Source organism: Antechinus flavipes, chromosome 3 (assembly GCF_016432865.1).
Source record: "Antechinus flavipes isolate AdamAnt ecotype Samford, QLD, Australia chromosome 3, AdamAnt_v2, whole genome shotgun sequence".
Taxonomy (NCBI): domain Eukaryota; kingdom Metazoa; phylum Chordata; class Mammalia; order Dasyuromorphia; family Dasyuridae; genus Antechinus; species Antechinus flavipes.
In genome coordinates, this window is record NC_067400.1 from 256403828 (window position 1) to 256545711 (window position 141884).

General features: G+C 34.1%; 2 protein-coding genes across 2 annotated transcripts; both read right to left on the reverse strand.

Moving 5' to 3' along the window:
- Positions 1-43947: 43947 nt before the first annotated feature.
- Positions 43948-69145, reverse strand: LOC127553892 (ICOS ligand-like). The gene is made up of 7 exons (XM_051984980.1): positions 68964-69145; positions 60018-60058; positions 55464-55811; positions 53156-53440; positions 49645-49839; positions 47016-47051; positions 43948-45295 (listed from the first exon to the last, which is right to left on the reverse strand). The coding sequence occupies exons 1-7, from the start codon at positions 68975-68977 to the stop codon at positions 45285-45287; spliced, it is 930 nt and encodes a 309-aa protein (XP_051840940.1). The 5' UTR covers positions 68978-69145; the 3' UTR covers positions 43948-45284.
- Positions 69146-80938: 11793 nt separating this feature from the next.
- Positions 80939-119416, reverse strand: DNMT3L (DNA methyltransferase 3 like). The gene is made up of 12 exons (XM_051990589.1): positions 119311-119416; positions 118502-118591; positions 118101-118145; positions 116346-116425; positions 114624-114736; positions 111379-111553; positions 101287-101374; positions 99667-99755; positions 90025-90100; positions 83510-83649; positions 82484-82569; positions 80939-81098 (listed from the first exon to the last, which is right to left on the reverse strand). Exons 1-12 carry the CDS (start codon positions 119414-119416, stop codon positions 80939-80941), a joined length of 1248 nt encoding a protein of 415 aa, XP_051846549.1.
- Between the last annotated feature and the right edge of the window lie 22468 nt (positions 119417-141884).

Here is a 141884-nt window from a genome sequence, read left to right on the forward strand (position 1 = left end):
GCTATTCTTTTCAAATATGCAATAAAATTAGCATAAATTTCCCCTTTTTTTCTTCCTTTTGCCTATCCCCATCCTAGAGATGGCTACCGTTAGATACAAATAGGTATACATATCTATATAGATATTGATATAAACTGATAGATACAGATAAAAATAAAATTGTTTTATACATATATGTGCTTATCAGTTCTTTCTCTGAAGAAAGCAGGTAGCTTTTTTCTCCATATATCCTTTATAATTAGAGTATTTATAATAATCAAAATAACTTATTTGCTCAAAGTCATTCTTAAAACAATATTGCTCTTACTGTATACAAAATTCTCTTGGTTCTGCTCATTTTGCTCTTCATTATTTCATGTAAGTCTTTCATGTTTTTCTAAAATCACTGAGCTCATCATTTCTCAAAGCACAATAGTATTCCATCATAATCACATATCACAACTTCTTCAGTCATTTTCCAGCTGATAGGCAGCTCTTCAATGTCTACTTCTTTGTTATCATAAAGAGAACTGCTGTAAATATTGTAGAACACATAGATTCTTTTCCTTACTGGGTCAAAGGCAGTTCAGTAACTCTTTGGGAATAATTCCAGATGCTTTCCAAAATGATAATTCTACCAACAATTAATTAGTGTCCCATTTTTTCCACATTGTCTCTAACATTTGTCACTTTTCAACATTTTAATCAATCTGGTAGATATAAAATGATATCTCAAGGTTGGTTTTAAAAGTCCACTTATTTCTTATATTGGACCCTCTCTCCAAGCAACAGCTGGTTCTCACTATTCTTTTTAGAGATCAATCTATAAAATTACAAGGGCTCAAGCACCATGGAGGGCAATTCTTTTTGGCAGAAATTTGATCTCAATTTGCTAATAACAACTATTCAGTAATAACAGGAAAAAACTGGTTGTTATTGTTATTAACAACAGTAATAAAAAAAGAACAAGATAACTGACTGGTGGAAATTCCCTCGCTATAATTAGAGTAATAAGAAGTAAAATACCAGAGATACAATATCTGGTTCTTTTGAAATGGAGAAAAAAATGTAGTCACCTGTATTGTGTGCCACATTTGTGGGACAAGCAATTAAACTGCCCTTACTTACCAATCAGAAAGGGACATTAAGGGATTAATCCTGGTTGTTTTCCTCTTGTTGGATTTTATTAGCGATCTTGGTTAGTTTAAATATTTAGTTCATGCTTTTGGTTCTATCATGTTAAGTGAACTTGAATTACTTATAATTAATTTTTCAATCTTCATGTTGGTCTTCTACATGGGATAAAAGTATATAGGAGTACATTTCTTTATTTTTTAATTGTATTTTTAAAATTTTGAACATAACAAACATCAACAAAGATGAGCATTTTAATATACAAAGAGCATAAGATAAAATGCAATATAAAATTTTGAACTTTCTTATGTACAGTTTTAAAAGCATTTAATAAATTAAATAAGATAATAAATTTGCCATCTTTTTTGTATTTAGAGGTAATAGACAATGTTACTAAGCAACAACTTAATTATATAACACAGGTACATATAAAAGAGGGAAAGAGCTAAGATCAATCCCTCAACATAGCTTTTCTCTTTGTGCTAGTGCTTTGGGGGTTTGAAGATAGCTGCTGAAACATGGACTCTGTGGCTTTTTACCTTTCTGTGATGTTATCACATTATCAGTTTTCCCCTCACCCAACACGTAGGTTAAGCTAGATCTTTCCATTAAGAAAGCTCCTTCCTAAGCAGAACAATTTTATTGAGTAACTTTTTAGTGACTTAAGAACATAAAAAGGTCACTTATGTGGAGTAGAGAGTACCTTCAAATTTGGCAGTTATTCAGAGACACAGTGAGTCATCACCAGTTAAACTCAAGAAATCTTTCAGTATGGAGGTAGGAGAGCAGCTCAGTGGTATGGTGGACAGGAAGAATCCTGTTCCTGAGTTCAAATCTGGCATCAGACACTGTCTAGCTGTGTGACCCTGGGCAAATCACTTTACCCTGTTTGCTTTAGTTACCCATATAAAAAATGAGCTGGAGAAGAAAATGGCAAATCACTCTAGAATCCTTGCCAAGAAAACCTCAAGTGGGGTTACATAGAATCAGACATAACTGAAAAATGACTCAACAAACAATATAGAATTAGGTAAATAGAATCTATTTAGTCAAAGTGAAGCAGCAAATATTTTTATGATGTGAGTAGGTAAACTTTTTGTTAATTGTCTAATAACCTAAGAGTTTCTCATTTTATATTAATAATTGGTCTAAACCAACAGTGTGCCAGATCAAACTCTTTTCCTAAAGAGAATAAGTAAGCATATGGTACTAAATAGAGTGGTGGATCAATGGAATAGGCTAGATACACAAGACACGATGACTACAGTAATCTATTGTTTGATAAACCCTCTAACTCCCGCATCTAGGATAAGAAGTCACTATTTCACAAAAATTGCTGGGGAAACTGAAAAATAATATGTCAGAAACTTGGCATAGACCTACATTTTATATTCCATACCAAAATGAGGTCCAAATAGGAACACGATTTATTAAAGAGTGATACTATAAGCAAATTAGGAGAACAAGGGATGATTTATCTATCAGATCTTTGGATAAAGGAGTAAATTGTGGCCAAAAAAGAACTAGAGAACATTATAAAGTGGAAAATTGACTACTTTGGTTACATTTAATTAAAAAGTTTTTGCATAAGCAAAACCACTCTAGCCAAAATTAGAAGAGAAGTAGAATGCTGGGACATTTTTTTTTTTTTTACAATTAGCATTTCTGATAAAGATCTCATTTCAAAAATATGTAAAGAACTGAGTAAAATTTATATGAACAGATAATTTTCAGATAAAGAAATTAAAACCATCTATAGTCATATAAAAAATGCTCTAAATCACCATTGAGTAGAGAAAAGCAAATTAAAACAACTCTGAGGTACTATCTCACACTTCTCAGATTGGCTAAGATGATAGGAAAAGATAATGATAAATGTTGGAGGAATGTGGGAAAACTGTGACATTGATGCATTGTTAGTGGGGGTGTGAAATAATCAAACCATTCTGAAGAACAATTTGGAACTTTAAAGAACTCTAAAACTGTGCATACCTTTTTATCCAGCAGTGTCACTACTGGGTCTGTAATCCAAAGAAATCAAAAAAGAGGGAAAAGGACCCACATATTCAAAAATGTTTGTAGTAGCTTTTTTGTGGTAAAAAAGAATTGAAAAATGAGTAGATACCCATCAATTGGGGAATGACTGAATAAGTTATGAGATATAAAAATAATAGAATATTATTGTTGTATAAAAATGATGAAAGTACTGATTTTAGGAAGGCCCAGAAAGATTTACACAAACTAATGCTGAGCAAAACAAGCAGAACCAGGAAAATACTGTACACAGCAACAGCAAGATTGTGCGATAATCAAAGATTTTTTCTTCTCAGCAATTCGGTGCTCCAAGGCAACCCTAATAAACTTTGGATGAAAAATGCCATCCAAATATAGAGAACCATGAAGACTGAAAGTAAATCAATATATGCTATGTGCACTTTTTCTTTTCTTTTTCTTGTTTTTTTTTCCTTTTTGTGATTTTTCCCTTTTGTTCTGATTATTCTCTCCCAACACAATTCATAAGAAAATACATAAAAAAGAATGTACATGTATAATAAAAAAATGTTGTTTCTACATATAACTGAGAAAAATTTTTTTAAAGGGAGAGAGTAGATTATGTGTGACCACCATACCTTTATGAAAAGGGGATGTCAAAAAGGAACTTTTGTAGTTCTGTTGTAGTTTGTAGTACTCTTTATCACTATTAATCTGTTTCCACAGTGACAGGCTTTTATACTTTTACCTGGCTTATCCATAGTTTTAATCTCTAGCTTTCCATTCTGAAGGAGATGCTAAGTAGGAAATCTAAATATTTATTAGTCTCTTCTGTGGTACATATATTTCCCAGTTATTGAAAACACTTTGCATTCTCAGACTGCTCTCCCAACACTTTCCTTTACTTTTGAAATATTGTGTGGAAGTGAGAAAATGTGCAGAGGTTTCTAGTACCTTTTATCTTTTTTAATTCCTTCTTCTAGATTGACTACCAATCAACAATAGATTAAGCAGTGATGGTATAATAATTAATGAAATCATTACTTTCTGCTCTTCTGCTTATTGTGAAACACATTGACATAAATGGAAGAAGGATGAGGGAATAGGTTTTGTATTACATATTTATGTAGATCATAAATTCCTGCACAAATCTCTACATAAGAATATGGAAATACTGGGCTACATGGAGCCCATCTGAAGGGATACTAATGAGGAAGGAGAACAAGGGGAATAATAAGGAGCCCAGTTCTGTGAAATGTCATACTATTTACAACTCATTTAAATGTCAAATGTAAGGAGCCATAATTCTGTTCTAAGGGACCTTCTGAGGGGAATATTAAGGATTTTTGTTTCTGGGTTTGGTAGGGATCTATGTTGAAGGATTATTTGTCCTCCCCAAAATGAAATGTATTCATAGAAATGTTGGCTGGGCAGAGAGGAGGCAAGAAAAAACTCTGTATATTTCTCTTTTTTAACTTCTATTTTCTTAATATTTTATTTTTAATTTTCATAATGAATAATAACTTATTTGCTGCTTGGGTAGGAAATAGTTGGGATTGATATGTTCTGGTTAAATTGACCATGATTTGTTTCTTTATGGCTGGAATATTCTCTCTCTTTATCTCTGCTTTGGGAATCTTAGCTTTCTTCAAAACTTAGCTCAAAATGCTAGCTCTTATGAGAAAACTTTTCTGATTCCTTTCCTCTCATTATTAATCCTCTCTGATAACATTCAAATTATTTTGAAGTTATTTTGTGTTCATTACCCCAATAATATGTAAGCTATTTGAAAGTAGGAATTGCTTTGTTTTTGTCTTTCTGTCAAAATATCTGGCACATATCAAATGCCTAATAAACACTTGCTGAATGAACACTACAAATAAACTTTCATCTTCAAAGTATTGTTCCTTGAGTCTTAATAGGTCTGTTGCCCTGGGCTGACTAGAGAATTATAGATGTTGATGATGAATATGAGCATTTATATACCGAAATTATTCTCAACCCAAATAGAGACTCTCCAAGTAGACATGGAAAGAAATAGATTTCTGTTTGGGAAAAATCCCTATTCTTTTCTTTCTCATTGGGTTTCCATTATAACAATCCTCTAATATTTCTTCCTCGAGTGAAAAATGAACACATTTCCTGTTCTTCTTACTAATTGTAAATTTAAGCTCTAATTTGAGTCCTCCCCCCTTCAATAAAATCTTTTGTCATTTGTTATCAGTCAAAGCCCTTGAAACTTAAATGACCATAACTGATTTTATTTATTGGTTTCCAAAGCACTTTCAGACATTATCTCACATGAACTTCACAACCAGCCAAGGAGCATACAGAGAAAGATCATTATTATCCCCTTTTTATGGAAGAGGAAATTGAAGATCTGAGAGTTTGCATTAATTTTATATTCCTAAAAGTAGCAGAACTGAAAACAGAACCTAGGACTGCTTATGCTTAGAGCACTTTATAACAACAGACACCTCTCACATTGATTTGGAACCTTGAGGTTTGTAAAATATTTTCTTCACAATATTCCATAAAGTAAATGTTGGAAATATTATATCTACTTTATAATAATCAGTTAATAAAGCCCAGAAAGATTATAAGTGTCTCTCCAAATTTGTTTTAATTGAAGAGAGAGTCAAATACTTCTCTCAAGTTTAGGGACTAAGTATTCTGACACCACTTGGGAAATCCTTAATTTTAAGGTCCTTTCCAGCTTTGTAACTGGTATAGCTATGAAAATGACACTTCCTCTTATGGACACTAAAGACAGAACATTTTAGTTGTTCATTTTATGTATACTTCTGCTCACTTTTCCTTATAACTTTTTGAGTTAAAAGTTTAAAGTTGATATTAAAGTTATAATTCATTTTGAGGTTCTGCTATTTATCTACATTTTAATAAATACATTTCATACCCATTAATCTTAAAGGATCATAATCTTATAGATTTATAGCTGGAAAGGACTTTAAAGGTCATCTTATTCAACCTCTTTATTTTATGAATGAGAAAACTAAGGCACAGAAAAATTACCTGGGCATGCTGATAAAGTAGATACAACGTAAGTGGTCTTGAAACAAATCAGAGTTAAGAATGCTTTTCATTCACTAAAAAAAATTCTTTGATAAAATTTTTACTGAAAAATGAGGATTTTGCTATTCAGCACATCCGTGAAAATGTGTTCCTCATGTGTAAATGCAAGAGCAAAAGTCACTTTACATACTGTCACTCACATTGAAGATACGTGAAGGGAGTCTTCAGTCTTGGCAATTCAGGAATTTGCAAATGAATCACTGCACATTAAATGGTTTGGAGAGACTGGACCATAAGGATCAATTTGTTGGAAACAAATGTTATAGATTAGGAAACTGAGGCCCTGAAAGTTTAGACACAATTTCCAACGCCACAAAGGTAGGCTACAATAGAGCTGGATCTCAGACCTAGGTCTGTGGATATCACATACAGTATTCTTTTTGATCCTTCTTATGGTAGTGTGTTGTTTCTATTCTTGGTTTCTGCTTTTATACTTAGTCTTCTCATCTTGCCTGTCCTTATGCTTTTATTATTCTCTTTCACCACTACCCCAGAATCTTTTATTAGAGCCCAGAAGGGAAGGGTGAGGCTATTTTTCAAAAATACATTTTAAAAAATTCAATCTAATATGTTAGAATGAATCAATATGGTCTCAGAGTCTAAGAATCAGCCTCCTCCATACAACTTATCCTTCCCTTTAAAGAAGAAAGCTATCCTATAATTATAGGTGCCAAGCTATTCAAAATGCAAAACATATTAAAACTAGATAAAATACTGTATATTACATCAAGCTTTTTGAGAATTATGACATGGGTGAATAGGGAGTTTTGTTGGTTTTTTTCCCTTTGTCTGACTTAAAAGATTTCCCCACCACATCCTCATCCCTTCTTCATTCTACTAATTCCACATAATATCCTTTGATCATTGTACACCATAAAACCTCTCTTTCAAAATTACTTTGAGTTTGAGCTAAATGTGTCCTAAAGTAATACATACTGGTATTGTTTTGATTAATCAATTAATCATTTAATCAACAAGAATTTATTAGAACTTACTGTTGTAGGAATTGTGCTAAGAATGAAGTATTTAAAAAAAATTAAAACATCCCTGATCTCAATTAGTTTATATTCTATTGTGTATGTGTGTGGGAGATAATACATGCCATACATACATACATATATTGTTTTTGTTGTTCAGTTGTTCAGCCCTGAGCAAATTTTTATGACCCCATGGACTATATAGCAAGCCAGTCTTGTCCATGAGATTTTCTTGGGAAAGTTACTAAATGATTTGCCATTTCCTTCTCCAATGGATTGAGACAAACAGGGGTTAAGTGATTTGCCTAGCATCACACAGCTAGTAAATATATGATGCCAAATTTGAACTGACTACAACTTCAGCATTGTATCCAGTGAGCCACTTTGCTGCCATACATATATAAACACACACAATAGACCTCTCTCTATATGTATATGTGTGTATTGATATATTTGTATATGTTTATGTGCATATATATCATCTCAAAAAATTTAGTATGGTTTTAAGTCATTAAAGTTTAAAATTGCATTAAAACTTTTAGGGCAACCTGTACAATTCAAATGACTATGGATACAACAGTTCAGGAGTTTCCTCTAATAATGCAGGTCGTTACCTATCTAAGCCTGGTTATTCAAAATGTAAAAGTAAAAAGAAAAGTAAAAATTTCTCAGTAAAAAGAAAAACCGTATGTAACAATTCATTATTTCCCCCGACAAGCATTTATTAAGTGCCCACTATGTGCCATTCACTATAGTTAGTCCTAGGAGATACAATTACAAAGAATTAAATTATGCTCTATATGTTTCACCTAAAATCTCTTTTTTCTTTCACTATCAAAATATTCTTGTGTATCAATGTTTATTCATAATAGAAAAGAGAAATACTCAAAAGGATGTGATCTAAGCAATTCAGGAGTTCTCTCTCACAATGCAGATTGCAACTACCTATCTTGTTTGTGTTCTCCCATAAATTTGCCACAGAAGGTATACCCAACAATCCAAAGACTTTGCTCAATTTCTTCCAACATTGCCAGGGCACCAGTGGAATACTCCAACTGTTCACTTGTCGTCCTCTGCTTTTGCTCTTTTATTGGATCCATCTTCTGTTCCAGTCATACAATTCCTTGATTTCCTTTACTCCTGCTCTTCTCTGGTTGCATGTTATTTATTGATTATATATTGTGGCCTTCTCATACTCACCATGCACCTTTCTATTTTCTCTGTGTGGTGCTTATCTTTAAATTATCAGAAAGCAATTATGTTTTCTGTCTTACTGCTATAAGTGACATCAGGAAAATGTTGGTATTGAACAGATGGGCCTTTGCTTTTATGGGAAGCATGGAGTCAGTAGAAGGGCTTTGAAATTTTCTTAAAACAATTGAATTCATTTCCCTACTCCTTCTTTTCTTGCTCTATACTGTCACAATGTTGGGCAAGTCCTAAGGTCCAACCAATTTTTGTTGAAATATGGGCAATAGATATTTTTGATCCATTGGTTCTTTACTGTGTGAGTGGATAGGTCAAACCTTTTTGAATGATCATGGGAAGCTCTGCAATGCTTTTTCATTTAAATGAAATCAATATCTTCTATAAACAGGAGCATCTGGAAGACTTTACCATTCAGTAGGATACTTGGATCCCCTTTACTTGGAGAAAGAAATGGCAAACCACTTCATTATCTTTGTCAAGAAAACCTTATGGACAGTATAACATGGGATCAGATGGAGTTAGACACAGCTGAATGAATGAATGATAAATCTCCTTCACTGCAATGCCAAATATTTTTTGTGCAACTTCATCTCCTTATTTTATGTCTCTCCTTTTTGTAACAAAAGGATAATGGGATAGGATTTTTTCTTTTGTTACATATTCCACAGAGTTCTGAATAATTTTAATGGGTGGATGGGGGTTAACTTGCTATAAAAGAGCCTATAAGGCAACATTTCATTCTTCCAAATAAAATGCTTGTTTATAATAAATAAATATATACAATAGGATCTTCTGGTCACTGTGTTGTTCGGATAATTGTGAAATAGTAAATATGTGGTTGGAACATTGTTGAATAGTCCTTGCTAAAGCCTGGATTTTTTACATTATCATTGAGGATTAGTTTGTATATAAATGACCTTCATATATATTTTAAATATATTGCAGAGTAGACATATGAGTTATTAGTTAATGATATGCTCTTGGTCACCTTTTTTAGTTATTAATAAGGTCTAGTATTTTTCCCATGCCTTTGGTATCTTTTCCTCCTTTTCCTACTTTGTATATTGATTTCCCATAATTGTATTTCTGCCAGTACAAAAATACTGTCTATATACTTGGTCTACTCTGGCTTATATTTTCTCATCTTTGTTCTCCTTAGTGACATTTGTGCTTCTTTTATAAAACACCTTTAATACTGTAATATTAGAATCCAAATGTGATGGTTTCATTTTCTTTGAGAAAGCAGTGTGTTGAAATGACTTTTGCAAACTTTGTCCATCTGCCTTCATTCCCCCATTTGTAGTCTTTTTTTTTTTTTTTTTCAATCTTGAAAGCTTTTAGGATGAATTCGCTAAGCTGGATATCTTGCTAAGGTTTCTCTTGCCAAGAAGTTCTTCCTTCTCCTGCTTCTTTGATGTAATAAGACTATAATACTCATAATTAAATATCTTTCTTAATAGACATGTAAGCATATATAAAGTAAATACAGAATAAATGCAAGGCCACTTATGGGGGAAATACCAGGAATTAGAGGATTTGAGCAAAACTTCAGAAAACTTAAGAATTTTTGATGGTCATAGTAAAAAATATATGGAAAATTAAATTAGCATGACATTTTGAAAAGCAAACTACTGAGGGGAGGTAGCAACAATTAATTAATGCTTAAACACAGTACTATTTAGATTGAGGAGAAGGAATCATAAATATTAAAATGATATTTGGAGTTCCAGGAAGTGGTTTTTAGAAAGATTGAATTACCACTCTCATTGCTACTCTTTCAGACATGGCAAATGGCTAGAAGAATTTCAAAATCATCTATCTGGTTGGTCATATTTTCTTTTTAGGGACACAAATTCATTTCTTGTGCCTCTCCTCTCCCCCAAAAGCAACTTACTTAAATTTTACAAATTAAATTTTACAAAATTAAAAATTACAAATTAACTCACTTATTGCCCATTCTATTATCTTAAATTGTCTCTGGAAGCTTCTATTAAAGGCCTGAGAAATTCAATAGATTAAATAAAATAAGAAGTAAGAATTATTTCATAACAATTGGGAGTAGCTAGTGGCACAGTAGATTGAGTGCTAAATTTAGAATCAGGAATACTTGAGTTCAAATTCAAGCTCAGATAATTACTTAGCTATTAACCCTGAGAAAGTAAAATTAACCTCTAAATTTTTGTTTCCTTATCAGTAAAATGGTTATTATAATAGCATTCACTATCCAGGATTTTTTTTTTTTAGGATCTGGTAGTTATTGTCATCATTACTATTACTTTTGTTATTATGCTTATTGGAAAAATGAATGCTGATAATCCCGAAGTTCTCTGAGATTTTGAAGTACTTTCTGAAGCAGGCAAGAACTCTTGTAATGTAATAATAATGATGATGATACCTCCTGAAAGCCCAATCCACCATCTTCTATCAACCAACAAGAATTAGGTTCCAGGTGTTGAGAATACAAATGAAAAGCAAAAAAAAAAAAAAAAAAAAAAAAAAAAAAAAAAAAAATCCTGCCTGCAAGAATCTTGTATTGCAGTGAAGAAGGCAACGCATATAAAGTAGAACTTATAAGATAGATATAAAGTAAATGGATGATAACCTTTGAAGGCATGGCACAATCAGCCAGAGGAACCAGCAAAAAAAAAAAAACCTCCTGAAAAATATAGTTCTTGAGATTGGTCTTAAAAGAAGTAAGTTATTATAGAAAGCACAGCTGCCAAGGGAGAGAATTTTGGGCATTGGGAACAGTAAGTGTAAAGGCAAAGATATGGGTAAAAGAGTGCTATATGAAGAGTAATAGACTAGTATTGCTTGATCATAGAATATGTGGAGGGGAGAATGGAAAAGATTGGAGGGGTATAGGTTGTAAAGAACTCCAAATAATGATCAAAGGATATTGTACCATATTTGATTCTATAGATAAGAAGGAATCATTGGAATTTATTGAGTAAAAAAATATTGGGGCAGCTAGGTGGTACAGGGTTGATAGAGCACCAGCCCTGAAGTCAAGAGGACCTGAGTTCAAATCTGATCTTAGACACTTAAGGCTTCCTAGCTGTGTGACCCTGGACAAGTCACTTAACTCCAATTGCCTCAGCAAAAAAAAAAAAAAAAAAAAAAAAAAAAAATCGAAGTCATACATACACTGTAGGAAAAATCATTTTACAAGTTTTGTGGAGGATGAATTGGAGTGGGACTTGTTTCAGTGAGACCAATTAAAATACTATTATAATAGTCCAGGTGAGAGTTGATAAGAACCTGAAAGAGAATAGTGGCCATGGGAGTGTAAAGAAGGGTACATGTACAAGATCAAATCATATGATCTGGCAATTGATTAGATTTGTAGAGTGAGTGAGAGTAAGAACAGGATAATACTGAAACTGTGTATCTGCATGACTAGAAGGATTGTAGTGTCCTTGACAATAATAGGGAAATTTGGAAGGGAGAGATTTTTGGGAAAGATTATTATTTTCTTTTGGACATGTTGAGTTTGAAATGCCTATTGGACATCCAGTTTGAAATGACTAATAGACAGGTGATTATGTGAGGCCACAGTTTAAGCAACTACAGCATAAGGAGGGCCAAATTGGTATATTGGAGAACCAAGTTGCATAAAGAAGATGACTGAATCAACTGATGAGATCAAGTGAAATGGTATAATGTGAAAAGAAAAGGAGCACAAGACATTCATGCTATTCATGAAGATCTAGTGAAAGAGACTGAGAAATAAGAGTCTGACAGGTAGGAGGAGGATCAAGAGAAATAAGAGTTGTGAAAACCCAAAGAATAAGGAATATCTGGCAGAAGAAGGATGAAGATCAAGAAGAGACAATCTGGTGATTATCATATCACTTGTACTTTTGGAAAGAACAGTTTTATTTGAAAGACAAGTTCAGAAAACATTTCAGAGTGTTTAGATAAAAAAAAAGTGAAAATATTTTGGTAGGTGACCTTTTTCTAAAGAGTTTAGCTGATGAAATATAGAACAATATCTAGTGATAATAGGAAAATCTAATGAGTTTTTGTTTTTTTTAGTGATGGGACACTTGAGTATATTGGCAAATAGGAAAAACAATATATAGGGAAAGATTGAAAATTAGTGAGAGAATGGAGATCATGATGACAGCTATTTTCTTAAAGAAGATAATAGGAGATCAAGGGGAATAGCATGTAGAAGAATTGGCTTTTGCTAGGAAAAGGGCTACTTCAATATCATATATCACCGTAAAGAAAAATATAGAGAGTAGAAAATATAATACGGGAAGGGGAAGAATAGAGTGACCATTTAGGAAATAGCTTCAATTTTTTCCCCATGAATGTGAGATAAGGTTCTCAGTAGAGAGAATAGGGGGAAGAAGTACTTTAAGGAAAGAAGAGAAGGCTGCCATGGTGAGTGGGATATAAAACTGGAGAATGGCAGTGATTTTTTTGCTGTAATGAATGCTAGTATAAATTTGTAGTGGATCCAGTCATTGTAGTTGCATGATTTCTTCCAATTCCTTCAGTTGGTGCTATATGAATAAGAGTGAAATAGGTGGTTGAGAATATATCAAAGTGTAATTGGAGATAAGAGAAGTAAGAAAGGATTAAATAGGAGAGGATACCATTGAATTGAACTAATAGGGAAGAGAATAGATTATAGAGAGAATGGGGTAATAACTTGAGTATAGTATTGAGAAATGGAGGTGTTGAAGATCACAGGAGAGATGAAAAAGGAGTTTAATTGGAATAAGTTATATGAGAGATAGAAGATAATATATTAAAGAAATTTAGAATTCTTCATCATAGAAGCAGAATATTTGTGGATGATGACAAAATCAAAGGTATATCTATCTTTATGTATAATTGAGGTTGAGTAGAGGAAAAGGGCATGATAATTGAATAGATCAAATAACTTGGCAGTAAGGAGATTTGAGAGAACGTCAAATTGTATGTAGAATGAAAGATCGAATTGGAGTTAAGAGGAAGACTGAACTAAGTGTTGAGCTCATTGGGAAAGGACATAGAATGTTGTGAAAGTTGGTAAATAATATCTATCAGAATTTGGATGAATAATATATGTGAATTAAATGAACTTAAAAGGAGAAGAGGTTGGAAGTGGCAAAAGGGAATGAAAATTATTTTGATTCCCACCATGAAATCCCAGAATGTCCAAGTCAAAAAAAATGCAAGTAGCCTAAAAGAGTTCAAGTAACATGGAATCACTGTCATAGTGAAGATTATGTTGCAAATACTATAAAGGTAAGAAAATCTTGGAATATGATATTTCAAAAGGCAAAAAAAGACAACCAAGAATAACTTACTCTAAAAAATAGAATAGTATTACAGGGTAGAAAAAATGGAGCCTTAAAAGAATGCAAAATTTTGAATATTACTGATGAAGAGACTAGAGATTGGAAGAAGCCTTGAAATGTAATTATAGGAGAAAAACATTGAAAGTTAAATATGTTATAAAAATTAGATGGGAATAATTGATGATTAATATTTACTTCTACTAACAGGAAAAAAGGACAAGTGTCTCTTTGCAATTTCTCTGTCTTCTAGCATCACAGAGAAACTAAAGTAAGAAAAGTGCAGTAACTATGGGGATCCACTACAAATGTATGCTAATGCTCAATTTTGTATTATAGGTTTTAATAAAATAAAGAAAGGGGGAAGAAAAAGAAATACATAGGAAAAAAAACCAGGAAGAAGTGAGAGGAGGAAATTACTATTTTAATATATTTAAATTGTACAAGAAAGGTATGCAAACATGAAAGAGGGAGTAGAGAAAGAAGTCATATCAAGAACATTTTTTAAAAATCTGAGTTGGGAAAAATAGGACTGGATTTAGTGTAGAAATACATTAGGCTCAATACAGAACCAGATAGGAAAAATGAAGATTAGTTTTATAGATCACAAGGTAACAGTTTTAGAAGTGGGAGGAACTTAAGAGACATTCTAGTCCAAACTCTCAGTATAGGGGAGGAAATTGAGGCACAGAAAAAATAAGTGATTTGCCTGAGGTCACAAATCTAATAAGTGTCTAAGACAGGATTTGAACCCATGTCTTATTGGGAGCTAGGTAATACAATAGATAGTGCTGGGCCTAGAATTAGAGAGATTCCTCTTCCTGAATTCAAATATGTTCTCAGACACTATTTATGTAACTTTGGACAAGCCACTTAACCTTGTTGGCCTTAGTTCCTCATCTATCAAATGAGCTGGAGAAGGAAATGACAGATACCTAAACAGCAATAATAACAACTTACTCTAAGTCTTAGTCATGAGCAAAATAAAAATTAACTCCCAGAGGTTGTATCATAAAGGAGGCATTAAAAAGAGAGTAAAAATATAACTTAAAATTATCAGAGATCTGGAGTAAGTGAAGAGAGGAGGAGTATAACTAGGATATTATATAAATATAAATAAAGAGAGACATACAAAAGGAATAAAGAGACAATGAAGGGAAATATAAAGAGGATGGAATGGAGGAAAATAATTAATCATCATAATGGCAAATGTAAGTTTAAACTCACCCATAAAACAGAGAAAGGATTATAAAATAGAATGAAATAACACATTATTTGCAATAAAAGCTCTTAAAAATAAATGCCCACAGAATTGGAATGAATGATTGAAACAAAGTTTGTTATTTATCAGGTAAATCCCCAAAAGTTTGTTTATCTTGGCTGTATACTTCCTAGGTGTGTACATATAGTGTTTGGGAGATTCCAAAAGAAAGTCTAGAAAAGAAGAGGTATTATTAAACTGCCTGCCAAACTGAAGTTTACAGAGTTGTTGGAATGACCTCATTGCTGTATGCCTGTGAAACCTGAATAATCTACTAGTACCATGTCAGAAAACTGAACTGCTTCCATTTGAATTATTTTAGGAAGATTTTGAAGATGAGCTACCAAGATAAAATGCTGATAAAATAAAGATGCTGAAGTCTTTCTCAAAATAACCTGCCAATTATTCAAATTCTACTATAGAGAGTACAACTCTGATAGGCTGAGTACACTGTTCAAATGCCAAATACATGTTTACCTAAAAGAATATTTTATAGAGAACTTATGCAGGGCAGACATTCATATGGTGGTCACATACAAGCACACTTTCAAGGTCTCCCTGAAGAACTTTCAAATTGATTGTAAGACATGGGAGACACAGGCAAAGAACTGCCCAGTATGGTGTGCATGTATCAAAGAAGACACTGTGCTTTATGAATGAAGCAGAACTGCAGTAGGAGCTCAAAATGTAATGCTGGGGAAACTAAGGCAAGACAAAAATTAGTTTTTAATATTTTGTAGTGGAGAATTTGGGCTAGCTGATAGGACAGGACAACAACAAAAGATGTTCAACCCGCTAGCTGGCTGCATGGGACTCTTGTCTGAAAGCATTCAACAGCAAGAAATTTATTCCAGAGACTTTTATAGAGCTCCACCTATCAGGGAAACAAAGGCAAGGAGGAATGGGAAGAGAACACTGCATGACTGAACAACCCATAATTCTAGGAAAGGATCATAACTTAGTCCTGACAGGATGGGGGTCAAGATAAGAAGGTTGAGGGCAGGAGACAGCAAACAGAGGGGGTATTATCCCAGGAGACATTTGAGATAAGCCTCCTGGAATTTTGTGACTCACTGAAATGTAAAGTGGCCAGAGTTTTGAGGTTTTAATTCTTTTAGTCCCAATGGCCAGAAAGGGGGAGCATAATTTTATTCAGGGCATAATAATTCAGGGAAACTGAGGCATTACAAGAAGAAACATGAAATGTGCAAATTTAGAGACATCTTCACTCCAAATGTTTATATAGATTATTTGAACCTGACCTTTGGTAGAGCCTTCTTGAGCTTATATTGGTCTATCAACTACAATTGGATATACAATATCCTTGATTGCAACATAGTGATGACATTTTAGACCTCTTCAAGAACAAAAAACATAAACCAAAAAAAAAAATTCCAAAAAGTGAGGTGAACAGAAAAAAATAAACATGGTTAAAAGATACAAGGAAACTTCTCTATACTTGAAGGCACCATTGATAATATAAATACTTAATATGTATTCTCCCAATAGAACATCAAAGTTATTAAAGAAAAAAATTAATTAAATTAGTGGGAAAAACACATTGCTAAAAGTATAACAATTGAGGACTTCAACATTCTTCTTTCAGACCTAGAGAAATCTAACTAAAAATAAGAGAAATATAAAAGAGAAATTAAAGACCTCTATAAAAATTTAGAAGAGTTAGATATGAAGATTTCTGGCGAATATTGAATTGGAATAGAAAAGAATATACTTTATCTCAGCTATATTTAATCCCCCTACAAAGCATGGTCAGATTCTAGGACACGAAAATCTCATAAACAGTGCGAAAAAGCACAAGTATTTTCAGTGCATCTTTTACAAATCACATCATCATAAAATTATTTTAAGTTAAAAGCCTTTGAAAAAAAGATTAAAACAATAGTTAAGATCAAATAATCTTAAAAAGTTGGTGGATTAAAAAATAAAGCATAGACATATTAGATAATTTCATAAAAGAAAATGGCAAAAGTGATACCAAGACTTTTAAGATGTAGATGAGACAGTCTTTTAGGGAACATTTGAAGACAAATAATTGACTGAACATAAAACTAAAAAACTGAAAAAAGTGACAAATGAAAAGACCTAAACTAAATACAAAATAGAAAATTTGAAAATTAAAGAAGATATAAACAACATTGAGAGTAAAGAATTTTATAAATTACTATTTAAAACAAGGAGTTGTATTTTAAAAAAAGATCCTAAAAAACACAGATAAACCAATACTTAATCTGGAAAACAAAAACAAAAGCAGAGAGAGAAAATTTGAAACGCCAACATACATATATATATAATGAAGAAATGTAAAGAAAAATAAGGGATTACTTTTATCTTCAAAATTATTTTACACATCATTTATACACAAAATAATTTTACACACAAATGAAATCTCAAATAAAGAATACCAGGATCTTTTGGATTTAACTAAAAGTATTTTCTGAGAAAAATAAATACAATTTACACAAATTATTAGCTAAAATAAAGAAATATGGTATATTATCACATCCTTTCTATGCAACAAATATCTTTATATCTAAAGCAAAGACAGATAAGTTAGAGGAAAAAATCAAATTTATAAATTAAACATAAGCTACAAATAAAAAATAATATATGATAAATTTAATGACTATAACTCAAAATATTGAAGATAATATCAAAGAAGATATAACAACATATTAAAATATCATTTACTATGGCCTTGTTGAATTTATACAACTAAGAGTATGGTACAATGTAAGTACAATATTAAGAAAGCTATAAACTAGTACGCTAATAATAAACACAATTTTTAAAATGACATGGTTATATCAATAGAGGTAGAAAAATACAGCAGCTCTTTTAATATTGAAAAAAGAACACAACTAACTCATTATCTTGAAATAACTTTTATAGTTAGAATAGATAAGACAAGCACATTTTCATGAAATTACCCAAATTTAGTACATGAAGCAAAATGTTTTAGAAAGTAAGATATAGATAGCATGGTATGAGAATGTAAACACAGAAACCACAAAAATGTAACATCCTTAACATTTTTCCTCTATTTCTCACTATTGCTTAATTTATTTCACCTGTAAGCCTATAAAAACCATAAAGCTATACCAGATAGAATTGGGAACAATGTCTGGAGCAATTTGATTTTGCTTTCTTTTGTTTTAAAACATAGGGGGTTTCTGAGGGGATACACATAAATCCATCAATATGGGCCAGAACTTTGTAACAGATATACATGGTATACATAAATCCATCAATATGGGAGGCATTATACATAATTTACATAAGCACATAGCAATATAACACAGGCTAGTAGTAATGTAACAAATAACATGAATCATCCTGAAAATTTACACATGTCCATAAGTCCTAGAAACAGTCCAATAGGATTCCATTGTCCATTAGTTCATGTGCCAGGAATCTAATAATTCCTGTAAGCTCTGAAGTACTGCAAAAGGTCTCATCAACAATTTTTCATCTCAGGGAATTCAGTGATTCTTGCTGGTTTTTCAGGAATTGAAAGCTGAAGATTTTAAAGTTCTTTTGACAGTCTCATTGTTAGCCTTTCCACCTGTGAAAATATAAGCAGATCCTCTTCCCCAAGCAATTAACCTATTTAATTCTCTTCTATTTACCAAGTTTGGGATTTCTCCTCATCATCTGGTAATTACATTGGAGTTGTTTGCATTGGATATTGTCTTGTTGTCTTAAAAAGCCTGTATTCTTCCCAACTGTAATCCTGATTGCTTTTCTGTTGGTTGATGACATCAGAGTTCTGAATTTCTAAAGTCTCTCTGGGTGTAACCTCAGCTGCTATCATGCCCCACCTGTCCTTTGATTGATACTTTAGAGCTGGGCCCTGCCTCTCATTCCTCTGGGTCAATATACATTTAGAGGCCCAGTGAAAGCCTCGGTTACATTTTGGACATGGGGTTTTAGGTTTTCTCTCACCCTGTCTTCTCACTCTATCTCTATACCAACATTGAGCTTTCAGATGTCCTACTTTTCCACAATGAAAACATCGACGAGTTTCTCTATAATTCCTTTGCCAAGAAGGACCTTGTCTTTCCATGTTCATCATAGTTTGGGCATAATAAGCATTTATGTCCACTGTGGCACAGCGTCTTATGATCTCTTCTAAAGGAGCATTTTTGTCTAGCCCCCATATAATTCTCTTGCAAATCTCATTGGCATTTTCTTTAGCCAGATGTCTAGTCATTATTTCTGTTGCTGCATTGTCTCCAATGGTTCTTATTACAGCTGTTTGTAAACGTCCCACAAAATCTGCAAAAGGTTCATTGGGACCTTGCTCTATTTTTGTGAAAGCATTATTTCCATCTTTCTGTCCAGGGAGAGAATTCCAAGCTTTTATGGCAGCCTTAGAAATTTGCTCATAGACTGTTATGGGATAATAAATCTGTTCTGAACTCTCTGCATACTGCCCTTCACCAGCTAGTTGGTCAAAAGTGATTTGTACAACAGCTCCTTTTTGCCTATTGCGTTGGGCTTGAATCCTACATAATTCATGAAACTCCGAAAGCCACAATAAATTTTGTCCCGGTTCTAGACAAGTTTTCGTTATGGATTTCCAGTCATTCGGGGTTAGGATTTCATTAGACAAATTATCCAGTAACATCTTCACATAAGATGATGTAGCCCCATAAAGAGTGCAACCCTTTTTCAAATCTTTAATTTTTCCCAAATTAAAAGGAGTGTATTTTCTCTCTTTTTGACCTGAGGAGTTGAGCTCTTCAATCACAGGATATGCATTTATAAAATCAGATATATCTTCTCCTTCATTTTTTGCTTTAATTAATGCTTTTTCTAATCTTGTCAAATTCTGCTTTACAGGAGAAGCTGACTGTGTTTCTGTCTCTCTCCCTCCCCCTTGTTCCACCCATGAAGGGTTAATTGCGGGGGGAGGGTCATGAGATGTGGAATCACCTAATTCCTCCTGCTGTGAAGTATCATACTCAGAATTGTAATTAACTCCATTCTCATCTGATTCGTCCTCCTTTTCACCTAGTAAAGTTGGCACTTTTTCCTCCTGTACTTTCCTTTTCATCATTCTATCACTTAAATAACTTCTTATAGCCAATTGTATTACATTATATGTATTAATTATTGAGTTAGGCTCATTTTTATCATAGAATTGACAAAGATCCTCTCCAACCAATTTCCATTCATTTAGATCTAATTCCTTATCAAGAGAGAAACAAGGACATATGTCCTTTACAGTTTGTAAAAGTTCAGTGATTTGCTGTAAACTTATAATTAAACCTTGGCTTTCCATAATTTTGACAATGCTCTCTAAACATTTTCCTTGAACAGAAACAGGCTGTTTTCTAAATATCTGTCCCATCTTAGCTGAAATTCTACTTTAACTCTTCTAACAAAATTTCTTTGTTGCACTCACCCTAATTTCTGGGTTGATGAGTCTTTTCCACTGGATCAGGATCAGAGGTTTTTCCACTTGAATCAGGATCATAGCTTTTCCACTGAAATCCACTGAGGGGTCTGTCAGCCCCACGTTCAGGGCGCCAAAATGTGGTGATCTAGTTCAGATGGATCTGAATCAGTCCCTGTTCGGGCGCCAAGATGTGGTGAGCTTTTTCTTCTCAAAAAGCAGCCAGGTGATAAAAGTTCAGATCTTTTATTATCCCAATATAGCCCGGTTAGCTTAGAGGCCTAACTCTCTGCTTGGTTCCAAGAGCTCTTGCCGCTTTGTCCTTTGCTTCTGCCTCTGCTTTCTTCAGCCTCCAGAGCCAGTACCAAGTTGAATCTGTCTTGCCTTGAAGAGAGGGCTTCTGGCGTAATTCTGCTGAAATCCCGACTTGTAGCGTCTTCACTCTCTCCAGAGCCTCTTCGACTGGCCCATTGGCCTATTTATGCTCCTTCCAGAGAGAGGGATTATGGGTAGTTCTACTTAGTACCTTGTTTCAGGTTCTGCCCAAAACATCTTCTTGTAAGATTAGATCAACTCTAATTACTTAGCAGTTAGTAAGGATTCCAACAAATATTGAATTGGAATAGAAAAGAATATACTTTATCTCAGCTATATTTAATCCCCCTACAAAGCATGGTCAGATTCTAGGACACGAAAATCTCATAAACAGTGCGAAAAAGCACAAGTATTTTCAGTGCATCTTTTACAAATCACATCATCATAAAATTATTTTAAGTTAAAAGCCTTTGAAAAAAAGATTAAAACAATAGTTAAGATCAAATAATCTTAAAAAGTTGGTGGATTAAAAAATAAAGCATAGACATATTAGATAATTTCATAAAAGAAAATGGCAAAAGTGATACCAAGACTTTTAAGATGTAGATGAGACAGTCTTTTAGGGAACATTTGAAGACAAATAATTGACTGAACATAAAACTAAAAAACTGAAAAAAGTGACAAATGAAAAGACCTAAACTAAATACAAAATAGAAAATTTGAAAATTAAAGAAGATATAACAACATTGAGAGTAAAGAATTTTATAAATTACTATTTAAAACAAGGAGTTGTATTTTAAAAAAAGATCCTAAAAAACACAGATAAACCAATACTTAATCTGGAAAACAAAAACAAAAGCAGAGAGAGAAAATTTGAAACGCCAACATACATATATATATAATGAAGAAATGTAAAGAAAAATAAGGGATTATTTTTATCTTCAAAATTATTTTACACATCATTTATACACAAAATAATTTTACACACAAATGAAATCTCAAATAAAGAATACCAGGATCTTTTGGATTTAACCAAAAGTATTTTCTGAGAAAAATAAATACAATTTACACAAATTATTAGCTAAAATAAAGAAATATGGTATATTATCACATCCTTTCTATGCAACAAATATCTTTATATCTAAAGCAAAGACAGATAAGTTAGAGGAAAAAATCAAATTTATAAATTAAACATAAGCTACAAATAAAAAATAATATATGATAAATTTAATGACTATAACTCAAAATATTGAAGATAATATCAAAGAAGATATAACAACATATTAAAATATAATTTACTATGGCCTTGTTGAATTTATACAACTAAGAGTATGGTACAATGTAAGTACAATATTAAGAAAGCTATAAACTAGTACGCTAATAATAAACACAATTTTTAAAATGACATGGTTATATCAATAGAGGTAGAAAAATACAGCAGCTCTTTTAATATTGAAAAAAGAACACAACTAACTCATTATCTTGAAATAACTTTTATAGTTAGAATAGATAAGACAAGCACATTTTCATGAAATTACCCAAATTTAGTACATGAAGCAAAATGTTTTAGAAAGTAAGATATAGATAGCATGGTATGAGAATGTAAACACAGAAACCACAAAAATGTAACATCCTTAACATTTTTCCTCTATTTCTCACTATTGCTTAATTTATTTCACCTGTAAGCCTATAAAAACCATAAAGCTATACCAGATAGAATTGGGAACAATGTCTGGAGCAATTTGATTTTGCTTTCTTTTGTTTTAGACAACTATGTACACAATCTTTTAGTCTTAAGTGACAATCTGTAATTGTGTATGTGTGTATGTGGTGTGTGTGTGTGTGTGTGTGTGTGTGTGTGTGTGTGTGTGATTTTGTAGATTCTACTGAAAAATGCCATATATAACTACTGCTTGAAGGACTGTGACTGAAACTGGTAGGTAGACTACTGTGGCCTTTTGAGCCTACCACATCATTGTCCTCTGGTGGTAAGCATTAGTGGTAGACCAGGTGAACTGTTGTTCTCAATATCCCTTGTTAGATAATTCTCTTGGTTAACCTCTGAGTAAGGCTCTTTATTAGCCCCTGAGTAGGGCTCTAACCTGTATATAGGACTTTGTATTATCATGTTTATTTCTATCTAAATGGAAAATAACAGCAGTAAACCCTGAAAAAGGTGGTTAAGATTCTGTAATGAAATTTTATTAAACCTTTAAAACATAAATATAACCTTTCAATTTCAAGGGAAACTCAAATTGTTGTACAGAATAAGCATAAACAGTGGGTTTTATTTTATTTATTTATTTTTTGTGTTTTGCTGACCTGGTCATCTGCACAGAATTCCCTTTTTCTGTGGTCTGATAACCAAGAGAAAAACAGATAAGCAAAGGAAAAATTTCTATATGGAAAATTTCAAAACATCCAAAGAAGAATATAATCTGATTCCAACATTATTAATTCTGTCTAGATGAGAGTGTTCACCCCACCTCCATGATCTTTTTTTATTTTTTATTTTTTGAGGCAATAGGGTTTAAGTGATTTGTTCAGGGTCACACACCTAGTATGTGTTTGAGGCTTTATTTGAAGTTGAAAATCCTCCTGACTTCAGGGCTGTTGTTTTATGCACTATACAACGTAACTGCCCTCCCCTTTCTTCCCACCATTACCATTTCATATGGAATTAAGAAATATCCCAGTAGAGCTTTTTTCAGGGGAAGAGGAGTAACTTAAAAATGGAAACCTTGTATAATTTTTATGCAAATACATATTTCTGCTATACAAATATGTCTCTTTATCATTCTCTTCCTCCTCCCTCCCTCCTCTCTCTTTTTATGTGTCCCAGTGAGGGATTATAATTATTTGAGTGTTAAAGAAAAATAGGGTAATGCAAAATGTGAAATTTGATCTCAGTTTAAAGTTACCTCTCACATTGAAATTTAAGTCCTAAACATGACAGATGACACTACTAGCATATGTGTTTTGTATATATGAGAACTTTGTGAATTCTAGCCTAGACTAATTATGAAATTGGATGTAGAGGAACCCTAAAATGGGGTGGGAAATATTGATAATTACAATAGCATCCTGTGTAGATTTAAAAAAAATAGCAGTACTTTTTGCATCAGTCTTGCCCACTCTACTTGGAAAACTCAGGTTCAGATTTCTTTCTTAAGTAGGAGAAAGGGGTGGAAGGCTTTAATTTTCATTTTGATAATATCTCCATGAATTCTTTGCAGTCTTGACTTTCCAATGGTCAAAGACAATTGAAACCTGTTAGAGTTTCTTGTTTAAATAGTTGCACAGAAAATTTAAATGATTTCCCCTCTTATTTGGAATCTTTCCCCCCTGTGATATAGAGACCCTTTTCCCCAATCATATGCTCCCAGTTTCTCTTCCTCAAATTCTGAAATTTTTCTCTGACTACCAGAAGAAAAAAGTTTCTTATCTTGCACAAATGGAGAACTAAAAAAGAAAAAGAACAACCTTGTTTAGGATCTGCCTTCATAATTAGAATAGCAATGATGATAATAATAATGATAATATTGATGATGATAGCTAAGACTTATATAATGCTTATCATTATTAAGTATTGTAGTTTACAATTTTTTTCTCATTTGATCCTCACAACAATTCTGGGAGGTAGATGTTATCATTATTTCCATTGTACAGATGAAGAAACGGAGGCAAACAGCAGTCAAATGTCTTGCCCAAGGTCCCACAGCTAGAAATTGCTTGAGTTCTGATGTGAACTCAGATATTCCTGATTCCAGACCTAGAATTCTATCCATGTACCTCCTAACTGCAGGACAAGCATATATTTGTGATATCATACAAATTTTGCTTATTAGGCAAAATGTCTTAAAATTTAAAACATAGATATGGCTGTTTGAAAATGTAAACATAGAAAATCATAAAACATTCTAATATCCTTATTATTCTCCCCTAATTTTCTCTATTGTTATTGCTCCTTTAAAATAAAACTAATAAAACATACAAAAATGTAAAGCTTTGCCCATTAGAATTGAGAAAAGTATGCAGAACAATTTGATTATTTCTCCTTTTAACAGAAGTTGAATAATATATAGGATTACTATCTAGGGGAGGAAGGTAAGGGGTGGGGGGGATTGTAATACAAGGTTTTGCAATGGTCAATGTTGAAAAATTATCCTTGCATATGTTTTGAAAATAAAAAGCTTCAATAAAAAAGAAATTAAATATTTTCAGCTTATGTAACTTACTTAGTTTGTATATTTTTATTTTTATATAATTTAGTTTGCATGATTATTGTTAAAAACAATAAAATAGTAAATAAGATTTATCTAAAAAATCAAGAATTAGAATTACTTATTTTCCAATAAAATCAGTAGAGAAGCAATTATATCTATAATACTTATTATTATTACAGTTTATTTATACTGGCTATGGCAATAAGACAAGAAAATGAAATCGAGGGACTAGGGACAGGCAAAAAAGAAATAAAATTATTGCTTTTTTGTAGATATTGTGATGGTTTACAAAATGAAGCCTAGATATTTAGTTAAAATTAATAAAAATAGCAACTTTTAAAAAGAAGTTGGATATAATATAACTTCCCAAGTCATTAACCTTTCCATATGATTCCAACAAAACCCAAAAGAAGATATAGGAAAAATTATTTAAAATTACTATGTAATATATAAAATATCTGGGAATGTACATATCAAGATATATAAATAGAACTATTAAGCACTGCATAAATTAAGAGAAGTTTAATTAATTGGAAAGGAATTGTTTATGGGTGTATAATACTGCCTAAATTAATTTAGAGATTATCTATTAACAAATTATCAAAGGCTTATTTAATAGATCTAGACAAAATTATTTTAAAAATACATTTAGAGAAACTAGAGTTCAAGAATTGGAAGGGAATATTTTTTAATGTAAAAGAAATGAGTCCCTAAAAATAGATTTTAAGCTATACTGAAAGTAATGTTCAACAAATCAATTTTGTTATTGGTTAAAAAAGAGAAAAATGAATTTGAATCATAATAAATTCATAACACCTAGAAACAATTTAATATAGTGGTATGGTATTCAATGGATGCAAAAAATTTGTAGTAATGCCAGAAGCTTCTGGGAAAAAGTAGCAGTCTGGGAGAAATTTGGACAATGTCTTATATATGATGAGCTTTAACATATTGAACTCTAAACAGCTAAATAATCTTGACATAAAAAGTTATATCATAAACAAATTAGAGGAGAATGGAAGGAGACTTTTCACAATTATAAATGGCAGAGTGGGGTGAGATAGTTCTTTGCCAAGGAAGAAATAGAGAAGATTGACAGATAATAAAACAATTTTGATTATATAAGATTTAAAAGTTTATTTTTTTCTTAATAAAGAAAAATTCTGAAAACAACTGGGGAATTTTCTTTTTTGGCAGCAAGTTTCTCTAATAAATGTCTAATTTTTAAGGTAAATAAGGAATTGATACAAATTTATAAGAGAAAGAGCCATGACTCAGTAGAGAAATAGTCAAATTAAAACAACAACATCAAAAAAACAAACAAAACACTTGACATTTGCAGAAGAAGAAATCCAACCTACCAGCATCTGAAAAATTGCTCAGAAATCAGTAATGTGAACTAAAGCAGTTCTGAGGTTTTTATCTTATGCCTATCAGATTGCAAAGGTGACTACAAAAAAGGAAAAAAAATCATATTATTAAAGGGACTGGGGGACAATAGGAACACTAATGCATGGTTGCTAGATCTGTGCATTGGTCTAGCCATTTTGGAAAACAATTTGCCACAAAAGCTTCACACTCATTAAATTCTGTATACCTTTGATCTGACATTTAATAAGTAATTATTGATAATGTGCCATTAAAATAATTTAAAATAAATACATAAATAAAAAAAGAAATAAATATAATGAAAAATATAACATGTTATAAAATAAATTAAATATAACATATTATAAATATATAATATGATTAATGTAATACAAAGTAAATATAATATAAATTATAATTATAAATTATATAATAAAAAATAAAGATTAAATTAATTTCAAACATTTAAAATGAAATAAAATAAGATGCTTTTAACAATACTATCTCTTCCATCATGGGATTTAGTGATTTAGTTCTAGGAGTAGCATGTTTGTATAAACATATATCTTTAATATAAATTAACATTAAAGCACTCTATTTCAGAAGAGGTACAGATCAACTCAATTATGGGAGAGGTAGGAAGGAAGCATTTAAATTTTTTGTTTTTGTTATTTTTTTATAATGCAATGATAGTTTTCAACATTCCCCCTTGCAAAACTTTATGTTCCAAATTTTTCTCCCTCTTCCCACTACTCCCTTCCTTTAGACAGGGTTATCCAATATGGGTTAAACATGTGCATTTCTTCTAAACATATTTCCACATTTATCATGCACAAGAAAAATCAGATCAAAAAAAGAAAAAAAAAAGCAAGCAAGAAAAAGAAAAAACAAGCAAACAACAATGACAACAACAACAAGGTGAAAATGCTGTGTTGTGATGTACATTTGGTCCCTACAATCCTCTCTCTGGATGCAGACTTCATCACAAGTATGTTGGAACTGGCCTGAATCATGTTATTGCCAAATAGAGACAAGTCCATCACAGTTGATCCATACATGAACTTTTTGCTGTGTACAGTATCCTCTTGGACCTACTCATTTCACTTAGACTCTCCTGTCCTTTCTGAAATCATCCTGCTGATTGTTTCTCATAGGACAATAATATTCCATAACTTTCACATACCATAACTTATTCAGCTTTTCTTCAACTGATGAGTATCCACTCAGTTTCTAGTTCTTTGCTACTACAAAAAGGGATGTTACAAACATTTTTGTACATGTGAGTCCTTTTTCCTTTTTTATGATCTCTTTGGGATACAGACTCAGTAGAGACACTGCTGGATCAAAGGGTGTACATAGAAACAAACATTTTTTTTTATTATAACTTTTTATTGACAGAACCCATGCCTGGGTAAGTTTTTTTACAACATTATCCCTTGCACTCACTTCTGTTCTGACTTTTCCCCTCCCTCCCTTCACCCACTCCTCCAGATGGCAAGCAGTCCTATACCTGTTGAATATGTCATCGTATATCCTAGATACAATATATATGTGCAGAACCGAAGTTCTCTTGTTGCCCAGGAAGAGTTGGATTCAGAAGGTAAAAAATAACCTGAGAAGAAAAACAAAAATGCAAACAGTTTACATTTATTTCCCAGTGTTCTTTCTTTGGCTGTAGCTGCTTCTGTCCATCCTTGATCAATTGAAACTGAATTAGATCTCTTTATTGAAGAAATCTACTTCCATCAGAATACATCCTCATACAGTATCGTTGTTGAGGTATATAATGATCTCCTGGCTCTGCTCGTTTCACTTAGCATCAGTTCATGTAAGTCTCTCCAAGCCTCTCTGTATTCATCCTGCTGGTCATTTCTTACAGAACAATGATATTCCATAACATTCAAATACCACAATTTACCCAACCATTCTCCAGTTGATGGGTATCCATTCATTTTTCAGTTTCTAGCCACTACAAACAGGGCTGCCACAAATATTTTGGCACATACAGGTCCCTTTCCCTTCTTTAGTATCTCTTTGGGGTATAAGCCCAGTAGAAACACTGCTGGATCAAAGGGTATCACAGTTTGATAACTTTTTGAGCATAGTTCCAAATTGTTCTCCAGAATGGCTGCATGTGTTCACAATTCCATCAACAATGCATCAGTGTCCCTATTTTCCCACATCCCCTCCAACATTCTGCATTACCTTTCCCTGTCATTCTAGCCAATCTAACAGCTGTGTAGTGGTATCTCAGAGTTGTCTTAATTTGCATTTCCCTGATTAATAATGACTTGGAGCATATTTTCATATGGCTAGAAATAGTTTCAATTTCTTCATCTGAAAATTGTCTGTTCATATCCTTTGACCATTTATCAATTGGAGAATGGCTTGATTTCTTATAAATTAGAGTCAATTCTCTATATATTTTGGAAATGAGGCCTTTATCAGAACCTTTGACTATAAATTTTTTCCCCAGTTTATTGTTTCCCTTCTAATCTTGTCTGCATTAGTTTTGTTTGTACAAAAACTTTTCAATTTGATATAATCAAAATTTCCTATTTTGTAATCAATAATGATTTCTAGTTCTTCTTTGGTCATAAATTCCTTCCTCTTCAACAGGTCTGAAACTATCCTATGCTCTTCCGATTTATTTATAATCTCATTCTTTATACCTAGATCATGAACCCATTTTAACCTTATCTTGGTGTATGGTGTTAAGTGCGGAAACACATTTTAAAATCACTTACCATGTACTAAGTATTTTCTAAATATTATCTCATTTGAGCTTCACAGAAACCCTGGAAGATAGGAGCAATTATGATTATTCCCATTTTACAATTGGGGCCATTGAAGCAGACAGAGATTAAATGATTTGCTCAGGGATCACAGAGCTAGTAAATGTTTGAGACTGCAATTCAACTTCCAAATTCTAGGCCTAGTATTCTACCCACTGTGACACTAACTGCTTCTAATTCAATTTAATAGTCTTTTATTCATTTCTGATATTCTTTTGTTATGGGGTACGTCCAACTGGACATCTGTAATCATAGGGTGTTTAAGAATAATGCAGTGGAATGAAAAGCAAGGAAATGTACAAATTTTGGGGGAGGGACAGTTGGGGTTAAATGACTTGTCCAGATCATTTAGCTAAATCTCAAGTGTCTGAGGCCAGATTTGAGCTTAGGTCCTGACTGCAGGGCAGGTGCAGTATTTACTGCACCATCTAACTACTTCTAAAGATGTCATTATGAAAGAAGAATAGACAATTCTTGATGATTGGTTAAATAGAAGGGTAGAAAAGGATGGTGTTAGAAATAGCTAATATTTTGCCTAAAGGCCTCCAACACTTTTGAATATGGCCTTAACCAGATTAAAGTATAATTAAGAAATATGTAATAAAATAAATAAAAATGCAATAGAACATAAATGAAGTTAATAAAGTGTTTTCCCCCTAAGTGAAGGCTACAGGGATTTTTATCTATGATATAGTAGTGGCATTTATACTTGAGTTTGACATCACTAGTGGCATGAATAGAACACTGGCCTAGAAGTTTCAAAGACTTGAATTCAAATCCTGCCTCAGAAATTGATTAGGAATATCATTTAAACTCTTAGTGCCTCTGTTTTTTCATATAAAGTGAGGAGATTGAACTTTATATCCTTTAAGTTTCCTCCAGTTCTAAATTTACAAATCTATGGCTTTGTGACACAGATATCTGGAGTTTAAGAGGCTGGGAAAATGATGACACCATTGCTAAAAATGGGAAAGGGAAGCAGGAAAGCTGTTCTTCTGGGGGGAAGATGAGTTCAGTAAAAGAATACTCAATACAATGTCATTCATTATTATTCTACTCACTATTTTTCCATGAGTAACCTTACCTTTTCTGCCTCTTTGGTTATGCAGAATTTGTGGATTTTTAATGTTAATCAAGTTTTTAAGGTAGGGCTACTCCTAAGCAAAATGATTTTAAGTAGGAAATCTTCCTTTTTTTCTTTTTAAAAATATGTTATATATTACATTATATTATATTTTTCCAATAAATGCAAAGACAATTTTAAACATTCATATTAAAATAATTTTGAGTTCCAGATTTTCTTCCTCCCTCTATCCCCCTTCTAAGAAGAAATTCTACTTAAGAATTGTAAGTAGATTATATATGTGTAAACACGTAAAACATATTTTCATATTAGTCATGTCGTGAAGGAAGAAACAGACCAAAAAGAAAAAAAGATGTGAAAAAGAAAAAGAAAGTGAAAATAGTATGCTTCAATTGCATTTTCCTTCATGAATCCTTTGGAATTGTTTTGGATCACTGCATCGCTGAGAAGATCTGAGATTCACAGTTGATCATGGTATAATGTTGTTAATGTAATGTGCTATAATATGTTAGAATATTACAGTGTTTTCCTATTTCTGCTCACTTCACTTTGCCTCAATTCGTGTAAGTCTTTCCAGGTTTACTGAAATCCTTTTGCTTATAGCACAATAGTATTCCATTACAGTCATATATATCATAGTTATTCCCCAGTTGATGGGTATCTCCTCAGTTTCCAATTCTTTGCAACTACAAAGAGAACTGTTATAAATATTTTTGTATATTTTTGTACATGTAGATACTTTTCCCCCTTTTTTATTATTTCTTTGGGATATAGACAAGGTAGTGGTATTGTTGGATCAAAGAATATGCATAGTTTATTTTTTTAAAAAAAACTTGCCTTTTTAAAATTAGAAAGTGATTTCTTATGGAATAAGTAAAGAGGGGTGAAAATTCAAGACACATGCTCACATTGCTTAGCACATATTAAATGCTTTTTTCATTCATTCCTACAAATTCCTATAATTCCATTTCTCCTATCATTTTGTTTATCTCAGGAAGTATCATAAAACAAAGGTCATTGAGCAGCTGAAATGGGTGGAGCACAGAGTTGGGAGAATTGATAGATATAGGCCACTGTGACTTGCTGCTATAAACAATCCAAGTTCTCTGCTAACAAATATTGAAAGATATTTATGTTTAATGTCACCACCCCTTTTAACCTTCTCATCATGCTGAACTATTTATCTGGTCATCATAAGTTTTTTTGGGAAATATTCTCTACTTTGATAAGTATACTAGGAAATGTTAAAATTCACAGAAGTATAATGAATAGGGGCGGAAATAACAGTAGCTCAGGGATTCTTTCAAAAGAAGGTCAACAAAAGTAGCAACAAGTGGAAAGCTCCCTGTTAACATGCCATCCTTCCCCTTTAGTGGTGTTGTAGGTTATTATCCTGTAGCACCAATAGGGAAACATTGTCCTTAACCATATGTAGGGTTGATACCAGAACAAACTTATGAACCCCATCTATGAGAAAACAAGAAGCAAGTCAAATGTATTCCCCTCACCTTTTTTTTTTTTTTCTTTTAAATTTTTCATTACAGGGAATAACTCTGGATAGGTAAAGAGAAAAGATATTTTCAGAAATGAAGATGGTATAGAAACAAGATAACAATAAAAATTAGAAATTAAAAAAATAGTAAAATTGTGATTGTTGTTTCAGGGTATAGTATCCAGTGTGAAATTCTGTGGCCAGCAAAGAAATGATTTAATGTTTAGTCACTATATTCCTTAGCGCTTTTGAGCACTTTATTGACTAATTAGGATATAACAATGGTACTTCGTTTTCTTTTGTTTTTCTAATCCAGACCTCCCCTCTTCACCCTCCTCCCCCAAAAGACTATTCTTTGACCAGAAAGACTATTCAAGTTACTTTTTTCCTTTTTCTTTTTTTAGTATTACATTTTCCCCAGTTACATGTAAAAAACAATTTTTAACATCAATTTTTATAACTTTGAGTTTCAGATTCTCTCTTCCCCTCCTTTAACTCCCTCTCCCTAATTCCCTTATTGTCAATGCAAGTAATTCAATATAGGTTATACATGTATAGTCGTGAAAAACATTTCCATGAGTCATATTGTGAAAAAAAACATAAATCAAACAAAAAAACCCTCAAGAAAAATTAAGTTATAAAAGTATGCTTCAATCTGTGTTCAGACACCATTAATTCTTTCTCTGGATATAAATAGCATTTTTCATCATAACTCATTCAGAGTTGTCTTGGATCATTGTTGTGTTGCTGAGAATAACTATGTCATTTGCAGCTAATCATCTTACAATATTGCTGTTACTTTGTACACAGTATAATTCACTTTTCATGTGCTCATGGAAGTCTTTCCACATTTTGTTCTAAGAGTTTCCTAATCATCATTTCTTATCACAATAGTGTTCCATCATAATCACATACCACAATTTTTTCTGCCATCCCCCATTTGAAGGGTAGACTCCCAATTTCCAATTCTCTGTCCATAAATATAAAATATTTATGTTATAAATATTTTTGTGCATATAATTCCTTTTTGGTTGTTTTTTAATCTCTTTTGAGATAGAGTAAAGTTCACTCATTCTCCCTTCTCTCCCCTTTTCCCCTTCACTATAAAAGCTTTCTCCAATCTCTTATGTATGCTAATTTATCTCATTCTACCTCTCTCTTTCTGTTTCTCTCAATATAATCTTCTTTCATCCCTTAATTTTATTTTATTTTTTAGATAGCATCTCTTTATATTTAAGTCATAGCTGTGCCTTCTAGTTCTATATATTCTTTCTAACTGCCCTAATAATGAGAAACTTATGAGTTACAAGTATCATTCTCCCATGTAGGAATGTAAACAAATAAACCTTCTGTGCTTTTTGATTTCCCTTTCCTGATTACCTTACTTAAGCTTCTCCTGAGTCCTATATTTGAAAATCAAATTTTCTATTCAGCTCTGGTCTTTTTATCATGAATTCTTCAGTTCCTCTGTTTCATTGAATATCCATTTCCTCCACTGAAGGGTTATACTCAGTTTTGCTGGGTAGGTAATTTTTAGTTGTAGTTGTAGCTCCTGTGTCCTCTGTCACATCATATTCTAAGCCTTCTGATCTTTTAATGCATAAGCTACTAAATCTTTTGTTATCCTGACTATGGCTCCAAAATACTTGAATTGTTTCTTTTTAGCTCTTGCAATATTTGCTCCTTGACTGGGAGCTCTGGAATTTAGCTATAATATTCCTTGGAGTTTTCATTTTGGGATCTTTTTCAGAAGGTTATTAGTGAATTCTTTCAATTTCTATTTTACCCTTTGGATCTAGAATATGAGGACATTATTTCTTGACAATTTCTTTAAGGATGATGTGTAGGCTTTTTTTTTTTTTTTTATCATGGCTTTCAGGTAGCCCAATGATTTTAAATGATCTCTCCTGGATCTATTTTCCAGGTCAGTTATATTTCCCAAGCTTCAGAAATACTTCTAGGGACCTGTAAGTTTTTAGTTCTTCTAAGTATGGTATGATGTAAGGAGAGGTGTGCCGTAGAACTGTGAGAAGTGTTTTTGCTACACTATGGCTGCAAGTTTTGGTATGCTAGTGCTCTTTCTCATCTTGAGACTGCAACCCTATACTGCAATCTGAGTATGGGCAAAGAAACAAAGTTCTGATTCAGTGCAATAAAAAGACCTCTATAATGTTCTTCTGACCAGTTGTTTGACCCCCTTACCATCTGTGGGCTGAGAGTTCTGGAAGCTACTGCTGCTCTTACTGATTCATTGGTTCCCAAGAATTGCTCCTGGTTTGGTGGGGCCAGGATTGTGTTGATATGGCTTGTGTTGGACTGCATTCCATTCTCATCCTGGTTTGACAAACCTTTCTTGCTGACCTTCCAAGTTGTCCTGAGTTGAAAAATTGTTTTGCCCCTTATTTTTTTTTTTTTTTGTGGGTTCTGCTCTAGAATTTGTTTAGAGACAGTAGTTGAAAATATTTGGAGGGGTTTGAGGGAGAAGTCAGGTTGATGAGGTTCGGCTCCCCTCAATTCCCAGTCAAGGAACCAAAAATGATGAGGTTCAAGGCAGGACAGAGAATTGTGAGAAACCCCTTCTGGTTGGTGCAGGTCCTTCGTAAATGAATTTATGAACCCAAAAAGTTAAACTGGCAAAAGAAGTTTATTATTAGAACTGAGAAGCCAGCTTTTGCAGGCTAACTTCCTTAGTGGCTGGTTAGCAGAGAAATCTTCTAGCAGAGAAAGTTTCTAGCAGAGAAATCCCAACAGAGAAGTAGATAGGGTCCTGTTAGGGAAATAGGTGAGGGACATAAAGAGGGAATAACGCTGAAAAGAGAATGTCTTTTCAGTGGGCAGAGGGTCACGGCTATGCTAAGGAGAGAGAGAGGTTCCTTGGTATAATTCCTGCTTCTAGGTTCTCTGCAAGGAGTTGGTCTGAAGGAAGCTTGTTATATGGGCAGCTCTTATTGGGGGCTGGGAGCAGTTTGAGTTGGAATTAGAATAGAGAATCTATGAATTGAATGAATGTTCCTGGACTAATTTCCAACTCAATAGCGTTGGATAGAAATCTTGATCTAAGTAAGTGGTCCTGGATTCAACTAGTCCCAGATAATAGAATGAAACCACTTTATCTTGATTCCCTGGGGTGTGTCTCTCAGGGGAGAGCTTCTCTAAGGGAGTTTCCCAAGCTTTCCCCCCAAAGTCCGAGAAAAAGAGAGAAAGTGAAAGAGAGTTTTGGGGTTCCCCTCGTCAAGGTAAGTCCTTTTTATCTACCTTTGTTAAGGTATGAGAAATGAGGAGTGAGAAATGACCCTGACAGCAGTGGAGTCCCCAGGCTTGTGTTGCAGGTTTTTGTGAAAGAATTCCCAGTCCCTATCTGCAAGTGAGGTTTTTGGAAAAAAAAAAAAAAAAGGTTTATTACACTGAGAAACAACTTCTCAGTGGGCTTTCCTGATTAGGAATTAGCAAAGATAGGTTTTTGGCAAAGATAGGTTTATATTGAGAAACAACTTCTCAGTGGGCCAAATCTTGATAGGAATTTTAGTAAAATGGGGGGAAATTTTGCAAATTTAGCAAAAAAAATTGGGGGAGGGTGTGCAGAGTTGTTTTTTTAATTAGCCTTTTTTCATTTGGGGCTAGGGAGCAATTTAAGGCTAATTTTCAATTCAATAAAGGGTGATGATTGTTTCCCAGATCAAAATAATTATCAGATTAGTTGGAGGTGGGTGATTCCTATGTGAAACCAGGTAGTCATTTCCCAACTGATAAATAGTCAAAGGCTATGAACAGGCAGTTTTCCAGGAAAGAAATCAAAAGAATTTATAGTCATATGAAAAAAATGTTCTAAATAATTTTTGATTAGAGAAATGGAAATAAAACAACCTTTAGATATTATTTTATATCTACCAGGTTGACTTAAATGATTGAATGGGAAAATAACAATATTGGAGGGAATGTGGTAAGACTGGGATACTAATTCATTATTGGTGGCATTGTGAACTGATCCAACCATTTTGGAGAGCAATCTGGAATTATGCCCAAAGAGTTACTAAACTGTCTACACCCTTTGAATGAGAAATACCATTACTAGGTCTATTTCCAAAGAACCTCTATCTTTTCCTCAAGTCATAAAGCACTTTTGGTATATCCTTTCCCCACCCTATTCCATACTATCCTTCTACTGAATATCTATTATATTTCCTATTGTTTTCTTGATGATAGAATATTAACTAGAGCATAGTGTCTATGCTGTTTTTCATTTTTGTATACCCAAACTTTAGTATTTTTTGAATTTAATTAAAAGGAATTTCTTCATCTTCTTCACTTCTTCTCCCTCTTCCTCTTCTTCTTCTTCTACTTCTTCTTGTTTGTCTTCTTCATCATCTTCTTCTTGTTTGTCTTCTTCATCTTCTTGTTTGTCTTCTTCTTCATCTTCTTCCTCTTCTTCTTCCTTCTTCTCTTCCTCTCCCTCCATCTTCCTCCTCCTTTTCATCCATCCTCTTCCTTCTCTCGCTCCACCACCTTCTCCTTCTTGTCCTCTTGTTCTCTTTTTTTCTTCTCTTTGTTTTCTTTCTCCTTCTCCTATTGTAGAAAAGACTCCCTGCTGGGAGTCTCAAGAAATCCACTGATAATAAAAAAAACAATTTATATAACCCAAAATGTTTATATTAGTATGTTGTGTGATAGCTAGGAATTGCAAACAAAATACATGTTCATCAATCAGAGAATGACTAAACAAATTTGTGGTAAATGAACATAATGGAATTAGAATGTTTTATTAAAGAGAACCATGGAAAGAGCGACATGACTTGATGCAGATTGAAGTTAAGTAGAGCCAAGAAAACAATAGATAACAACAACTGCAACAATATAAATGAAAATAACAACACACTAAAAAAATTGCAAGTAAATACAGTGCAATTATAAAAATCAAATAGGATTTGAATAAAGAAATATGAGGAGACACCTCTACCAACCTGCTCTTTCATGTATGTGGGAGGTTCACAGGTATTATACACTGCACCTCTTTTTGGACTTTTTCATTATACAGATCATTTGTGCATATTCCCTCCCCACCCTCTTAAAAAACTATTATTTATTCTATGGCCCTAGTTCTCTGAGAGAGGGAAAGTGAGGAAAAAATGGGACAACTATGGTGATATAAAAAGCAGAAAATGTCAGTAAAAGCTTGCTATAAAAGTAATTAGTATGAACAACACTGGGAAGCTGACAAGGATGAATTGAAGATCCCTCAATTTTGAAACTCTCTACCTCCAAAATTTGTATTTACATGAAGTGAAAGCTATCTTAATCTTCATTATAGAGCCAATTGCACCTCAGTTTAATGAGGTAAGCTGAAAAAAGGTAAGTTTTATTGAGATCCAGCTAACTAGTCAAAAATATGCAAGAAACACTTTGAATTCTCTATTTTGAGACTAATAGTTGTGAATATTCAATGGTTACTCTTTTATAAATATAGGATTACAGATTTAGAGATTTTTTTGGTTGTTCATTCATTTTTCCATTGTGTCCAACTCTCCATGATGCCATTTGAGGTTTTCTTGGCAAAGGTACTGGAGTGGCTTGCCATTTCCTCCTCCAGCTCATTTTACAGATGAACAACTGAGATAAATAGGCTTAAATGACTTGCCCAGGGTCATATAGCTAATAAGTATCTAAAGATAAATTTGAACTCGAAAAGATGAGACTGGCTGACTTTAAGCCTAGAACTTTATCTATTGAGCCATCTAGTTGTTCAGATTTAGAGCAAGAAAAGGCCTTAGAGATCATTTTCTAACAACCACAGTTTATAGATGATCAGGGGGGTAATTAAGCATTATAATTTTTATAATAATAAACAAATTGGACTAGGTAAGTTTTGAGGTTTCTTATAGCTAAGGAACTCTGAAATCCTCTGTTTAACATTTTTAAAAACTCCTTTTTGAAAAGGAAGGAATACTTCTATCTGCCTCCTCATCCATCTATTTTTTTTTATGGATGCTACTGTTGAACCCAAGGAATCTCTTCCTCCTTAAAGTGTGTTTAGTAAACATATCTATAAAATGAGGGTGGTGAACAAGATTCTAAGACTAATTCCATTTCTAAATCCATGATCCTATACAAGGCATCTCAAAATTTTTAGTGCAAATTTTAGCTATTAACGTATAAGACTTTTGGAACATCTTGTATAATAAATTTTGAAAGAACATTAGAAAAGGAGATCTTTGAGAAGAAAGCATTTTATGTTAGAAATATTAAAAAGGAAAAACCTATTCATAGGGATTTCGAGGCATAAATTATATAAAAATATTGAATTTTTACATTAAATATTTCTGAAAAGTTTGATATTCCACAGAAATGTTTGACCTAATATTCCCTGGCCAAAGGATAGAAAGACATACCAATTGTCAAGAACCATAGGAAAATGTCCAAATGATAAGAAAAGAATTGTAAATAGAAACAATTCTGTTGTTTCACTTCTCATACAACAAATTAGTTAAGATGATAAAAGACAGAAACTATTTGTATTGGCGGAGCTATAGGAAGACAGGCACATGGATACAAGGGTTTTTTTTTTTTATTATAGCTTTTTATTGACAGAACATATGAATGGGTAGTTTTTCAACATTGCCCTTTGCAATCACTTCTGTTCCAACTTTCCCCTTCCCTCCTTCCACTCCCTCTCCTAGATGGCAGGTAGTCTCATACATGTTAAACGTGTTAAAGTATATCTTAAATACAATATATGTGTATACATCCATACAGTTCTCTTGTTGCACAAGAAAAATCAGATTCAGAAAGGTAAAAATAACCTGGGAAGAAAAACAAAAAATGCAAGAAGTCCACATTCATTTCCCAGTGTTCCTTCTCTGGGTATAACTGGTTCTGTCCATCATTGATCATTTGAAACTGAATTGGATCTTCTCATTGTCAAAGATATCCACTTCCATCAAAATATATCCTTATATATTATTATTGTTGAAGTATATAATGATCTCCTGGGTCTGCTCATTTCACTTAGCATCAGTTCATGTAAGTCTCTCCAAGGCTCTCTGTATTCATCCTGTTGGTAATTTCTTACAGAACAATAATATTCCATAACATTCATATACCACAGTTTACCCAATCATTCTCCAATTGATGGGCAACATGGATACATTGTTAATGGAGGATGAACAGGTCCAACTCATTGAAGAATACAATTTTGCTTTATGTAAAAGAAGATTCTGAACTGTTCTTTTTGGCCCCACTACTCACTACTGCCAAATAAATCAAAGATTAAAAAAAAAAAATTAAAGGAAAAATTGCATAAATACCAAAATATTAGTAGCAGGATTTTAAAAAATAATGGTGAGCAAAAGATAATGAGCAAAATGGTAATAATGAGGGACAATGTTTGAACATGTGGATGTGATCAAGTTCTGTTATAAGAAACAAGAAATAAAAAGAATTCAGAAAAATCTGGAAATAGTTGTTTTAACTGAAGTGGAGTGAAGTAAGCAGAATCAGGAGAATAATAAAGAAGGGAACATTATAATTATATAAATTGCAATAATCAGTCTTGGTTCAGGAGAACAGGTAGTGGAACAAGGTACTTCCCTCTCTTGGTTGAGAAGTGAGGTGGGATTATAGGAGAAGAATGCTTCAGGTGCTGTCAGGTGTAGAGGGCTGAAACTATTGAGTCGATGCACCTGATGCACCAAGGTCAGGACTACTGAACACTTGAGGCTAACTACCGATTGAACAATACTCTATGGGCATATGCTTGGAAAATGGTCCTTCCCACTATCCTGTGCTGGCTCAATGATTGGTGCATACAGAGAGATTGTAGGAGGGACTAGGGGGTGAAGTAAGACTAGCCAGAGTCACTCTTTGCATTAGACAAGTAAGAAGGCAGTTGCGGAGATTCTGCTTCCATCCTGTTCAATCCTGCATCTAAAGACCAAGAATAAAGACTGAGGACTTTTGCTTATCCTGACACTGGCTGATTCTGGGGTGTCCTGTGTGCTAGTGCAGTCGTCACAGTCAGGCATAACTGAAAATGATTTAAAAGTTATCCATAAGCTGTTTAAAATATAAAAATAAAAAAGATAAAACAATGATGTTGTTGATAGTTTTTTTTTTTTTACATGGCAGTTTCACATGACTAAAGTGATTCAGACTACATCAAAGTCAAATATAATCATCTTTTAGTTCTCTCTAATCATCAGGTACCAGCAAAAAAAAAAAAAATTACCAAGTGCTGTTTACAACAAATAATGAATTCTCTGCAAAGTGGTTACATTATTAAGGTTTGTACATGTTATTTCTATTGGGCTGGAGCCAATTGTCATATTTTACAAAATGATGATTTTGAGTAGTGCAAATTTAAATATAGACAGCTTCTTCAGGGGACTCCTTATTTGAAGTAATTGGGATCAAGTTGTACAAAATTAAATAATGCAGACCTGATTAGAGAACCTACTTTGGGTTAGTTAGAAGTGAATTAAACAAAGGCTTATTGCTTTTAGTCTACAAGTTAACCACGGGGTGGATGAATCAATTTGAAGGACACCATGAAGTAATGGTTGGTATATGTGTGTAAGAGTTATTTTCAATTGTAAAATAGCTTTTCATAGGTAGGATTTTTCCTCACAAGAGTGACCATTATAGAATCATATAATATCACACTATGAAGGAATATTAGAGGATATAAATAGAACAATCCCTTCTATAAAATGTTTGAAAAAAATCATCCAGAATTTGAAGTTTGCTTGCCACCTGTAAAAACAGGTCAATTCACTTCAATTCAACAAGCATTTATGTGTCAGTCATTGTGCGAGGTGAGACAATACTTATAATTTCAATGAGCTTCTACCTTACAAAAAGAGAACACCATATAAATAGCTAAGTATATATAAATTACATGCAAAGTAAATACAAATAAACCAGGCTGTAGGGAGTTTCCATTGGGAAAGGACATTCTTGAATTTAGTCTTAAAGGAAATTAGGCATTCTAGATAAGAAAGATGAGAAAGAAGAGCATTTTAAACATGAGAGACAGTCTGGAAAAGGTGTGGAGGCAGGAAATGAAATCTGGGGAATAGTTATGTTATTTTGCTGAACTATAGAGTATCTGGCAACATAGTACTGATCTTACAAGTGGAAAGTGTGAGTGCAATGTAGATTAAAGTAATGATCACAATCATATAGATATAGGGTGGAGCTAGAAGGAACCTGGGGAATCATTTGGTAAAATGTCTTAATTTTATAGAGGACATAGAAGGTTACATGATTTGTCCAAGGTTATGATTGTCTTCCCTTTTCACTCTTTCTTCTTTAGCTGACTCTATAATTTTTCATTTGAAGAATTAGAATGATCTTTCTTTCTACATCCTGAGGATTTAGTACAGCACTTGACACATATGTTTAATAAATGCTTGTTATTAATAAATAATTCATCATATTTCATGAGTATTATCCTGAATAATACAGGTCCATTTCATCTGGTGCTGTCTCTGGTGGCAATATAGAAAAAAAGAAATCACCATCTTCCATTATAAGCTATCATACATTTGAAAAATGCTTTTAAGTCATCCTTTAGCATTCTCTTTCCAAGGTTCACTAACCAAGGAAACCTGGTATATAGTCCACCACCCACTACTCCTTTGAAAGTAGGAGATTCCTAGCACTAGCTACATTTTTTCTTGAAGCCTCAGTTTGGGAAGTGGATCAGTAATTATTTGTTTTTAGTATTTGACCTCCTCTTTAGGAAGATATTAGCACAATGACCAAGTTACTTGTTATGTGAAATGGAAATATATCTATATATATTTATATAATGTAAGCACCTTCTCTTTTTCAGTCAATGTAGGCATAAACAATAAATATGTACCTCCCCCCAAGAAAAGACACATTTTGAAGATAAAATTTCAAAAATTTATAATCCTAGACAAATCATCTAAGATGAAGCAGTTTACATTGTGAATTTTTGAAACACTTTCCCCAAATGGGATAAATATAAACAGATGGGACAAGATCCCCTTCCAACTTCCCTCCTCCACCTGGCAATGGTAAAAGACAAACACTTAAAACATCTAAATATTTCAGGCAAGAAAAGAATAGGGATCACACATAAAAACTTCATAAATTTCAGAAAACTCTAATAACCTTCTATAGAAGGCAGAATGCAAGTCTGACACAGACCAAGAGAATTTCAAGGAATCAGTTGGCATCTTTTCCAACACCTTTCAATGAAGGGCATGATTTTTTTGAGCCCGTGGAAGACACTGATATAAGAATAGCCGGTTGATGGATCTCTGCTTTTCAATTCGGCTGACAATTACACAAGACATGATACTTCACAATACAGAAAGACCACTGAATAAGTCTTGGAGCTATAAATTCTAAAAGGGCAAATATTAAGGGATGCATTGAAAAGACAGTGAATGGGCACAGGAAGTGGTTGAGAAGAGGTGTGGCATTCTGTAAGAAATAAAACAGTAATTTAAGGAATTTGCTGACAGCGTTGGGAAAGCTTTGACTCAGAAATTTACTGATTGATTCAGAGTTGTAAAAGTGAAAACTACCATTGTTAAATACTGTTTACTTTCTACTTTTGAGGTGAGAAAGCAAAGGAAATCTTTGCCACTGAAAAAAGAAAAGCAATTTATGTAGTCACTTGTGAACTTCAATTGTTCTCATTTTGCTTGCAATTTTTTTTTTTTTTTTTTTTTTGGTAAATAAACTTCAGGTTACTCAGCCTACATAAGACAAACCAATCAACTATTTTCTCCTACATGTTATAGTGGGCCAGTATCCTAAAGCAACAAGAAGCCTCTTCTTTCCAAGAACCAGCCTAGAATGCAAAGTCTCTAACATTGTATAATGTTGTGGTATCTTACTCAATCTCTTGGTTGGACTAAAACTTAAGCTCCTGTTCTTAATAAGCACAGAATTTCAGAAAATTCTAAGACCTAGAACTGGGAGTGACTGGATTCAATTGCCTTATTTTACAGATAAGACAACTGAGGTTAAAGAGGGGGACCTAAATGACCAGATCCCATTACACAGAAAGGTTTTGAAATCAGATCATGATATTTATTCTTTCTATATTACTATAATGCCTAAACTTGAATTTTAAAGCTTGATTTTCAGTGAGAGTCACACCCAGAACTTTGAATGTGCCAAATGAGACCTCATCATTTAAGAACTGAATTAATAGGAGTTTTTTTCCCTTAAAAGAAAATATGTACTTTAAACACTCCCAAACTTAAACTCTATGTGTTTTTCCAATATCATTTGCTTGAAAATGGCGTGGATATCATGACCACTAAAAGATGGAAAAATACTGGAAGAATAAATTCCTCTGACCATGAGTGTTAGACTAATAAATTTTGGTTCTAACTATTGACATTCCCTTTTCACCCCCAATAGTGGATCTCAGAATAGTATCTTGTATCAATCCTCAAATGTACAATGAAATGAAATGTGCAAAAACAACAACAAATTTCAAAGAAAGTATCCTAATTTTAGATAATTGTTTTTTTCAGTGTTGGCAAATTTTAGTAGTCAGCAAGATGCTGACATATATCCTACTAGTGTTGTAACTAACTGGTCACAGGAGGACAAAACCCCTCTCTCTCTCTCTCTCTCTCCCTCTCTTTCTTTCTCTTTCTCTCTCCTCATATACATCCATCTCTCTCTCTTTCTCTCTCTCTCTCTCTTTCTCTCTCTCTCTCTCTCTTTATACACACACACACACACACACACACACACACACACATATATATATATATCATATATCCTCAATATAGGCTGGCTACCAATTAATTACGGGTTTATTTAAATCCACAAACATCTTTTAATGTGATAAGTATCCCCTTAATGAGTTAAGCCTAGAAATTATTCAGATGTCCATCTTAGTTACTTAATAAAATTACTTTCTTTTACTGAATTTAGTAGATACTGAAGGAAGAGGAATTTTGGATTAGAAAACAGATAATTCTGGAATTGTCTCACTTCATTGAAAGGTAGATCTGGGTGGGATGCCCACTGGGTTACTTCATTCTATTTAAAGTCACATCAGGCATAGGGCAGGTAGGAGGAAGGAGACAGACAGGGAGACATAGATAACTATGAAAGAAACCTGGTTCCCTCTGCAATTTTTCAAAGCCAAGAAATTCCTTTTCAAGTGCCAATATTATTATTCATATTTTACTAAAAATTTTGGATGTATTCTTAAAGAGAAACTCACAGAAGACTGTGGAAAAGATGAGTTTTCCAATCTTTCTTAAAAGAAGGAGCAAAATGAAATCTGATTACCTTAGCAGTATGAGTCTTTTAGGATTATGGTACCAAATGATTTTATTGAATTTAGTTATTAGGGAATGAAAACAAAACAAAAAACTTTGCTATACCTAAGCAGTGCCTTTTCTTCTCATTTGTTGGAGGGGAAGAATACTGAAAACACAGGGGCTATTCACAGACTCAATTCCACTATTGCTCAGCTCTACTGACGAACTTAGATCTGTCCCATTTCCATCCTGTGCCTCTTTGCCCCTTGTTGGGCAGCCTGGTGTTGCCTTGCTTTTGAGGGCTCATCATATCATTGGTGGACTCAATATAGACCTCAATTGATTTAGCCTACTATAGCTTAGAACTTCCCAGTTCAGGTGATCAATCTACCACTCTTGCCTCTCTGATCCACAGGAATTAAAAGCATTCACTGTCTTTTTATACACTATCGTGTCTTCAAAGAGGGTGGCATAGGGAATGGGTATTTCTCAGGGAGTAGAAGATAAGGAATCACTTCCATAGTAGGGTAGCTACCTCCCAAGGCCACACAGTATATACTCTTATCTTATATAGTCAAAAGTGTACAGTGCAATCATTTAAACTACATTCTTGCTAGTTATGTCACCTTTTCCCATTTCAGAAACTCCATACCAAAATGCCTTAATTCCTAGTTTTGCATATTTTGATTATTTTTGGAGTTGAAGTTGGGAAGATGGGCACTTATAGAATGGAGAGAGGAAAGAAAAAAATTAAAAAACAAAACAAAACAAAGACTAGCTTTTGCTCTTCAGCACAGTTCCCCCATTTCTACCAAGGTCAATAGTTAACAATTATTCAGGGAAAGTGTTCTTTGGTTCTTCTACTATTGAATGTTGTTGACCCTCCAAAAAAATTCCTGAATTAGCTTCATTCTTCATCTAGCCGGGTTCAGTGCAATCAGTAATTCTATTTCTTTCTTTCTTTTTGCAAGACAATTGGTATTAAGTGAGTTGCCCAGGTTCACACAGTCAGTAAGAGTTAAGTGTCTAAAGAATGGATTTGAACTCAGGTCCTTCTGACTTTAGGGCCAGTGCTTTATCCACTTCATCATTTAGCTTCCATGCAGTCAGCACTTTTCAAGAGTTGCAACCATGACATTTCCATAATACAACAGTACTCCAGTTTCTCAAAGATACAGTCCCAATGTTTTGAGTTCCAGATGGCTATTTTTAATCTTCTTTGGAAGATGAGTAGAAAAGTAGAAGATAATCAATTCCTTTTCTTTTTGTTTGAGAGTACGTCATTTCTTCTCTGTAGCAGAAGAACATTTGGTCAAGCAGTGTCTAATCAAAATTGTCTTTGTCATGTGGTAGTTTATAGTCAGCTATCTAGTTTTGCATTGGTCTCCTTCAAATGTAGTCTTGATCAGAAAAGACAAGGAAAGGAAAAAAGATGAAATACATATAGTATTATTATAATAATGATGTTATCTACAAATATATTTATACATGTAGAACATGTATTTATATGCAAGAGTATTTATGTAGCATTTTACCCATGTTATTTCATTTGAACCTTACAGTAATCATAGAAATAGAGGCTATTATTAACTCCATTTTATATGTGAGGAAATGAATTGCCCCAGATATATATAAATAATTAACTGTTTGAGGCAGAATTCAGACACATCTTCCTCCATAAGTTTAGCACTATGCCATTCAGGGCTTGGTATTTGCTTTTAGAAGGAAAAGGAATTGATCATTATGGATTATGCCATTGCATTGCATGTGAAAGCCCTCTGTCCACTTATATGCAAACTTCAAAGAAAGATTTTCAAAACAAAGCATATATAGCAAAGGCCATCAAACATTTGGTCCTTAAAATAATCTGTGTAGAGTCACTTGCTCTTTGGAATTTTATATTTATTTTGCATCTCCAACTTGTACATATTACTTTGTGGATATTTTTTAAATTAAGAAATGAATTTTCTCACTAAAACACTGAAATTAAAACAAGCAGGGTCTAGGACAGGTCATTTTAAAAGCTTATGCAATCTACAACATATGTTAAATATTGTAATCAGTATTATTTCAACTACATCAAATCACTATTTTTTCACACTGAATTTATAGGAAAGTGGATTCTGGAAGCGACTCTCCTTGCCTGAGATTGACTCCCCTGATTCTTGTAGTTGTAGAGGTGAGGAAAGATATAGGGTTCTGATAACTGCAAGGTTACCTGGTTGAAGGGCATAGAATAAAGTGAGGATATAGTTTTAGAACATTGCCTGGTATCAGTAACTTGCTTATTCTCTTCTTTGTAGTAAGGAGAAAGCACCATTCTACAACTATATATTTACATGGTATTTAAAAGTTTACAAAGCACTTTCTTTACAATCATTCTGTAAAGCACATAATTCTTCAATGAAATAATTTCTCCAGTACTTTGGAGAATGAAAGGACAATTGTCCCCCTCATTGGTTGTGATGTTCTGAATTTAGAGTCCTCCTTCCCCAAACCTAATTTTTTGTTCTAAATTATTTTTAAATTAGGCATTCCTACTTTACATAATTTAAATAATCTTTTTTTTCCAGGAAGGAAAATCTTTGGTGGAAACACCCCCAAAAAAGTAATATTTTACTTCATGCCTATGTTGGTCCTACTTATGATATATAAAGAAGGATAGGACCAAAACAGGATTCCTTTTGGGAAAAAAAATTCAAATCAAGTCCATTGTGCTTAAAATAGTTTCTCTTCATGCCTTTATTGATAATTAGACTGCATTTATTTGTAAATTAAGTTAATTTTTAACTTAAGGTTTTCAGAGTTCTGAAAAGGAATTTATCTTTTGAAAGAGGCATCTCTACGTTAGTCATGTACTGATTGGCTAGTGCATAATGTTCAATTTCTTTGTCTTTTTAAGTTCAACAATTTATTTCTTTGTCTTAAAGCTCAAAACTTAAAGATGCCCATATTCTTTTAAATCGCTAAAAACACTAAAAAAAGATTTTTCTGACTCTGGATTGTAGATAAGCCAACAACCATAGTCATTTTTATAATTGAAAAAAGCCTGTTGTAAAAATTTAACATTAATATACAAATAACTTTTCTAAATGACTATTTAGTTTCTTTTTTCCTTACCGGTGGTTTCTGCCATCTGTCTGTTTCCCTGGGGACCTGTTAAAATAGAAATTTTATTTAGAAATATCACAAGAATAGAGACAGACTAAAGATATATAGAAAACTTCCTTCTTCTGTTATAGCTTACATTCTTTTAATACATCAACGTCACATTGAGGATTTGGGAAAACTCTCCCTTTTTGCCATTTCTCTTCAACCATTGCCAAGAATGGAAGGACAATTGGCTAAATGATTTAAAAATTCAAATAAGTTATTTTGCCAACAATGATTGCCATTTCATTCTTTTAAAAATGTTTTTTATGTTTTTTCCAATTACACAAAAAGCCAATTTTAAACATTCACTTAAAAAATGTTGAGCTTCAAATTCTCTCCCCCTTCTACCATCACCCTTGAGAAGGCAAGCATTTTGATATAGATTATAGACATGTGCAATCATGAAAAACATATTTCCATATTAGTTATGTTGCAAAAGAAAACAATCCCCCCAAGACCCCCCAAGAAATGACTGTTTTTAAAAGTAAGCCTCAATTTTCATTCATATTCCATTAGTTCCTCCTCCTGAGATGGATTTGCTATGTCATTCTTCATATGAACAATAAATCACTAATTTTAAGGGAATGAAAAATTAAGTTTTTAATTATGACTAATTCTATATATAAATGGAATGAATATATGACATACTATTAATTATAATCAAACACTATTATGACAGACTATAATATTTCAAACTAATTGTTGGAATGCTTAGAATTCATAATAGAATAAGGAAGCTATTGGGTGATTGACATGAACTAAAGGTAAAAATAAACTTTTAGTTTTGGGAAAACAACATGGTCTTTTATCCCAAAGTCACAAAAATACATTTCAGTACTGTCTTTCATTTTCTGTAGGGTCTCTGAAGCCTTTAAAAAGAACCAGCCATCGGTGGCTGAATTGATAATGATAACCACTTTCCACTTGAAGCCAGTTCTAGGGATCTTAACTTGATCCCCATGGCTTTTGATGTCTTTCTAGAGCTCCCTGACCACTGAAGTCTAATGCAAATGCATTCTGGACATTCTTTGGCTTTCAGCTAGTATTCTTGCTTGGGTTCAGAGATTTGCCATCCTAAATTCCTTATTACCTGTCTTCCTTATTCGGTTGTTGCCACTATACTTTGATGTTTGGTCCAAGTTCCTTTCATCTTTCCTTTCTACCATTGTCTCTACATATAGTAGGCCACAGGGAAATAAAAATTCCTAGGGGTTATTTGCAATGAATCAAAACCATTGCAAGGGAAAGTAAAATATACAAATTTAAAAATAATATGAGGGCAAGGTATTTGGAAGTTCATGCAAAAGAAATAACTTTAGTTCTAGATTGAATAGTATATATTTTTTCAACTTAAACTTTAACTAAAATTCCACAAACACCCAGACTGTGGCATCCTGATTCTTGCCAGATGTGCCTTGCTCCTTTGTAGCCTCAGATGAGAATGGTATCTTCTACTCCTCTCCTCCATTAGATTTTGGACTCCTTGAGAACAGGCACTTTCTTGTGCTATTCTTTCTATCCACAGTATTTAGCATAATGTCTGGCACACAGTAGATGCTAAATAAATGCTGGTTGACTAATTGCTCCAGAATATTCCCCATGCCATTTAGAATTTTCGTACTTGACTCTCTGCAATTCTGGGTTTACACTCACTATTAAAAAGACCCTAAGAGACATGTTATACTTTTGTTTGTTCTATCTGTCTTAAGATGTAATCATGTGTCTTTTAATATCTTCTCCGTTTCCCCACAGAACAAATAATGAAATACAAATAATAAGCATGAGTGTTAAAATCACCTTAAAAACCAGAATAGTTAGTCCTATTCACAATAGATAATCCCCTTTCTTGCAGTTAGGGAAGAAAGAATCATATATCTTTCCCTAGAGATCAAATAGAGATTCCATTTTCTTAGAGGTTTCTTGGGATCTCTTTTTACATGAGTGAGTGATGAATACTATTGACCATCATAATTTAAGTTATATATCTGACTTCTCCTGGCATTAAATGCTAACAAAAGGCAGACTTGCTTAATCAAGACAAAACTATGTGGAAATACATATTATTTCTTGTTACAAATAAATATTCCCATTCTTTTTTTACATTATACTCCTATTGTTATTAATCTGCTTTTGAGGGGTTGAGATGGAGGGCTGAAAAGACAGTGGGGTGAGGAGGGTTATATTTTTAGATATGTGATTAGTGAAGGATCTACTTAGTTATTTTGAAGCAGATTCCATTCTGTTCTGTTTTCTAAATACATATTATTTCTCAACCCCCTTTAGAAGTTATAATTCTAGCTGTCCATGACTATGGTACTAAGCTATGGTATTTAGTTTTGATTGGGATGCCTTGTTGAAATAAAGAAAGACATTTATATTGAAAACAACATCTCAGCTTTCTTTAAATATCTATCTGTCTATCTATCTATCTGTCTGTCTATCTATCTATCTATCTATCTGTGCTGACAAACTACTGATTTTCATGAATCTGAAATTTAGTTTTATTTTAAAAGAAACAAAAAAGGAATGAGTGAATATATTATAGTCCACATAACCCTTGTGAAGTATTTTGAAAGAATAGTTTGAAAAACATCACCTGTGTAATCTCCATAATGATGTTTGTTCTTACGTAGCTTTCTAACTGAAATCACAATCACCAGAACAATTACAAATACAATTCCAAATATAATAAAAAGGGTGATAATTGATGTTTTCCCAGATGGTATAGACTGATTTGGGGTAGTGGTGATTATATGATGATCTGTGCTTCCGTCTTGAGAAAGAAGAAAGCCTGAGATTTAAAAGTGAAGAGAGAAGTGTTTATTAGTCATCTTTAAGATGGTCATATAAGACAGTAATATTAAAAGTATTTCACTACCATCATTAATCTTTACTTTTGAAAATTATAAGCATTTGAAAGCTTGTTTTATGGTAAATAACCTAACTTTCAGAATTTCACTGTTGAAAAGTTTTTCTATCATTGCTTACAATTTGAGAGGATATATTTTAGCCTAAAGGGCACAAAACATTAAGATATAACATGTACATTCTTTTTTTTTTTTGAAGATGCCTACCATAAAAAAAGGAACACTGAAAACAAGATTGACATTTATATATATATGAATCCTTCACTTAACACACTAGCTAATGCCTTGAAAATACAGCTGTAGGAAAAAGAATGTTGTATGGCACAGCTGATTTCATAGTAATAAAGTTATAAATGGAAGATTATCTTGAACTGCCATAATTTAGATTGGAACCCCAAATCTTTAGCCTCAAGAAACTTATATTCGATTTGTGGGGAAATGAAATCAACATGGCTAATTAAGTAAAAATACATATGAAACAATAAAGGCACAGATACCAATTTTTAGGTTTTGAAGTAGTTTAAGAAAGTGTTGAATCTACATGAAGTAATGAGATCATTGAAAGATTGTATAAAGAATAGGGCTTACAGTTAGAAGACAGGACAAGAGAAAGGCTCAAGCAAAGGATACTGAGGACAAACCAGACAACTAGAAGAATGGAGAGAATATGATATCGCAGTAGGAGAAGGTAATTGATACTATTAAATGATGCAGAGAGATCAAGAAGTATGAAAACTGAGAAAAAAACCTTTGGATTTGGCAGCTAGGTAAGTAATAACTTTAAGAAGAGTAGTTTTAATTGTGTGATGAGATCAGAAGCAAAACTCTAAGAGACTGAGAAGTGAGAGATGATATAGAAGCAATGAATAGAGGAAACTTTTTTAGGAGTCTTTATGAAAGGAAAGAGAGATAAAGAATGAAAAAGTGAGGGACTGATAAGATCAAGTGAAAATTTTTTGTTTTCTTTGAAGACTCAGGGATGTTTGTAGATAGGAAAGAAGGAACCAAAAGATAAGATTAAATTGAAAATTATAAAGTAAAGGGAGATAAATGCAAAGACTACTTAATTCAGGTAATGAGTTGACTTAAGTAAGCGTTAATATTAGTGAAATGATTATTGCTTCACTAGAGATGGAACAAAGGAGATAAGGGATGATATCAGAGGATTTTGACATGTAAAGAGATGTAAAAAGATAGGGAGAAAAGTGAACTCACAGTAAATTTTCTTTACTTTTTAGTTAAATAAAAGGTAAGGATTTCTATTAAGAGGGAGGTAACATGTAGACTTGAAGAGATAAAAGTTTTGGAACAGTAATTTTGAGGAGTAGTGTGATTTCCCCTTCCCCCCCCATTGAAGTGGAGTTAATTGTGGAAATTTTTTTTTTCTTCTGGTGGGGATCCAGGTAAGATTAGAGAATAAACTTATGCTAGACCTGTTGTCAGAACAGTCATGTGATTTCTTCCAGAAACATACTATAGCATGTAAGGACAGAGAAGGCTGATAATGCTTTGTTTAATCTGTATAATTTCTACCTGTCATTTAAGATTTACTTTGTTTTATGAAAGAAAATGCTCTCCACTCCTAATGGAACTTCGAAAGCCAGTTTGCAAATAAACCATATATCCTGAAATACCTGTTAGGTTACTTTGAGAAATCTGAAGTTTTAGGTGCTAGAAACAATAGAAATGGACAATTCTTCCTTAGGTAGGTCAAATGTAATTTGACAGAGTGTTTTGGTAAATTACACTTCAATATTGGTACTGACCATATAGACATAGAAGTTTAGCTTTAGGTAGGAATCATCCAGTTCAAATTCAATCTTAGCAAGAACCTTTTCTATAACATTCCTGATCATTATTCATGCAAACATATTCCCATATGGTATACTTGAAAAAGTGCCAGATTTTGATCTAGGAGAGGTAGGTTCAAATTCTACTTTGGTCAGTTACTTCTTATGTGATCTTGTATTTTAACCTCTATGTATTTATTTCTTCCTCTATAAAATGAGGTCTTTGGACTAGATCTTCCTTCTAGATCTAAGGATGAGATGTTCTTTGAACAGATCATACTGTTGCTTTGCAGAGCAGCTAGGTGGTGTAATAGATAGTGTCAGCTTAGAGTCTGGGAGACCTGATTCAAATCCAGTCTCAGACACTTGCTACCTATATGAAATTGAGCAAGTCACTTTACTCTCTTTGCCTCAGTTTCCTCATCTGCAGCTGGAAAAGGAAATGACAAACCACTCCATTCTCTTTTCCACAAAAACCCCAAGAAACAATAAGAAGTGTTGTTTTAAGACAAGGATTTACTAAAGATTCACATCTGAGTGGCTTAACATCAAGGGAATGTTTTTTGTTTTCAAATGATATTCAATGAACAATTTCTATCAAGTAGATGGAAAAACTTTATGAATCACTAATCTAATCCTTTAGCATTTTCATAAATATAGCTTTGACCCATAAATAAATATGAGCGTTTTTTAAATGTAAAGTCAAAGATTTGTTAGCAGACCTCCAAACCTAATTTAGGACTTTGCTCATAAAAGGCACTTAATACTGATGAATCAAAATAATTGAAGTGAACTAAATCCTCTGGAGCCTGTGACTTTTAAACTTTTAGTATATTATATTGTGATATGAAAATTCTTGAATTGCAGACTAAATAGATGTAAGATTTCTTTTTGGAAATCATAGATTCATATGCTTACAGTTTGAAGGAACCTTAGGAGTCATGAAATCCAATCCGGACTTGAACAAGAATTCCTTCTAAATAACATGCTTCTATTTAGAGGCAGCTAAGTATCTCAGTGAATAGAATGCTGAGCCTAGAATCAGAAAGATTAAAGTGTGGAAAAGTCACATAACCTCTGTCTGCCTCAGTATCCTCAAATGTAAATGAGGATCACAACAGTGCTTACTTCATAAAATTGTAGTGAGAATCAAATCAGATAATATTTGTTAAAGTGCTTAGCGCAATGCTAAGCACATAGTAGGCACTTAATAGATAATTATTTCTCATCTATCTCCCATCTCTTACTAAAGATTGCCAGTGAGAGAAACCCCTACCTATGGATGCCAAGTTTTTTTTGGTTTTGGATTTCTTTTTTTGCTTCAAATCACTTTTCCTTATTCTAAGAGTTCTCTCTGCTTACACTCAAATACTCTTCCTTTATCATTTTTGGAGTGTCATTTGTGAAAAATAAATTTACACCTTTCCCATTTGAACAATGGATGACTTACTTGACTGAACTGTTAGGTTTTGCTGTAGATTCACATTTTCTATACAGCATTCAATTCTGATGTTAGGAGTCCATGTAATCTTCAGCACACTGGAGACACTGTATAAACCTTTCTCATTGATGGTGAAGGTATCATTTTGTAGGCTTTGATTAAGCAAACTATTATCTGTTTTGTTTACCCAGTAAATCTTTGGCTTTGGAAAACCATTGTGGGAAGTGCAGGTAAAAGTAACTTCTGTATCATTGGTCTTCTTTGGAGCTTCTACTACTGGAATACTGTAGTTTGCTAGAAAAGGGGGAAAAAAGGCACATTAGAGATATGGGTATGGGGCTATAAGTAACAGTAAATAAGTATGATGGGAGAATGAGTTATTGGCACAAAAGGGGAAGTCAGGAAGACTCTCTTTTCTGAATTAAAATTTGGACTCAGACACTTACTAACTGTATGACCGTGGGCAAGTAACTTAACCCTATTTTGCTTAGTAAAATGAGCTGGAGAAAGAAATGGTGAATCACTTCATTATCTTTGTCAAAGCGTCTCCTCCGTCCACCTCCCCCCCCAAGAAAAACAAACAAAAAAAAAAACCAACAAAAACCAGTCCCACAAATGGAATCTTGGAGAATTGGATGCCACTGAAACAGTTGAACAACAAATATAGTAACCTTCATTTAGAGTACTGGTAAGCCTAGAAGAAAATTCTGAAGTGCTTAGCAACAGGAGACTACTCCTTCCTCCAGAATCTTGTGCTTTCCCCAGACAATAAATAAGACAGAACTGTTACTTTAATGAGGGTATTTTTTTTCAATGACCTCTCTAGTAATTAAATGAAAATGGTAAAGGAGAGACAAGGTCACCTCCATTTATAAATGTATAATGTTCTACTTAGAAAATCCCAGAGAATCAGCAAAGAAACTGAGATTTTTAATAGCATCAGAAAAAGAACAAGAAACAAAGTAAGGTGACACAAATTATCTTTGTTTCTAAATAGTATTAATAAATACTAAGTGGAAAATGCAGAGTTTATTTTTGTGTGTGCTAAATATTGTCTTGTGGATAGCCTCCCAGCTTTTTATTGTATCATGGCCTAGAATGCTTTCTCTCCTCATCTTCATACACTGACTTCCATTAAGTCCCAGCTATAATCCCATCTTCTATAGGAATGAATACTTCCCCAACTTCTCTTAATTCTAGTGCTTTCCCTTTCTTAATTATTTTCTATTTATCCTATATATAGCTTATTTTTTAACCCATGTGTTTAGTTTGTTATTTCTTCCATTAAATTGTGAATTTTATGAGAATAAAGATTGTTTTTTTATCTCTTTTAGTATTCTCAGTACTTAGCACAGTGCCTGACATATGGTAGATACTTAATAAATGCTTGTTGTGTGACTTGATTTTATCATGGGAAAGCTTTAATCTTTCTGATTTTGTTTTCCTCCTCTGTCAGATGAGGGGGCTAAATTAGATGACTTCTATTGGCATTTATACCACAAAATCTATGCTTCTATGAATGCCAATTGACTGGATGGACAAGAATAGCAAGATTATGATTTCTCCTACAATGATGTGTCTATTAGAAATAATCAAGGGAAAAGTTGGAAGAAATCTTATGATATAATTGGGTCTATTTCCATTATTTTCTTAACCAATTTCTTCATATAATTTCCATCATATTTCTTAACCAATCTCTTTTCTGCCAAGTTAAATGGAATCCTGGCTATTTGTAGAAATTAAGTTTTTCCTTTGGATGGGAGAGTAGTAAAGCAGTAAGATAGGAGACTATGTTTGACATACTTTCCTATGAGTTTCACTAAACTTACTCTGATATCTTTTTGTGAAATATCGATGGCCTCACGTAATTCTTTAAATATGATCCTGGTAAAAACTTCAAGGATAGCCAAGTTAAAGGTTCATTGCTAGAAGGTTGGCTACTAGTTGATGACTTTTGGGGCAAGGAATGGAATAATCACTTACAAAATCTATTATCTATTAAGAGTTTAAATATGTTAATGATATATTACATAATAAAGGAAAGGAGCTTTGATTTCATGGGGGTGGGGACTCAGTCCATCAAAAGAGACCTTAACTATAAATCTGAATTAATTGACTTTTCTATATTTATACAACTAATAAATATAAAAAGTGGGATGGGAACTCAGATCTTTCTGACAAGGTTAACATGCTATCCATTGGGCTCCATTGATTATCCAGTTTTTCAATAAAATCATGACTTTATAGAATTCAAATAATTTCCCAAGGCATTACAATAGTTAAGAAAGTAAAATTTCTCTATTTCTAGCATTTTTACCTGCCACACGAAGATTTACTGGAGATCTGAAAAGAGGGTCAGTATTAGATGTGTTTACAACAATGCATTCCAATTCCAGTTCATCTTCTATGGTGATGTTAGACAAATGCAGAGAAAAATCGCCTCTTTCCATTTTTTCAAGTTTCAATGATGTTCTGTTCCGATATTTAGAATCAATATATTGAGAGGTATCGTCTCCAGGAATATAGGCATTAATAGTTTTGAGTGGTTCATTTTTCGTTTGCCAATAAACACTTATTTTATTTAAATCAAAATGTTTTTTTCCAGGACTGATGCAACTTAGATCAATATCGCCTCCAACCATACCATATATTTCTTCCATTATAGCTGCAAAACCAAAAAAGAGTATGGGATTAATTTGGAAATTTTTCTCTTAATCCTTTGAGTTGTTTATCTCCTTTGTAAATGTATTCACAGATATGATTTTACAAATAATATCTATTGCCACAATAGAGGATAATTAAAACCTCTGTTCCCCAAGTAACAATCACTTTAGAAATTAGAGGTTATCAATCTATTACCTAGAAGCAACAAATAATTTAATAATCTCAGAAAAAGATTTTTAAAGTTAACATTAGGACCAAGAAGAATGTTGTGGGAATGAGAAAGGGAATAAAATGATACAGCATAAAGTTGGATCTAAAAGGGGCTTTAGAGATAAATCTGGTCTTGTCTCTCCCCCTCCCAATTTTGAAGAACTCCAGTGAGTTGAAGTCCTTTGTCCAAGAATATAAAGCTAACTAGTGGCAAAAGGGGAGACCTGACTTCTAGTCCAACATTATTTCCAATAGCCAAGAGAGGAATATAAATTGGAAATTTCAAGAATTGACAAGCTTGAAGATAGGCAAAAGATTATTGGGGTAGCTAGTCGGCATAGTAGATACAACACTGAGCTTGGAATCAGGAAGACTCATCTTTATGAGCTAAAATCTAGTCTCAGATACTTTCTAGCTGTGTGACCTTAGTCAAATCTCTTAACCTTGTTTGCCTCATTTTTCTCATTTGTGGAGAAAAGTGGAGAAAGAAATGGTAAACCTCTCCAGTATCTTTGCCAAGAAAACCCCAAATGGGGATCATAATGAGTTGATCAAGAATGAAAAAAGACTAAGCAACAGCAAAGTATTGTTGAAATACATAGGACCATCTGCAATTTCTGTCACTGCAAAGGGATGTGTTTAGCTCACTACATTAAGATCCTAGTGAATTCTAACCATTCTGGGCTGACTTACCATCATTGTAATATTTTGTGGTATTTCCTAACTTCTGTAGTATTGTAGTATTTCCCGCTAGTCAACTTTCTTAACATAGGTAAGAGTAAGCCTCAAAGGGTCTCTTTAGAGGCAAAATATGGTAAACATAGTTTTATAAAACTTTAAGAATTAGAAAGATTTTCAACTTCCTCTTAAGGAGGAACATAAATAATTACTAGATAGCATTACCATGGTAAAAATATTATCTCCACTCCTATGTGTGTGTACCTTAAATTTAATTTTATTTATAAAATTTCTCTTGAAAAATTTGTGACATGTTTTGAGAAAACTAGAAATACCTCATAAACCAGACCAAAGTTAGAAATCACTATATTAACAATTGCTGTGGTGCTAAAAAAGACTATGTAAATAACATTTAAAACTGCAATGGAGATAAAGAGGAGAATAAGCATTCCTTAAGCACTTACTATGGGCTAACAGTTTTATAGATATTATCATTTGACCCACTGGGCTAACAGTTTTATAGATATTATCATTTGACCCAATAGCTTTCTAATGTACATTTTTATATAGATCAATAAATCAATAAAAATAAATTTTTTTTTGGCTTTTGAAACAATTCATGAATGAATTAGAATACAATAATATTCAAAGTAAAATAAATTAATATGGTCTGGTGAAGAGTATATTTCTACATAGTTTTCAGCTTCCTTCACTGTCTCGTGAGTTTCTTTTCTCATTTCTAAACTCATCTTAGAATCTATGGTACATTTTCTTGGTTCTTCACATAAGGAGCTAATTAGGACACATAGTTAGAAGTGTTTTTAAAAGATATAAAAAATTATACTTTTTAATATTCCATCACTATAAAAGTGATTCTATATTTCATAAGTCTACAAATTATGGAGCAAGAACAAAATGGAAAATTCCATCCAGATCTACTTGCTTTATTTATGTGACTCTTAAGAAGATACCAGTGACATTGCATCTTTTTCTACTCTATGCTTGACAGCTCATCACAGTGACACCATGAGGAAGAGAAGGCACATATTATTTTATCGATAAAGTGAAATGCAGAAAAATTCCACATGGAAATCCTTGTAGGTCTTTGGTAAAGCTAGACCATCCCCATTTTTATCTCTGTGCAGGCTGTGGAGAGGATATGCTCATGTGTTATGAGGTCAGGGATCCTGGGAAAGTACCTTAATTTATCCTATCCTCTTTTAGTTACTATCTGAGTTTTATTCTTTTAGCCCAAGACTTTGCTATGAGGGCTGTTATTTCAAGTGGTTCTCAATAATTTATACTTTATTTTAAAAGAAAGGTACATGAGCCAGTTTTTATGGGGTAGATTTGGAAAATACTGAGTATTAGAGGGTAATGTAAATAGAGCACCACTGAATTGGGAAGAAGGCACAGAAGAGGGCAGTTAAAACGGCTACTATCTTAAAATTTGCAGAGGATGACTCTATCTTGGCCCTTGGGTTAGACATCTATGAAGTTCAGTGCATCGTTTTATAGGGAAACAAATTAACAGGGTCTTATGTGTACATTACAATAAAGTTTTTCACTGCATATATTTGTAACACATCTTTTAAATATTACTTAGCAAAATTACTTGACTCTGTGTCCAAGAACAGTGGGTCAATTGTTACTTCAGCTACAAAAGAAAATGGAAAAATATTTCAAAATCTCAGTTTTAGAAGTTTCCCTTTCTTTGTGGTCAATTGCCCATTCTAATACACTGAATTTGATTTAAATGATTCTATTTAGTCTGACCAAAAAAAATGATTAGGATATACCAAAAGAAGCTATTAACTCAATGTGATTCTACCCATATTCATTTAATCACTCCTTAAATAAAGATCCATAATAACAGAAGAGTTTGACTCAATTTATGGAATTGGCATGTTCTGAAAAATTTCTCTGAAACATTTTTCTATGTTGAAATTTACTTTATTGTTAATTACAAAATCAATTACATTCATCATTATGAAACTGGAGATATGTTTCACTGGAAAATATTTTGGTCCCAAAACAGAATAAAATCATACAAGTTTGAAGTAAAACTTCTAAGACCACACATTTAAAACAAGCAAGTATTTCCTAGAGACATAATAATTTGATGATAAATCATGAAATATGTAGTAGTATTAGTATAGGTTACAGGTGTTTTCCCCCCTTCTTGCTCAGCATAGCAGTTTAAAAAGAAGTAACTGTAACAATTGTAGATTAACTGAACTGAACCACAAAGAAACATGCTTTGTTGCATTTCCCCCCAAGGCAGAAATGGCTTCTTCCCTTTGTAAGAAGTGTTGTTGTTTGTCCTTTCTTCTGGAAGATGACCATGACATTGGGGAGGTGATATTATGACATACAAGTAAATTGCAAAATCTAGGAAGGCATTTCTTTCTCTTTTTTTCCTCTTTTTCTTTCTTTCTTTCTTTCTTTCTTTCTTTCTTTCTTTCTTTCTTTCTTTCTTTCTGTCTTTCTCTCTCTCTCCTTTTTCTTTCTTTCTCCCTCCTCCTTCTTTTTCTCTTTCTCTCCCTCTCCCCCTTTCTTCCTTCCTTCCCTTCTCTCCCTTCCTTCCCTTCTTTCTTTCTTCCTTCCCTTCTTTCTTTCTTCCTTCCTTCTTTCTTCTTCTTTCTTTCTTTCTTTCTTTCTTTCTTTCTTTCTTTCTTTCTTTCTTTCTTTCTTTCTTTCTTTCTTTCTTTCTTTCTTCCTCCCTCCCTCCCTCCCTCTCTCTTTCTTTCTTTCTTTCTTTCTCTCTCCCTCCCTCCCTTTCTTTCTTTCTTTTTTCTTTCTTCCTCCCTCCCTCTTTTCCTCCTACTCTCCCTCCCTCCCTCCTCCCTCCCTTCCTTCCTTCCTTCCTTCCTTCCTTCCTTCCTTCCTTCCTTCCTTCCTTCCTTCCTTCCTTCCTTCCTTCTTCTTTCCTGCATTCCTTCCTTTCTCTTTTTTCTTCCTTTCTCTCTCTCTCTTTCTTTTTTCTTTCTTTCTCTCTCCTTCCCTCCCTTTCTTTCTTTCTTTTTTCTTTCTTCCTCTCTCCCTCCTTTCCTCCTATTCTCCCTCTCTCCCTCCCTCCTCCCTCCCTTCCTTCCTTCCTTCCTTTCTTCTTTCCTTCCTTCCTTCCTTCCTTTCTTCCTTCCTTCCTTCCTTCCTGCATTCCTTCCTTCCTTCCTTTCTCTTTTTTCTTCCTTTCTGTCTTTCTCTCTCTCTCTTTCTTTCCTTCTCTCTCTCTCTCTCTTTCTTTCTTTTCCTCTTCTTTTCTTTTCTTTTTGCCACCATGTGTCTATAGATCCCAATGGAAATATTCTGGACTTACCAGCTCTCAGACAACCAAGAAGGAATAAGAAGAATCCAATACTATAATAAAATAAAGAACAAATAGGAGAAATATTAGTGATATAGTAGATGGGGTTCTGGATTTAGAATCATGAAAGCTTGACTTCAAATTCAGCCTCAGATACTTATTAGTTCTGTGACCCTGAGTTGTCTGCCTTAATTTCCTTATTTATAAAATGAGGATAATAATGGCGACTACCTCCCAAAATTGGTATGAGGATCAAATGAGATAACATTTGTAAAGCACTTTGCAAACCTTAAAGTACCTAAAGCATACCTGAATACTATTATTATTATCAATAGCTATATGATATTAGAAGGAAACCAAGAACCACAGATGCTGACATTATGAGTATGCATATTTATATTATATAGAAATACAAATAGGAGATTTCATTTTCTGAAAGTCAATAAACACATAATTCCAGATTATTTCTCAGTAAAGATAATAACTAAATGTGTTATTCAGGAGAAATGGAGAGGGAACACTGTAGAACAGAAAGTAGTATTTTCTACTGTTTTAGAATAGCCAATAATGCAAAATTTTGAGGCACCTGGTAATAAGGCAACTGGAATTTTAAAAATCAAATATGAAGTGGCTGCCTATCAACTCATTCTAAATATAATCCTGGCAACCAAACATATTATTAAAATATTGTATTAATAAATCCAACCCAAATGAATAGTCTCTAAGTGTCTACTCTTCACAGGGACTGTATCAGGTATTTGTTGGATGCTCGATGATTAAATCTGTAATAGTACTTGCCCTTAGGAAGTTTCTATTTGATCTGGGGATACAACTCATAAACAAATAATTACATATGCTGTAATTTGAGAATGAATGAAAGAATACTGAAATAATGCTTATATATATATTAGACTGAACTTTTGGAAGTTATTAGAATAAGGCTCTTTCATGTTCTCACCTTTTAAAATTAAATTAAAAGACTACATATTAAAAATTAAGCCTATGAATATAATTACTACAAATCAGGGAGATCCCTGGCTAAATACCACACTCTGGAAAATTTTTTTCATTTTTATCACTCAAACAGGACAGGAAGAATTCTAACATTATACCTTAGCTTTATTTGAATTATAGCTCTCAGATCCACTCAGTTCTTTCGCTATAATCTAGCACAATTCTCTTATTCTACAGATGAAAAAAAAACTGAAGAAAAGTGAAGTCATGAATGATGTTTGCCCAAATCCACAAGTTTTTATTAAGTGTTTAATCTGTGCTAGGCACAATGCTAAGCATTAGTGTTATAAATAAAGACTAAAACACCTACCCTTAAGGAATTTACATACGAATGGAGAAGAAAGCATGTAAAAAATAACATATATACAAGATACATATGGATAAATGGAAGGTAATATTAAGGGAAAAACTCTAGCATCTGGAGAGATTGCTTAAAATATCCTAAAGAAGCTGACATCTGAGCTGGTTGCTGAAAGAAGCCAAGGATTCTGAGTAAAGAGAGCATTGCAGACATGAGAAACAGAGCAAACGACAGCAAATAAAGTCTTATCTACAAGAAAAGGAAGTAGGTTAGTAAGGTTGGGTCCTAGGATTGGAAGTTGGAACATGAAAACATGGAAAGATTTGCATGCAATAATGAATAAAACTAGCAGATCCAAGAAAATATGGTATTAGGTAACAGCAATATTGTTTTAAGAACAACTTTGAATGAAAATCATTTGCACTTTTATAAATACCCAATTAACTATAAATGACATATAAAAGAAGACATCATCTATATCCAGAGAAAGAACTGGTAAATAGAATTGTATAGAATGATTTTAGATATATCTGCCTATTTCTGTCTAATGATGGCTACCTCTAGGAAGAAAGGAGGAGGGAAGAAAAAAAAAAGAAAAAAGAAATTAGCATAATAACTTGTATATTATACAAAGCTTATTTGCAATTTCATGTGCAATTTTTTTTTATTGTACTCTCTTAGGGAAATACTTGTTTTATTCTGTAAATTGAATATAAAATAAATTAAAAAAAAGAATTTGGTGTAGGTAGAAGGGAGGATAGTATAAGAAGACTGGAAATGTAGAAAGAATTCAGATTATATAGTTTTAAATATACAACAAAGGACTGTATATTTGATCCTAGAGATTATAGGAAGCCACTGTAGTTTACTGACTACCAGGAGTGATGTTTAAACCTATATTTTAGGAAAATCACTTTGATAGTTGTGTGAATGGTGGATTCAAGTCAAGAGAGATATGAGAGAGGGATATCAGTTAGTAGACTACTATAATGGTCTAGGAGAGAAATAATGAAAACTTGAAGTAAGGTAGTACCTGTGTGAATGAAGAAAATGGGATGTACAGAAGATGTAAAAAAGGGAGAAATGATAAAATGTGAACTAGTTTGATAAGTGAGTGTTAAAAGAGGGGAAATGAAAATGACCCAAGGTTATGAACTTAGGTAATAGGAGGGTGGTGGTACCTTAAAAAATAATAGAAAGTTTCAAAGAGAGAAATGTTTTAGGAGAAAATTAAACAAAAAAATTAAAATAATTCAGTTTTGTCTATGTGTCCAATAGGCAGTGATGAGGCACTAAAGCTCAGGAGATTAAAGATTGGATATAGATCAGGGAAGTATTTATATGACGATCATAGATGCACCCCTGAGCACTAATAAATTCACCAAGAGAGATAGTATATAGAGAAAAGAGGGCCCGAAGCAGAGTTTAGAGGGGACAATTACAGTTGGTGAGCATGATTTGGGTGAAAGAGACTGAAGGAACAGTTAGTTAGATAGGAGGAAGACAAAGAGAAAGCCATATCAGGAAAACCTGGAAAGAAGAGATAGTTGTTCAACTGCAAAAAAGATCAGAAAGCATGAGAACTGAGAATAGACTATTAAACCTGGCAATTAAGAGATCATTTGTAGCATATGGTTTCAATTGAATTATGAACTCAGAAGATAAATTATGAAGGATTTTAAAAAGAATAAGAGGATAGGAAGTGGAGATAATCATTTGTAGACAGTTTTTTTTTTTTTTTTTTTTTTTTTTTACAAAGTGTTTAGCTGATAAGGGAAAGAAATATAGGATAATAACCAGAGGAGAAGTGGAATCAAATGAAAGGTTTTTGAGGATTAGTGTGATATACTTATGCTTATAGGCAGCAGGGAAGAAGAGAGTAGATAAAAGAGACTGAAGATTAGAGACAGTAGGAGTATGACAACAGGGACAATCTACTGTAGAAACTGGCAGGGGAATGGCTCAAGGGTGCATGAAAGGGCCTTGATAAGTAGTAGAGTTATGTGAGTGAAGAAGATAGTGGAGAATTTTGTCAGTGGGATATAAGATGAGAAGAGGGAAGTTTCATCAAGTGGCATTAATTGTGTGAGAGTGTGTGTGTGTGTGTGTGTGTGTGTGTGTGTGTGTATGAGAGAGAAAGAGAGAGAGAGAGAAAGAGAGAGAGAGAGAGAGAGAGAGAGAGAGAGAGAGAGAGAGAGAGAGAGAGACAAAGACAAAGTGACACATAGAATTTCAGAGACACACAGAGACGATAGAGATAGAAACACATGGAAATACATACAGAGAGACAAACCCACACAGAGATAAAGAGACACACACACAAGATAGAGACAGAGATGGAGAAACATACAGAGACCCACACATAGACAGAGCAAAAGACAAAGAGACAGAGACATACAAAAAGAGATAGAAACACACAGACAGACTGGCAGTTAAATTGACAAACACACAGAGAAACAGAGAAAGACACACACAGAGGCAGAGAGAAAAAGAAAGAGTGAGAGAGAGAGGGAGCGAGAGAGAGAAAAAAAGTGAGGAGAGAGAGAGAAACAGACATAGAGACAGAAAACAGGCAAATGCACAGAGAGAGATGTGCACATCAGCTGAGAGAGGAGGAGGAAAGAGGACAGTTGAATGCAAAAGCTGTTGTGGTGAATGGGATAAAGAATCAAGCAAGGAAGTGTAAAAGGATCTGTCTTGCTACAGTGAGACCCCAGTTGACTAAATTAAAATTTTAGTACATTTTAACCCATGTTTATAATGCATTATTTATTAGCCCAGGGTTCCCAAGTCTTATATCACCTAATAAATTAATAGATATACACAATTTCTCATTAGTTTATCTATGAGCTTTGGGCCTCCCTCCACTCTAGTATATAAACAGAACAGATACAACTCTTTAGCTCAATTTCATATTTCTCTTTCTCTCTCCCTCCTGGTCCCTCCCCATCCTCACCCTCCCAGGTCATCTTATACTTCTGATCTTATAACTTTAAAGAAAGAATATAATCATACAATTTATTGTAGTAGCAAATAAAAATGCAATCACAAATTAATATTAACAATATATTGCTGTGAATTCATGGAGTCAATCTTTTATTTTTCAAAAAGTAGGGGGAAAAATATGAAATAGAATATTCAGTCTTTGTCACTGACTACTGTCAGTCCTCAGTCACTGAGGAGTCAGTACTCCTCAACTCTGGATACCACAGTTTCTTTTAAAAAAGTAACTCCAGTGTTGTAGAAATTCTCTTCACAAATATCTCTTCACAAAATGAGTTACAAATAGTTCTTTCACAATGTATCTTAAGATTCTCTCCCAAGAAAACACTTTCATAACTTTCTCACAGATGACAGTTAATTCCTTCAGTCCCACTCTTTCTTAGAGAAATAAAAGCTTGGACTCTTCACAAATGACAGTTGATATTGTTTTTGTCCCCTCAAGAATTTAAATTTAGTTTTCTCATAGTGCCTTACTTCTTCTACCTTTACAGTTTGCTGTTAGTTCCCCAATAATCTGTTCCCTCTCCCTATCCCTCTCAGTATCCACAGTCTATGTGATGGAGACTTATTGAACTAAATGTTGAAAATAAAACTTAACTGGTAAGATACTTGGCAGTATCTGCTGGACTCAACTTTTGCCTTCTGATTTGCTTACTAATCTAAGTCAGATTGTCACAGCTCTTGTCAGAGATCCTCTGCACTTTGAACTAGTATAAACCATACAATTTGCTACATTTTTTGTGTCTGTTTCATCATATACTTCAGAATTTTTAAGTGACATTAAAAAAAAGATAGGGATGACTAATATAATATTCTCAGTCAATTGTCATGTATCAGAGAAAACTCTTTGAGAAAGTATTGGGGCTTTTCTGGACACAAATCTCCTATTTAAAATATTTTTAGGGCAGCTAGATAGAACACAAGTCCTGGAGTCAGGAGGACCTAAGTTCAAATGCAGCTTCAGATACTTAATAGCTATTTGTCTCCGGGCAAGCTACTTAATCCCAATTGCCTCAATAACAGTATTCAAGAAAAAAGAAAGAAAAAAAAAGGAAAAAACTTATTTTGAACAGATTTTTAAAATGGAAGTTAAAATCTTTTCAATGAGAAGATGCAATGTTGTGCAGTGTAAAGGATCCTAAACTTGAATTGTGATTTATCCTTGGTTGGCTAATTACTTCAGCTTCTTAAATGGTGGTTCAAAACCCCATATGGGGTCTTATAACTGAATTGGGAGTTTTCAAAATTATGATTTATTATCAATAAAAGTAGATTTGCATATCTACTTTATATACTTATATGCCCAGGGTCATGGAAAAATTTCTCCAGCAAAAGAGATTACCAGAGAAAACTTTCAGAAGCCCTGGCCTACACAACTACCTACTTGAATGATCTTAAGTAAATCATGTTCCCTTATAAGTCTATAACTGGTAGATTTAATATTAGTATGATAGCATTTGCTAGATGCTATACTTATAGGATTGCCAGGACATTTATGAATTTAAGAAAAGAGAGGGACCTTTTCATGAAATTTTGTGAAAGTCATGAAAGAATTTGTCTTTTGTTATTATTGTTCAGAAAATACATACACCAAATGAATACTTCAATGGAATTTTAATCAAATTAACATTAGTATTCCCTTTGTTGCAGCAAATTGCAAGACGTGTATAGATTTTTAACTCATTTGAAACCATCTATAGATTCTAACCCATTCCAATTTGTGTAATTCTTATCCATCTTCTCCTATGGCCTACTCCATAATGGATATATCCAAAGTTAGGGGAGCTTGAGTACCAATAGATATGCATGAACTATCCATCAACTCTCAATATGTGACTCACTCATTTCCTTCTCTGATTATACCTCCTTTTGTGCAATTTTGATGTGTGATTGTGGCAATCCATCATTTGTATATAGCATAGAATCAAGATGTGGTCTTGGGCTATCACATGTATAAAATGCAGAACTGCAATATTATTACCTTACATGGGTTCTTAAGAAATATTGTAAAACAAATGACATTTATCTTTTGTGTTTTCCCCCAATTTAGTGTCTCTTTCAGACCTCCCCTCTTCCTCCCCTTCCTTATCCTAGCAGTTACTATTCACCCTCTGGCATCTCCAAAACTTCCCTCCCCCTTTCTTCTTCCTCTACCCTCCATCTCCAGTTCCTCATACTTGAATTCAAAATGACATTTTTTCACTTCCCCTATCAAAACTCCCACTCTTTCATATGATATTAGGAGAAAAATAGTTGGATTATAATTCACACTAAAGTGTGAGGTAAGGTCTCCTTTACATGAAAAGAAGAAGCAATGAACATTCAAAGAAGGAACAGTGGAAAGAATTCTAGATTTGAAGTTAGAAGATTTCGGTTCTAATCCTACAATATTTAAACATTTAAATATGAAAAACAAACACTTAAAGTTATCTGGCACTGCCCAGCTCTATGTGGATTTTTGCCTACATCTCAACTTCAATGTCCCACATAGAACTCCTTTTCTTCCCTCAATTTATTCCTCTTCTTGCCTTATTTTTTTTTTGGGGGGAAGGGAAGGACAGCACCATGTTCTCAGTCACTAAGGCTTTTGATTTTGTAATGATTTTGTACAAACACCCCACAAACTTTTTTTCCTAGTTTAATTCCAATTTTTCCCCTCACATCCCTTTCTATAATTCACCTAGACTTGCAGAATCTATCCCTTCAAAATGTTTCTCTTAGCCTTCCCTTCCTTTCTGGCCCCATTACTGTCAACCTAGTACAGGCTCTTATTTGCCTCTTGATGGGTCTTCTTCAATAGTCTTAGTCTTAGTGTCTCTATTTCTCTCTCTCTCTCTCTCTCTCTCTCTCTCTCTCTCTCTCTCTCTCTCTCTCTATTTCTCTCTTTCTCTTTCTCTCTCTCTCTCTCTCTCTCTCTCTCTCTCTCTCTCTCTCTCTCTCTCTCTCTCTCTCTCTCTCTCTCTCTGAATTAGAGCTCTCTCTCTCTCTCTGAATTAGAGTTAAATGACTTGCCCAGAGTCACACAGCTAAGAAGTGTTAAGTGTCTGAGGTCAAATTTGAACTCAGATCCTCCTGATTTCAGGGCTGGTGCTCTATTCAATAGTCTCCTTAAAAAAACAACAAAAAAACCAAAAAACCAAAAAAAAAAAAAACCTTTATTTAATTACATGTAAAAATAATTTTAACATTTTTTTTTAAATTAAGAGTCTCAATAAGAATTCTGTTTCCAGTTTCTTTCCTCTTCAATTTTTCCTAAATAGGACTGACTTATTAAACTTCCTAAAGCACATCTTTGATTAAATCACTCCCCTATTCAAAAATGTTCATTGGTTCTCCACTTTTCCTTAGCATGGCAGTCAACACTTTCCACATATGATCTTACATACCTTTCAAGTCATCATTACTCCCTGCTAAATTGATCTTTCCGTTCTGAAACCTGTGCCTAGCTTCCCTGCTTCGGTGTATTTGTTTATAGTTCTCTATCTCCCCCTCTCCCTGCCAGCTCCATTCATCTGTTAAAAACGAAAAACAAAAAACAACCTCCTCCTCCTTCCCCCCCCCCCCCCCAAACTACCCCACCATTCCAAGACCTGTTCAAATGCTGTCTCCTCCATGAAACCTTTCCTGGTCCCTCCAGTCAAAGGAGATCTCTTCCTCACACTCTCATCACTCACTTTTTTCTAACTCCCCCCTTTTGCTATTTCTTTCTGCCTTGTCTTAACTCTCCTCTTTGAAAGTAGGGGCAGCAATTTATTAATCTTTTCATTCTCCCACCCCTACCCCCGTGCCACATATCGTATATCGCGGTAAAGTGTGGGCGATCAGCAGTTTATTGAACGGAAATCTTTGGGACCATTTCACACGCTACTTTTAATTAGTCTCTTTATCCCCCCACAGGCAGGTTTAAGCGTAATGACTTTCTACCACTTATTTGGAGAATGTCTAGTTAACTTTATCTACGGATTCCTTGTGAAATATCCATTTGTGACTCGAGTGTAATTTTACTACTCTTCCCCTGACACTCTTCTCCAATACTCACTCAAATAAGTTTTCTTTGTACCAAGACTCAGGTATTAAAATTTCTGCGAGGTAGAGTTCCTGAAGAAAGTCTTCCCTTATTACTAATCTCCTTCCTTAGGTCAAAATCTTTTTACAATAATTAGTTTTACGCTCAAGGGTGCCTTTATGTGTCTCTAAGAGCTGATTTTTCTCTCCCGCCTCTTGCCCTATCAGCTGCATCCATTCTCGGAAGACAGCTTGGGTTTCAATAAGGAATAGAACCGGCAAGCCGCCGATTACTCTTTTCTCTCCCGATCTTCTATTTAGGACTAGCTAACGATCGAATCATTTCCAACCATTTCCCATTTGGGGTCCTTCGGGGTGGGGGTGGGGTGGGGGACTGGGCATTCACAACCTCTAGCTGCCACTTTCTTCGCCCTTTTCCCTTCCAAAGCACCCGGAGGCTACTAACTTCGAGAGAGAGAGAGCCCGAGTAGGGCTATATAGATGAGGGAATGGGCTGGTTATAGAGAATTAGCAGGCACTGAGAATCCTGATTTAGTAAGGGGGCCCAGAGAATCTTCTCTTTTCCTGTCGGCACTTTTCCTTCCCTCCCTTGTCGCCTCTGCCTCCTCACTCACCTTTTCGCGGTCATGATGTGAGTGCAGGAGAGATATTACGGTCACCTCGTAGAGTTGTTTAGAGAGCAGAAGAATCAGAACTCTGAGACTTTTCGCAGCGTGGGCCAGAAGTCCTATTCCTGAGGATGCAACCACCCAATTGTCAGTCCTGCCCCCAACAGCACAGTCTTCTACTTGGTCTGAGGGAATAGTGACAGTCCTCCCACGAAGTTTCCTCCTCCCACAGCCTAGCCCTGCCCACACCCCGCCCCGGCCTCTACCCGTTCCTACTCGTTCCCTACCCGCAGGTGCCCTGTCTCACTCTCCTTCGTCAGCTGCCAGGCTTACTTTCTCATTCGTCAGCTCCCTGGCCAACCCCGGGTTAGCCTACGGACCAACGCCAAGTAATATGTAATGTTTTAACTTTCCAAGGCAAGACAACTGGGTCTGTTCAGAGACAATGCTTTCCAAAGACAAGATGGAAAACGGTGAAATGAACGAGAATGATGTGTCTTCCCAAGTTGAACATCCTTTGGGCAGGGTGGCTGCTGGGCCCCGTGCAAGAGATTCAATGTCTTGGAACAGTCTTCATCCTCTTAACTCAGTGAAATGGTCCCAAGCTTCTCCAGCATTTGAAGTCATTGCATTCTCTTGCAGTTAGGTTTGCAGTTTGATGAGATCAGGTGAACAGATGAGTAAACCAGGGTTCAAAACCGTCTCCCCCATATAATCTATATGGTGCTAAAACAAGTACCTTAACTTCTAGGCTTTAATTTCATCTGTGAATGGAGAAGGAAATAATTAATTTCTCTTGGGGAGTCCCATGTTTCTTTGGAACTTTTCAAAATTTACTCCTTTTTAAGGTAGTCTTGCTTGACTTTCCGAGAGAGAGTGATTTGGAACCTCCAGCTTCGTTTTGCTGGGATTCAGAGGAATTTTCAACGCAGGACAATGATTTCTCAACGAGAAACGGCAGGGACCAGACTTTCACTTTGAGGAGGGAAGCTCTATTTACACTTTTATTTCTTTGGATCTTTGGTTTGGAGAAGATTGCAAGCAACAATTTTAAAATGTACACCCATGTATTTTGAGATGAGTCTAAGTTCCATATGCACTAATTATAATAAACCTATAAACTTATGGAAGAATGTTAATTTTTGGATTAGGAACTGTGTTACATAGATTTTTTTCTGAAATTAGGAGGAAAAAAACCCACATCCAAATGATTTGCTCAGAAGAGCAAGTATTTAAGTGGAAAGAATTATAAAGAGGATTTCATCATCTTTTTTCTTTTTCACCATAGTTGAGTCAATAACAGAAAGCAAAGTGTTCATAATAGAGGGAATGAAATATTATTAATAAAATATTTTATGAAACATGAAAATTCTCTGACAGAATTTGAAAGAAATCTTCAACTGGGCAATGAAAAATCAGCCTTGCCGCTAGCTCAAAAAGTCAGAAGTAAAAGAACCTAGCCCTAGAGAGAGGCTTGCTCTTGAAGATAATAGGGGAAGAGAGGATTTTTCACTCTCTCCCTTCTTCAGCTATGTTGTCTTGAAGTAGACCTACTCTGCTTCCAGGGGACACTATCAAGTAGCAACCAAAGAAAAACACATTTGATTGTCAAACAGACTAGAATTGGTTTTAATCTGTGGGTGGCTGTTGCTGAACAAAGCAGGTAAGGGAGAAGAGTGTCAGGACAAAAACAGAAGTTTAATTTCAAAGTGAGGAAAAGCGCTTGTAAACAAGGATACATGTGTCAGAGCATTGCCCCTAATGGGAAGGACCCAAGGCTGTGTGGGGAGATCTCAATACTAATACTTAGGGCTCTACTGTGAGCTGTAACACTTAACAATGAGACAAGTTTGATTGATAGCAGGGCTTCATGACTCCAACATGGGTACTATATGTGCTTGTCCAAGTTCAGAGACTACTGGATGTTGGTGTAAAACAATTCTGGGATTTTCCTATGTCTGAGATTATCCAGTGAGGGAGTTCAAAGGAATGTTTGTTAAGCCAAACTCAGGACACACACACAGCTTGTTTGCTGGGTTTTAGCTCTGAAAAACAGACTATCTCTGTTAGAAATCTTGACATAACTGATATAAATACAGAGATAGTCACTTTGAGGAAAGAAGTTGCTTTCAGGAATAGGAGTAATGCTTCTACATATAGGGAAAAGAGCCAGCTATAGAGTATCAAGAGTCAAGGTGTAGAGAGAGCACACCCCAAGAAGCCCAACTAAAGAACTCACCCAGCTGAAATGTTGCACACAGGAAGGGATTTGTGAGAATTTTCATTGAAAAAACTTTTAGGTCCTTTAAGAGGATAATAGTGAATATCCTTGACCACATATGTTTCCTACCTGTCTGCCTCACTACCACTGTACCCTAAATTTGTACTTCCTCTTTATATAAATGGCATGTATGTTTGCAGAGAATGTGTTCCAGATTAGAAAGGACATTTAAGATACTTTTTAAAAAAACACTACACATCTCAGTAAGTGCTTATCCTGAGAACTAATTGCATTTGTATACAGAGGACAGGCCCTAGAATCAGGAAGACTTGAGTTCAAATCCACACTTACTAGTTGTGTGACCCTGAATAAATCACTTAACTTTTTTTTTTTTTTTTTTTTTTTTTTTGCAGAGGCAATTGGGGGTCATGTGACTTAACCAGGGTCACACAGCCAAAAAGTGTTAAGTGTCTGAGGTCAGATCTGAACTCAGGTCCTCTTGACTTCAGGGCTGGTGCTACACCAACTAATTGCCCTATCACTTAACTTTTTTGCCTCATTTTCCTTATCTGTGAAATGAGTTGAAGAAGAAAATGACATACCACTCTATATCTTTGCCAAGAAAACCCTAAATGGGTTCATGAAGCATCAGACACTACTAAGCAACTAAGCAACAACAATTAAATCTACTGACTGTTAATAGAAAGCACACCAGGGCTCATTTGGTGTAATAGTAGAAGTAAATAACATCAGGTTTCTCTCTTCCTTGGAACTTGGAGTAGGGGTCACCCTCTAGGAAATTAAGCCAAAAGTGCAAATGAAAATTAGGCATGTCCAGAGGGTCTACTGCATGGTGAACTAGAGGAACTTGAGGATTTTTAACAGCTCTTATTCCTAGGAAAAACCAAAGAAATGCTAAACCTGTGCATGTCATCATTCTCTTGTTGGAAACTTGATTGTGTGTGTGTGTGTGTGTGTGTGTGTGTGTGTGTGTGTGTGTATGTTCCAGTTTTTGTGTGTGGCTATGGGTATAAAGAATGTGAATAAAGAGTTTGGAAGGTTGAGATGACAGATCCCCCAAGTAATTTCTACCCTATTCAATTCAAATCTGGAGTTTACAGAGAATGTTTACAGCTGTCGAGATTACTTGGTTGTCTGTGGTCCTACTCAATAACTTTTGGTATATTTGTGAATATGTGGGGGATGAACAGAAGAAGAGGAGGTGAGATACCAGTTCAAATCATCTGCCTATAATGGATACAAAGAACAAAACCCCAGGGAGCTTGGTGGTTTCCTTCTGTTCACAGTTGTAGCTGTTTACCGATTTGTTTCTGACGATTATACCACTCTCTATAGCCCTGCCTCCTTTGTTGTAATTGTTGTAATCACAAGTCTTTGTCCTGTGCTAAAGCTTTTCTGATTTTATCATACAACTTCTGAACAAAATCTTGGTAGTAAAAACAGAGGTAGATGTCAAATAGAAGTGTCAAAAATCCAGCCAAAAACTCAGGCTGGAAAGCTGAAATTCAAGTTCTCTTCAAACCCATATTGGTTATAGGATCCTTGGCTAGTTATATAATTCTCATTGCCCTGAGGTAAAATTCTCTAGTCTGCAGGATAGCAACAGAAATGTTTTAATAGAAGTTATTTCTTCACAAGTTTTCTATCCAATGAAATTATGTATCTTATTTAAAAGGGAAAAAAAAGGTACTCATCTACAGTGAGCCTTCTTAATATTTTTCTCATATTGAAATCCAGTAATTCAATATCGTAGCAATAGATGTGAAGCAAGGGTGAAAGAATTCTTGTGCAAAGAGTAAGTGGATGTTATTATAAAATCCAATTTGTTAGTTTATCTTGAAAAAAACCCCAACTATTTATGGCCAAGGACAAAAATTACTTTCCCAGAACAATTCCATCAACTAAATTTGATTTTGTCCAGATCTATGATTTTTTTCTGTGGAGGGAATTCTGGGTGGGGGAATTCCTTCTATAATTGCAGACCTGAAATTCATCTTCAATTTGTAGTCTTAGAAGGATGAACAGAAACTCAAGACAAATTTTAATGGCAGAAGACTGTTTAATAAATCCATTTTTCACCTCTTGGCTGAAAGGTGAGGACTAAAAATGCAGAATGGGCCTTTTTTTTTTTTTAAGATATCAGTGTGTGAATTTGTTTTGAATGATTGCAATACTTATTTATTTCAAGAGAAGGATTTTATTTTTCTTTTTGGAAGATGTTGGGAAGTCATGTGGGGAGGGATGTGAGTAATAGTACAGAAAAAGAAGAGAGTATTAATTAATCATTAAACATATGCAAAGGGATGTTTAGATGGAAACAGATAAACTGGAAAGTGTTGGAATTTTATTATTGGATCTTGAGATAAGCACAGCACTTCACAGTTTCAATCAATAAACAAGCATTTCTTAAGCACCTGCTACTTGCTAGTTGCTGGGGATATGGGTATAAAGAGTAAAACAATCCCTACCTATAAGAGCTTTAATCTGTTCTTGTGCTTCTTGTTCTTTTCTTACTCCTCTCCTCTTCCTCTTCCTCCTCCTTTTCCTTTTCCTTCTTGCTTTGTATGTCAAAATGCTGTTTGTTCTTAATTTTTGAAATGAATGACATCGTGGGGTGATGTTTTAACTTTCATATAAATTGGATTTAAGTAAAGCAGAGTTACAAAATGTTATCAGCCTTACTTTCTCTTCTAGAGTCTTTACACTCCAATGGCAAGACAAAAATCAAGATGACCAGTGATGGCTATGGATGCAATGGATGACTTTGATTCTGACAAAGTTCTAAGTGCTTCACAGTGTTTTAACTTTTTTTCATAGTCATATGACTTTAACTGTTTTCATAGTCATAGGAATAAATTATTTTCATCTTTTAATTCTACTGGGGGAAAGTCTTCTCAAGCTTAATTCATTGAGTGGTTTAAAATCTGTCAGTTATGCTCCACCTGGTTTAGCCAGTATGCTGAGAAAGTTTATCTGGGTGTGGCTGTTGTGTTATTCTATAGCTTCTTGGAGTCACAGGTGAGTATGGGGTTTTTAATACGACTAGGGCCTCTGTTGTGAGATTTTGCTGAGTCCTTTTCAATCCTGCTTATCCACTTGTATGTACTTTGTTGTTGTGTATTAAGTTCATAATAAAAAAAAAAAAGAAAATGCTCAAATGGATCTGTGATCTCATCAATTCAAGAGTTATCTCCAGTGATGCTTCCCATGGCTGCCCACCCATAGATTCTTAAATATATTCTCCCAGTTAACCACAAGGGGTTCACCCAACACTCTTGAAGTCTTCCTCACTTTCTCCACATAGAAAGCAAACCTACAAAATGAGATACTTTGACTGATCATGTGTTATTCATGTATCATTAGCAATCTTTCTTTTGTTGTCCTGTTATACTTTGGTGATATTCTTTCCTCCTGTTCTTAAATATTCTTTATTGATTATGTATTGAAATTTGTTCACATCATCATGCATTTTGCTCTCTGAAAAATATTTTTCTTTAGTCTTTTGGAGGTCGTGGTATTCTCTATCTTGTTGCCAAATTTAAACACTGATAAAATGTTAGTATTGAAAATATTGCTTTTAACCCATTCAACATGTAAAGGACTGCTTGCCATCTGGGGAAAGGGGTGGAGGGAGGGAGGGGAAAAATCGGAACAGAAGTGAATGCAAGGGATAATGCTGTAAAAAATTACCCTGGCATGCGTTCTATCAATAAAAAGTTATTAAAATAAAAAAAGAAAATATTGCTTTTTACATCTTCTAGAAGTTGAGGAAAAGAGTTTTGCAATTTTCTAAAAGTGGCCAAAATTATTCTTTTCCCTTTTCAGATCTCAGTCTATCTTATTGTTTATCTAAACCATGGAGTTCTAAACCACTAAACTTCAAATGAATTCTTGAAATAGAACTGTCTATAAATTGGAGGTAGTCCTAGATTTAATTCCACCTTCTTGGTGATGCTTGGGAGAGTGGGGAGGCTTATTTATTCTGATCATTTATGCTTATGAAAATTTACATGGCATTAAGACTTTTGGGACATCCTGTGTAATAGAAATGCTACATATTTCACAAAATAGCAGAATATAATATATCTGAAATGGATTTTTTTCACCATAATGATTATGATCATTTCATAAAATCATAAGATAAAATAGATTTAACAGAAGATAGGATGCAGCTATGTATTTTGATTGAACAGAGAATGTCAGTGTTAGCTCAACTTCAGAGTCAATTTTGTTCAGCCTGGGATCTGAGGTGTGAACACCCTCTATAATGTCCCTAGCAAGTAACTTTTCAGTTTCTGTGATGATCTCCAGTAACTCACTATTGCCACAATCCAATTACCTCCTATTACACATCTGAACACATCTAATTGCTCAGATTTTTTTTTCTTATATTGAGCATAATTCTATCCTTATGTAGTCTTTAAAGCTTTCAAAATATTTGGAGTTAGTATCATCTTTGTTTAATTATTTTCTTATCCAACTATATATCTCAGTTTCTTCAATCAATCTTTGCATGTTTTCCATTCTTTCATACTAGTTGCCTTCTTCTAGACAAATTCAAACTTATCATGCTCAATCCTAAGATGTAGTATCCTAGAATAGGCACATTATTTTAGCTACAGTCTTACTAGGACATAATATAGTGGGATCATAGTCTAGAAATCATAATTTCTTACTAGATTCTAAATCTCTTGAGACAATACAGGTTAATAGAATGTTTTGATATAATTATATACATAGAAATATATACATACATGTGTATTTATATAGTTCTGGAACCCCTTCTCACTTTTTACACTTTTAGTACTTTATAATAGAGTGCTTTACACAAAATAGTTGCTCAATATAATTTGTTAATTGGCTAACTGATTACTATAATGAGTAAACCCTTTTCTTCTCTCCAAGGAATCACTGAGGGGTGCTTAAAGAAAGGAGAATTAAGATATAACAGTCATATCTTAGAGGCAGTTCCTGTTTCAAAAGTACATCTGTACTCCAAATTAACTATAAAGGACATATGAAGAAAGATGCTTTCTGTATTCAGAGAAGAGATAGACATATGTGTAGAACAAATTTATGTATATATTATTATATCCATCTATCTCTATTTGTTTCTAATGGTACCTACTTCTTAGGGGGAGGGGAAAGAAAAAAAGGAAAAAAATTCACATGATAATTTTGTTATATATTTGAAAGGAATAGCAAATTGTGCATAGTTGATTTGTAGTTTCATTTGTAATCATATTTTTATTTTGTGTTATGGAAATGCTTGTCTTTTTATATAAATTGAAAATTAAAATAATTAAATTTAATTTAAAAAAGAAAGAAAAGAAAGAGTACGTTTGTAAGTTAGTGGTTTAAAGGTATAAAAATACACAGTTCTTATAGATGTAACAATAAAAACCCAAAATGCAGATCCCTGATAGGATAATATATTGTATGTATTCCATCTCCAGTAAGGGATCTTTTCCATCTCTTGACCCTGCATACACAACCTGATTAAGTTTTAGAGGAGTCTAGCCACCTTAAAAAGGTCATTCTTTCTTTCTCATGTTTTTTGATTCTTTTAACTCAGTCTCATAGCCCTAGGTTTGGTTCAAGGAAAATATATCAACAAAGAAGAGAAAAGAGAGATAGCTGATGCTATTTGTTTCCTCTGAACAAAGAAATATTTCATATACACAAGATACGCAAGCACCTATTGACAGAGAAATTGAAACCAGCAGTAGTCATAACTTTATTTCTGGGAGATTAAGACTTAAAACCACCAAAATAGAAGACATTTTGCAGAAGTTCTAATTATACATTTTACATTTCACTTAGACTCTGCATTGTCCAAACAATTCTATTTTTTCTGAGAAGCCAGACTCATTAAATGTAATTTGTTGGACCTCTGAAGATGTAGAAATTACTTTCTGTAATACAGCTCTTACAAATTGAGTATGCTGTATTTCCTAATCTCTCAAGATCATAAAACTGCCATTAAAGCTGTACCATGTCCCTCCCAGTTACCTATGATCAGGTAAGGAATAAGAGAGCAAAAGAGAAAGCTAGAACAGGGTGTGCTAGAGGCAGCTTGGACCAATTTGGAAAACTGATTGCTAATAAGAATTTACATCTTGAAAATAGGAAACTGCTGAAAAGTGGGACTTGATTTATCATGTGGTTGATTTTCTATTCTTAAAAAAGTGATGGAGAAAGTATTAATTATAAAGATTAAATTTACAAGTTTGTTCTGCACTGTTTGGAGAGGAAATTGTTAAATATTTACTAGCACACTCCTACAGCTAGGACCTGAAATATAGTCTCAGGTTCACTCAGTCAGGGAATATGCTTTAGTTTCTATGTGTATCATACATCTAGGATAAGAGAAGGGCATCAACTCTCCTTTCCTATCTCTCCAGGGAGAAATTCAAATAATCATGATATGCATTGAGCATTAAGCTTGGAATCAGGATGATCTTAATTCAAATCCAGCTTTGGTCACTTGCTTGAAGTGTGAGCCTGGGCAAGTCCTTTAATCTCTGTCTGTTTCCTCAACTGTAAAATGGAGATAATAATAGTATTTATTTTTGAGTGATTTTATGAAGATCAAATAAGATAATGTTCATAAAACACTTAGCAGAGGGCAAGGCATGCATTCAGTATTTAATAAATGCTTATATCCTTCCTTCCTAAATGGAAATCACATTATTAGAGGCTTCAGTTTCCTGGCTAATCTACAAATTACCCATTATACAGACAAACTGGAATGCCAATATTATTATAGTGTTCTTCTTTATTCTTTGTGAAAATGGGTCCTCAATTCCAAGCACTAGAAATCTTTAAGCTGGAACAAGGGGTGCTAAGAGGTAGAAGTGAGGAGTGAATGCAATTAAGGTAAGGAGGACAGTTAAAGAAAAATCATGAAAACAGTATGGCTATGTGATGGAACATGTGAAGGAGAATAACATATAAGTCTGGGGAAAATAGGTTGGGCACAGGTTGGAAAAGACTTTAAATGCTTTTGATAAACTTTTGTACATTTACAAATGGTGTGATGTGCATTCTTTTTTATTTCTGTTGACTTTCTCCTCAAGACTTCTCTTAAATGAACTGAGAGAAATAAAAAATCTGTCTGATGAACAAATGGCCCTATTGCTGGGCATTGATGGTACTATATTTATTTTTATATTATATATATATTTCTAATTTTGATTTTTTTTTCAATTTGGACATAATTTATATTGGAATTGCTTTTTCTGGTTTGTCTAATATAAGTGATTTTTAATAGAAAGTAAATGAAAGTAAGGCTGTAAAGGTTGATGAGATCATATGCTTTTGTAAAGAGTGGTTGGTGGTTAGAAGTATTTGGCTGAAGAGGGAAAATAGCTGCTCCCTCTATCTGGCACCCAAACTTCATGTAGGTAGAATTGCTCTTTCCCAACTCTTTCCCTCAGGCATGACTCTGCTTAATCACATGCTTGTCTTTGCCTTGTGAGAGGAAGGAAAGTTCGGGTAGGTCCTGGTTTCAGAGGAGTTTTGGGAGAAAGCTTCTCTTTATCAAGCCTCTTTCTTTCTAACATTGCTAATTCATTTATACGCAGTGGAACTCAAGAAGGCCAGGATTCATGGGACTTAATCTTTCTTCTGCTTTGGTTAAATTATAATAGCATTTATTGAAAAAATCTTATGATTCATTTTTGAGCCTCCATCTGGAGAAATGTAAGTATTTCACAACAAAAATTTTCTTTTCTCTGTGTTTTTGAGTATAACCTTCTTAAGTGCCTTTGAGTATATCTATCTATCTATCTGTAATCAATAATGAATTAGGTTAAGTATAGTTTTATCTCAAAACTAGCTTTTGTGAAGAACAATGTAAAGAAAGCCATAGCCAGCTGAAGTTGAACATATGTGAAAAATCCCTCCTCTTAGGAAAGTTGAGACTAGTGGATTCAATCAATCAGCAAAATTTATTAAGTGCCTACCATATTCTGGACACTGTGCTAAGAGTTGAAAATACAAAAAAGAAGCAAAAAGACCTAACCAAACAAAAACCCCCAGCTCCTGACCTCAAAGAGCTCATAATTTAAAGGGGGAGAAAATGTAAAGAAATAGAGAATTTGAACTTTAGAGTCTGAACTGGAATAATAAGCTAATAAGGTGATTCTGCTAAATCTGGTATAAACATGATGGTCCTTTGAGAACAAAGGACCACCAGATTATCTAAAGAACTGATCAAAGCTTCCAAGCCAATGAACAATGGCATTTACCCAAGAATGGCCACTGTGCTTTTCACTTGGATGAGATAGAGATTTAATCTGAAAAATGAAAACAGCTGTAAGCTTTGGAATGGATGCTCATTCTCCTCTTTAAATAGCATGAGGGAACAAGAAAGAGGGAAACTTCACCACTTATTGTTCAGTAGTTTTTCAAACTGAAAATCTGACTCTTTATTACCCCACTTGAGGTTTTCTTGGCAAAGAGAAGTTTGTCATTTACGTCTCCAGCTCATTTATAGGTGAGGAAACTGAGTCAAACAGGGTTAAGTGATTTGTCTAGGTTCGCACAGCTAGTAAGTATCTAGCACTGAATTTGAACTTAGATCCTCTTGACTCCAGCATGATATTCTATCTCCTGAGCTACCCATTTGCTCCATCTGCTACTTCCTAGCAAATGTAGACAGCCACAAATTCTTCTGCAGTGGATCCAGCTAGGCCTGCATCTGTACCTTTTGGCTCTTGAATGCCTCAGCTGACACTTCTTCCCTCTAATGAGATTTCAGTACCTCCTCTCCCTCCTGCATTTTCTCTTGCCCCATCTCCATAGTCAAGATATAATGATATAGTCATATATCTATCTATAGCTACATCTACATCTTTATCTATATCTGTATATTTTTAGCTCTTTTTATCTCGCCTATCCTCCCTCTTTTCCGTCTCTCTCTGTCTTTCTGTCTCTCCATATTCATGATATAATTACTGCTCTGGGGCTTCTAGGGGAATATGTAGGTAAGTGTTGGGAACTTTCTACTCCCCACTAGACACTAACCTATAGTGCCATACCACAGTCCTATGTGATATCACAATTTATGATCATAGATATAGAGCTTTGAAATGTTCTTTTCCATATTACAAAAGTAACCTTAGAAGTCATCTACTCTAATCTTTTCATTTTATGGATGAAGAAATGTATGACCAGAAAGGAAGTGATTATTTGCTCAGTATCAAATAGGTGATAGGTCACAGGCCCAGAATTTGGATCAAGGTCAGTTAAATTCAGATCCAATATTGTTTCTATGGTACTACACCATTCCTTTCCTGATTTTTACCAGTGTGCATAGTGTGCTTTTTATAATGATATTAACTATTACAATTATAAATAAGGAGCCTGAAAATTGGTGAAATAAATGTTTTTTAATAAACCTGTTAATATGTTTAAATTATGGCATGCAAAATGGTTTCAGTTATTTTTCAATATATACCCCATATGAGAAAAATTTTAAAAAAAAACAGAAAAGTCATACTTTTTAGGCTTTTTAACATTAACTAGTATGGACAAGCAACTTGGGGCTTAGGATAGCTTTCCCATAAGTAAAACAAAACAGCAAATATAAATATGACAAAATAAAATAACTTCTAAACAAAAAATAAAAACTACTTGAGCAAACAAGGGTAAATATATATACAAAAGAACAGAATATTAGAAAACATGTTTTAAGGAATAATCTTTTTCATCATGGTAAATGACTCCTTTGAAATTAAGAAATGTGATCTTTAGAAAAACATTTAAAATATTCTCTCAGAGAAATAAAACATTTATTCACAAGCCTAGCTGGCCTCAGAGAAAAAACATTCAATCTTTTAATGTTCTGTGCTAGTAGAGACAAATCCCAATCTGAAGACAAAGTTGAATTATTGCTACAAAACAAAAAAACAACAACATGGAAACATTATTATAGTTTGAAAACAAACACCACTCTTACCCTCCCCATATATTTATTTAGACACATCTCCATTCCAAATGTTCATATGGACTATTTGTGCCCAATCTGTGGTATGGTCTTTTGAGCTTGTATTGGTCTGATCAGTCACAATTCAATACACTGTATCTTGACCCCAACATAGTGATGTCATTTTAGTCTTCTTCAAAAACCAACTAACTAATATCATTGTTGGAATGTTCTCTCCCACATTAGAATATGGTCTCCTTTAGAACAGAGACTGGGTTTTTGCATTTACAGCACTTAGCACATTGCTTGGCACCCAGTAAGCATTTAATGAATGCTTATTAATTTACTGATTGAATCAGTCCTTCGGGCCTTGCAAGCAGTTTTTTTATCCTCAATTTCATAAGAAAATTTGTTAAATTAGTCATGGAATACTCTCCTACTCAATTAGAAAACAAAATCAAAAACAGAAAGGAGGGAAAAAAGACTAGAGCAAGTGAAAGATCATGGGTGATATGAAATTGGTATAATGGAGTACTGAAACTATAGTCAGAAGTCTAGGGTTTTAATGACATTTAACTGTTTTTACAGACTTCTAAGTGGTATTTCATATCACTCAGCCTCAGTTACTCCTCTGTTAAATGGATCCCAACATTTGGTGGAATTTCATGTATCACATAGAACCTAAATTTTTTGTGTAGTAAAAAGATTTCTGGGCTATAATTGAACATTCATTTATTGGGAAAACAACAGATAAAATGAAATTTCAGCTGTCCTTTGACATCTCTTAGTATATAATTCCATACCTATGTAACTATAACCTCCAGAATTTAATGTTAGTGTATGTTTCATACTATCCTACCCTTTCAACAAAATAATCATCTCCATTTTATTTCTGGTTTGGGATTTATAAGAGTAAACATGAATAATAGAGAACTGGCTTCCCAGTCAGGAAGGTGTGGGAGCAAGACTTAGCCTCTCCTGACAAACACTTCCCATGTGACCCTGCAAAAAACCTTTAACCTCTCAGAAGCTTTGACAACTCTCTTTGCACCCTAAATTGTAGAGTAGAATGGAAGAAGAGATTTACATACAAGGAGTTTTTTTTTTTTTTTAATAACAATACAATTACTGGTTCAGAACTCTTCCTCTATCTATAGTGTTAGTTATCAGAAAGGATTTCCTAATTACCTTAGCACTATTTCCTGGTTCTACATTGTCATTGTGTCCCATATCTTCAAAACTTTTCCTGATTAAACAAATTTTCAATTATTTGACTGAACATTAAATGTGATTTCATTGTCCATTTCTCAAAATAAACTACGGAAATAAATAAAAAAAAATATTTTACATCACCTTTGGATGCATGGTATGTTACTCCATATAAGGACTGCATTCTTGACCATCTCATCACACACCTCATATATGGTCACTGGATCAATCTTAATAAATGGAAAATATCACTATGTATGATGCTGAGTAACAACTTCTCCTCAATTCCCTCCACCCCGTATCAAGATCTGTATGAGTACAGAGAATAGTTACTGGCAGAATAATTTCTCATATTCAAAATATGTTTACCAAGTTGTCTAAACTGAATAGAACTGATAGATTAATTAAAAAAAAAACTTATTTACATGTGAAACTTTTCTTAGCATTTAACTCCTTAAAAAGAAGTACAACATTTGAAAGTTATTTCCTTTGAGTTTCATTTGAAATTGAAATAATGGGCCAGTGAACAAGACCCATCTATATTTTAGTATGAATCAAAGTAAAACAAAAATTTCCATAATCATTGATTGTTAGGTACTTGGTGAGTAAAAGTGTGCTGACAAAGGAAGATGAGAAAGAGAAAGGGAAAGAAAAAGAGATGGAAGAACAGTAAAAGAATAAAGAAGAAGAAAAAAAATAAGAGAAACAAGGATAAAAGGAAGGAGAAAGAGGAGAAACAACATGCTATTGTCTCTTCAAAAGCTAAAAAAAGCATTATTTTTACCAAAGTAATTTTGAAGGATATCCACAAGGATATAGTAATGATTCCCACCTTTTTCTTGTAGGCCAATACTTATAATTGCAAAAAGGCTTAAAAATTAAGAAACTAAATTAATGGTTATCTCAGGCAATACACTCCACTACTACAGAGATTATATTTTTGCAGCATTTTTAGGTCAAAGAAATGAATCTTTGTAGCCTTTAGCTTTTATCTTGTGGTATCTAACTGAAACCATTAGGTCTGACCAGTAAATGTCTATACTTAAGAGAACATGCTTTCTAGAACACCAAATTTTGTTTTATTAAATGAAGAAAAGATTTGGGTGAACTTTGAAAAAATGATGCTGTTTGTTGTAGTGTGTTGACCATGAGACACAAACAGCTTTATACCTCAAAGAATCGAGAAGCAATTTCTCTATCATCTTTAGTCAGGACTAAATTGTCCACAAACATCCAGAAAAATGGCTGTTCACTGTTCATCTTGGGCTTCCCATATTGTAAAACTCGGTAATACTGGAGAAAGTACCATACTAGAAGTAGAAAAAATAAGGAAAGAGAATTATTATTCAGAAAAGAAATAAAATGGTATAATCCTAGAATGCCTTTCATTAGGAAGTGGCAACATTGACCTTCAAAATAAGTGATGAATTAAAAATATGGGTGGCTATGTCAGAGAAAAATAGAAAAGAGAATTGTTTGATATTGTATATAGATCTATAATCTTATTTTAATTTAGTTATATCTTAGTTTCTTGTTTTATTTCTTTCTTCACATTTAGTCTTTCCATGATAAAAGGAAGAAGTAAAATCTGTTTAAGGGAAACATTAGAGAAAACGAACCCCACTTTTTTTTTTTTGGTTGATTGTGATTTGGTCTATTGTGAAATATTTTAAAAACATTTTATTGATGCTTCATGATTTTATATCATTTTCGTTTCTTAATATATCTTGCAAACACTAAGGAGATGATTTAGATTTGGTAATGCATAACTATTCTCTTTCTGCAGGAAACAAAAGTTCTTGAAACAGAAGACATTTACTTTGTGTGTCTTCTCTGACAGGACTGTTTTGTGGTTTGGGGATTATTTTATTATAGTGGAAGAGCTCTCTTTGTAGAATGAAATGGGTGAGAGGAAGAAAAAGGTAGTATTTCAGCTTTTCTCCTATTATCACATGCATGATTCTTTGATTTATAAGGAAGAAAATAGACACTTCTAAACCATAATTGAATGCTCTCTGAGGATTTCTAGAAAGTGAGGAGTTTGTCCATCCCTAACTGCTTGGGTGCATTGTTGCTGCCACACCTCTGAAGATTAACCTTGATGTGTAAAAAAAGAAAATTCAATTCAATTTTACAAACTTTTATGAAATGTTCACCATTGCAAAACAATATATTACATTTCTGGACATACAAAGATGAAAAACACCAGTGTCTCTACCTCTGTGGAGTGTACTGAGGGGCTATTTCATTAACACAATAACACACAATCAATTTGTTATAAGATGACATACAGTAAAGAAGAGAGATCCAGAGAAAGTGCTGTGAGAAAATTGATGAAGAAGATACTTTCAGTTGGTGAGGGGAGAGGCTGATGAGAGGTTGCTATTTGGATGAGATTGTTCATCAGAGTTTGTTGCCTGCCACCATGGTATTTTTTCCTGCCCCATCTGAAAGTTTCCTATATCACTTAAAGAATAGAATAAGGAACATAAACATGTTGTCTTCAAGGTAAGCAGTCTTTACTACATCAGAGTTTTTTTTTTTTTTTTTTTTTTTAATGTTGTGGATTCCTTTGGCAATCTGGTGAAGATTATGGACCTTTTCTTAGAATAATAATTTAAATGCAAAGAATAAAATACCTAACAATACAAGGGAATGTGATGGAAACTAGTTATGTTAAGTACAAGAAACCCTGTGCTGGTGATTCTTCACTCAAATCATACTTAAGCCATGTTGAGACAGAAAATCTGGTCTTTTTTTTTTGTTTTCATCAACAGGCTATATATTTTCTAGTCATTTCTACATATGGGGATGGGATAGCTCCTTCTACTTTATAACAACCCTTTTCTCATTTTTTCTCCCTGCTCCGTTTCCGAAACTGTTCATATCCAGAATCTCTTGTTCCCAATTTCTGTACCCAATTTCCTAGCTTATTGGTGGCTCTCGACATATGCTATCAGAGTGGGACACCAATCAAACCTGCTCAAATTCCTCCTTAGCCTATAAAAATCTGAGCATTTCTAATCTTTGGGTGGGCACACTCATCTCCACCTCCAAACTTCCAAGCCAAGAAAGTTACCCAGAAGCATAGAATGATTGTCCGGAAATCCAAGACAGTTGTCTTCTTCATTTTTCCGCTTTTGTAGTCTGAAAACCATCATGGCTGAAGATTCTTGTACATGCCTCTAGTTGACCCCTTCTCTCCTCCTTCTTCTTTGCATGTTTTAGTCTCAGGTGTGAACAATGAGGCTAAATCAGGACATATCAATTTAGCACCACTGGGGCTGTCCTTGTACCCTTCCTACTTCTTTTGATGACTCTTCCTGTTATTCTCTTATTTTCTCCAATTTAGCCATGGTATTTCCCTTTTAAATTCATTTTAAAAAGATTTGTTGCTTTCAGCATTGTCTGGTTTGTCTAGTTTTCCTAGATCTCATATTCAACTACTTGATCTTAAGAACAATAGCAATAAGAAGTTGTCAAGAAAGTTAAGAGCAACAAAAGTTTTAGATCGATTCTTGTATTTAATTTTCTTTCTTCCTTTTAAAATTTATTTAGGACTGGGTTTCTCTACCTTATTAAAGCTAGAAGTTTTGGGTCTACTTAACAGGTAGATCCAGTTCTGATCATCCTCATGGGAGCTTTGGTTTCCTCTGTTTCTGAGCTGTGTTAGTTGGCTCCTCCTCAGAGAGTCTGGTTTCCCATCCTGGGAACTCATTATAATGTAGAATCAGTGTGAAAACCCTGTAGTCTAAGTCCATTGGAGTTCAAAACCTCCAAACTCAAGAGATCTACTAGTCTCAGCTGGGAAAATAGGCTTATACCTCTCTAACTGATGATCTCCTTGCATAGATGAGTGGGGAAAAAAAGCAATGAATGATAGATAGGATGAGGGGACAATGCTTATACAGAGAATTTAAGGGGAGGATATTTGGGAGCCAAGATGATTGAGTAAGCAATAAATCACCATAATTATCCCATATTCACCTCTAAATAACCATAAAACAGCATCCTAAAACTAATCCTGGAACCACAGAAACAATAAAATGATGGGATGAAATAATCATTGAGCTCCCCAAAACTTGGAAGATCAGCAAGAAAGACTATCTCTTTGGGTAAAAGGGGAACACAGTCCCAGACAGGAAATGTCCTAGCAAGCTATCAGCAAGCTCTACTTCCAGCAACTCAGCTAGTGATTCTAAGCCCAATGGCAGTTGAGCGGGCAACTGCAAATGCTAGGAACCTCCACATGTCTCAATACAGCTAGGAGAATGGGCATATTTTTGCCACAAGAATCATCACATGCTTCAGTATAGTCCTGGGCAAATAGGCATCCAGATGTCAAATTCCCCTATGCTTCAATGTAGCCCTGGGGAAATAAAGAAACATCCTGTTGACCTCAGCACACATGACACACTAGCACTAAGACCCCAGCCCAGTACCAGGTAAACTGCCAGACTCCTATGCCGCTCAGAAGCAGCAACCACTCCCCACACTCCATTGTATTGCCTCAGTGCAGCACTAGATGTGATTGTCCCTTGTGGGTCTCAGAACAACATCACTGTAGCACAAGGTAAATAGTTAGTATCTGCATCCCCTAGAACAAGAAGCCTGAGACAGTGCTTCTTCCACTTTAGGAGCAGAATTCAAATTTAAAAGAAAAGGAAAAGGACAAAAAAAATGAGCAAAAAACAATAATGACAAAAGAATCTTGTCATAGAAAAATATGATGGTGGGGGAAGACCAAACGAAGACCAAGACACAAACACAGAAAAGGACAACAATATCAAATTACCTATGGGAAAACCCCCAAAGAAAAACAGGGAGTGGTCTCAGGTTCAACAAAAACTCATGGAAGATCTCAAAAAGGAGATTAAAAAATCACATAAGAAAGGTAAAGGAAAACTTGGGAAAAGAAACGAGACTGATACAAGAGAATTATGAAAAAAGAGTCAACAGCTTGAAAAAAGAAACTAGTTGCCAAAAACTAGAATTGGCTAAATGCAAAAGGAGATACAAAAATCCACTGAAGAAAACAACTTTCTAAAAAGTACAATTGGCCAAATGGAAAAGGAAGTACAAAAGCTATCTGAGAAAAATAACTCCTTAAAAGTTAGAATTGGACAAGTGGAAGCTAATGACTCTAGGAGACATAAAGAATTAATTAAATAAATTCAAAAGAAAGAAAAAAAATAGAAGAAAATGTAAAATACCTCATTGGAAACACAACTGACTTGGAAAATATGTCCAGGAGAGACAATGTTAGAATCACTAGACTACCTGAAAACCATAATGAAAAGGAGGAGCTGTACAGCATCTTTCAAGAAATTATCAAGGAAAACTGCCCTGATGTCCTAGTAAAGGGCAAAATAAGCATTTGAAAGAATTGCACGATCACCTCAGGAAAGGTATCCCAAAATAAAAATTCCAAAGGAAACTATAGCAAAATTTCAGGGTTATCAGGTAAAGGAAAAAATACTACAAGTATCCAGAAAGAGCAATTCACATATTGGGGAGTCACAATCAGGGTTACACAGGACTCAGCAGCAGCAGTCTTAAAGAATTAGAAATCATGGGATATGATATTCTAGAAGGCAAAGAAGCTAGGACTACAATCAAAGATCACCTACATGATTAAGCATAATACTCTAAGGAGAAAATGATCATTTAATGACATAGAAGGATTTCAAATTATTATAAAGACAAGAACAGAACTGAACAAAAAAAATGATTTCTAATATCAAGACTGAAGAGAAGTCTAAAAAGGTAAAAAGGGAAAAGAAAATATAAAGGATATATATTCCTTCTAGCTCTACAAATACTCTACCTAGTATAATTTTTAAGAATTATGAGTAGCATTTTCCCATGTAAAGAGATATAAACAATTTATCTGCATTAAACAGGATGGAAGGAAGTACAGTTAGCAATCATGATTGTGAATGTGAATGGGATGAATTCTCTCATAAAACAGAAGAGGAAAACAGAGTGGATCAAAAGCCAGAATTTTACAATGTGTTGTTCATAAGAAACTCACTAGAAGCAGAGAATCACACACAGAATAAGGGGCTGGATTAGAATTTCTAATGCTTCAGCTAAATAAAAAAAGTAGGGATAGCAATCCTGATCTTAGATAAAGCAAAAGCAAAAACAGATCTAATTAAAAAGAGATAAGGAAGGAAACTACATCTTGCTTAAAGGTACCATAGACAGTGAAGTAATATAAGTACTAAACATATATGCCCTAAGTGTAGAAGCCAAATTCTTAAAGGAAAAGTGAATTATAGGTTCATGACCAAACAAGAAGTAGAGAGCATTATGAAATTAAAACAGGTACTTTTGATTATATTAAATTATAAAGCTTTTGCACAAATAGAACCAATCTGACCAAGATTAGAAGAAAAGGAGAACACTAGGAAACATTATTTATAGTAAATGTCTCTGATAAAGGTCTCATTTTTCAAATATATAGGAAACTGAGTCAAATTTATAAAAATACAAGCTATTCGTCAATTGACAAATGGTCAAAAATTAGCAACAAGCAGTTTTCAGATGAAGCAATCAAAGTTATCTATAGGAATGTTAAGTACTCAAAATCACTTTTGATTAGAGACATGCAAATAAAAACAATTCTGAGGTATCACTTCACACCTACCAGCTTAGTTAATATGACAAAAAAAAAAAGAGAATGATAAATATTGGAGAACATGTGAGAAAATTAGGACACATACATTGTTGGTGGAGTTGTGAACTGATTTGACCATTCTGGGGAGCAATTTGGAACATGCCCAAAGGACAATCAAACTGTTGATCTAGCAATACCACTACTATATACTCAATGAGATAATAAAAAAGGGAAATGGATCTATATGTGCAAAAATATTAATAGCAAGGGGCAACTAGGTGGCACAGTGGATAGAGCATTAGCCTGAAATCAGGAGGATCTGAGTTTAAATCTGGTCTCATATGTTTAACACTTCCCAGTGACCCTTGGCAATTCACTTAACCCCAATTGCCTCACCAAAAAAAAAAAAATTAATGGCAGCCCTTTCCATGGTGGCAAAATATTGGAAATTGAAGGGATGCCCATCAACTGGGGAAAGATTGAATAAGCTCTGGTATCTAAATGTAATGGAATATTATTGTGCAATAAGAAATGATGAATTGCACTTATATAAATTAATGCAAAGTGAAATGAGCAGAAGTAGGAAAACACTGTACACAGTAACAGCAACATTGTGGGATGATCAACTATGAATGACTCAGCTCTTCTCAGCAACACAAAGATCCAAGAAAAGTACAAAGGACTTATGAAAGAAAATATTATCCACAACCAGATAAAGAACCAGATAAAGGACTTTGAATGCAGACTGAAGCATACTTTTTACACTTAATTTATTCTTTTTCATGGTTCTTCCCACCAACCCATCTGTTTCTTCTTTTACAACTATGACTAAAATGAAATATGTTTTGCATGATAGCACATACATAATTTTTATCAAATTGCCTAATGTTTTAGGAAGAGGGGAAAGGGAAGGATGGAAAAGTGAAAAATTTTGAACTCAAACTCTTGCAAAAATGAATTGCAAAAATTGTATTGATATATAATTGGAGAAAAATAAAATATGAAAGAGGGAAAAAAGAGAATTTCAGAAGACAGTTATTTAATGTGTCAAAGATTCTCTTACCAGGTGGATGTTCAGAGATTTGTCCAATTGGAGGAGTGGAACCATATATTAAATCAAATGGTCCCCATTCTTCTACCTAATTGTACAAAATATTTCAGAATTTTTGTTATAATTTTTTATTTTAACATGTGATTCAAAACTTCTAAAATAGTATATATCAATCTCTAATATATTTGAGATCTCTCTGTCTCTCTTTTATAACATCATATTTGTCACAACAAACATAACATAGATGATTGTATTATAGAATTCTAGAGGTAGGACTTTTAGAATTTAGAGATCATCTAAGTCTAACTTCTACATAGGTCCTCTTCCCCATCCCCTACCAGTGGTTTCCTGTCTTTGTTTGCATAGTTTTAGTGATGAATCCATTGGATATCTCATGCAAAAGCCTTTCCTTTCTATGGTCGAGCATTTTTAATTTTTAAGAAGTCATTTACTATATTGAGATGAACTCTCCTTCTCTGCAACATCATAGACTACTGCTAGTTCTGTCTTCTGCAACTACATAGATCATGTCTAGTCCCATTTCCCCATAAGGATCCTTCAAAAATATAAAAAAAACCAACTATCATTTATTCCCTAAACCTTCTCTTCTTCAGTCTAAATATCCTCCAGCTTCTTAAGGCAAGTTTTCCAGATTCTTTTTCTTTCCCATCATAGTCTTAAAATGAGACATCTAAAATTGAACATGGTAGTTTAGGTTGAGTCTGATTATAGCAGCATTTCTATATACTTGACTATGAACTCTGCTTTAGTTAATATAGTCTAAAAATATACTTCTCTATTGAAATCCCCCTTTTTAAAATCTTCATTGTAACATGTAAGTGACCCTTGCTTGTGCCAGTTACTCTTTTAAGCTGGAAAGATTTTAAGTTGGAGACCAGAGATTGGCTGATGTCTGTTGTCCCAGAAACAACCTGATAAGTGGGATAGGGTTTACCACAAATTTGGATGTTGCTGGATTAAAAAAAATTTTTTTTGGCACCCACTGCTTTCAAAGGCAAGCTTCTAAGTCAGAGAAGAGTTGTGGTTGTGTCCCAGGAGACAATACTCATACCACTAAAATTGCAGATCCTTGACTATTTTCTGGATAATAACTTCATCACATTTGACTCATAATGAACTTGAGGTCAAATAAAGCACCTTAGTTGTTTTTCATATGAATGGTCACTCACATCTTCTAGTTAAGAAACTTTCAACATAAACTTCCTAAAGTACATGGGAAAGACCATAAGTAAGACAGGGTAAATGGGGCTTTATTCTGTAGTACTTATTTTTTCTCTTTTGGTCACCCTCTATCTCTTATCTCACCATATCCCCAGAGTAATGCTGTTATTGCAATCTTCCAACTGAGACTTATTTGCTCCATCATGTCACTTGTCCACTAATCTTTTTGAGTTAGAATAATTGTGTCAGAAGCCATACTTTGGAAACATGGCCCAGATTCTCCAAAGGATGAGTTAGCACTCCTCCCAATATAATAGAAACTATGGGAACCTCATCATGAATGTCAACCTTTACTAAGGATCCAGTTTACACTTTTCACAAGGTATTTCAAACATCATCAGTGATGTGGGTTTGTGCTGACTGAAGGGTATATTGATACCTTCCTGAATGCAAGTGAATTATCCTTCATCCCTAAAGTGGGTATAATAAAAACACTTACCTTCCATGATTATTATGAAGATCAAATGAGATAATAATTATAAAGTATTTAGTATAGTACCTAGGACATAATAAGCTCTATTAAAATGCTAGATATTGTTGCTATTATTATTAATCTCTTTCTACAACAGTTTCTTCAATTATTCCAATTTTCTACTTCTCAAAAGGAGGATGTTATGAGGATCAAGTGAGATAATATTTATAGAAGTACTTATAATAATGCTTATCACAGAAATGTTTGTCTACAGTATAATATTCTAGTCCAATAACCTCATTAAAAACTGGAATCATGATCATAATACAATATCACAATATAGTAATAGCTAGCATTTATAAAATGCTTTAAGGTTAGCAAAATGCTTTATATGTGTTATATTATTTGATAAATGAGGTTAGTCTTACATAACTTGTTCCCAGCAACCTCATATTGAAAAATTTCACGTTAACAATAGTAATGAATCAGATTTACTTACTACCCAGATCAAAGAGTAAAGTGGAATAGAATCTGGTCTAATTTACTGTTTCTCAAATAGGGGCAGCTAAATGGCACAGTAGATAGAGTACTAGACCTAGAATCAGGAAGACATCTTTCTGAGTTCAATTCTAGTTCTCAGGCACTTATTAGTTGGGTGACACTGGACAAGTCACTTACTCAGTTTCCTAATCTGTAAAATGAGCTAGGGAAGGAAATAGCAAACCACTCCAGTATCTTTGCCAAGAAAACTCCAAATGAGGTCACAAAGAGTCAGACAGGACTGAAAAACAACTGAGCAACAATGGTCATCTCCCATCTCTGTACCTTTGTTTAGGCTGTCCCTAGTGTTTCTAGAGTGATTTCTCTCTCCATTCTTGATCCCAGTACTCACTTCAAGACTCAGACCACGTGCTACCTCCTACAAGAAGTTCTTTCCGAGCCTCCATTTTTTAGTTCTTGTTCAATTACTCTATATTTCTTTGTTTGTTTTCCAATATATTCTATATTTAAGAAGTAGCTATGTGGCAAAGTGGAAAGACCATGTACTCAGGAAGACCTGAGGTCAAATCCAGTTCTGACACTTAGCAGCTGTGTGATCCTATGTAGAGCCAAATCACATGACCTCTTTTTGCTCTATTTTCTTCATTTCTAGTGATGATATCTACTTCTCAGGTTATGAGGATAAAATGAGTTAATATTTGCAAAGCTTTTAAAGTATTCTTTAAATGAGAGCTACCATTATTCTGTGTTTTTATTTGTTTTCTTTTTCTAGTCTTGTCACTCTTTATGTGACTCCTTTTAGGATTTTCTTGGTAAAGATGCTGGGGTGATTTGCCATTTCCATCTCCAGCTCATTTTGCAGATGAAGAAAGTGAGGTAAACATGGTGAAGTGACTTACCTAGGGCCCCACAAACGGTAAATGTCTGAGTTCAAATCTAGCCTCAGGTCTTTCTGACTTGAGACCAGGCACTCTGTATTATACAAACTAGTGGAAATATTTTTATATATTTCAATATTTACTTATCTGTATGTAAGTTGTTTCCTTCAAGTTGAATGTAAGCTTTTTGAGAACAAAACTTTCATTTTTGTTAATGTAGCCTCAGAACTAAATATGATGCCTTGGCATAATAGGTGCTTAATGCATGTTTGTTGAAATGAACTGAATGGAGCCCAGATCTGAAAAGATGCTGAATGCAAAAAGACTTTCTTAGCCATGTTAAGGTCTGGTGATGGTAATGCCATTTATCTTGTGCAATTTCTGGGATGTTCATTAATGTGACTTAAAAAAATCCTCATGATCCATGTGAAAGAAGTGATTATTAATTATTAATGGATTTGGGGAGATTCGTATTTTCTCCTTTTAAAAAATCCTCTTTTCAAGACTCCAGTCTCGAAAAATTGTCCTTTTCCTCTCTCCAGACCCCACCCAGGGGAGGCAGTTATTATATTCTACTTTGATTTGGCTGGGCATAAATTCTTTGTAGATCTTGAAAGCTGGGGACAACTTAGAAGTAAAAGACATAATTGAAGTTCAAGTTCAGTTGCTTTTTGTCATATTCATCCTCTCATTAGTTAATGAGAGAATGAATTAAGCAATCAGAGTTGATTGCTACTCTGAAGAATGTCTAATCTTTGTTCTAAGAGACAGCCAAATGACAATCCTTTTACTAAAATGCTGTCATTATTAATAAAATGATTAAATTATCCAGAAATCATTACTCTCAAACCATTTTAAACATCACAATGAGATATTGGCTCATGTTGCTACAATCCTCATTGTGGAAGAGTATCATGGGTAAGACTAATATTAGGGTGAGGGTTGGTGGAGCTGTGTATAGAAAATTGACCTTGGAGATGGGATGACCTTGGCTTCAGTCTTCCTTTTAATGCAAATTAGCTATGAGACACTGAATAAGTCATTTAACCACTCAGTGATCCAGGCGACAGTTTGACTTATATATTACAGGTATGGTCCTGATCAACATTGGTAAACATAGTTTTCTTATCAAGAATAAAGTATATCAATGAAATCAGAGGTCTGGCAATTTTTTTTCCCTCTAGCCTGAGACCTCACCAATACTATGGAGTCTTCTTCAGCATCTCTGATAATACCATTTATTTGTTAAGACTAGGAGGCAGAATAATAGCACACAGTAGGCTGAGGAGTAATATCAATATGCCATGAAACCTATGTTACAGGAAAATACTCCAATCCAGTCCTACCATTTTGCAATATCTGAAGAGCTTAAGTTTAGAGCTGCAAAGGACTTCAAAGTTTCTTTAGTTTAATCCCTTCATTTTACAGATGAGCAAAATGAGGACGAGTGAAGTGCAGTGATATGCTTAAAGACACACAAGTAGAAAGCACCAGAGCTGGGATTTGATTTGGCTCCTCTTGTCCCTAAAACTATTTTACTTTCTCAGTAGACACTACCATCTTTTAATTTCTAGGTTTTCTATCATGACAATACCTCTCTCAGACTTGCTAAAATTTTCCAGTGGATTTGTTTTTTCCCCCAGAGGCAGTTGGGATTAAGTGACTTGCCCAGGGTCACACAGCTAGGAAGTGTTAAGTGTCTGAAATCACATTTGAACTCAGGTCCTCCTGACTTCACGGCTGGTGCTCTATCCACTGTGTCATCCTAGCTGTCCCTTTCCAATGGATTTTAAAGATAGAAGATGCATTTAATGTACTCAAGCAACAAGCAAGGTTCCACCTTGATCTATCTGAACTGTCATGAATAATCATATAAAATTAATTAGTAATTAAAAAACATATTCAATAACAAATGTAGTGCAACCAGGATTAGGACCATGCTTTGACAATCTGGGCCACTATCCCTCACAATAGATATCTGCATTACTTTTCTATATAGTTGACCTCAGTAAAGAGAAGGAAAACAAAGCAAAACAAAACAACTGTATTAAAAGGGCTACTTAATCTATATCTGAGATAGGAAGAGATCTTTGTAAGGTGTTTACTTTCCCATCGTTATTCACATTGACAGTAGTTTTTTGGGTTTTTCTTTTTTTGTTGAGGAGATAACAAGGCAACATATATAATAAACAAGCTATGTCCAGGATAATTTAGAAATAACTAACTAGAGGATGGTTGGGAGGAGACACTAGAAAATGATAGGGAGAGAATACAAAGGTGCCTTTTTGGCACTTCACTGTTAACTAGCTTTCCCAGGCATCACCAATGATCTTGACTTATGTCTTGCCACTGGACTTTGATAAGTCTAGAGGAGAGAGAGAGGATGACTACTTTGTGGGGCTTTATCTTACTCTGAGAGCCTCAGAAATAACCTTCTAGCCCATGGTCCACAACCACTATCCTGGGAAGCAATGGAGATGCTGATGGAGAGGAAGCCTGGCAACTCTTAAGTATAGACAGATTTATTGAAGACTTTGAAAAGAAAGCTCTTGTCATTAGAGCTTTCATATCATTTATTCTTCTTCATAAACATATCACTTATTTTTATGTTCCTCTGTATTTTCTCCCCAAATGCCTGTTTCTCTCTTTCTGAAGGATTAAGTGACTTGCCCAGGACTACATAGCTAATAAGTATCAATTTTCTGAGGCTGGATTTGAACTCAGGGCCTCCTGAATCCAGGACTGATGTTCTATCCACTGGACCATCTAGCTGCATCCTCTCTCCCCACTCTTCACCCCACCACCCCAGGAACTTCTGAAAGAGACTTACCTAGATACACTTTCTCCATCAAGTTTAATATTTTAATTCATCCCTTTTAATTTCATTACATTTCATCTTCCTAAATTCAGTCCAACTTGCTAGCTTGAGATCTTTCTAGATATTCACTCTAAAATCCACTGCTAGTTATATCTCCTAGGTTTGTGACATGTGTAACTTGATAAATATTCTATCTGAGCTTTTATCCAGGTAATCTATTACAATATTAAACAGGAAGGAACCAAGCACAGATCCCTAGGGAACTCTTCTGGAGACTATATTCCAGGATGACAAGGAATCAGCCTTTTTGGGTTGGACTATTCTGCTATTTCCAAAGCTATTCAATTCTATCTTGATCCTCCTCATTACCTCATATATTCCTCACTGTTCCCAAATACATGTCTACCCAGAGGAGTTGGAACCTGCCCGAGTTTACTTGTTAAAATCCCCAAATCATGTATAAATAGCAGCTCAATTGACAATGCATACCCAGGGAGCCCTTAGGTGTTGGTGATTTGATTCAAGTCAGCAAACATTTATTGTTCTTACTAAGCAGAGCTGGCTGGCTGCTCCAAAGCTGCATGCCTCAGCCCAGTTTTTTGTTCCGCTGCCTGGGTTGTGATTTTGTTTATGATTTCCTGCTCCCTCTTCAACTTCCACTTTTCTTTTCCTTTAGGTCTAAGTGCTTCCTATTTTTGGAATGTGGAAGTCAACTTCCACTCCCTCACTCTTCCTAGAAAAGGGAGAAGAACTTGAAATGGAAAATTCATGCAGCATTTTCTAATGATTGGATTCATTATACATGTTAATTTGATGACTAGTAAGTACAGTTTAGTAAATCTTCCCATGAAATGAAAAAGAATAAATAAAAAGAAGGGGACCTTGATTTTCTAGATTGAGGATGTTCCAAACTCATCATCTTGGAGTAGTTACTAAGATGGTAATAATGGAAAAAGACTGTGCCTTCCCTTCCAGAGCTGAGGTGAGGATCTCTGAAGATTGGCTTCCTCTCCAAGAGATCTCTTCAGTAGATGGCAGTTTCCATGACACTGGAGGCTGGGATCAAGGGTATCCTCCCTTGATTACTCTGTTCCTCCTTCCTTTTATGCTCAACAAGACCTAGGGAGTCTATGGCATAGACCAGAAAGGCCTGAGTTTGAATTCTATCTCGGACATTTGTTAGTTGCAACTCCTTTAGCAAGTCATTTCCTTTGTTTAAATTCCAATTTCTTAATTTGTAAAATAGGGATATAATTCTTGTATAATACCTAATTCAAAAGATTCTTGTGATAAAATCACTTTGCAAGACGTCAAAGTGTTATATAAGTACTAGCTATTATTATCATTTGCCTTATGATACATATTTTATAATGATGGTACAATTAGACCCTAGGTTATTCAGATTTGAGGAACAGTGATCCATTTCTCAGAGTTTCTCCATAAAAGACACATATATATGTAAGGTTGAAGAATGAAAAATTGTTACAGAAATTAATGGAATATTTGCCAGCTGAGCCTGATTGAATGAAAAAAAAAAAGAAAGATTAAAAAAAAAGAATACAAGTTCCTTTAAGGCAGAGGTTCTTATCAATTTTTCCTTGTTTTCAGTGCTTAAGAGAGTGCTTAATAAATGCTTGTTGCATGAATCAATGAATCAATGGCTTGCCATGTCAGTGTAAAAACTATACACCAAAACAATTTGACTATTTCTAAAATAGCAATCCTGATGGCAATATTAATCAGTCTTAGTAGCACAAAGATTGCTAGAATAAAAATTGGAGAATGTGAATTAAATTCTGCCTCTAATACATCCTTTCTGTAAGATTATAGGCTAGCATTCCCCAAAATATCAGTGTCGATATTTGTATTAACTACAGGACAAGGCCATTATGAAGAAAGCACAACAGTTACTGTTAATAACCCATTATGAGTATTAAAAGTAGGACACATTTCTAATATCATTTATGGTATGCAAAGTAAGTTAAGGGAATAAGCCCTTAAATAGTACTTATTACATGCTAGGTACTATGCTAAGTACTTTTCAAATGTTTCATCTGATTCTCACAATAGCCTTGCAAGTGCCATTATTATCTCCATTTTCATGTTGAAAAAACTGAGGAAGGTAGAGGTTTAATTGAATTATCCAGAAAGAACCATAGAATTAGTAAATGTCTAAAGATGGATTTGAACTCTTTCTAAGTTGGCCCAGCTCTCCACCCATTGTGCCACTTAGTACTTTCTTTCAATATCCCTGTGAGGGTAGCATTTTTATTCTTATTTTTATAGATGAGGAAACTAAATATCAGTGAAGTAAAAGTGATTTTTCCCAAGGCTAAGGGACAGAGCTATAACTTAAACCACATTGTCTGAGGTTCATTCTAATATTCCATAGATACATGGCTATGACTAATAGCAGTTTAGTTTGCTAATTTTGAAACTGATTCTGGTATAAAGTAATATACCTCAATATGCAAATCTGCTATTTACTAGGTATAGACTAAAGGAATATATAGCAGAGACTGGAGGATACTTGTTCTCAAGGCAACTGGAGTTAGAAAACCTTGAGTTAAATCCAGCCTCAGCTACTTCCTAGCTGTGTCATCCTGGGCTAGCCACTTAGCCTTTGTCTGGTTTTCCTCAGCTCTAAAATGGGCATGATAGTAGTACCTACCTCCCAGGATTGTTAAATAGGATAATGAAAAAATTTTTTTCAGTTAATTAGACTCAGCTTCTACCACTTTCTGTAGTTTCCATTCTTCTAACCCTACAACTTATACCTGTGTGTCTTTTATGGAGAAATACCGATAAAAGACTCATTGTTCCTCAAATCTGAATAATCCTATGGTCTAACTATACCATGATTATAAAGTATGTATCATAAGATAAATGATAATAATGGCTTGTGTTTATATAGTGCTTTAACTTTTTGCAAAGTGACTTTATCACAAGAACTGTTTGAGATGGACATTATAAGAATTCTGTCCCTATTTTACAAATCAAGAAATCGGGATTTATGCCTTGCATATTTTTTGTTGTTATTAGTCCAGTTGTATTTGATTTCTTTGTGATCCCATTTGGAATTTTCTTGGCAAAGATTTGCCATTTCCTTCTCCAGTTCATTTTATAGATAAGGAAACTGAGGTAAACAGGGTCAAATGATTTATCTAGGGTCACATAACTAGTAAATTTCTGAGGTCACATTTGAACTCAGATCCAGATTTGACTCCAGGGTAGCACTCTTTTATTGTGCCACCAATAGCTGGCACATAGTAGGAGCTTAATAAGCTTATTTCCTTCCTCCTAAGAAATTTACAGGCAAATACAAAAGACAACAAACACATAAACTCAGTTGTTTCGTAGCTCTCTGTAAATTTGGGTAATCTCTTTGGGCCTCTTCTATAAATGGAAGGGATTAGATAATCTGAAGAATCTTTCATTGTTAAATCTCATGCTTCCATGAATGACTATTTTGTACCATTCTACAGTATTCTAATACTTGGAAATTTAGGGAAGCAGTGACTGGAGTTTTTTTTTTTTTAAATAGCTTGGATTTCATTTTAATGTTCACATGATAACTGATGACCTAAAAACATGCGATGTTAAAATTTCATCATTAATTTCAGCTTTCAGAGGAAGTGATGAGGCAATTGGTATCTGTGTACTTCAGACAAAGCATTATGCTGGCAGAACATATTATGCAACATCTCATCTAAGTATGTAATTTCCGTTTCTAGTAAAAGTTAGATTTTAGGATTATCAAATAACTAAAATGAGTGAAACATATGCCACTTTATTTTACTTACATCTTTCCTGACTACATTTGAGACATCATTCAGATGTTTCAGTCTTCCATTACCAGGACTGTTTCCCAAAAATCCAAACTTGACAAGTTCTATATGGAGGAAAGAAGGAATGTATTATGTATTAATATTAATATACCTTTTGATTCTATAAGGCAATAAAAGAGAAAGCTAATGACTTATTTCTAGTAACAGACATACTACTTAGACTTCAGTCCATCAAGGATGTTCGATTTTATTGTGGTTGGTGTTCTCTTGATCAATCTAAATTATAATCTCTCCTTTCTCTAGTTGATAGTTTTAATGATTTGTTGTGTCCAGAGTCTTGACAAATATACAAGCCTAAGAAATACTTAAGTTTTTTTAAACATATTAAGTTTACATTTTAAAAATAATTTAAAAGTATAGTCATTTAAAAAACATATTCCAAATAACTGAAAATAAGAGAAATATCAATTAAAATAATTCTGAGGTTTCAGCTCATATCCTGAAAAATAGGAATGAGTTATGTTGGAGGGCTGTGGGAAGAAAAAGACATGACTATGCTCTTGGTGGAGTTGTAAAATGGTTCAATCCTTCTGGATAGTTATTTGAAGTTCTGAAAGAAAATTGGTCAAATTATTCATAATCTTGACCCAACAATTTTACTTCTGTACATATACCCTAAGAAGTCAAATTCAGCCATCTGATATTAGTTCTACACCTCTAATTGCCTGCCAGAAATCTATGGATATTCCCTTTAGTGATCTGAATTAACCTAAAGCATCTCAAAATCAAAATGGCCCAAACAGACTTCATTATTTTCCTCTTAAACTCATTTCTCCTCTGAACTTCCTTTGTTTTTTCCTATTAAGAGCACAACCAAAGATCACAATCCAGGAATGGTTCCTTATGCCTCAGATCCAACCAGTTGGTCTTATTGATTCCATCTTCTCAACATCTCCACATAACTTCTGTTTACTCACACTGAGCCTACCTAGTCCAGACTCTTATCACTCCTTGGTCTGGATTATCATGACAGGTTCTTAATTATTGTCCCTGTTTCTACTAGCTCTTCTTTGAGCTCACAACTTTCACATCCAATAAAGCTCACACTTTCAGAATTGTAAAATTAGATAATCTCCAACACTCCTTCTAACTCAAAATCTAGTGATCCCTTTCTGAAAGCTGTTTCCTCATATGTAAAATGAAAATATTAATATTTTTGCTACTATTCAAGCTTATCATGGAGAATAGGCATTGTAAATGCTATGGGAAAAGTCATTATTATTCCTACAATACTATTAACAACTATAGTATGTTCTTAATTATGTAATTTAGGACAGGAATATTTATAACTTGAAATGATATATATCTTCTCTTATCTCTTTGTATGGAATGTAAGTGCCTTAAGGGCAAAAATTACATCTTCTGTTACTTTTATGACTAGCACATTGTTAAGTGTCTATTAGACAGACACAAAATTTTCTTTTATTGGTATCCTCTATGGTTCCTTTGAGATAGGCACTACTTATGATATGTTTATTGAATGAACATGAAATTTATTTTAATTTTAAAATAGATAACAACTTTGGACTGAACCCTAATACAGCTGACTGAACTTTGAACTGAAAATACATTTACCTTCTTCAATATCACCAAAAAGAGATAGAACTTGGATTGGTTTTCGTTTCCATGCAGGCATAGTTTCATACATTTCCAGAGGTCTCTGCTTTATTAATATAAAAACAAACATTTGTCATTTGTCCTCTTTGAAAATGAAGAATGAACAACAACAAAAGCATAAACAAACAAGTAGAGAAATCATTTTAGAAAAGTTTACATTTTTTTTGATCACATGCAATTCCTTCCATGCAATTGGGGTAGTTAGGGAATGCAGTTAATGGAGAGTCAAATCATAGAGTGAGAAAGACTCATCTTCCTGAGTTCAAATACAGTCTCAGAGACTTACTGCTCAAGTCATTTAATCCTCTTTGCCTCAGTTTCCTCATTTGTATCATGAACTGGAGAAGGGAATGGTAAAAACAATCTAGTATCTTTTGCCAAGAAAACCTCAGATGAAGTCTTGAATAATCTTCACCTATAGTTTTATATAGAATCAAAAAATAACACAATCTGGCTGTTTTCTGAAGCATGTGAGGACATATTTGGTATATTGAAGTATAATGGAAAGATTACTGGACTTGGAATCAGAAAACACAGAATTTGAATATTGATTCCAAGATGTACTAGTTTTGTGTCATTTAACTTATCTAAGTTTCAATTTCCTCAACTATAAAACAATGATAAATATACACATCATTGTCTCCCTTACACATCTGTGAGGAAAACATTCCATGGGGTAATAGAAAGTGCAATGAATTCATAGTCAGCTGACTGGTAACACTTTCTCTGTCTCTGGCTGATTCCTAGCTGCTGGTGCCCTTCTTTTTTTTTTTTTTTTTTTTTTTAAACTGGCTTATATTTATTTTGCAAACACCTATATCCTCTGTGGTTTTTTTTTTTGTGTATATTCTCCCTTGATTTAATATAGGCTCCTTGAGAGGGGGGACTGTTTTACCATAGTCTTTGATTCCCCAGAGCTTATCCCCAGACCTGATACATAGAAAGTATCTACTTAATGAGTGCTCCTTGGTTTTTTCACTTTCTCCCAGAGCAATATTAGAAAGAATGTTGAGCAAAGAACTAAAAGACCTAGAACCCATTTAAGTCACACCTCCAAAGCTCTTACTATCTCTGATGATTACCTCACTGGACTTCAGTTCCTTTTTCTAGAAAATGACAGAATTGGATATGCTACAACTATTTCTAACAACAGTCAGGGTGTAGGGAAGGGGTGAAGGATAGAGGAAGGAGGAGAAACAAGGATTTATGAATTGCCTATTGTATGCTAAGCAAATATGATCTCATTTGTTGCTTACGATAACCCTGGAAAATATTGTTATCCCCATTTTACAGCTAAGAAAACTGAAGCAGAAAAAGAAGAGAAAAATGACCTACCACGGGTCACACAGCAAATAAGTGTTTGAATTCAGACACTTGAATTTGAATTTAGGTCTTCATGACTCCTAGACTATCACTTTATCTACTCTACTACCTTGCTTTCTTTTTAACACAGGAAAAGCTATGATTACTGTTTCAAAAAATAATAGTTGAAGGGCAGAGTGGCAGCTTTAATGGCTGAAAAAAAAAGAATAGCAATGTCTCCAGAAGGAAACTCCAGTTTGTAATTTCCAAATTCTTATGTCGTTCAGTCTTGTCTAATTCTTCGTGACCCTATTTGGAGTTTTCTTGGCATTGATACTGGAATGCTTTGCCATTTCCTCCTCTAAGTCACTTTATAGACAAGGAAACTGAAGCAAACAATATTAAGTGAGTTGCTCAGAGTCACATGGCTATTAATTCTCTAGGGCTAGATTTAAATTCAGATTTTCCTGACTCCAGGTCAGGAGTTCTATCTACTGTGCCACTTACCTGCTATCTGTGAGATATGCGTTATTTATACTAAGAAATCCAACAACTTCAAGAAATCTTAAACACGTAATTCTGGGAACTAGAGCACAATACACAGTCCAGATACCAGCTGTTCTACTTTCAGTGTGTGTGGAGAGTTCAGACCCTACATGCAAGCAAGTTCCACAACTTTCAGAGATGACTAAGGGAGGATCTAAAAGCAGTTCACATAATTCCTTGTCACAGTTGTTTGTACATTCCTATGGTAATTGAAACCAGATGTGACAGATGTGTAGTAAATGAGTTCCTTTGGCCAATTTCTAAATACATTATATTAAGTTCTGGTTTGGCCCTGACTAAGCATACGTATAATAGTTGAATGTGTGAAATAAGATGATGTTGATTGCAACAATTTCACTATAGACCTGACAGACAGCTAGGCACAGTGGATAGAGTCAGAAAGCCCTGAGTTCAAATTTATAAAAGCCCTCAGACTTCCTAACTTTACAAATCCTGTAAAATAAAAAAAAGCCTCTTTCTTCCTCAGTTTCCTTATCTACAATGGGAATTGTCAACTCCCAGTTTTTCAGATCATAACTCCTCCAAGTCTTCTTATTGTGTGCAGCAAGGTATCCACATCCTCCCTCAAATATGGATAAAATTTTCCTCTAAATCTCTTAACATGATATGAATACTTGTACAAAATATGAATATGAACTATTTTTCTGTTATCCTTCCCTGTCACTACACACAACTGACCTGGACAACCTTATATAATGCTTTTTAATGTTACATGAACAATTCATTATGAGTAAATGGTTATAGCATATTTACATTCAGCATATATCTTCTTACTATTCTTCAGATAAATTGTATTTTAGATGTTTTTAGAGATTATGTATTCCATGATTCTTAGCTACAGAGTATCAGCAGAAGAATATTGGTGTTTAGGAATTTATTTTAGTGAGAATCTTGAGGGGTGGATGGGGAGAGAGACTAGCACTGAAAGTGCCATAGAGTTTCCCAGATATAAGACAAATCAATCTATTCCTATTCAATTTTGGGCCAGTTCATTTTACATCTAATTTGTCCCCAAAATATGTTCTGATAGATCGGTGCATCTAACAGAATAATTTGAACTATAAATGTTCCTTATCAGTTGATTTCTTATTGAAGAATACTTTCTTCCTGCCTTTTGTCTTTATATCATAGTAATTTCTCAGTCCATCACCATATTTAACCTTCTTTTGTGAAAAAGAAATACAATTAAGCAAAAACATTTGACACAAATCTTTTCTCATAATACATGCCAATATTCTTTTCTAATAGTTCTACCATGAGAGAAGATAGAGGGTTTTTATTCTTTTTTTTTAGGATCTTCATTAGTTTTACCATTACTCAGAATGTAATGATTTAAAAAAAATTACTTTGCTGTAGTCACTATATATGTTGTTTTCTTAGTTCTGTATATTTTGTTCATCTTTGTTCATATAAATTTCATTTTTCTTTGAATTTCTATAATTTGTCATTTCTTACTTCAAAATAATATTTTATTATATTTACATATAATATATTATATTATATTACATATTATTATGTTCATATGCTATTTTAAGAAAAAGTCATTCTCTAAGTCAGTAGGCAACCAATTTGGTTTTAGTTCTTTGATAAAACAAAGCATGTGGCTATGAATATTGGCGTACATGCTAGACCTTTACTTCATTGGGTTATATACCCAATAATAAAATTGCTAGGTCAAAAAGGTCATGTTTTTATTGCATAATTCTTTCACTTGAAATTTAGAATTGTAGGTTATATTGCAGCTTCACCAGTAGAGCATCAATGAGTCTGTCTTCCCACACCCCCTCACTAATGACTGTTTCATGTTTTTGATCATCTGCCAACTCGCAAGGAGTGAGGTGAAACCACATCAATTGATATTTCCTGTGTGAATTGTTAGACCAAACTCTTTTGAATGACTAATGGATCTCATTTGGGCAGTTCTGTCTCATTCATGGATCAATCAGTCTGTAAAATGGAACACCTAGAGAAATTCATGGTCTATAGGGAATTCTTCCATTTGGGCTCAATATTGTCCAGTACTATTGATATTAATAATCATTGTATCATTGAACAAATTTCATAGGGATATAGATTTAAAGATGAAAAGAATCTTATAAGTAATCAAGATTAAATCTCTCATTTTAGAGCTTAAGTGCCTTGCTTGAGGTCACATAGCTAGTGATTGTTTGAGTCTGGATTTGAACTCAAGTTTTACTAACTACAAGTCCAACATACTATTTTTCCTCTTTGGCTGTGTTATCTTTTCTGTTGTGGTTCTCAATGAATTTTGTGTGTTCTCAACATATAGAGAAATTTTATAGAAGGTATTCTTTAAAGCAATATTTTGTGCTATCAGAGGGTTTTAAAAAAATGTATTAATGATATTTGTTTTAACAGCAAAGTCATATATTACTTTACTTCTACACCTCACATTTTGTACTTCCTTTTCCCTATCTCAGCATTAAATCTTCCTGCAGAGGTAGCTAGATGGGTGCAGTAGCTAGGATGCTAAATCAGGAGTCAGGGAAATCTGAGTTCAAACCCCAAGTGAGATACTTACAAACTATGTAACCCCATATGAATCACTCATCTCATTTGCCCCAGTTAACTCATCTGTAAAACTGGAATAATAATAGCACTTATCTTTAAGATTATTATGAAAATAAAATGGTATGATATTTATAAAACACTTATATAAATGCCAATCATTACTGTTGTTATTATTATACCTTTCTGGTTGCCTTACTCTGGATACCATGAAATTTATCAATATATTTTTGTTGTTGTTTTGCAGCAATTGGGGTTGTTACTTTCCCAGGGTCACAAAGCTGGTCAGTTGTCTGAGGCCAGACTTGAACTCCAGTTCCCCTGACTCCAGATCTGGTGCTCTATCCACTGGGTCACCTAACTGTCCTCAATGTCATTCTGAAGCTGTGATGTCCAGAACTGAACACAATACCTCAAATGAGTCCTGAAAGGAGCAGATTACAGTCTGACTACCTCCTCTCAAATCTTGTAAAATATGCCCCTCTCCATGCAGCCTAAGATTGTGTATTTGCTAGTCACATCAGTATGCTGACTTATATTGAGCTTGTGGGATACTAAAATTCCCAGAAAACTTTTAGAACAACTGCTATCTATCTACCTCCTTAACATAATAATAATAATTGTACATATATACTTAAGTTTATTTTTTGTATCCAAGCATAAGACTATATATTTATCTCTATTGAATTTCATGATATTAAATTCAACCTAATACTTGTCAATATCCTTTTGGATCCTGAGTCGCTCATCTGTGTGATCAGTTATCCCTCCCAGTCCTGCAACACTTATAGATGTGATGAGAATGCCATCTCTGCCTTTATCCCAGTTGTTGACAAAAAATGTTAAACATCAAGGGCCCAATCACATATCCCTGAAGCATTTTACTAGAAAACACTTTACCACACTGACATTGGAATACTCTGAGCCTTGCTATCCAACCAGATCTAAATCTAAATCCATCCTGTTCTCTCTATCTTTTCCACAAAAGCTGTATGAGATAATTTATCACCATTAAAAAAAAAAAATCTAGGCAAACAATATCCGCAACTTTCTCCTACTCTACTAGCTTAGTAATCCTGTGAAAAGGGGAAATGAAGTTAGTTAAGCATGATATGTTCTTGGTGAAAACGAGTTGGATCTTTGTAATCACCATTTCCCTTTTTTAAAAAAATTGGATATTTCATTAATGATCCATTCTAGAATTTCTCCCAAGAATCTAAATTAAGCCAACTGGCCTTTAGTTAGTAGACATTATTCTCTTCCCTTTAAAAAATCAGTTAAAATTATTTTCTATGCCTTATTTCCACTATCACCTTGCTTTCCTTCATTACTGAAAAGAAACTGGTAAATAAGATTAACATCTTTCTTGAGAAAGCAGAATGGATAATAAGAAACCTATTCAAGGGAAGGATACTTTTGGTAAATAAAATAGAAAATAAAGGACAGAGAGAAAGTGTGGAGATTCTTTGTAGGCAAGGATTATTAAGCATTTTCTTTAGCTTTTGTCAGATATGGGTCATGGAAACCAGAAGAGACTTCTCAAATCATTCAGATCTCACCAAATGTCAGATCAAGTCCATTGAATACTCAGAGACATTCTTGGGAAAACAAAATAAGTCTTGGAATGGGAACTGGAAGCCAGCTGCTTCATAAAGAGAACCAAAGTAAGTACTCTGAGAAGCTGAGATTTGTAGTGCTATAGTTCTGTACATGACAGGAGCATGAATGCTGGGAACACATAAGAGGCAAATTCAGCCCTGAGTTGGCAGATATTGAAAGACATTAAACTGGCATCCAGAAGGAGAAATGGAGTTCAGAATAAGAGCTACATCAAACTTCAAAGCATTGAATTATTGACCTATCAAACTTTCAGGGGTTCTTTTCATTGGACAATAGGATTTTGTGGAGCATTAATAATAAAAACTGAAGATGTAAGGTATATTGCTATATCAGACTTTAATCCTCTGGGATAATTATATTCCAATCATTTTATGAAGGGCACGTGCAACATATGCAACTGTAATAAATGCTAGGGGTAAGCCTCTGTGTATCAGGTGAGAAAGAAACTATTCATTTTGTTATAATGAGTATCCTTCTTTAGGGAAGGTGTGGGTGGGTATAAGCAGGCAGCTCAACAACCCCTGCTTCTTTTGGTGAAGCTCACAAAGATTAAGGACAGTTTTGGCACTAAAGCAACATTAGACATTTTGGATAGAAGGGTAAATTGTGAGAAGTTTAATTTTGGAGAATTATGACTGAGGAGCAGAAGGACTATCTGAGGAAGAGAATCAACACATCAACAGCTATAACTTCACTACATAAGTAGGATATATCTAAAGAAAAACATATACAACTTGCTTCATTTTTTTCATTTTTGCTTCTTTTTAGGATAATCTTGGAAAACTGCTCTCTCAGAGATGGGACAACTCAGGCACCCCATGAAGGAACCATCACAGAGTCTTATAGTCTGGGTGCCTTGCTCAGATTAGAATCTTAGAAGAAGAGAAGGAAGATCTGGGTAGGTGTGAACTATTGGATTTTGAATAAAAGAAGTAAGGTGGATCAGTACATCATGCCAGGAGTAAAAGTGTGTTGGATTGCTTGTTGGAAAGCTAAGTAATTTTCAGTGTTGACTTGTACAGTGGATACTATCAGATTCCCCATGGGAGAAGAAGTTAAGAAGAAAATACTTTCATCTTTCCAGTGGAATTTCACCACAGCTAGCATATGCTCCAAAGAACCTATGGGATTTCTGCCATTTTTAATATCTTAAGAGAAGTTATAATTTTCTAACTGCCCCTTTAAATGAGGTTTGTTGAAATGAAGTCCTTGGAAAGATTGATGGATCTGATCATCTAATCTTATTTGGAAAATACTTGGAAGAGCATGAGGAAAGACCACTGATGGTATTAGACAAGTTAGAAGTCAATGGCCCAAGGCTGCCAGTTAAAAAGTGCCAGCTTGGCAGAGAATTGCCTATACGCTCTCTCAGCTAAGAGAGAGTGCTGATCTTGAAAAGAGAGGAACACCAATCATTTGGTCACAGCTGAAGAATTGTCCAGAGCTGGGGACTCTTGTAATCAGTAGCTATCATTGGAAGTTTATAAAGAACAAGAGAGCTGGCCTTGAAGCTAAGAAAATTGTGGTTCAAATTTTGGCTCTCATGAATACTGACTGTATCACTACAGGCAAATCACTCAACTTCTCAATTTTCTGGACTACTCTTTAAAATTATAAGTTGTGTGACCTATTTTGCCAAAGGCAGTATCCTCTCCAGAGAGTTACCTATATCACTGAAATTCCAGAATTAATCTTTTGCCTTACCTCTTCTTAGTTTGATTGGTTCCTACTATTCTATCTCTACATTTAACCCAATAATCCCTTACAAATAAAAATTTTAATAACATTTTCCTTGAACCACTACAAAGGATAGAGATAACTTATTTTACTTTTGCGCAGCTCTAATTGTTTGGAAGTTTCAAAGTGTTAGATTTAAGTTTGAAGCAGGGGAAAACTTCCTTACATTGCTCTTAATTTTCATCTCTGAGAAAAATAGAATAGAATTGAAACAACTGGATAGTATGACTGGACTTGAAGCTTGGAAGACCTGAGTTTAAATTTAGCTTCAGACACTTATGAGCTGTGTAACTCCAGTCAAGTCTTTCTCAGTTTACTATAAAATGAGCATAACAATTGCACCTAATTTTCAGTAAGGATCAAATAAGATAATATTTATAAAGCACTTAGCATGGCACTTGGCACAAAATAGATACTTAATAAATGCATTTGTCCTCTCTTTCTTTTCTACCTAGCAATCCTATTCCTTTCAAGTCATCTCTTTTCCATATTTTATTTTTCCTTTTCCTTCCTTCCTTCCTTTCTTTTTTTCTTTTTCTTTCTTTCTTTTTTTTTTTTTTTGTGAAGCAATTGGAGTTAAGTGACTTGCCTAGGTTCACACAGTTAGTAAGTGTTAAGTGTCTGAGGCTGCATTTGAATTGAGGTCCTCCTGATTCCAGGGCCAGGGCTCTATCCACTACACCATCTAGCGGCTCTCTTTCCCCAATTTTTGTAAACATTTTTGTCTAGTTCTTTTAACCAGTCTTCACAGAGCATTATTTTAAGACTCTTCACCATCCTGGTTTTCATTCCCTACATGTTCCCCAGTTTACTGGTGTCTTTTTGACAATGGAAATTTGACCTGGAATTTAATAAAATAGACTAATGTGGTCAGATTTGACCAAAGCACATCAGTATTATAACCTCTCCAGTCCTAGCTACTGAACTCTTAAAGTAGCCTATGATTATATTAACTTTTTTTGGCTGCTGCATTTCATTATTGAGGAGCAGCATAATGAAAGGGAAAGAGGGTTGACCTTGGAATTCTGAAAGCCTAGGTTCCATGTAGCTTTGAAACATTACAAAGTGCTGTTCTTCACTGATAAAGAATGGTCATTCCCTGAAGTTGTTATTGTTCAGCAGCATTCAATTCTTTTTGATTCCATTTAGGGTTTTCTTGGAGGAGATATTAGAGTGGTTTTCCATTTTTTTCTTCAGCCCATTTTACAGATGAGGAAACTGAGGCAAATGGCATTAAGTAACTTTCCAATGGTCACACAGCTAGTAAGTATATGAGATTGTATTTGAACTCAGGTCTCCTTGATTCTAGGCTTGTTGCTCCATTCACTGCATCACCAAGCTGCCCATCCCTGAAGTTCCCTATCTCAATGAAGTCATAGTTCTGGGCATGGAGAAGTAAACAAACAAATGAAAGAAGGTAAAATAACACTCTTGATTCATATTGATTATGTACTCTGCTGAAACTTCTAGATTTTTTTCAGAGGAAATACTGTCTATACACATGCTTCTCATTCATTCTTCTTATGAAGCTAATTTTCAATCATAGAGTATGAAACTAAATGTAACTAAACAAAACCTGAAATTTCCTTAAAGAATTTGAAGCAGCTATTCTGCATGATATTGTACTTAATTAAAAGTCTTATTGAATGGAAACAATGTCATAAATTAGGATCAAATAAAATTTCTTTAAAAATTTTATATCTGTTAATCACCCACAAAAAATTTAACTTTCTCCTATTTGTCAGTTATTTCTATCCTTTCTCTGAATCAATGTAAGACTAAATTTAAAGACATATTAAGGGCTTTCATCCTAGTTCTTGGAAAAGTCTGTTTTCTGAGAACATGCTTGGATTTTGCTTTACAGATGAGGTAAACCACAATGACAATCATGTCCTTTAGAAGCCCAGTGAACTAGTCTTTGCTTCCACCTGCTGGAATTTAAGAATAACTGGAGATAAATTTCTGCTGTTTCAAGTACCTTTTCTCACTTATAGGAAGTGATTACTTTTCAAGATTGTTTTAAAAAAAATAGAAATGCTACTATTAAAATTTCCTTTTACATATTTTAAAAATATTCTGCCATAAAATTGAACTTCACTAATAAGGAGTAGAAAGGTGGGAAGGTAAAAGAAATGGAAAATGTATTTAAAAGACTAAAAAAATATAATATTTACTAAATGAATGGTCATAGTACATATAGATAACAGGAAGAAGTAAGTCACACTTTAGGTCTGTTAATCTTAACAAAATCTCTTCTAGTCATTTATTAATTTTTAAAGTTGTAATGTTCCTTACAGACTCTTGATTATAGAAATCCTTTAGATTCTCCCGCCATTTCCTCCTCTTCCTCAGTAATCCATTTTCCGATGTCAAGGGTAGACACAAGAAGCATATCCAATTGCTCATTGCTTGAAATTTTGCTGAACTTCCAGGATTTACAAGGGCATCAACACATTCAAAACAGTAGCATCTGCAAACAACAAAACCACCACCACCACAACAAAACATATTTATTAGAGTTCTTCCCTAGATGACTCACAAATGCCTCCCTGTTTAATTGACTTGCTTTTCTCTGCACAATAAAAATCACATGAAGGGCTCATTAAAAATAAATTCTGAACTTCTTGTTTCTTAACTAATGTCCGAATTTGGGAGCATTAGAAGAAAATGTGAAGCTATGGAAAGCTTAGGAAAACCTAAATAATTTGTTGGTAATGTCAGTGTGTAGAACTAAAAGGGAACTGTTTTGCTAGAAGCTACACGTGTAATTTCTTAATTAGACTTCTCAATCACCTGTCTGCCAAAGAATTTAGAGTCTGAGCAGAGAATTTTTAACTAGCAAATGGTAAAATTCAAAGGAGAAAGTATGCACAATAAGAAAAAAGAATAGATCAGGGAATCTCTCAAATAAGAATGGCCCCTAAGGATATGAAAGGTGAATCCAGAGAATAAACTGAGATTCTCAGTGCTTAGCATGCCATGACTAAACTGCTCCTCTTCAAAGTCTCTGTTTTATTTAGTACACAGGAAAGGCAACATGATATAAGTAGACAGAGGCCTGGTCTTAATATCAAGGTTTGAGCTCTGACACATACTGACTGACCCTAGGCATGCCACAAGCTCTTAGTGACCAGAGTAATTCTGTATGTGAGAGATGTTAGTGATCTATATCAATAGAAGGCATTTTCACACTGAAACCTGTCTACACTGATGAAAATTTGAGTCTCCATTAAAATAACAACAATAACAAAAATTATGACAGGCTGGTGTGATGTAGGGAATGATAAAGGGGAAAAAAGTTTCTTTTTTTTTTCCATCACCAATCTTGTCAGCAATTCAGGCACATGAAATCTCTTCTTATTTGGGGAATGGGAAAGAGAGGTTACTCTAATTAATTTTTTTTTAATTTTTTAATTTATTTTTTAATTAACTTTTTAAACTTTAATTTAACATTTAGTCCCCCCCCCATGCAAAATCAGTTTTAACATTCATTTTTAAAAATTTTGAGTTCCAATTCTTTTTTTTTTTGGAAGGGCTTCTTAGCATAGAATCATCTGTAAAGTTGTAATAATGTCTTTTTGCTTTCTGTAATCACAATAAGAAATTGTGCCCAGTCTGAATTTTTTAATTGGTAATTCTTTTTTTGTCCAATCATGGTATAATTTATTTTTTCCACAACAAATATTCAAAGAACATTTTTTTTTCCATTAGTTTTCCCTCCACACACATTTTACTCTTTTTAACATAATGCAATTTTTGAGGCCCCACCTGCAATGCCAGGTCCTAAAAGTGGACAAAAGAATCAAACATCTGAAACCATTTTTCTTTCTTAATAAGGGAACTAAATCTAAATTCAGTGGCCTGTAAGTAGTGTCAGAGAATATTTACAGGGTATTACCATGTTGACAAAAAGACTACAATACTGAGCATCATACAGCATCAAAAAGTCAGAAAAAATTCAAAGAACCCAGTGAAAAATACATAGAACCAAAAGGCAACAAATAATGGTGGTCAAACAATTATATTGTTAAGGCTTTAAAAGTGTATAAGAACATCTCAAAATGGATCTTAAAGATACAGAAGATATAGCTGAGTTTTTTCCTAGGTTTTTATATTTGTTACTTTTAACATTGAGGCCAAAGAATGGGATGAAAGATTATATCTTATATTTCAAATAAAACCAATAAATATTGATTGAGTGCTTACTATTTATTCAGTAGTGAACTAGGTGCTATTTTCAGGGAGAATTACAGTGGATAATATTCCATTTTTGCACCTATTGTAAACTCTCTGGGGAAATAAGAAACTAAATTCTAGAACAGTTAAATAACATTTGTAAATAATACTTCAAGGTCACAGTGGAATACTCATCATGAGCCAGTGTAATTAGCAGCCACATATAATGTAATGACTCTTGTTATGAGAGTTAAGAAAAGAAAGAGAATGCTTCTGCCTAGAGTAATTAAGGAAGATTTTAAAAAGTAAGAAGCTGAGAGATTTGAAGCAGCTGTTGGCTTTGGAAAAATATTGGAAGTCATCTTCCCTCTTCTTCCCCCAAATGAGGGAAAATTTAAGTTTCTGATAATAGAAAATTGCACTAAGACTTTTGAGACAAACTATGTGTTTTCAGTATTCTGGTGGGAGTAGAATCTGCAGTCTAAAGGAAAAAAAGTGTGGATATTGTCAAGTGTAAGGGAAATTCTAGACACAATAAGTGAATTAATTTTGCTAGAACAGAATAAAATTAAGTACAGGGTAATGTAGAGAAAAATGCTGATGATATAGAGGTAACAGGAAATTAGTCTTGAAAGGTAGATGGGGTTAGATTGTGGAGAATACTGATTGCTAGATTAAGAAGACAGTTTTATTCTGCAGGCAATGGGGAACCTTTGAGAACTTTTGAGCAGAGACATGACATGATTTCAGGAAGATTAATCTGCTTATGATACATGAGATAAGTAAGGGAAGAAATGGAGGTGGGGAGATTTTCTGTTGTGCCACTTATAGTATACTGTATTTTGTAAATTGTCTTGAAGCTCCTAAGTTGGCTAGGATACTTCTTTTGCTTTTCTTCATCACTCCTAGGAACAAACATTTAGATATGGAAGGGGTCATAGAGGTCATCTAAGAACAATAATTGTCACTGAATTCATCCTTATTCCACATGAAGAAACCGATTATATGATTTGTCCAAGTTCACAAAGTAGAAAAGCTGAGATTCAAACAGAGCATTTGACTCCATATTCAACACTCTTTCTACTAAACAAGGCAGCCACAATATAGATTTTAAAAAGTCAAAATATAAGAATGTACAAATATTTATATGGAAAGTTTCTAATGCTTGAGATTATAATCATGAGTTTCCAAGGAAAGGAGCAAGGAGAGAAGAAAGAATTCTATCCAGTCTGAGCTTCTAGGCAAAATGGGCAATTTCCTCATATCAGCAGGTACTTCTTAGCCCAGGTCTATTTCAAGTTTTATAAGAATAAAGTTGGGTCATGTTTTTAAAGATTGTTTCCATGGTATTTGCACTTTCTTACCTGTTACAACTGGAGTTTTCACATGTAAGTAGTATCTTTCCTGAACAGCAGATTGTACAAAAAGATTGATACCCATCTTCGTCATATAAGAAGAATGACTCCAAGAAGTTGTCCTTGGGAAACAGTAACTCAGGTCAGTTATGAAAATATATTTGCTTCTTGAAAATGTAATCCATGCAAACTCTACTAAAATTGTACTTTCCCTTGTAAGAGCTATATCTGAAAACAGCCAATAACTTTAATAATATAGTGTTTGACAAACCCAAAGACACCAGTTTCTGGAATAAGAATGCATTATTTGACAAAAATTGCTGGGAAAATTGGAAATCAGTATGGCAGAAACTAGGTATTGACCCACACTTAACACCGTACACCAAGATTAGGTCAAAATGGGTTCATGACCTAGGCATAAAGAATGAGATTATAAATAAATTGGATGAGCATAGGATAGTTTACCTCGCAGACCTGTGGAAGAGGGAGGAATTTATGACCAAAGAAGAACTAGAGATCACTATTGACCACAACATAGAAAATTTTGATTATATCAAATTGAAAAGTTTTTGTACAAACAAAACAAACGCAGACAAGATTAGAAGGGAAACAATAAACTGGGAAAACATTTTTACAATCAAAGGTTCTGATAAAGTCCTCATTTCCAAAATATATAGAGAACTGACTCTAATCTATAAGAAATCAAACCATTCTCCAATTGATAAATGGTCAAAGGATATGAACAGACAATTCTCAGACGAAGAAATTGAAACTATTTATAGACATATGAAAATATGCTCCAAATCATTATTAATCAGAGAAATGCAAATTAAGACAACTCTGAGATACCACTACACACTTGTCAGATTGGCTAGAATGACAGGGAAAGATAATGGGGAATGTTGGAGGGGATGTGGGAAAACAGGGACACTGATACATTGTTGGTGGAATTGTGAACACATCAGCCATTCTGGAGAGCAATTTGGAACTATGCTCAAAAAGTTATCAAACTGTGCATACCCTTTGACCCAGCAGTGTTTCTACTGGGCTTATACCCCAAAGAGATACTAAAGAAAGGAAAGGGACCTGTATGTGCCAAAATGTTTGTGGCAGCCCTGTTTGTAGTGGCTAGAAGCTGGAAAATGAAAGGATGGCCATCAATTGGAGAATGGTTGAGTAAATTGTGGTATATGAATTTTATGGAATATTATTGTTCTGTAAGAAATGACCAGCAGGATGAATACAGAGAGGACTGTCAAGACTTACATGAACTGATGCTAAGTGAAATGAGCAGAACCAGGAGATCATTATATACCTCAACAATGATACTGTTTGAGGACCTATTCTGATGGAAGTGGATCTCTTCGATAAAGAGAGCTTTAATTGATCAAAGATGGACAGAAGCAGCTACACCCAGAGAAAGAACACTGGGAAATGAATATAAATTGCTTGCATTTTTGTTTTTCTTCCCGGTTTATTTATATCTTCTGGATTCAATTCTCCCTGTGCAACAAGAAAACTGTTCGGTTCTGCACACATATATTGTATCTAGGATATACTGTAACCCATTCAACATGTAAAGGACTGCTTGCCACCTGGGGGAAGGGGTGGAGGGAGGGAGGGGAAAAATCGGAACAGAAGTGAATGCAAGGGATAATGCTGTAAAAAATTACCCTGGCATGATTTCTATCAATAAAAAGTTATTAAAAAAAAAGAGCTATGTCTGCTTACCTTACATGGAATACACATCCCTCCATAAAATAAGGGATGTTGTGTGTGAATCTGGAGATCGCCACAGCATATGCAAACATCTAAAATAGACATTTGATGTGTTTAAAAATACAGTGTTTACATAGCATGACAATACTCTGCTATCCTTATTGAATATAGTGTTCATTTCTGTATTACCAAAGTATATATTTATTTATTTGCTAAATAATCTGAGTTAAATAACTTGCCCAGGGTTACATAACTAAGTGTCAAGTTTCTGAGGTTGGATTCAACTCAGATCCTCCTAACTTCAGGGCTGGTGCTCTATCCATTGCACCACTGCACCATACACTTTTTAGATGTTGAAAACCTAGAAGCATTGTTCCACAAAGATTTTTATATTTGAATATTCAGTAAATAGCCTTATTTAGTAACCACTTATTTTAATTACCTACTCAATTGATCTTGAACTCCAAAGAATAATGGTATGATATAGTGAAAGAATACTTGATTAGAGATCTAGAAACATAGGTACTAGTCCTTGCTCTGCCACTGAGAACAGTGTTAGACTCCTGTTTCTTTTTCTCTTTTCCTCAGTTTCTTTCTCTATAAAATGAGGGAATTGACCTCTGAATTTCCTTTGTGTTCTAAAGATTTATGACTCTCTGTTTTTATCTTATGTAGAACATCTACTTTTCACAAAGTGCTACAGCAAATCGTTCTTTTCCTCTTTGTTATTGTTTCTTTAAAAATTATTACTTTCCCTCAGATAATCAAAATATAATGTTAAACTACACATGCTTGAAAATCCTGAGAAGTCCTGTGTGAACTGATTCAAAGTTAAGTGAGCAGCACCAGAACAATCTACACCATAAGAGCAAGATTGTAAAGTTAAGGAATTTTTAAAGACTTATCTGATCAATACATTGAGCCACTATGATTCCAAAGGACTCATGATGTAAAATACTATCTGCTTTCCAATAGAGAAGTGATGGTCTCAGAATGCAAATTGAAACAATTTAAAAAACTTTATTTTCTTTGCTTTAAAAAACATGGCTAATGAAGAAATATATTTTACATGGTTTCATATGCATAATGGGTATTGAAATTTTTGTCTTCTCAATGGTTGTGCAGAGTTTGAGGGAGAGAGATAACAGGAACTGAAATTAAATAAAATATATAACATATTTGTTGTTGTTGATCAGTCATTTCTATGTCCAACTCTTTGTGACCCCATTTGGGATTTTCTTTGCAGAGATACTGAAATGGTTTGTTATTTCTTTATCCAGCTAATTTTATAGATGAGGAATTGAGGTAAATAGGGTTAAGTGACTTGTACAAGGTCTCATAGTTAGTAAATTAATGAAACTGGATTTGAAGTCAGGAAGAGGAGTCTTCCTGAATCAGGAGCTCTATTCACTGCATTATCTAGCTGCTCCTATCTGTAGATATATCTAAGAATAGAGATGTAGCTGTATCATCCATCCATCTATCTATACACACATATATAAAACATACATTCTATTATATATATTTGCTTAAGTTCATAGTATCTAATATGGCAACATAGAATCATAAAGTTGGAAGGTAACTAAAACTCTCATATACTCGAACTCCCTTTTTTTACACAGGATTTAAACGAAGGTCTTTTTATTCTTCATACAGCTCTCTTTGCATTGGGCCACTATACTTCTCCCGTGTTACACAAAATGTGAGTTGTCATAGTTGAGGCTTAGGCTATTCATTCTATTGTAGTGAAGATTTGGGAAAACTTACCTTCTATATTTCTCTGGTTAACCATGACTTCATATGCAATAAGATCTGGAAGAAAAGATAGATGATGGAATTGTATTCCTCCTAAAGTTAAGTTTCTTTGAGGTCTACAAAGAAATCTACATTAAAAGTTGCTTATACCTTTGAGGATTATATGTATATATATGTGTGTATATATATATACTGAAATCTGACACACATTAAGCATTTGTACATTCTACTCTTACTTTTTTATGTATTTGTAAAATGATTTTCAATGTCTGGTGATCTTCACATAACCCAGTCTCTGGGACTAAAGGTCTTCAAAGAATTTTTTTTCTTCCTGAGGCAATTGGGGTTAAGTGACTTGCCCAGAGTCATACAGCTAGAAGAATTTCTTTATAAGAAATGTTTCAAAGTCAAACCTTTGCTGGGCCTTGGTGATGAGCAAAGTGAAGGTTCACTAGAGTCTAGAGATATCACATCAGTGCTTCTTTCTTCATCAAGTACCACAACTGTGAGAAGAAATGAAAATGAATCCAGAAAGTAAAAATTCACAATAAGAATCAAGTATTTGGTAATATCTTTTTTTTTCCTACAAATTTTGCTTTTTTTTCCTTCTAAATCTAGTGAGTAAACGCTGTGGGTTTTGGTTTTCTTTCCATCATTGTTGAATTGGAAAAATGATTTAGCTTCTTCCGTTAATCTCATTTTTCCAAATGGGCTATGGTGCTCTACCTGCTCCTTCTACATCACAGAGAAGGATGGTGAAAGGAAAAGGAGACTGAATTTGAAGGCAGTTTGAACTCTTTGGCAAGGGCGAAAACAGTTTAGTGTAGTCAATATTATAGGAAATATGATGGCCATATTTTGCCACACTTTCTCCCCATGTCTTTCCATAATGTCAGAAACAAGAATTCGGACGCTCTTCCTGTAACTAAGGTAGAGGATGCAGAACATTTCATAACATCTGGACAAGTCCTCTAAATTCTTTGAGTCTCATTTTCGTCTTTACAATCATCGATCATCACGAAGAAAGTGTTTAGTAAAACTTAAAGGAATATGTAAATATTGCCACGAATAGTAATTAGTATTCTATGAAACTCTTCTGCCTTGTCGCTTCTCTAAAGTGCCCTGCCATTATCTTAATAGGAATCAGCCAAGTTTCCGCTGTAATTCAGATAGGAAGGCAGCAGAAACGAGACATCCCCTCCCCCTTGTTCAATTTTCTTACCTATTTCATCATTGGGATGCTCTTGCCCCTCCTCTTCCCAATGCTCCCCCAAATCGGACTCTTTTAGGAGCACATCACTTAGAACTTCTAGGAGAGAGTGGGCCATGCTTTTAAAAATGCTTCTTTCAGTTCTACAACTCTGAAATATTAGTAAGGGAAATGGATATGCCCTTTATAACCGAGAGATAAAAGAACTGTGGAGAGTGATGAGAGGGGTTTAATGGTGGTGAAAGGAGTTTGTTTTTTTTCCCAAGTGCCGGACCTATGTGGAAAGGGGTGTGGACAGCTGCTGAGAGGTGTGTTGCGGGTTTGTTAGGAACTGAAACTCAGTTTATAGCTCGAGGCTTACCTTATTAGTTTATGCAGTGATTTTAGCGGGCGTTGGGGGGGGGGAATAGAATGGAAACAGGAGCAGGTTTGGTTGCATTATTTTCTTTCTCTCATTTCCATCTCCTTCACCCCATTCTTTCCTCTCCCTTCCCTTTTCTCCCACCTCTTTATTTCTCTCTGCTTCATTCTCACACACCACCTCTCCCTTTTCTTTTGTTACTTTTCTCCCTTTGTCCCCCCCCCTTCCTCTCCCCTACCCATTCCTGCTTCCCTCCCACTTCCTGCCTCCCTCCCTCTTCTTCCCTCTCCTTCCTTCTTTCCTCTCCATTTCTCCCTGCCACCCCCTACTCTCTCTCCCTTGATCTCATCGAATCCACAGGGGCACGGTGGAAAATTATAAACTCAAAAATGTTTTCTCCATCCATGAGAGGCCTATATACCCTAGCCATGTCCTTTTTTTTTTTTTTAACTGCACCTCTATCCTTATCTAGAATATTCCATATCTGAAAACTTCCAGGCTAGAAACGTCCAGTTTCCTTGCTAAATGATTTCTTAAAATTAGTAGTAACCTGAATCATTTCATAACATCTTTTTTTCCCCCTGAGGCAATTGGGATTAAGTGACTTGTCCAAGGTTACAAGCTAGGAAGTGTTAAGTGTCTGAGACTAGATTTGAACTCAGGTCCTCCAGACTTCAAGGCTGGTGCTCTATCCATTGTACCACCTAGCTGCCCCCATTTCATAACATTTTAATAGACTAACAGTGCAGAAATATTCCCAAAGAACTGGTGATACAATATATGGAAAGTAAGGAAAAATAAAACCAACAAACCATGACAATCCCAACCATACCTATAATTTCTCTTTAGATATGAAACATTACAGTTTTCTCTAAAAGGACTTTTTCACAATTGTAAAAGTATTTGATCACTTTCCCTTGTTTCATGCTTATGAACAGGGAATATCTTACTCTGATAACAATTTTCTCTTAGATGCATGACAAATATTCATCCTTTGGTTGATTCCATTTGTCTCTATTCTTCACTTTCCTATGAAAGAAACTACTTATCTATGCTAGGTTGCTGCAGAGTGCTGCTAATTAGTTAGTTTATGATTTCTCTGTGACATAGACCTAGTAGTGGTATTGCTGAATTAAAGGTTATTAAAGACAACTGTTTGATGGCCCTTTTGGTATAGTTCCATATTGCTTTTCATAATTTAACATAAATTTCCAGAATATCAGACACTCCCATATTTAAATATTAGTACAAAATGTATTTCAAGGCTAAATAGAAATTTTTTTTTTTTGATATCATCTTCCAATTTGAACTTTTTGTCTCTCTTCTCTACTTCCTTTCTTGGTATTGATCACTTAGAGCATTTGTATGTCATGGATCCCTTTCCCAGGCTAGTGAAGCCAGTCTAAACCCATTTTCAGGATAATGTTTATTGACTACATTCACAATAAAAAGAAGTGCTAAATTTCAGAAGTCAGTGAAAAGAAAGATGTAATTCTCCTCCCTCTAGTTCATGTAGTCCCTGGAATTGAGGGTCATGAACCTCAAGTTCAGAATCATTGATTTAGAATATGTTGGGAGATGGTTAGAAAGATTTTTTCATAGTCCCTTAGGTGGAGCTGTTCACTTTCTCTTCACATTTCTCTTTTCATTTCATTCCTTTTTGTTTTCCTCTTTTCTTTTCAGAGAACTAAATGGAACAATAACCTTGCATTTAAAGTGGAATTCATGAAGAAAAGGCAGATTGAAGTTTATATGGCAACATTATTTTCAAGGTCTTAGAAATAAGAATTGTTTTCCAAAATGTTGTTTTGAAGCTGGGGGAAATGTATTTGTTTTCTAGTATGTAAGAGTTTTATTAGGTAGTGTATGTCATTTGCTTCTCTTCAATTTTTAGCATTAAATGGAAAAAGCCAAAGAAGAGAAACTTGAGGTTAACATCTTTGTTAAGATTGTGAATTAATAATACTTCTCCTTTGCTGCCTTACCATTTGTTGGATGAAAGGAAAGTTTATCTTTACAAATGGTTGAAGTAGCCTTGTAAAGTCAGACAACTCCAGTACCTGAGCTTCCACAGTTAGAATTTCTTTATATTAGGCTAAAATATTAAATCACCTACCAAGAGTCTACTGTCTTATTTTTTATTTTAATACATAATATTTTATATTTCCCCAATTACACATTAAAACAATTTAAACACTTTTTAAAAAAGTTCTGAGTTCTAAATTCCAAAATTTCCCTCTCTCTTCTATCCCCTCCCTGTGATCAGATACAGGTTATACATATTCAATCAGGTAAAACACTGAGTCCACTGTTAAAATACAAATAAACATGGCAAAATATAGGAAAAATTGTATTTCCAAAATCTCTGTGGATTATTTGTTGGAGATTACAAGAGTATCTGTGAAAACTATGATAACAAAAGTATCCTGTAATAACTACAATATAAATATAGAATTTTGGGGGTGTAAATATTGCAAAGAAAAAAATAATATCAGGTCAGGATGTTTGGATCAAATGAAAAACTTGCTTGTGTTGCCTAGAAGATCTGTGCTATCAAGGACAGTTGGTGATACTGGCAAAGGAGTTGTAAAGTTTAAGAATTTGAAAGAAGGGGACAATATGAAATTAGGGAGAAATGAGTTTAGAAGGAAAATCAGAACAGAGAAGTTTATTTTGGAAAAATTTTTGTGACACTATTGGGGATTGATAAACTGCATATAGTTCAGGATTTGCATGGAAAACAGATTAAATTTAAGCCTAGGGATAAACCTGCAGACAGAGAAAGGATATTTTTAATGAGGGCACCTTCTGTTATAGGAATCATGGAAGTGAGGTGGCATCTCCCATAGCATCAACATCTCTGGGAAACCAGATAAATGGGTTTTGCTCCATTCATAGAGTCTTTCTGTCCCTCTATGGTTTAGACACATCTTGACTTATGAATGAATTGGCTTTAAAGTGAGGCAAAGTTGTTTAAACCTCACTCTCTCTTCCAGAAACCTTGAAGTCCATGGCAAGATAAAGGTAAAGAAAACTGAAGATGGTCCAGGATATAGTGGATGACCTCAGTATCTTCGATATTTGACCAAGCTCTAAGTATTTTACAGTACCTGCTTCAGCTGCCTTCGTGTCCATTGGAACAAATTGTTCTCATCTGCACATTCTTCTGGGAGAAGTCTTAGCCTGAAGTGCTTGGGGTAGACACTTCCCTAACTCACTAAGGGGTTTAACATCTGTTGCTTATGCTCAACTTAGTTTAACCTATCTTTCTGCTGACAGTTATACTTGGGAATTGTATAGTGCATGTTACAGCTTCTTGGAACCACAGGAGCTACTCTTACTGAAATTTATTAAATGGGGGATGACATGGTAGGATGTGAGTTTACCAAAGATCAGTTTGATGTTTGAATAGAGGATAAGCTAGAGTAGGAGGACACCTGAGAGAGGGAGATCAATCAACAGGATATACTTCAGTGATGAAGTAATGAATTCCTGGATCAAGATGATGGCAATGTAAGAAAAGAGGAAGGGGATCCTTTGATTCATCCATCCTCTTTAGCTAGTCCTACATCTCTTCTCTCTTTAGTGATCAAATTTCTTGAGGTCATTAATAGTAGGTACTTTCATTTTCTTTCCTCTCACTCTCTTATCTCTTGCAGTCTGACTCCCAAACTCATCATTTAACTGAAACTGCTCTCTCCAAAATTATTTAAGATCTTCATTTCCAAAAAAGACATTTTCTCAGTTCTTATTCTTCTCGACTTTTGTCAGTGTCAATCATCCTTCCCCTGCCCTTGATACTTACTTTTCTCTAGGATTTTTTGTGCTCTCTTCTAATTTTTCTACTTACTTGATTACTCCTCTGTTTTTCACTGGATCACACCACACTTACTAATAACCTCTGCCCTATGCCCTCTTTTCTCTTTATACTATTTTACATGGTGATCTCATCAATTCTCATGGTTTCAATCATCTCCATGCAGATGATTTTCAGATCAGTTTGTCCAACTCTACACCTGTTTTCTGACCTATAGTCTCTCAGTCTAAAATTTCCTTTTAGATATCTTGAACTGCATGTCTCAAAGACATCTTAAAAATCAATATATCTAAAATCAAAATTAATATTCTCAATCATTTCTTCTTTCTAACTTCTCCATTATTGTTGAAGTTATTTTCATCCTCTCAGTCAACCAGACTCAACCAAAGTGTCATCTTCAATTCTTTACTCTCTCAATCTTCCCCCATTCAATCAGTAATTAAATCCTGCAATTTTCACTTTTTAAACATCTCTCCTATAATCCCTTTATTTTATTTATTAAATTTTAGTGGCGTCTTATTCCCTCCAGATATACAAAATATATAAAATCCTCTTTCTGTTTGACATTCAAATCCTTTTATAACCTATCTTCCTCCTACCTTTTCAGTCTTCTTACACCTTATTCCCTTTCATGTATTCTGTGATCCAGTAACATTGACCTGCTTGATATTCCTCAAACATGACACTCTATCTGAGTGCTTTTACTAGTGATTCCCCATGCTTGGAATATTCTCTATCTCATAGCTTTCTTGATATTTCTGGCTACCTTCAAATCTCAGCTAAAATGCTACCTCCTGCAAGAAACCTCTATCAGTCTTCCTTAGTTTTAAAGTTCCTGCCTCATAAATTGCCCCCAGTTTAGTACAGTTTATGCCAAGAAGATTGTCCAATACAGTATTGTCTAGTACATTTAAGCGGTAAAAGATCCTCTAGGAAATCCATAAGACCTTGCCACCATGGGTATAGTATATGATAGGACCAGTATCTTTTAGCACGGTTTACTCCTTGTGTAATAGAAATATACAAATAGAAATAGAAAAAGGGATTTTATTTCACTAAATGGTGTTCCTAAAAGGTGACAAAACTGTCCCTGGGATCTGATTGGCCCGTACTTCCCTTGAGAGAGCTTCCTGATTACTTAAAGGCATAAAATGTTTTATTTGTATGTAGTTAGAGCTTTGGTGGATACCTGAAGACCATGTAGATCACTATACCTTGTTTTGCAAGCATATTCATAAGGAGAAAAGAGTTTCTATGAGGGAGAAAGATGGCGAAGTAGGTTGATAAATTTCAAGCTCTCCTGATTTTCCCCACAAATAGGACAAATTTGTGCCCCAGGACAAACATAGACTGGTGAAAAATCAAGAAAAATTGGGCCAGAACAAGGTCCTCCTGGTATAACCCAAGAAGATGTGAAGGATGTTCCCAATCTGGCGATTAACCATTGTGAAGTGCAACCACCTAATGTGCTGGAACTACAAAAATTTTAACCTCCCAGATAGCTTGAGGAGTTGGGGGTTTGAGTCTGGGAAGACTGAATGAACCAGGCCAAGTTGTGCTACAGAGACATGGCTCTGGATGAGAATAAACTAGCACCTGATGAGTGCAAAGGCAGTAGAGGTAAGGACACTGCTGGCTGTGGATATTTGCTGGAAGGTGGAGCACTTGGTTTGGAATTCCTGGTCAGAGGGGAGAGCTGAAGTGAAGCTAGAGGCACCAATCCTCCACCCCGAGGATTAGAAGTGCTTACATCAATACCTTTTATTTAAAATAAATGAACTGGCAAAGAAAAAGAAACCCAAGCATAGAAATTTACTGTGGGAAGAGGAAAGATGGGGTTCATTTTCAGAGGAGGATATTGAAGTAAAAAGAGCTACCCCAAAACTATGTGAAATGGCTCCCTTCCAGAGAGAATTTATAGAAGAACTCAAAACAGAATTTAAAAATCAAATGAGACATTGAGGAAAGACTAAAAAAAAATCCAAGAAAAATAAGAGGATAATGAAAAAAAGTTAACCAACTAGAAAAGGAAACACAAAATCTCAAAGATGAAAATAATTTTTTGAAAATTAGAATTGGGCAAGGGGAAACCAGAGAATCTATGAGAGACCAAGAAATAACAAAACAGATTATAAAGAATAAAAAAAAATAGAATGTGAAACATCTTATAAGAAAAATGACAGATCTGGGAAACAGATCAAGAAGAGAAAATATAAGAATAATTGAACTGCCTGAAAGTTGTGATCCAAAAAAGTCCTTGAAACAATGATGCAAGAAATAATCCAAGAAAACTATAATACAACATGAGTAATAGAACATGAGTGATAGAACAGGAGGGGACAGTAAAAATAGGAAAAAAATCCACCGATCACCACTTCAATGAGATCTTTTGTGGAAAACACACAGAAATATTATTGCCAAATTTCAAACCCCCCAGATCAAGGAGAAAATTTTATAAAAAACAAGAAAAATCAATTTGAATACACTAGACATATAATTAGAATTGTATAGAACTTACCAGCAGCTACAATAAAAGACCTCAGATCCTGGAATCATATCTATCAACAAAATAATTAGGCTTGCAACCAAAAATATCACATTCAGTAAAATTATCTATAATATTGAATGACAAAAATTTTACATTCAATGAACTTAAAGATTTTCAGGATTTTCTATCAACAAACCCAAATTTAATAGAAAACTGGACATATAAGAGCCAATATCAAAGATCAGTTTCAAGAAATTCAACATGGACAAATTGTTTATTTATTTATTTTTTTAATTTTTATTCTTTATTTTTTTGCATGAGAAATGTATACCATATGTTTAGGATTGACATCAACAATAAGGTAGTTCAAAAAAAAGATTGGGGCAGAATTAAAAGGTTAAAATAGTAATTGTGTTATACAAATGAGGTACAGAGGAAGAAAGACACAGAGACATTAGAAGGAGAAGGAGGGTTTATAGTTCTGAAAACCTACTCACATTGGGAATGGGTTAAATAGGCAACACTACATATATATCATGAAGGAAATAGCACCCTACAAATCCTATAAAGAAATAAGGGAAGAGGGATGGATAGATGGGGAAGCAAAGTATAAACGAAGACAAGGGAGGGATCCATGGATGGGGGGAGATTAGTAATAGCAAAGCGAGTTAAGGAGCAGAACTACAGCAAAGAGTTAGCAGAGATAAGAAAGATAGTATGTGTATATCTATATATCTATCTATCTACATATGTATAAATAAATATCTTTTCTTAACTATAGCTTGCTTGAGGGTGTGGGAGATAAAAGGGGAAAAAAGAATAAAGTAAAAGAGGTACACAGCAAAGAACAAAAGAATAATTTACAAGGAAGTAAAGAAAAAATGGACACTAATGAATATATTTTCTACTCTTATATATAGTCTCTTGAACTGGCAATTTTGATAATCACACAATGTTGTTGTTTTTATGTACAATATTTTTCTGATTCTGCTTGCTTCACTCATGTAAATCTTTCCAGATTTTTCTAAAATCATTTTCATTGAACAATAATATTCCATTGCTTTCATATACCTTAACTTAGTCATTCCCCAATCCATGGACAACTACTCATTACTCATTTTCCAATTATTTGACACCACAAAAAAGAGCTGCTACAAACATTTTGCACATGTGGGTTTTTTTTCCTCTTTAGGGATACAGGCCCAATAACTGTATGGATCAAATAACCCAATAACTGCTGGATCAAAGAGTATGCACAGTTTTATTACCTTTTGGGCATAGTTCCAAATGGCTCTCCAGAATGATTAGATTAGTTCATAACTCCACCAACAATGCATTAGTGTCACAGTTTTCCCACATCCTCTCCAACATTTATCATTATCTTTCCCTGTCATCTTAGCCAATCTGAGAGGTATGAGATGGTACCTCAGAGTTGTTTTAATTTGCATTCCTTTAATCAGTTTGACTTATTTTCATATGGTTATAGATGTCTTTAATTTCTTCACCTGAAAATTGTCTTTTCACATCCTTTGACCATTTATCAATTGGGCAATGACTTGTATTCTTAATGAGGTCGAGGTAAAGATACCTAGTTCAAAAGAAACATGTGACAAATTCATAATGACCATTATCTTTGACAAAAGGCAAATTTATTCAGAGAGGAGATTACAGATAAAATGAAGAGGTAAAAGAGGCACTAGAAGTGGTAAGTGTGGAATAGAATTGGGAGAGCAATAGGATTACAAAGGAAAAGAATTTGGAAGAATCCATTAAAGAAATATGCCATGAGGCCTAACCGTACCATTGATTGGCAGTTTAGATACAAAGAAGAGTTTAGCAGACTAAACAGAATTAGCAAGAGTGAGGAGAAAGATACCATTAGAGGGAAGACACTATGAGGGGGAGAAAGAATAACTTCATACTGGGCTTAGTCCTGAAAAGGACTTAGCAAAGATCTTCAGCATAAAGACCTTTTTTTTAATAAGGGAAATATATCTTTGTGGGTTTCTCAGGACAAGCAGGGAAATAAAGGGAGAAACTTAGAAGGAAGAAGAAATAAGACAAAGAATAAAAAATGAAGATGAAGAAATAAAGTTTTACAAAGTGATACAAAGTGAAATAACTAGGAAATCAATATTTAATGACTACAACAGCATATCTGAAAATAACAGCTGAATCCTTATTTCTGAGAAATACTAGATTCTGAATCATGCAGAATTTATAATTCAAAAAATCATAATGATCAATTTTATCACCAAATAGAAGAGGAGGAAAGCATTTATAACCTTCTTCCACCCAAACATGGGCTCCCAGAGGGAGTTTAATGTGAACTATATACTACATATAAAGAGAGAGACTGCTGAATGATTTTGGGCTATGAAACTTAATCCTTGCTGAGGGGAAAAGGGATTTCTTTGTAGGTTTGAGAACTTTGAGTGAGGGAGAAAATCAAGAAGATTGGAGCTTTTCTTAGGGTCACACACATATGGGAAAACTGGGTTTTAATTTTTATTAGGGTGAGTGATCTATGTTTTCTTCCACAACATGACTTGTATGGAAATATTTTGCATAACTCCATAACAATTTGCATAATTGTGGGTGGAGATGATGGAGAGAACTTAGAAATCAAAAATTTAAAAAACAAATGTAAAAAAAAAGTTGTAAATGAAATTGGGGGAAAATATTAAATACATAAAAAAGAAAAGAAAAAAAAGAATAATATCCCTGAGTTCTCAAGTATCATATATCTATATTAACAGTATTTCAGGTGTGGTAGAGAGATGTATGGCCTAATGCTCCCTCTTTGAAAAAGGCAAGGAAAGGAGCAAGCATTCAGCTGTGAAGTCCTCCTGATCCCTATAAAGGTAGAAATCACAGTCTGCCCTTGCAAATGGAATAGAACAGGATCTAGTTCAGAAGATATGTCATCATGATGCACTTGAACAGATCTATCTTTATATTACACAGCAATGACATATGCTACATGTATTTCTCCCTTGTTCATACAGAGGAATATAGAAAAGGAATATTGCCTATACTGTCAGGTTTAATTAATGTGCTGGTTAGTTTTGCTAAATTTATTTTATTTCTTTTTATGTTCTAGTATAAGGGGTAATTCTCTGCATGGGAAAAGAAGCATATATTCAGAAACAAAAGTGATATGCAAACAAAAGTTGTCAGTAAAATTGAACAAAAAAAACCCCAAATGAACAAGACACTTATTGGGTTCAAGCAAAATTTGAGCATGACTGAATGTATTTGTATTTGTAAAATGCATTTTTAAAAGGGGACTTCTACTTGTGTAAATGATTTAGCAGGAGTGGAGGTGGAAGGAATAGCATAAGAGGGGGAGTTCATGATTCATGTGTGAATCATCATAAAACCTGCCAAAGTTTGTCATGGAAACCTGCCAAAGTTAACACTTGTTTAGAAAAGCTCAGAATAACTGTACAAAAGCTCTCCATTTTAATTGTAGACCTTATAAAGTTCCAGGTGAAATTGCCTGGCTGGATTCCAAAGAGTATAATATAAAAACACTTTGGTACTCAGGCATATGGATGGGTGTGATAAGTTTGTATAATGGTTATTTGATAAACTATCATTGTATAAATTATCCTATAGTTTCCTGGATAATCACATTTATGATAGGTTATGTGCTGCATTTTAACTTTGCATTTGTTCAAATCTTAGAAATGGCAGGTTGTGCCCATTAAAATTTTGACATTTTCTTCCATTGGTTTTTTCCACTCATTCAACAGAAAAGATCATTGAAAGATTACAATTCCCACCCCCAATCCTTCAGAGTATTATTTCATAATATCAGTAGTGTGTTTCCCAAGCCAAAGCTTATAAATTATAGGCACAACTAAAGAGCCAGATACTTTGATAGCAGCAAGAGCACTTCCACATTCAAGAATATGATGAAAGGGAGAGAGAGCCTGGCAATTTCTTTCTGGAAAATATTTCCTAGTAATAGCACAAAAGTTGAGAGTAGAAAAATCGAAGGCAGTTGAGTTAAAGCAATTATTATTGAGAGTTACTTTTGTTAGGAAATAAATTCCTAGAGGATAAGAATGCAGATGGTGAATAGTTATTACATGTGATCTTTGTAGCCACTAGTATACTAAGGTTGCTTAATTAAGAGGGAATGCCAAGCTTAATCAGTGTACAGTTTTTGCAAATGGTAACATTAGGAAAAAATATGTAATCTGTAATGACAATTTTAGGGCAGCCACCAGGGATGGACCTCATATTCTTATTTAAAAGAGTGGTCCTGAATGAAGAAAAAAACTTTCAGGAACAGATGGGTATAAAATATGTTGAATGGAGTATTATTAGGCTGAGTTTAATTAGATTTAAGTCAGTCATCTTGGCAAATTAGACTTGGAAAACATTTTTTTCATATCAGGATGTCATGAAGGGCCTTAATTCTGCTTTACTTTAAAATGGACATACCATGTCATTATTGATGCCTGGAATGCTGGGGTGGGAAGAAGGGAATGACAGCATAATACAATAATAGAACAATGACTTTGGAATTGGAGAACTTGAGTCTTTGTCATTTTGTGGTCTTGGGGAAAAACATTTACTCTATGTGGACTTCAGTTTCTTCATCAGCAAAATGTGTAAAGGGAGGACTAGATTGACTCCAATATCCATTCCATCTCTAATTATATGATTCTATGTGTGTTGTTAGTTCTCTGACACTTCTCTTTACCCATTTGTTATTGTGGTACCAGAGAACAGGGAGTGATTTATGATCCACATGTTATAGGGCTGATCAGGGAGCTTCCTTAATAAATTCCTGATAAAAACTAAAACTTGGTAAATTCACAGTGTGGTAATGTTTTGTTTGGGACTTGTACTGTGTACTATACTTGTACTATAGATTATTAGATGATTGACTAGTTCAGACTTTTTTTTTTTTAGAAAGTGGGTCAGCTGTGGAAATGAAAATTTTTTGCTTTTTCCTTTTTTGGATGATAGACCAGAGAATAGCAGAGCTAAGTGGCCAAGAGTGGGGAAAGTCTGTCAATACACACAGCCAGCCACCCTATCAAAGGAGTTGCATAAGTGTTAATCTATGATGTCCCACAGAGGAATTTCTGGACTTCAAGGTCCAAAATTCGATGTTATAGGAAGAAGATGGGGACTTCCTGGATAGTAGCATCTTCCTGGAGTAAAGACAATTCTAGAATTGAGTCTTAAAGTAGCAGAAGTAAAATTTCCCATGCATTATGTGATCTCACAGTTGGAGGAGTTTCAGTGGTGTTAAGTCATGAAGGAGCAAAAACTTTCACAATGAAAGGGTTGCCTGTTTTGTGATATAAGCTATTCTTTCTTTAACCTAAATCCTGAGGGTAGTTTCATAAGACTGAGAGCTTGTATATAACCCTAAAGTGAAATAGGGATCACTGGAATATTCTGGTATTTTCTCTTTTGAGAGGAGTCTAAATCATAGGTAGTCTTGATGACTACAGATCTGGGAAAAGGTAGAACTTAGAGAAAGAAGAAAATTGTATCCATTACTTTAGATCTGTGGGGTTAAAAAAAGACTATTCTTTAACCAAATATACATTAATACTTTAAGTGTCCATAAAGGACATGGTGTAGACATGGGTTACATTTGTACTTTATTCTGAGATTTATGAGAGGCAACTCTTTTTGTAGGAAAAATGAGGCAAGGAAATATGAATCTCAGGCAGCCCAAGATCCCTCCCTATAAGCCCAGACTCCTGAGTGTTGAGATTTGGTAATTCAATCCTCAATGTTTGACCTGCTGAAGGAAGGAGTAAGGTTGGCTAATACTGCACACCCAATTGAACTTTGTGGTTACCACTGTCCTATAAATACATGTAGATAATCCCCATACATTTCTCTGGCCTTATCAAGTTTGCATATTAACTTCTCTTTTGTATGTAATGCATATGTGTCATTGTGGAGGGAAAAATTGGCCAGCTGCTGCTTTCTTCTTAGAACTTCTTCCCTTGTGGAAAAGGGTAGATCTGAATCATGACAGACCACTCCTGTCTTTACTTAGGGAGTTTGATTTCATTTTCCTTTTGGTTATGATTTTCTCTCTTTGTCTCTTTCTTGTCTCCTCTTGATGGAAGGAGATCTGGTAGAGGCTTCCTATCCTTTCCTCATCTAACTCTTTCAGTCACAACTTATTATCATAATAGATTCAATAGGCTTGTTAACCAGAGGATAAAGAAAATCTTCAAATTCAATTTAAATTCTGTCCATTGATGATGTTACAGAATTATTAACTTAAAATATTGTCATACTTCCAGACTGGAACTGCAATGTGATTATTACTAAGGTATTGAATTTATTGATCTATTTTTTTCCTGCTTAAATTTCACTAAATTCTAGTGTTTCCCTTTAATTCCATTGTATTCAACTAATAAACAAACTTTTTACATTACACAAATTTAGTGACTAGCCCTAGATATTTTTTGAAGAGAAAGCAACAAGTGGGATAAAATCATAATTTAGGAAAACATGGAAAGACAAATCATAAATGCACATTGAAAACAAATAAAGTGAAGAGGGGTTTTCAGAATTTCCTTTCATTTCTTAAAAAGAATTTTGATCAACTTCCAGAAAAAAGTAGTTTGTGTTCCTTTTTCATAGAGAATGAACTGCTGAATCCAGCCCCTATGCTCAATCCACAGAGTTAGTCATCACAGTATTGCCATACCGCATCTCCAATGTTCGAGTTCATTTCTTTCAACTCTCTTCTAAAGTTTTCAAAAGTTTCCCATGCACCAGCATAATCCTATCAAATCCTTGTCTGAGGAAAATACTCTTCAAGACACTGGATAGTTCTTTCTTCACCTGCAAAATAATTGGCTCATTCAGAGCTGGAATTTTGAATAGTTATGATACCAAGGGTTCCAGGAAACCTGTATTGTTTGCATCATTTAATTTTCCATGGAGGTGCTTGAAGAGACTTTGGACTGATGTAAATATGCAACAACCACTTCTGGTTTGTTAACCATCAATGGAAAGTGGCTTGATTGCAATGGTGGAACAAGAATGTGGGACATTCACAAAGACCTAGATCTAGCCATTCTCTTTGGCTGACTTACTCCTGTATTTGGTTTTATGACGAGAGAAGAAATAATGCTTAAATGGGAGAGGTCTTAGATCCTCTTTCTCTGTAGGGTTGATATATAACCTTGTGAATATAGATCTCAGTTGTTGCGTTGTTTTAATATTTGTTCTTTCTCTTTAGGTGAAGGAATTAGAGGCCTTACCTTTTGAATTTTGAAAACTCAGAAGAGTAAACTAGGAATCTAAGTATTTGGAAACTGAATCCATGTTAGGCTTTACAGCTAACCTGGCATCAAAACCCTGTGAATGAGGAGCAACTTTTGGAATCCAGCCCAGCTGAGATAAAATCTCATCTCTGCTCCATGATATTCCTAAATTTCTGTCTCTGCTTCATCCTTATGTAAGGAAGGAGAGTGGGTCCTACATATGCAGTGAGGATCAACTGTGTTGACCTCAGAGGGAGACAAATAGATATATTTGACTTCTTTTCTTTCCTTCCTTCTCCTAGACTTTCATTCTATCCAGGAAGTCTATCCTAGACTAGAGACTTTCATTCTATCCAGGAAGAAGCCACTATTTTCTCTTTGGAGAGAGAGAGAGAGAGAGAGAGAGAGGGCATCAGGCTAGAAATATATCAATCTACTCCCCAAAATATCTAGGAGATATATTGATCAGTTTTACATTTAACTTCTTTTTGCTTTGTCAATTTTTTGGGGGGAAGGGTAGGAAAATGGAATATATTAAGAAATATCTTTCCTAAAAATCAAAAGACAGTAACAAAAGGTTTAGCTTCTTGGTAAATAAGCAGCAATAAGAGAATACTGCTTAATTTTTGTTTTTCTTCCCGGATTATTTATACCTTCTGAATTCAATTCTCCCTGTGCAACAAGAAAACTGTTCGGTTCTGCACACGTATATTGTATCCAGGATATACTGTAGCCTATTCAGCATGTAAAGAATTGGTTGCCATCTGGGGGAGGGGGTGGAGGGAGGGGAAAAATCGGAACAGAAGTGAATGCAAGGGATAATATTATAAAAAATTACCCTGGCATGAGTTCTATCAATAAAAAGTTATTTAAAAAAAGAGAATACTGCTTATCTGTTGCTTTTGATTGCAATACTCTCCATTGAAGATCCTATTGTCCATAAAAACAATCTAGTCTTTCTAAAAATAATTTGTGTCTAAAGGTTCCAAACATAATCTGAATATTTTGTAAAATTTTGTTAACTGTTATCCTTTTTTCTTTTTCTTTGGATTCCAAGTTCCTTTTATCCCTCAGAAACAGGGAATTTATTTTTTTGGTTTGTTTTCATCTTTTCCTTGTTTAATTGAGGAGAATTATCATAAGTATATTTCAGTCCCAGATATTCAGTCTAATGGATTAGAACTATCAATCCTTATCCCATATAGATATTACATCTTTGGGTTGGGCAGAACATCTCTAGTGCTTCCTGTTTACCCTTAGGTAGCTTTTAATCCATTAGCAGCCTAAGCTAATTCTCTTATACCTAGGAAATTGGCATTAGAAAGAATTCCCATCTATTACTCTAGCTTCCACTCTAGTTTCATTCTACTAAGCTCAGGGATGAAACAAGGTTGCCCACTATTGCCATTACTAGTCAATATGGTTTTATAAATGTTAGCTTTGGCAATAAGAGAAGAAAAAGAGATTAAAGGAATTAGAATAGGTAAGGAAGATACCAAATTATTACTCTTTGCAGATGATATGATGGTATACTTAGAAAATCCTAGAGAATCAACTAAAAACTACTAGAAACAATTCATAATTTTAGCAAAGTTGCAGGATACAAAATAATTCCACATAAATCATCAGCATTTTTATATATTATCAACAAAGTCCAGCAGCAAGAGATACAAAGATAAATTCCATTTAAAATAACTGTAGATAATACAAAATATTTGGGAGTTTACCTGCCAAGACAAAATCAAGAACTACATGAACACAATTATAAAACACTTTCCAGACAAATAAAGTCAGATCTAATTTCTTGGAAAAATATAAAGTGCTCATGAGTAGGCTAAGCTAATTTAATATAAATGACAATACTACCTAAATTAAATCGACTTATTCAGTGTCATACCAATTTAACTCCCAAGAAATTACCTCAGAGCTAGAAAAATAATAACAAAATACATCTGGAAGAACAAAAGGTCAAGAATTTCAAGGGAATTAATGAAACAAAATACAAATGAAGGTGGTCAAGTTGTACTTGGCCTAAAACTATATTATAAAGCAGCAGTCATTAAAACCATTTGGTACAGACTGAGAAATAGAGTAGTTGATCAGTGGAATAGGTTATGTTCACAGAACAAAAAAGTCAATTACTATAGTAGTAATCTAGTGTTTGGCAAACCCAAAGACCCTAAATTTTGGGATAAGAACTCAATATCTGGTAAAAACTACTGGGAACATTGGAAATTAGTATGGCAGAAACTAGGCATTGATGCATATCTAACATCCTATGCCAAAATAAGATTGACATGATTCATGATTTAGATATAAAGAGTGATATTATAAGCAAATTAGAAGAACAAAGGATAGTTTATCTTTCAGATCTGTGGAGAAGGAAGGAATTTGTGGCCAAAGAAGAACTTGAGTATACTTTTGAATACAAAATGGATAATTTTGATTACATTAAGTTTAAAAGTTTTATTATAAACAAAACCAATGCAGACAAAATTAAAAAGGAAGCAATAAACTGGGGGAAAATTTTTACATTCAAGGATTCTGAAAAAGGCCTTATTTCTAAATAGAGAATTGACTCAAATTTATAAAAAACACAAGCCATTCTCCAATTGACAAATGGTCAAAGGATATGAACAGGCAATTTTCAGATGAAGAAATTAAAACCATTTCTAGTCATACAAAAAGGTGCTCTAAATCAATATTATCAGAGAAATGCAAATTAAGACAACTCTGAGATACTACTACATACTTCTCAGATTAGCTAAAATGACAGGAAAAAATAATGATGAATGTTGGAGGGGATGTGGCAAAACTAGAACACTAATACATTGTTGGTGGAGTTGTGAACTGATTCAACCTTTCTGGAGCAATTTGGAACTATGCCAAAGGGGTATCAAACTGTACATACCCTTTGATCCAGCAGTGTTTCTATTGGGTTGTATCCTAAAGAGATCATAAAGGAGGGAAAAGAACCCACATGTGTTAAAAAAATGTTTGTGGCAGCCTCTTTTATAGTGATAAAAAACTGGAAATTGAGTAGATGCCCATCAGTTGAAGAATGGCTGAACAAGCTATGGTATATGAATATTATTGTTCTATAAGAAATGATCAGCAGGATGATTTCAGAGAGGCCTGGAGAGACTTATGTGAACTGATGAAAAGTGAAATGAACAGAACCAGGGGATCATTATACACAGCAACAGCAATATTATACAATGATCAATTCTTATGGACATGACTTTTCAATAATGAGGTGATTCAGATCAGTTCCAATGGTCTTGTGATGAAGAAAGCCATTTGCACCCAGAGAGAGGACACTGGGAACTGAATGTGGACTACAATATAGTATTTTCACTCTTTTTGTTGTTTTTTTGCATTTTTTTTCCTTTTTTATCTAATTTTTCTTGTGCAGCATGATATTTGTGAAAATAGATATAAAGGAATTGCATACGTTTAACATACATTGGATCACTTGCTGACTGGGGTAGGAGGTAGGGGGAAGGGAGGGAAAACATTAGGATTTTGTAGAGATGAATGTCAAAAATTATCCATGTATATATTTTGAAAATAAAAAGCTTTAATTAAAAAAAAGTAATGCAAAAATTCAATATATGTTACTTCTGTATAAATAGTATTCCTTTCTGTAAGAAATATAGCATGGTATTGATAATCAATACACAATTTAATATCTGATAATGAAATAAATCCACATTGAATCATATGAACTCTCATGTGGCATAAAATTGCCTTAAATGAATTCCATTTAATAAAATAAAAATGGCATGATAATATTTTCTCTCATAAAAAATAACATTGAAATATCCTTTGGTTTTTTGTGTAAAGAGAAATGATTTATAGAGATAAACTGAAATCTTGCTATATTTATTTATCAAAATTATATAGAACTTCCATTGTAATTAACTTAAGAATTGAAATTTATAATCTTGTTCTGATCAGGTACTGGAATCTGTAAGCTAAAACCCTATAATTTAAAACTGGACTTCTTAGTTGTCAACTTTAGAGAACTAATGAATATTTAATTCAAATTATGGATAGTCCTTATGTAAGATTTTCACTCTCTGAAGCAGAGACATACACAACAGCATACACATATACACCTACATCTAACACTGGATAATAAAACCAGTTTTTTAAAAATTTGAATCTTTTTCAATGTCTCAGTTCCTACAAAGAAAACTCACATAGAAGAAGCTACCCCTTTTTATAATCCTTAAAGCCACAATTGACTTTTCATAATTTTTTTTCTCAATTCAAAATCAAAATCCTATTTATATTTGACCAACTTAAGGAATGACAAGTTTCCAAGATCTTTTACATCCCAGGATTTCAATTTCACTCATTCATTGATTTAAGCTATAAGTTCTTTATAAGGCATAAACCCTCTTTTTTTCTCCTTTTCAATTATTGCTATATCAGTAAGAATTGAAGTTGTCCAGAAGATCAATAAAATATGCTATGAATCCTCCTAATTCTAAGGATAATATAGTTTTAACCAATAGAGCCCAATCCTCCAAACATGTATTATGTTCTTCCTGATGCCAGCCCATGTGTAAGTGGCTGGGAATGAATAATGATGTGTCCTGGAAAACCTTTCTCCCCCAACTCAGAGCATATGCAGACATTCTGCTAAGCTCTGGGAATACAAAAATAGACAAAAATAGTTTGGTCTTCCAAGAGTTTACATTCTCATGGAAGAGACCACATACCCCCAACTATGTAGATAGATAGATAGAGATATATCTTATTAATTCTTGATTTTGAATCTTGGAGGCTCCATTGGATCTTTTTGCATTTCCACATCTGAATAACTCTCTGCTTAGCTCCAAAATTGAAAGGTGTTTCTTATTGAGATAGTGTGGGGCAGAAATGCTGAGCTAAAGCTAGTTCATCTACAGGCCAAACTGGCATAACTGCAACAACCTTCAAGATACAGATTTCTTTAGGGTTATTTGTGTCTTTTATATAATCTCTTTAATGCCTTCTTCCTCAGGTCTTTGAAGGTCTAGATCATTTGCATTTACAATTTCTTAGAAATCAGGTCAGTGCACTTGCTGTAAATGACTTTGTCCTTTGATTGAGCCTATCAAGCAGTTGCATCATTTTTTTCTCTCTGCTTCCATCTAAATGGCCAATGCATTAGACATTTTCTTCTTTCTTCCCATTTCTCTTTCTTGTCTCTCTGTATCTGTGTGTCTCTGTCTCTTTGCTTCTCTTAGTCTCTCTATCTCTGTCTGTCTGTGTCTCTGTCTGTGTCTGCCTGTTTCTGTATCTTTGTCCTTTCTCTTTCTCTTTCTGTCTCAATCTATCTGTTATATATATTTTCCTAGATAGCAGGTGATATCAGAAATGAAGTTGAGGGGAAATAGAGGCGTGATTCAAAAAAGATCCATAGTTCTTTGTCTTCTTTATGGTGGCTCTTTTTCCTAACCCTTATATTAACTCTTTGAACAAATCACCTATTTTCTATGTCTGCTTGTTGTCTCTGGGACCTTTTCAGCAAGGTTTGATTTATTTTAAGTGGGCAATCATACTTTTTTGTGATAGAAAGATAAATATGATCCATTGCCTTTGTTGGTTAACATATTCCTGCCACATTTTGACTCAAACAAAATTAAATAGAGGTCAATTTGCCAGAAGAAAGTTCTATTATTTTATTAAATATATGTTTTCCTTTTTGCCACCAATCTCCAGATACAATTATCTCCCCACCATTAGGTTATTATCCCTATTATATATGTTGTATGTGTGTCTGTGTGTGAGGAAGATGGGAAGGCATAAAAAGGTATGCTCAGGAAACTTAATCTATTTAGCAGTCAGAAATAAGCACAGAAGACACAAAGACTCAAGATAAAATACAACTTTCTAATTAGCTCTTCTCTTTCATTTTCACCTTTTCCCTGGTGTCTAGCAGTTTGCAGTTCTTTAAGTTTTATTAGGTATTGAATCTGGACTCTAAGAGGAAAAGTATTCTGCTGGACCTTCAAGTAAAGTAATACTAGCTCACATTTATATGGCACTTTATAGATGACAACAAACTTTACATGAGAAGCATCATTTAACTTTCATGAACAATGCTGTGATAGAGACAGTGTATATAGAAGTAAAGAAGAACTGTATTAAGGTCCCTCCAGAAAATATTTCAGTTGGACAATTAACTCTCCCTGTACCCTTCAAGGATATTCAGAATAGAGCAACTGGGATAGTGGAGGGGGAGGGAGAGAGAAAGAAAGAGAGAGAGAGAGAGAGCAACAGAGAGAGAGAGAGAGAGAGAGAGAGAGAGAGAGATTCAGACAAGGAGATTAAGAGAAAGAGACAGAGATAGACTGACAGAGAGAGACAAAGACACAGAGATTGTCTTGCCCTTTTTACCAACAGAACTAATGGAATGATGCCAAACAGATGACATATAAAATGGCCACGGGGATAGTGAAGAGCCCATAGGTCTTATCATATGAAAATAAAATGAAGGAAGTTTAGTTGTTTTGTATGGAGAAGGAATTATGCACCACGGATAAAATGAAAGTAAGCATTTATAGAGTATCTAATATATGCTCCAGATACTTAAGTGCTTTTGTGTAAATATTGTATCATTTGATCTTCACAATAACCCTATGTGTAGATGCTAGGTAAAAGAATTACAACTGTTTCTATAGACCAAGAAGCTTAACAAAGTAACAGTTTATAAAATAATATTAATGAGTAGCTAATCTCTAATGCCTCAGCATCTTCTCTATCCTCACATCCCTACATTACATACCACTCTATGAAAGGGCACATTATCCAGAGCTTATGCTCTAAGACCCCAGCAGTTTTTCTTGCTGCAGTTGTATTCCCTGTCAGAATATCCACTGTAAACCTTAATTCTGCCTACCCTCTTTCAGAGAAGATGGAAATAGGAAGGCAGAATATGTTCTATCTATTGTGGAAGCACTCAGCAAAAGAATGAAAGAACAGCCTATCATTGTACCAGCCTATATATGGAACTGTACCAGGTTTGAAGCAAAGGGGACTGGCATCTATCTGGGGGCCAATTCTGTCCCTTTAGAAGTCATTTGGAGGTGAGGCTGAGGCCAGTAAAAAGTGAATTCCTCAACATCGGAGAACATTTTCACAGAACAATTTATTAGGTCCGTTTTTAGGCAATTTCATCAAAGATTCAGAGCAACAGAAGAAAAAAACTAAAATCCATCAAATATCTCAGGATGAAGAAAATTCAGTCAAAAACCCTGAGCACAAACAGATAAATCAATAGGGAAGATGTTAAAACAGAAAGGAAGATGGCTCCCAAGAATCCTAAATGACTTAAAATGTGTCCTGATGAATACTTTAAAAAAAAAGAAAATTGTATTAACATTTGATGAAATATAATATCTGGATTCCCAAAAAAATTGAGATAGCTTTGAGGCTAAATCCCTAGGAAACTGCCATTAAAAAGGAGACAGAAAATGAGCAAAGGAGGAACATAAGGAAAAAAGACTGAAATGAGAGGAAGAAGTTTCAAATAAAGACCATGAGAACAAGCAGATAAACAGAAGGGATCAGTTAAAAGAGACCTGAATCTGTGAGTAAATATAATCAAGACTAGATAAGGCAGCAGACCCCTGGATTCCCAATAGAGCAGGGAACAATAGTAGATGTTGGATGGCTTAGAATTCTTGTGAAAGTACTAATTATGTCCCACACAATCAAAATATTGGGAAGAACAGGAAAATAATAGAAGACAAAATGAAAAGTCTCAACAGAGAAACAAAAGAGGAAAAAACTGATTGGGAATAAAAACATAGTGAAACGAAGGATTATCCAGAAGAGAAGGAAAAAGCAAAAAAGTTAAAAGATCTCATGATCCAGAAGTGTGCTGAAACCAGCTTTTACTGACTGAGAAAACTTATTGAACTTTCATTGTGAACATTTATACCTCAGAAATCAGCAAAAACTACCAGGACTTAATATATTGTTTTGTTAAAAAAATCATATTGTTAAAAAGGTTATGGAAAAATCCATGCAGATTAAACATAAAAATGTGTTGCATATATATTTTTCCAAGAAAGACATTTGCTAAACATTTACCAGGACATCCTTGAAATGATTCAAACAAAACATAATTATGTTGAAGTTCAAATGTAAGGAGACAGCTTAAGTAGCACAGCCTTGCAAAAAGAACATGACAAGTCAGAAAACTTGAATGTTATAATGCAAGAATCAATACAGGAAAACTGTCTAGAGCTTATAAACACAGAAAACAAATCAATCAAAAGAACAGATTTTTGCAGATAGCCTGCAAAAAAAGGAAAATCCTATACTATGAACACCAAGACACATAGTGGTTAAATTTAACAATTTTGGTGACAAATAACAAATTCTACTAGTAATCAGAAGAAAGACCATCACATATAAAGGAAAGGAAATTCATCTAATAAGATTATTTTTTACCCAAAAGAAACTTTGCTAACTCTGGGACCAGGGCCAGGGTTGCACCAAAACTGCAAGCTGTACTCCTAACCTAGTGTCACAGACCTTTTCTGCTGACCTTTTAAGTTGCTTTTGGCTGGAAAATGTTCTACTCTGTCTTTTGTGGTGTTCTGATGCTCTAAAATTTGTTTAGAGTCATTATTTAAATTTGGAGTGGTTTAG

What these genes read in the sequence shown, in the direction of transcription:
- LOC127553892 (XM_051984980.1), bottom strand. An exon ending in TCTTGGTTGTCTGAGAGCTG is followed by an intron (nt 55,812 to 60,017) that starts GTAAGTCCAGAA and finishes TTGGTTTTGCAG; the next exon opens with CTATAATGGAAGAAATATAT. An exon ending in TCATTATGGAGATTACACAG is followed by an intron (nt 47,052 to 49,644) that starts GTGATGTTTTTC and finishes CTATTTTAACAG; the next exon opens with GTCCCCAGGGAAACAGACAG.
- DNMT3L (XM_051990589.1), bottom strand. Translation starts at nt 119,416, where the DNA reads ATGGCCCACTCTCTCCTAGAAGTTCTAAGTGATGTGCTCCTAAAAGAG. An exon ending in ATTTCTATAATCAAGAGTCT is followed by an intron (nt 101,375 to 111,378) that starts GTAAGGAACATT and finishes ATATTAATAAAG; the next exon opens with CAGAGACCTCTGGAAATGTA. An exon ending in TTGCTTCTCGATTCTTTGAG is followed by an intron (nt 82,570 to 83,509) that starts GTATAAAGCTGT and finishes CCATTTATTAAG; the next exon opens with ATTGATCCAGTGACCATATA.